This window comes from Sinohyriopsis cumingii, chromosome 10 (assembly GCF_028554795.1).
Source record: "Sinohyriopsis cumingii isolate HCF-2022 chromosome 10, ASM2855479v2, whole genome shotgun sequence".
NCBI lineage: Eukaryota > Metazoa > Mollusca > Bivalvia > Unionida > Unionidae > Sinohyriopsis > Sinohyriopsis cumingii.
Genome location: NC_142970.1, coordinates 16,862,166 through 17,006,344, shown reverse-complemented (window position 1 = coordinate 17,006,344; position 144,179 = coordinate 16,862,166). Strand labels below are relative to the sequence as shown.

General features: G+C 36.8%; 2 protein-coding genes across 2 annotated transcripts; both read left to right on the top strand.

Annotated features, from left to right (window-relative positions):
* Nucleotides 1–48,362: 48,362 nt before the first annotated feature.
* On the top strand, nucleotides 48,363–93,448 carry LOC149789658 (uncharacterized). Its single transcript, XM_089973088.1, has 9 exons — nucleotides 48,363–48,435; nucleotides 63,748–64,530; nucleotides 67,817–67,894; nucleotides 76,130–76,218; nucleotides 84,212–84,293; nucleotides 88,107–88,373; nucleotides 89,098–89,682; nucleotides 90,190–90,404; nucleotides 93,191–93,448. Exons 1-9 carry the CDS (start codon nucleotides 48,363–48,365, stop codon nucleotides 93,446–93,448), a joined length of 2,430 nt encoding a protein of 809 aa, XP_089829214.1.
* Nucleotides 93,449–93,504: 56 nt separating this feature from the next.
* Nucleotides 93,505–140,553, top strand: LOC149789657 (uncharacterized). The gene is made up of 7 exons (XM_089973087.1): nucleotides 93,505–93,555; nucleotides 94,087–94,208; nucleotides 104,290–104,453; nucleotides 106,951–107,078; nucleotides 110,964–111,533; nucleotides 133,987–134,005; nucleotides 137,200–140,553. Exons 1-7 carry the CDS (start codon nucleotides 93,505–93,507, stop codon nucleotides 137,880–137,882), a joined length of 1,737 nt encoding a protein of 578 aa, XP_089829213.1. The 3' UTR covers nucleotides 137,883–140,553.
* The last annotated feature ends 3,626 nt before the right edge of the window (nucleotides 140,554–144,179 follow it).

Genomic DNA, 144,179 nt, shown 5'->3' with positions numbered 1-144,179 from the left:
TGCGTGGAAATGGATTAACTGATTTAAGGCGTGAAAAAATAAACTCGTGGGCTGATTCAGTTAAGGATACTGGTGCTACAATAAAAGATGTTGCTGAGTTAGGAAAAATATTAAAATTTCCAATAACCGTAGCAACAATAACGGGAGAAGTACTGTACCAGTCGAAATATAAATCGAAAGGAGCTCCAATAAATATTATCGATCATAACGCGCACGCATGGACTAACGCAGTAACAATATTTCCACGTGATCGAACTGTTAGATTTTACCCCACAGAATTATCTGTGGCAGATATGAGTATGTTTGATTTTATCAACTAAATAAGTAAAACCGATCCTGTATCGGTATGGTTATTCAAAAGTAATGAGGAGGGTGAATTTGATCAGTTTGTCAAACCGAACGGTGAAATATATCGCACAGAATTCCTCCATGACGAGATGAAAAATCTTGCGACGTTTTTACAGTGCAAGCACGTGGAAAATACTGACAAATTACTAACTAATTGTTTTACCGTTCCATCTGTTGCGGCTCATTTCGCCAGAGAACGAAATTCATGGAAACCAACACGATTTGATTTACTCGAGGACGTACGCTCAAGCTGCGTCGAATATGGACATGGCGGATTATGGAATACCAAATACAATTACAATGATGTTATTTCGGTTGATATGGTTGCATGTTATCCAGGAAGTTTTCTGGGATACGGAGATTGTTCTACGTACTTTGAAAGATTTGGTCACCCTACAAACGAGATGACGCGAGTGGCAATTAATGGACCATTACCTGATTTTGATCTGACTGGATTCGCCTGTATTGAATCGTTCGAGTTTAACGAAAATCTTCACAAGATTTGTTATGTTTGGTTTGGTAGACATTTTTGTGAAAAACGTTGGGCACCTATAGTTTTGTTGCGATATATGCTAGATTGTATGATACTGACATCGTTGGTGGTCAGTGAGGCAATTATATCATATCATGCACAGACCAAAGTTTGGTTGCCCATGTCAGATTCTGAAGTTATCAGCGAGTTTAAGGACGATATTCCTAATAAACTCAAAACCGCAAAAGATCTCGGTAGAAAAATTATAGGTAAATTTACTCAAGGTGGTGCATATGATTATAAAAGACATCACGCACGATTAATTCTAGATGATGCCGAGTACGATTTTATAATCGCTGATACAACGGCGAAAAATACATTTGTAAATCGAGAGAGTGTTTATTTATCCGACGGAACAAAATTAGGTACGATCGTTAGTTACATAAATGACGTATCCCCGCAATATACTCATCTAAGATCTTCCATGTTGGCTTATGTTTCTATAAATTTATTATCGATGATTAATAGATTTCCTGAGACCGCAGTCAGAGTCGCAACGGACTCGTTTTATATTTCAAGTAAATATTTAGAATCTGTTATGAAATTTACAAGTAATGATGAACGATGGGGTTCGTGGAGAATAAAAAAGGAACTATTACACAATTATACAGAATCAGCAGATGTTCCAGTGAGAGATTTTTATCGTGAGGGTAATAAAATATCAGAAATGTCGAAGGCACCATCGTTGAGTGATCCAATAACCAGATATAAGACAGTATATCTCAATGGACCTGGTGGATGCGGCAAAACAACTCGAACGATTAATGTTTTTAGAAATTCAGATATAATCGTGCTGACACCCACACATAGACTTGCACGTGAGATGAAACAGCGGCAAGTACAATCGTGTACGTATCATAGTTTCTTTCGGTGGCGCGGAGATACATGGACTCCTGAACGGATGGGAGAAAAATATATACCTAAAATAATTATTTGGGATGAGATATGCACGGTGTCATTAGATACATTAAAAATGTTTCTTGATTGGTTGTTGACGAAAAATACCGCCATAATAATGTGTGGCGATCATGGTCAACCTCCGCCCTTTGTTGGACAATCTCCACATGATTGGTTAAAAAATTTCGTTGATTATTACGAAGAAATAGATGATGATCATAGAGCTCTTGATGCAAATTTGAAGGAGTTTAAAAAATTAATCAGATTACAATCAAACAAAATTCAGTGTGAAATATTACGTGGAGTGATCTCAGAGACATCAATGAGTGATTTTTTGAACTCATGGAGACCCAACGATTTGATCGTAGCAAGCAGAAAAATAATCAGAGACGCTTTACAACAACAGTTATTTCAGCTACATAAAGAACAATATTCAGAACTACCCGTACCGTTGTGTTATAGACCATCAGATACACGAAAACAGAATATTAATGTTGATATTCCAGGACAGACAGAGTCAAGGAAACAGAATCTCGTATTAAATGATATTGTCGCCGTTGATATCAGTGTGGTCGAACATGCAATAAACGCTGACAAATCTCCATGGGTGTTGGGATACGCCATGACAATCCACTCGTCTCAGGGATTAACTATTTCTGATACACGAGTCTGGATTGTAGACGATCGCATCGAGTGGTCAAATTTAGTTTATTTGGCGGTATCGAGGGTCAGAAATATATCTCAATTACGTAGAATTATAATTCCTGAAATCGTTGATAAATTTAACATCATCGATGATGATATAATAAGAAAAAAATTAATCGGATACAAAGAATCTGATAAAAAAAATAAACGTGACTTTGATCTTGATGTTGAATTTATTATTGAGTTAAAACAGCAGCAGAACAATCATTGCGCATGTTGTAATTGTATAATGTTATGGCGGTATTCGAGCAATGATTCAAGACAATTTACCGTAGATAGAAAAGATAATAGTCGCGGTCATACACGAGAAAATACCATGTTAACCTGTCTTGAGTGTAATCGACGTAGAGGCGCTAGCGCCTTGGGTGCTGGCACTAGTGCTAGTTAAGTGATCGAAATCACCGAAGTGATCGCGGCGGTAGTTGTGTATCCGCAGGAATTATTTGTAGTTGTTCACGTGTAAATCCACGTTGAGGAGCAGCAGAATCTAATCTGTAGATTGCAGGTCTGGAAACGCCTACGTTTCTTCCAGTGGATCTTGTCACGGTAGATATTTTGTGTGTGGTAACACTCCAAATAGGATCAGTTGCTCTCGCGCTACCACCTTCAAGTTCACCAGGCTCATATAAATATCTGACTGTGACATCACCTAATATTTTTTGTTTTCCAGCATCTTTTCGTTGTGTTGGTATATTTTTTTTTGTGACCGCGCTAATGGGTTTCATGTTGGTTGTTCGTGTGATCTCATTATTTAATGCAGCTATCACGATTGGTAATCTTGCCACCCATTCACGAGATCTTTTATCCTGAATAAATTCCCTCGCGTATTGATATCCAAATAACCGTTCAGCAAGTGTTCGATTAAATCGCTCAACAATTGCTTGATCACGATGAATTGCAGTATGACCTCGTCGTATTTTGGTATTATGTTGTTTCATCAGCGATGATACTGGACCAAGAAATTCCTTACCAGGATCAACCTGTAGTAGCTGTGGCCATCGCAGACCACCTTGTGGTCCAAGTCCTCGTTGACAAATTCGTTCAAACGCATCGGCTACTTCAGATGATGTTTTCGCCGATAGCGGCTCTGCTTCTTTATATCTACTTGCAACATCAACTACGGTTAGCGCGTACTTGTACGTTTTTCCACGCACAGTATCATGCGGTAAAAACAGAATATCAGCTTGATGAACTTCATTAGGAACACTGACATCGAAATACGAGTACTGAATTTGTTTAGGACGTGGTAGATAAATTTGCCATATTGCTTGTTTAGATAACCACGTTTTAGCAGTAGAATGTTTAACCGATGCTGCATCAGCGAGTTTACCAATTGCTGCTTTGCCTCTCCAGTATCCTCTCGGTGAATAATAAATTGATTCCATTATTAATTACCAGCCCCAATCGCTAATTTACCTTTCATCGAGGATCTTACTAACCAATTAGCTAATGATTCTCTAATATTTTTATTTTTTATAGAATTTAATGAATGAATTAATTTTACATCTGCAATATGCCTATCTTGTAGATTTTTACTTTTATAAGCTACATCATGAGCATGACAAGCTCGATCAATAGCATTTATTGGTTCCTCGCCTGGTTTTGGTTGATCTTGATTATCGAGCCTGATATCGAGTCTGGTACCAGGACCGCAATAATTATATCCTGGTAGATGTTTTTCTCCGCTGTATTTAGCCCATGGAGCACCTGGAAACTTTGACATCAAATTAGCAATATCACCACCGCGCTTATTAGGTAAAAATGAAAATTTCTTTCTATCGCATATAGAACATTTTCCACCGTACGCTATTTTGTTGTTTTTTGTTATAACTGTAGCTAAATCAGTAGTTGGAGTTTTAACTCTACAGCGTAAACAATATAAATTCATGTTATAACATATATGGATATAATTGATTTCTCAGCAACTCGGCAACGAGAGCCAGTTAAGCATCATCCTGCGCTACCGAACTCCATCAGAATGATTATCATAGGACCATCTGGATCGGGTAAGACGCAATTATTACTTAATCTGATAATGAGATGGTTGAAATGGGATAAGTTGTATTTAGTAGCACCATCCGTTGATGATCAACGATGTTATGATGTACTTAAAGATTTCAATGAAAACGCGCGATTACTGGATGAAGATAATGATGTTATAGAGTTTATAACCGATATTGATGAAGCACCATCCGTAGATTCCATAGACGGATTTATTAATAATTTAGTTGTATACGACGATGTGATGCTAGATAAACAATCAAATCCAGCCAGAATATTTTCCCGAGGGAGACATAAAAATACAGACGTGATCTATGTTACTCAACGATATACACAAATACCAAAAGTGATCAGAGACAACTGCAACATTTTAGTTGTGTTTAATGGCGTAGACACACACACATTGCGAAATATTCATCAAACTTGGTGTGGTGGTGACATGGATATAATTAAATTCAGAAATTTCTTCTCACGAGCGCAAGCTACCCCACATGGATTTATAACAATAAATTTACATGATCCAAGAACAAGATATCGTGTGGGTATTGATAAAATATTTGGGTAACAGGGGTGATGATAAAATTAAATTTAATTAAACAGATATCATTAATATAATGAACAACTGTGCGTGGCTGCGTCAAGGAACAACAGATAAATGCAACAAAAGGTGCCGTGGAGAATATTGCAAGAAACATAATTATCTTATAAAGAAAAACCCTCATGCTGGTCCACGAAGATGTGTTGGATGTAACAACGGCGTTAGAGGATTATATCAGATTTGTAAAAATTGCGGTGGAGATCGATACAGAAGTTTGATGATATATTATAAACACAGAAAAAACATAAATCCAAAAATAGAAAAACCACCATCAGAACTTGAATATTACTTGAAACATAGAACAAATTCCGAAGATTCAGATGAAGATGAAACAGATGAAGATTCCCATGATTCAGATGATGATTCCCAATATTGATAGCAGCAGAGAGGGGCGTCTACGGTTCTGTTTGGGACAAACAATAATCGTAGACGTGGTAATTGACCTCTATGAGTGGTCACTATTTTTTTTGGTAAAACACAAGGGTGACCATTCCCCTAAGTGGTCTGTTCACCCTCTCTGCTGCTAAGCCACACACCTGTAATACATTACACGTGTCTGTAGTGTAGTGATCTCCACAATGCGTGTGTGTGTGTGTCTATCGATTTCTATCGTAGCTGTAAAAAGAAAACATCAGTCATATCGCTACGATGTCTGCAGTGTGGCAGGTTAAAGTGATGTCTAGCACTGGGGCATCATGCCACAGACATGTAGCATGATGTCCCACCCAGTCACATTATCCTGACACCAGGCCGACCAGTCCTAACATTAACCTATTGATGCTGAGCGCCAAGTGAAGCAGCTGTTAATACCATTTTTGTAAGTCTTTGGTATGACTCGTGGATAGAACCCACGACCTCCCGCATCCGAGGCGGACGCTCTAACCACTAGGCCACCGGAGCGGTCATCATCTTAATGATATAGGTACGTACAAGATTTTGGACAGATTCTGGCAGAAGGATTACGGAAATAAACTTTCCAACTGACAAACTTCTATTAAAAAAGTTATTCGCTAATTAAGACGCAAAACAGATTCCCGAATGTGGGTCAATCTTGTAGAAAAAATAGAAGCGTGTAACATTTGAAAACATGCTATTTGACACGTAATCAAGGTATGGCCTTGATTACACTTAAAGAATCTTACCCTGATAAAGAATGTTTGCAAAATGTTGTTTACCAAAACTGTCACTGATTTTGAACGAGGTCAGAAACTAGATACAATATTTATATTAATTGTTGGTTCTCAACAACAACAAAAAATAAGTCGAACAGAACCGAACTGAATTGCTGGACAATGTCAAATCCAGTAACAAAGTTACATTATAATAACGTGTAATGAAATTATAAAAAACATTAAAACTAACAAACAAATAATGAAATTAAATATACATAACACAATTTTATTTTGATTTATGCTATGTGTACTTTAGGCATAAATGAAGACAGAGAAGAAGCGTGATATTAGACGTTGAGCATTGCTGAATTAAAATAATGTCTGTAATATTAATCTTTGACAAAGTCATTATTGTACCGTGGAATGAAGCATTCCCAGTAGGTGGTCAAACGGACAGTATGTTAAACAAACTACTTTATGTATATTAGTATCAGAACAATGGATATGTCAATGTGCCCACACAGTAGAAATATGATAGATCAAATCACGGGCTTCATTATATAGCATTTATTATAAAGAGATATGAGATAAGAGATATCACGTGACAAATATTAAAGACTTATCGATTAAGACTAAACTGGGGTCCCCACTCATAAAATATATTTAGCGACAATATTTTTCGGGGCCCGAGTGGCCGAGTGGTCTAAAGCGCTCTCCGCTACGGATCACTGCCATCTCACCTCTGTCTGCGTAGGTTCGAGTCTCGGATTCGGCCAATGTGTTTATGTGAGAAAGCTTGCCAGTAGCTTCTCGAGGGTCGGTGGTCCTTTCCAGGGTTTTCCCGGATTCTTCCTCCACCATTAATACTGGCCGCCATGTATAGCCTATCGAGTGCTGAAAAATGGCGTTAAGCCCAACAACAACAACAGCAACAATATTTTTCATGTCTAAGCACCTTTATGCTGAAGTTTGTATAAAAATGCACATGTATAAAAATAACCTTGATCTATTTCATTCAGTAAACACAAACTCACACACACTGCTGCTTTAAATTTAGGTCATACATAGGCATGTTGGCATGCGCGCTCCCTTAATTTGTGCGCATTTGTGCACTGATTATTTTTTTCGATTATCCGTTTATCATTAATGCTGCCGAAGCAAGACACCAGACGAAAGGGCGCCAACATAGGTGACACACTTCCATCGGGTTCCGCCTTCTCCACTCATCGGATCCGTGGTCCTTGTCTTTCCTCCGTCCACCCATCCTCTCTTTCGCCTTTCAGTTGCTACAATTGATGTGTTATGTCGACTCTGTGTCCAGTTGTCTATTCAAGTGGACACTGCATACCCTAACGCTGAAAAATGCATTGATTACATTCCGGATAAAATATTTCCAAGTTTTCAATTTTCCTAAAAGGTTGTTTTGTTTCGATTTTGTATTGATAATACTTGTTTTTCGAATAGATACTAATGAAGTTGGCTTATGGTGGCCGTATGATTTTAATATCTTCATTTATTTAGTTTTCGCATCGCCGTTTGGTGATATCACCAGCAGTATGTCATGCGCTTTAGTTTTCAGGGCCACTTAGTTTTCAGGGCCACTTAGGTTTCTCCTAAAAGAGGGCTTTATTGGGCTGGAATGAAAGCCGTATTTAATAATTGTGTTGTGCGTGCTATATTTTTTTATCTTCCCTTTTCATTAGGGTAGATTTGAAATGCTATGTTTTGCATGTGAGTGCTATGATGGGTGTAACTATAGATCAGTATGCTTCCCTTATATTATAGTTTGGGCGGGTGGGGTGGGGATATTTTCCTTGTTTGGGGGTTTGTGAATTGATTTTATTTATTTGGGGTGGCAAATTCTTTTCTGTTTGAGTCTGCAAGTGGGCTATTGGGTTTTCTTCTTTCTTGATGCTGGCTTTCCAGATGAAATCGTCTTTTTATTGGTTGTCTCTCGTTGTCTTTCCTGGTGGGTTTCTTTTGTTTCTCCTTCCTACTTAGCATCTTCGTTATTCTCTGTCAGGTTGTCTATCGTCTTTTGCTTCGTACTTCCTGATCTTCTCTATTTCTGCACCTTGTTCACCGTGTTCCTTTTTTAAGGTACTGATTGTTCGTATGGTACTGATGTTGTCCATATTGCCTTTAGAGGATTGTTAATGTGGTACTGATGTTGCCTATGTTGCCTTTACAGGATTGTTAATTTGGTACTGATGTTGCCTATGTTGCCTGTACAGGATTGTTCATTTGGTACTAATGTTGTCTATGTTGCCTGTACAGGATTGTTTATTTGATACTGATGTTGCCTATGTTGCCTTTACAGGATTGTTAATTTGGTACTGATGTTGCCTATGTTGCCTGTACAGGATTGTTCATTTGGTACTAATGTTGTCTATGTTGCCTGTACAGGATTGTTTATTTGGTACTGATGTTGCCTATGTTGCCTTTACAGGATTGTTAATTTGGTACTGATGTTGCCTATGTTGCCTGTACAGGATTGTTCATTTGGTACTAATGTTGTCTATGTTGCCTGTACAGGATTGTTCATTTGGTACTGATGTTGCCTATGTTGCATTTACAGGATTGTTTATTTGGTACTGATGTTGCCTATGTTGCCTTTACAGGATTGTTAATCTGGTACTGATGTTGCCTATGTTGCCTGTACAGGATTGTTCATTTGGTACTGATGTTGCCTATCTTTCCTGTGCAGGATTGTTCATATGGTACTAATGTTGTCTATGTTGCCTGTACAGGATTGTTCATTTGGTATTGATGTTGTTTATGTTGCCTGTACAGAATTGTTCATTTGGTACTGATGTTGCCTATGTTGCCTTTACATGATTGTTCATATTGTTATTTAAAGTGAAATGTTTATTTTGATTTGTTAATCATTTGTTCCTGTCACCTATTTGTTATTCTTTGTGTTATATATAGTGAGATTATTAATTGTGATCCCGTTTTTTTAATTTCTTATTTGTCATTGTGTTATTTTTCTTTGTAAACTTCTCTTGTTAAACTTTATTATTATTACTATTATTATTATTATTGATATTTTACCCTTGCCCATTTTCGCTTGTCATTTAGTCATCTCTTCGACATAGCGAACTTTGTGGTGGAACTGGGGAGCTGACATCTTATTTAAGTACTACTTCTCACCCTGTCTGGGTTAGTATTACATGGCCCTTCTCCCTAGGATTTGCGTTGATTGTGTGAGTTATCGTCATATTTATCACTTTTCGTTGTTCTCTCTCTCTCTCTCTCTCTCTCTCTCTCTCTCTCTTCGACACGTAGAGATGGTGGGTGTGTTGGGGGTATATTGTTTAGAAATAGTTCTTGCCATGGCGGGTATAATATTCCTAGTCTCCTTCGGGTTGTGTCTTTCAAATTTATCCTCTTTGTCCGATGTTTTTTTTTATTTGGCCTGTAGTAACTCGGCTATGTGCCTTGTTCTTCAAAGTCTGTTGTCTGTTGTTTGTGTAATTCTACCCTTTCCTGATCATAATGGGAGCAAATGTTTACCATATGTTGGAGTGTTTCCGGAGTCGGGCAGTGAAGCAATTTGTACTTGTTACCCTTTTTCTGTATTTTCATGCGCATACTGCCAATATTTATTTTAACCTGTAGGATGTCCATTACCGTAGTTGTACTAAATCAAGTCCTTCTATGTTTTATATGTAAGGTGTTTATTACCGTAAATGTACTAAAGCAAGATCATTATGTTTTATCAATAAGGTGTCTATTACCGTAAACGTACTAAAGCAAGATCATATATGTTTCATCAGTAAGGTGTCTATTACAGTAAATGTACTAAAGTAAGACCATATATGTTTTATCAGTAAGGTGTCCATTACAGTAAACGTACTAAAGGAAGATCATATATGTTTTGTAAGTTGGGTGTTCATTAGCGTATAGGTATTAAAACACGATCGTATTTGTTATGAAATCCGAGTTAAGTGGAACTTGCAAATTTATGAGACCTAGTGAAATATGATAATTATCCACTGTGTAGCTAACTCTCAAAACAAGATGGGCTTTCCCTAATCCATGAGGATTAGATAACACCTGTGGCAAGATTCACCGATGGCAATTCCACAAACGTTTTCGGTCATGATGACGATATAAGCAACTTTGCTGACAAAATAAACGAAAAGCCTGATGTACTACCAGAGAGGTCCAGACAGACTCAGGCGTTCCATTACAGAGAATCCCGCTGCTTGATGGCAGAAAACGACCGCCTCAACTCTAAATTGACATATCGCGCCAGGAGGCAAATTTGCCCACGGATCATTTCATGAAGATGGGCCCGAGGCAAATTCCCCAGCGATATGTACTGAAAACCAGTCTTGAGAAAATACTATGCAATTGAACTCATTTAACATATTAAGATCTAGCACAAGTATATAAGATCTACAAACATAAACAAATTGACTCAACCAAAATAGGAATCTAATGAATATGTAATACTCCAAAAAGTATACATAATGATTAGAAGTACAAGAGTACTACGGTACAACAATCAAAACTTAATACAGCTCAACTCCCTGTTTGACAAACGGGGAAGAGAGAATTACCCCGAATTAAGATACATGCATTAAAATGTGCCAAAAAAATAGAACTATAAGAAAAACCATCACCCTTTAAAAAAGCTAATAAAATACAGTATGCTATGACATACTATAAAACCCCCTACACAACACACAAACATGCAAACATATATACACACTTATTATTCTCATATACTTACTTAAGAGAAAGACTGGAACCATTTGACATAGATAAGCCAATACAACAAAAAAAAAAAAAAAACATACGTGGAAAATATATATATATATAATATTTATATAAAAAAATTATAATATACTAATAAATGTGGCTAAATGACTCTGGTAAAGTCAACTAAATAAAAAACATAATAAAAGGAAAACGAGGGGGAGGAAATTTGCCCACGACATTAACATATCACTGGGGCAATAGCACGACCCCTAAATCGGAAGTCCAAACTTATGGAACTCGGACCTCTAAAAGTCCTATGGAGGTCGGAAAGTAGATAAGCTTTTGGCTTCATGGGATTTAAAAAAAAACTTATAAATATGATGATAAAAAAGAAATCAACCCTGCAAAATTCATAATCAACATTATTGTTTTTATACAATGAACATATACAGATATATTAAGGGAGTACAGGGTCAACCCACACTAAATAGACTATTAGATATAATCAGGGTGTCACTTCTAAGTTCTAACAAGTTCTATGTGCTAGGAAGAAGCTAAGATGTGTCAACAATAGATAACACCTGTGGAAAGATTCACCGATGGCAATTCCACACACGTTTTCGGTCATGATGACGATATACGCAACTTTGATGACAAAATGAACGAAAAGTCACTGTTAGCCATTAATTTTCGACAGATGTTCCGCATTATAAAGACTCATTGAAATAAGATTTTCATTTGGGGGTCCTCAGAAATGTCCGTTATAAACGGGTATTTGCTATATGGATGCGACACTGTACATTCAAGATAGTGATCGATTAAAACAATATCTTACTTGGAAACAGCCAGAGACAAATCACACCTTGTAAAGACCAAACATTTCTCATGTATGTTACTATGAGCCAACCCTTTTCAGCATTAATGTGATGTGATGTGATTAATATTTTTAACTTAGCTTAAAAAAAAATCAGTCATATCGCTACGATGTCTGCTGTGAGGCAGCTAAAAGCCAGCTTATAGTGATGTCTAGCACTGGGGCATCATGCCGCAGACATGAAGCATGATCTCCCACCCAGTCACGTTATCCTGACACATGGCCGACCAGTCCTAAAACTAACCTATTAATGTTGAGCGTCTAGCGAGGCAGGTGTTAGTACCATTTTTGTAAATCATTGGTATGACTTGGCCGGGGATGAAACCAACGACGTCCGGCATCCGAGTGGGACGCTCTAACCACTAGACCACCTAAGCTGTATTTTCAGCATTTAAAGAACAATGTTATGATTCTCCGCGTGAACTTAAATTGTAGAAGCATGCATTAACTCTTTTGCTTTAAGGATTGATGCAAGATTGTTTTGTGTTGGTCAAATATTAATTTAGTAATAAACCAGAATGTTGATGTTTGTCAAATATGAATGTACTAATATACTAGAAGGTTGATGTTTGTCAAATATTCATTTAGTAATAAACCAGAATGTTGATGTTTGTCAAATATAAATGTAGTAATAGACCAGAAGGTTGATGTTTGTCAAATATTAATGTAGTAATAAACCAGAAGGTTGATGCTGAGGTTGGTAGCTTTCTGGCCTTAACCATTTCATATCACAGTCTCTCTCTCTCTCTCTCTCTCTCTCTCTCTATATATATATATATATATATATATATAAGAATGATTACCATATGGAATTGTATCTTGGGTACATGACGAAGAATGGTTAGAATATATAATTGTGCAATTATGAAACTGATAAATGTCTAACAGTATGTCAGCTCTTTAGACATTAACAAAATTATTGTAAACACATACACACAATTATATATATATATATATATATATATATATATATATATATATATATATATATATATATATATATAATTCTTAGGAAAATAAATGTTCGTATTGCTTTTATTTAGGGAACTTTCCTGTAATACATGGTGAGTGAAGAGTTATGTATTTAATTAGAGTTATGTATTTAATTAGGGTTATGTATTTGACTAGAGTCCCATGTTAATGTATTACAAAAGTCTCTTTTTAAGCCTTCAAAATTTGAGACAGCAGTTATTCTATGCCAAGATGACAAAATACCTTACCAGGTAGAGCATCGGACTATTAATACAGAAGTGGCAGGTTCAACAACTGTCCAGGTCAATCCAGTTCTATTGCTTCTCCATGTGACTGGGAAGGGTACTTGGGTCTCATTTCCTTGCCATTACATGTGCACGGGTTAGGTTAAAACTATTAATGTGTTAGACTTGTCGTTAAAGACATTAATATGTTAGACTTGTCATTAAAGACATTAATGTATTAGACTTGTCATTAAAGCCATTAATGTGTCGGACTTGTTGAAGCCATTAATGTGATAGACGTGTAGATCATGCCAAAAGTGTGCTAGACATGTGGCTGACGCAAATAATGTGCTAGATGCGTCGTTAATGCTAATGTGTTAGACGTGTTAATGACGCCAATAATGTGCTAGACGTGTCGTTATTGCTAATAATGTGATAGACACGTGTGGTTGACGCAAAAATTTGCTATATAGACGTGTCGTTAATGTAAATAACGTGCTAGACACGTGGTTGACGCCAGTAATGTGATAGACGTGTAGTTAAAAATCCAACACAAACAAAAGATAAAACGTTTAGGTCAGTTTTTATTCTGGTATCGGACATTTAAAGGTCAAAGTTGAAAGATAGATAATTGTCACTCGTCAGAAGTGTGTCTATATCGGCCTGAACAATAGCAGCATCCACAAATATAAATATATATATATATATATATATATATATATATATATATATATATATATATATATATATATATAATTCTTAGAGTTCACTCTACTTTAAACACGTCACATATAATGTTTTAATATATGGAAAAAAATGCAAATAACGTTTAAATATGAAATATGTGCTGTAGAAGTACTCAGTGTGCTATCTGTGGAAACAAAGCCCTGTACGTGTCCAAAGTGTGTTCTTTGTAGGGGATGACGTCATTTAAATCGTAGTGGAAATAAAGCAATGTATGTGTCCAAAGCGTGTTCTTTGTAGGAGATGACGTCATTTAAATCGTAATGGAAATTATGCCGTTTGTCAGTCAAGCGTAGTTTTTGGCAGAGTTGCCAACTACTCTCCGTATGGGAGTCTTTCAAATAATGTTTGAAGTTATATCATGCTATGTCCAACGTAGGAAGAGAAAAGAAAACAGAATCGTATTATACCATTTATAAGATTTTATTTCGTTTCAAATACTGTTTAGACAAAAGAGAGACAAAAGACCATAGAGGAATGGTAAATTATGTAAAATTCTGGAAATATTTCAAATCAGTGCATGATATACATGACGAGCCTTATCACCCCACCCTTCCTTGCGCTTTGGAATAATCGTGGTTGTTGTTGTTGTTGTTGTAGGGTTTAACGCCATTTTTCAGCACACGATAGGCTATACATGGCGGCCAGAGTTAATGGTGGAGGAAGAACCCGGGAAAACCCTGCAAAGAACCACCGACCCTCGAGAAGCCACTGGCAAGCTTTCTCGCATACCCACATTAGCCGAATCCGAGACTCTAACCCACGGAGACAGAGGTGAGATGGCAGTGTCTTTAGACCACTCGGCCACTCGGGGCCCCACGAATCGAGGTGAGGGGAACTACACGGTGATTTTTTATAAAATTGCCTTTTGGCGGTGTGTATACTACTATGGTTATTCCGTCTGTCCATCTGTCCATTATGTTTCCGTGTCTGTACGAAACTTAGTGAATGGTTTGAACTTGTGGAACGAAACAACCGATTTTTGAATCGAAAAGTAAAATAACACTGCCTCTGTGACTGAAAGATATAACTGATTTCTGGACAATAAAACTAGTTCAACATCACATATCAAGATTAAACGTCTTATACACTTTCAACAGATAACTTGGAGCGATAACTTATGAACGTGTATTCAGCTGGTCAAAGGTTATGTTAGTTTTCACTGAAAGAAGACAAATGAATTCCGCACAATATATTTAGTTGTTTCCCATTCCTAGACAAACGTAAACGTAATGCATGCCTTGCACTTGGTTAATAAAGAAACATACCGATCTGAGGGTCAAAGAGTGAAGGGACAAAGTGAATGTGATAGCAAAACATGAATTCTGTACAAAAATCCAGTACTTGATCACGCATATTCACCAAATTTCAAATTACTTGCACTTTGACTTTGTAAACATTAGGTCAAAGTTCAAAATCAAATTCACCGAAAACTAAAGATTATTTCTGCATATCAATTTTAATTCTGAGGCTCGTAAAAAAATGCAGGTAAGAGGCCTGCTGCATTTGGTGTAGAAGTGTCAGAAGTGTTAAAAGTGAAGGTTGTTGTGATTAAGAAGAATTGGTTATGCAAAATAGCTTATGTGCTTCAATATGTTTCTTGATCGAAATATGTGTGGATGTTTTATACAGAGGGTGGTAAACATTCCGTATATTATGGGTATAGATGTCAAAGGTCAAGTTTGATATTCATGCACGGTAACGTTCGTTCCAAAACAGTATACACAGACCACTAATTAAAACCCCATGGTCATCCCAAAATTAATCATGCCATACAAATAATCTAAGACAAGACATAAAATTAGCACTTGAATGGTACCCTGATCCAAAATATTACATACATTTAGCACTTAGAATGTACCCTGGTCCAAGATAAGGCATTCCAAGATAAGGCCTTCAGTTAGCACTTTTATAATACTTAGATATTACCCTGATCCCAGTTAAGACATTCTATTAGAACTTAGATGGTACCCTGATCCAAGATAAGACATTAAATTAGAACTTAGATATTACCCTGGTCCAAGATAAAGCATTCCATTAGCACTTAATACCATGATCCAAGATCAGACAGTCAATGGGCACTTACATGGTACACTTAAACAAGACGATACATTCGGTTACCACTTTGATAACATACTGATGCAAGACAAGACATTCAAATAGCATCTGGATTGTTGTTGTTGTTGTTCTAGGGTTTAACGCCATTTTTCAGCACAAGATAGGCTATACATGGCAGCCAGTATAACTGGTGGAGGAAGAACCCTGGAAAACCCAGGGAAGAACCACCGACCCACGAGAAGCTACTGGCAGGCTTTCCCACGAACCCACGTTAGCCGAGCCTTGGACTCGAACCCACGCAGACAGAGGTGATATGGCAGTGATATGGAACGGTGAGCGTTTTAGGCCACTCGGGGCCTCCACCTGGATTGTACCCTGATCAAAGATAATACATACCATTGACATTTTGATAATGCCCTGGTACAAGATTAAACATTAAATGAGCACTTATTACCCTGATCCAAGATATGACATTCAGTGTGCACTTAGATTGTACCCTGATACATCATAAGATATAAATTAGCACATAGTACCGTGATCCATGATAAGATATACAATTAACATTTTGACAGTGCCATGATCCAAGACAAAACATTCAATAAGCACTTAGTGCCCTGATCCAAGACATTCAATTAGCAATTAGATAGCACCCTGATCCAAGATAACACATCCAACTGGCACTTTGATAATACCCTGGTCAAAGATAAGAAATTCAACGAGCCCTAAGTATATTGGTCCTAGAAATAATATTCAGTGTGCACTTAGATAGTACCCTGATACATGATTATATATTAAATTAGCACTTACATATTGCCGTGATCCAAAAGACATACAATTAACAGTTAGATAGTACCCTGATCCAAGATAAGACATTTGATAAGCACTTAATGTCATGATCCAAAATTAAACATTCAATTAGCAAATTAGACAGTACACTTATCCAAGATAAGACATTCAATCAGCAATGAGTAAACTAATTCAAGATAAGACATTCAATGACCACTTAGATGTTACCCTGATCCAAAATAAGACATACAATTGGCACTTTGAGAATACCTTGGTCCAAGATAAGACATTCAATATGAACTTAGTACCCTGATCCAAGATATTACATTCAGTGTGCACTGAGATAGTACCCTGATCCATGATAATATATTAAATCAGCACTTAGATCGTGCTTTGATTAATGATAAGATATACAATTAACACTAAGATAGTACCCTGATCCAATACACTCAATTATACTTATTGCCCTGATCCAAGAGAATTCATTCAATTAGCACTTAGTGTACTGATCCAAGATCTTCAATTAGCACTTAGTTAGTACCCTGATCCACAAAACATACAATTGGCACTTAGATAGTACCCTGATCCAAGATCAGATATTCAATTAGCACTTATTGCCCTGATCCAACATAAGATATTCAATTAGGACTTCGTGTCCTGATCCAAGATAAGACATACAATTGGCACTTAGTTAGTACCCTGATCCAATACAACACGTTCAATGAGTACTAAGATTGTACCCTGATCCAAGATAATACATACAATTGGCACCTGGCTAATTTCCTGGTCCAATATAAGACATTCAATGAGCACTTAGTTCCCTGATCCAAGGTAAGACATACAACTGGCACATTGATCTTGCCCTTGTCCAAGATATGACATTCATTAAGCACTCAGTACCCTGAGCCAAGATATGACATTCAGTGTGTAATTATATAGTACCCCGATCAATGATTAAGTTTTAAAATAGCACTTGCATACACCCGTGATACATATACACACAGAATCAACGCTTAGATAGTACCCTAATCCAAGATAATACAGTCAATTAGAACGTATTGCCCTGATCCAAGATAATATAGGCAATTAACACTTAGTAACCTGATCCAATATCAGATATTCAATTAGCACTTAGTACCCCGATCCAAGATAACACATTCAGTTAACACTTAGATAGTACCCTGATCCAAGATAAGGTATTCAGTTAGCATTTAGATAGTACCTAATCCAATAGAAGACATACACTTTGCACTGAGATAGTACCCTGATCCAAGATAACATTTAGTTAGCACTTAGACTGTACCCTGATCCAAGATAATACATTCAGTTAGCATTTAGATTGTACCCTGATCCAAGATAAGACATTCAAGTAGCATTTAGATAGTACCTGATCCAAGAGAAGACATACAATTTGCACTGAGATAGTACCCTGATCCAAGATAACATATTCAGTTAGCACTCAGACAGTTCGCTGATCCAAGATACGAAATTCAATTACTATCACTGATGTAGGTCTCTGTTTCAAGATAGGACATTCAATGAGCACTTCGACAGTACCCTGATCTAAGACCGAACATTCGGTAAGTACTTTCATAGCATGCTGATCCAAGATAAGACATTCAATTAGCACTGAGACAGTACCTGAACCAAGGCAAGACATACAATTAGCACATAGATAGTACTTTGATCCAAGGCAAGACATACAATTAGCACTTAGATAGTACACTGATCCAAGATAAGGGATTCAATTGGCATTTAAGACCCTGATCCAAGACAACACATACATTAACACTTAGACAGCATCCTGATCAAAGATAAGACATTCAATTAGCACTTATATAGTACCGTGATAAAAGGTAAGACATACAATTAGTACTTAGTACTCTTACTCAAGATATTAATGTGTGTGATTTTGATTTTTAACGTAGTTTTCACACTTTTTCAGTCATATCGCTACGATGTCTGCAATGTGGCAGTTTATAGTGATGTCTAGCACTAGGGCATCATGCCGCAGACATGTAGCATGATGTCCCACCCAGTCACATTATCCTGACACCAGGCCGACCAATTCTAACACTAACCTCTTAATGCTGAACGCCAAGCGAGGCAGCTGTTAGTACCATTTTTGTAAGTCTCTGGTATGACTCAACCGGGGATCGAACCCACGACCTCCCGCATCCAAGGCGGACGCTCTAACCACTAGGCCACCGGAGCGTTCTCCCAAGATATTAAAAGTATTTCTTAGATAGTGCTGTGATCCAAGACAAGACATACATCAGCACTTAGATAGTATCCTGGTCAAAGATAAGACAGTCAATTAGCACTTCGAGATGAGACATTTGGCCTGCACTTAGGTTGACACGTTTGCTAAGCGCAGCTATAAAGTCATGCATGAGCTATAAATCTACTGTCTTCAAAATATTACCACGGCCATTTGTTCACGGCCAGACTGCCGCGGGCTAGTGTTAATCTCTTACGAAAGATGATATGACCGGCCAGAGACCCGTAATCTTTAATCGGCACAGGCTATATAGAACGTGCCAACTGGACAAAGGTTTGTGCTATCACACCTACATGATAAAGTTTTGTTCAGAGATGAAAAGAAAGCCGCTGGGTGAATGGGGAGTGTTTTTATCCGTCCACACATGGACAGAAAGCGAGAAGGACATTGTCCGCTAAGTCTGATTGGATCGGATCACAGCGACATCCAATCAGAACTGAGATAGAGGGTGTGATTACAATTTAGATCCGAATTATAACTTTCGTAACTCGTAAGCAGATGGTTTCTCATGGGAAGATTGCTGAGCAAATAGGGTTACTCCGAGAAAACCACTCATAATTTGGCGGTAAAACTTATAAGCAGATTCTAAGGAGAACAAAGCTTCGAAAAGGAAGCTTTATAGCGGACAGAGAACTTCCGGTTCTGTTGAGTCCCGAGTCTCCAAAAGGGGAGACGGAAGTGAGACTAGCCGAACAGTAGAAGGCGACAGAAGTCTAGTCGGTCGAGAAAAGTTGGATAGAAGGTGAAGGAGGAGGAAACTGGGTCTGGAGGAGAAAAGTGGAGGAGGAGTATAGAGAAGTAGAAGAGGAGAAGGAATTGGGAGAAATATGACAGAAGAATGTCACAGATGATTAGAATACAATGACATAAATCGATCTCACATTGCTGATCAACTGATGAAATAGGTTATTAAAGGGTCGATATGAAGGTGTGGAATTGGAAAATTGAATCATTGCCTATTTAACTGTTATCAAATTGTTCTTCATTGAATTTTAAACTTTTTGTATATTTAACCATCTAACCGTCGGTAGTTCTGACTCGGGCCTCGGAGATTTACATCTTTCACTAATTTAACTTCCATCCAAACTTAAGCCAGGGTGGGACTTCTAACATAGCTTAATTAAACATCGGGAGCACCCCAAACAAACATAACAACAAAATCCTTCACATAGGTAGTACACTGATACCATATCAGACATTCAATTAGCACATAGATAGTCCCGGTATCCAAGATAAGAAATTGAATTACCACTTTGATAATATTCTAATCCAAGATAAGAAATTGAACTGCCACTAGCACTTAGATAGAACCCTGATCCAAGATATGACATTTAATTACCACTTAGATAGTACCCTGATCCAAGATAATAAATTCAACTAGCACTTAGGTAGAACCCTGATCCAAGATATGACATTTAATTAGCACTTACATTGAACCCTGATCCAAGATAAGACATAAAATTATCACTTAGGTAATACCCTGGTCCAAGATAAGAAATATAATTAGCACTTGGATAGTACCCTGATTCAAGATAAGACATTGAATTATCACTTAGACTGTACCCTGATCAAAGATATGATGTTCAATTAGCACTTAGAGAATATCCTGATCCAACATAAGAAATTCAATTATCACTTAAACTGTACCCTGATCCAAGAAAAGACATTCACTTAACATTCAGTATTATCTTGACCAAAGTTATGACATCGAACTAGCACTAAGATTGTACCCTGATCTAATATATGACATTCAATCAGTACTTGGATAGAACCCTGATCTATCAATTAGCACAAAATATCCTGATTCAAGTTAAGACATAAAATGGCACTTAGATAGTAACATGATCCACGATAAGAAAAACAATTAGCACTTGAGTAGTACCCCGATTCAAGATCAGAAATTCAATTACCACTCAGATATTATCCTGATCCAAGATAAGATATTCAATTCACACTTGAGTAGTAACTTGATCCAAGACAAGCAATAATCATTTAGATAGTACACTGATCCAAGAGAAGACATTCAATTAGCACTTGAAGAGTATCCTGATCCAAGATAAGACATTCAAATAGCACTAAGATAGTACCCTGATCAAGGTTAGAACACTCATATAGCATTTAAATAGTGCCCTGACTCAAGATAAGACATTCAGTTAGCACATAGATATTAACCTGATCCAAGATAGAACATTCCATTAGTACTTAGTACCCCAAGCCAAGATAAGACATTAAGTAATCACTTAGACAGTACCATAATCCAAGATAGGACATTCCGCTAGCAAAGATAGTACCAAGACCAAGGAAAAGACATTCAATTAGCACATAGATAGTACCCTGATCCGATATATCACATTAAATTAGCACTTAGATAGTACCCTGATCCGAGATAGGGCATTCAATTAGCAGTTAGATAGTAACCTGATCCAAGAAAAGACGTTCAGTTGGCACTTAGGCAGTACCTTATCCAGGATAGGACATTCATTTAGCACTTAGCCAGTAATATGATCCAAGAAAAGACTTTCAATTATAACTAAGGTATATCACTGATCCAGTACATGAAATTCAATTAACACTTAGTAAATTGATCCAATATAAGACATTCAATTTGCACCTAGGTAGTACCCTGATCCAGGATAGGATATTCAATTACCACTAAGTACCCTAATCCAAGATAAAACTTTCATTTATGACTAAAGTATGTGACTGATCCAAGACATGACATTCAATTACCTCTTAAGGTACCCTGATACAAGATAAGACACTCAATTAGCACTAGTTAGCAACACGATCCATGATATGAGATTGAATTACCAATAAGGTAAGTCCACGAGGCAAGAAATAACATTCAATTAGCTCTTAGATAGTACCCTGATCGAAGATAAGTCATTCAGTTAACACTTAGATAGTACCCAGATCCAAGATAAGACATTGAATTAGTACTTAGATAGTACCTTGATCCAAGATATGAAATTAAATTAGTACTTAGATAGTATCCTGATCCAGGATAAGACATTCAATTAGCACTTAGTCCCAAAATTCAAGATAAAACTTTAAATTATCACTAAGATATCTCCTTGATCCAAGACATGATATTCAATTAGATCTTAGATATTACCCTGAGCCAAGATAGGACTTTCAAATAGCACATAGATATTACACTGATCCAAGATAAGACATTCAGATGACACTTATTAGGTACCAAGATCCAAGATAATTTATTCAATTAGCACTTAGAGAATACCCTGATCCAAGATAACACATTCAATTATCACTAAGGTATGCCCCTGATCCAAGACATCATATTTAATTAGCACTTAGTTCTCTGATCCAAGATAAGACATTCAATTAGCACTTAGATAGTTCCTTGATCCAAGATATCACTTTGAAATATAACTTAGATTGCACCCTGATCAAAGAAAAGACATTCAATGAGCACTTGGATAGTACCCTGACCAAAACATATGCACAAAATATCCTGATTAAAATTAAGACATACAAATGGCACTTAGATAGTAACATGAGCCACAATTAAACCTACAATTATCACTTGAGTAGTACCCTGATAAAAGATCAGAAAATCGGTTAGCAATAAGATATTACCATGATCCAAGATAAAACATTCAATTCGCATGTGAGTAGTACCATGATCCAAGATATGGGCATTTAATTAGCACTTAGGTAGTACCCTGATTCAAAATATGATATTCACTTAGCACTTAGTAACCTGTTCCAATATAAGGCACCAGAGTAGTACCCTGATCCAAGATAAGATATACAATTAGCATTTAGACAGCACCATGATCCAAGATATAACATTAAATTACCACTTAGATAGTACCCTAATCCAAGATAAGACATTCAGTTAGCACTTAGAGGTTACCCTGATCCAAGACAAGACGTTCAATTAGCATGTAGGTAGTACCGTGATCCGAGATAGGACATTCAATTAACACTTTGACAGTACCATGGTCCAAGATAAGACTTTCAATCATCACTAAGGTATGTCCCCAATGCAAGACATGACATTCAATTAGCACTTTGGTAGCACACTGAGCAACAATAAGACATTCAATTGGCACCTATACATCACCCTGATACATGGGAAGTAGCATACTAATTGGGCTGGACATAAGGAAATAATTGTTTTTGTTTCATTGTCCAGGTGAGCACACAGTGTACACTAGTTAATACCCTGCATCACTATTTACTTCCAATTGCCGATTCATAGGTATTGAGTACAATATTTGTATACACATAATATTAATGTAGTTTCAAATTAATGTAGTTTCAAATAATGTTCAGTGTTGTTGCTGCAACACACTAATAATGATGAAAGGAAACTTGAACACGCATCTGCAAACAAAATAATTCAAGCCGGCACATGAATGCAATGAATCTCACAACAAGGGCAGTGTCACAGAAGCAATGAATCTCACAACAAGGGCAGTGTCACAGAAGCAATGAATCTCACAACAAGGGCAGTGTCACAGAAGCAATAAATCTCACAACAAGGGCAGTGTCACAGAAGCAATGAATCTCACAAGTGCAGTGTCACAGAAGCAATGAATCTCACAAGGGCAGTGTCAGAGAAGCAATCAATCTCACATGAGCAGTATCACTGAAGCAATCAATCTCACAACAAGGGCAGTGTCACAGAAGCAATCAATCTCACAAGGGCAGTGTCACAGAAACAACCAATCTCACAACAAGGGCAGTGTCACAGAAGCAATCAATCTCACAACAAGGACAGTGTCACAGAAGCAATCAATCTCACAACAAGGGCAGTGTCACAGAAGCAATCAATCTCACAACAAGGGCATTGTCACAGAAGCAAACAATCTCACAGCAAGGGCAGTGTCACAGAAGCAAACAATCTCACAACAAGGGCAGTGTCACGGAAGCAAGTCACAGTGGTGTGGAGTAGTATGATGTAATGAACATAGAACAGGGACAATGTAACGTAAGCAATTGAATGTGGTCTGGGATAGTATAATGAGATGAACATAGAACAGGGGCAATGTCACGTAAGCAACTGAAAGTGGTCTTGGGTAGTATAAAAGAATGAGCCTCACAACAAGGGTAGTGCCAAAGATGCAAGTCACAGTGATCTGGAGTAGTATAATTGCAATGAACCTCACAACTGTATTGTTACAGAAGCAAGTCACAGTGATCTAGAGTGGTATAGTGGAATGAAAAACAACAACTGTAATGTCACAGAAGCAAGTCAGTGGTCCAGATAAGTATAATGGAACAACAACTGTAACGTCACAGAAGCAAGTCACAGTGATCTAGAGTGGTATAGTGGAATGAACAACACAACAACTGTAATGTCACAGAAGCAAGTCACAGTGATTTATAGTAGTGTAATGGAATGAACCTCACAACAACTCTAATGTCACAGGGGTCTAACATAGTATAATGTAATAAACCTCACAACAACTGTACTGTCACAGAAGCAAGTTACAGTGGTCTAAAGTAGTATAATGTAAAAAAACCTCACAACAAGGATAGTGTCACATAAGCAGGTCACAGTAGTCTAAAGTACTACACTGTAATAAACCTAACAACAAGGATAGTGTCTTAGAAGCAAGTTACAATGGTCTAGAGTAGTATAATGGAATGAACCTCACAACAACTGTAGTGTCACAAAAGCAAGTCACAGGGGTCTAATGTAATACAATGTAATAAACCTCACAACAAGAATAGTGTCACATGTGCAGGTCACAGTGGTCTAAAGTAGTACAATGTAATAAACCTAACAACAAGGATAGTGTCACAGAAGCAGGTCACAGTAGTCTAAAGTAGTACAATGTAATAAGCCTCACTACGAGGGTGGTGTCACAGCGATCTGGAGCAGCATAATGCATTCCGTCATATGACAAAGAAATGGCCATTAATCCATATATATGGATTCATTTATCAATAGAGAAAATTTGTTGAAAATTCATTTGTTGAAATGTAATGTAAAAAACATAAAAACAATAAAACACAACTGAAAAATATGTATTCAAATAAAGCATCTCTGACACAATTAAAGCATGCCTAAGCAGTTCCACACTTTCACTGTACTAACTAGCTCACACAAAATTGTTTAAAATGACAATACTGCATAGTAACACTTTAAACACAGAATGAGAACCTTTTAACTTGACATAGTTTTGACTAATGCAATGAAAAAAATGGTGGTGACACAGCTGACAAAATAATTTAATCCCATTTCTTTACTGTGAATGCATTGTCTGGATTTATTCTGCAAAACTGTAATTTCTCCTAAGATATCGGGCATTCAAAGGTCATGCCTGGCCTTGAGTGCAGAACAACACAGGAGGCTAGGGTACCAGACAAATATGTATCATATTGTTTTAGCTAAAGTGAGACAACAGAACAAATGTCTCATACCAAACTTATCACAATAACCAGTCTATAGATTGATCTCCTGCAACCACACTGTCTCATATCAAACTTATCACAACAACCTGTCTCTGGATGATCACTGTAATTTAATACCTTTTGAGATAATAAAACAAAAAACTGGAAGCGATGATTTCTTGAAATACTTCTCCTTCATATCCAGAATTCCTAAAGCATGGAAAGATGCCATAAAAAACCACCTAGTACATAATAATTTTGATAAGCAGGAGGATAAAATAACGAACTTGCAAAAACAAGATTCACTCAAGTTTGTTTACAAAGATCTTTTACAGGAAGCTAAAAGGCAACACACTGCGAAGCAAGAAACTTGGATGCAAGTATTTAATAAAAATATAAGTAGTGAGGAGTGGTCTGATATATATAGCCGGGCAAAATGCTGTACCAAGGATACCAAGTTGATCTCTTTTAACTTTAAATTAATCCATAGAATAATCGATGCTAATGATTTTCTTAAAAGAATTAACATATTTGATGACAACAAATGTACTTTCTGTAAGAGTGAAACTGAAAGTATTGAGCATCTCTTTTATGACTGCAGTATTACTTCACAGTTTTGGTACCATTTTATTGAAGTTTTTGCACCTTTTTGCCCAAATATTGTACACCTGTCCAAAAAAGAAACATTTTTAGGAAGTGAACAATTGGACAGTTTGGGTAATTTTCTGCTTATTTTGGCAAAATATTATATTTATACTTGCAGATTCAATATGAAAAATCCTTCTATTTTTGCTTTTAAGCAAATAGTTGCAATGCATAAGAACATTGAAAAATACACTGCTAAGGTAAATAAAAAAGAGGACCAATTTCTTCAAAAATGGACCTCAACAATGAACATTTAACTTGTCTCCGACTTGAGGGTAAACAGGAACAAAATACTGTAATATCACAAAGGCCATGTCACCTAGATTGTGTGCCATATGCATGTGTATATGCATGTGTGTGTGTTTTTTTTTTCTTTTTTACTTTCTATGTAGATTATATTTATTATCCCTAGATTATCTGATAACCAGAAATGTTTGATTGTAAGGTGACCCTGGGATGGTTCCCCGACCCATTGGTCAACCTATTACGGGGTTAATTAAAAAAAAAAAAAAAGAATATCACAATAATCAGTCTCTGGATGGATCACCTTCAGCCACATCATGCATAACTGCCAAATATATTACAAAGTGTTTGGAAGACTGCAATCATATTATAAATACAGACAGACAGATAGACAGACAGATAGATAGATAGATAGATAGATAGATAGATATATAGATAGATAGATAGATAGATAGATAAATAGATAGATAGATAGATAGATAGATAGATATATGTGTTAACTGTTATTTATCATTTGGGATCAAAATATAAAATATGTCAACATTCCTTATGTTGTATTTTCTGAACTTACGGTCTCTCAAACTGATAAGCCATCCTCCATCTCACCACAGTCAATGGCTTCAAGGCTACATAGTACCATTCTGAGAAAGAGTACTACACCACAGCTGATTGAGAAAGACTACAACACCAGTCTTTTCTGACTGGGAAAGACTACTATACCATAGCTGACCGATAAAGACTACTACACCATAGCTCACTGGGAGAGACATCTACACCACATCTCACTGGGAAAGACAACTACACCACATCTGACTGGGAAAGACTACTACACCACAGCTGACAGGGAAAGACTATTACACCGCATCTGACTGGGAAAGACTACAACACCACATCTGACTGGGAAAGACTACTACACCACAGCTGACAGGGAAAGACTACTACACCACATCTGACTGGGAAAGACTACAACACCACATCTGACTGGGAAAGACTACTACACCACATCTGACTGGGAAAGACTACTACACCACAGCTGACTGGGAAACACTACATACTATAGCTGAGAAAGACTACTACACGACAGCTGACTGGGAAAGACTACTACACCACAGCTGACAGGGAAAGACTATGATACCACAGCTGATTGGAAAGACAACTACACCATATCTGAATGGGAAAGACTACTACACCATAGTTGACAGGGAAAGACTACTACACCATAACTGACTGATAAAGACTACTACACCATAACTGACTGAGAAAGACTACTACACCACAGCTGACTGGGAAAGAATACTACACCATAGTTGACTAAGAAAGACTAATACAACATAGCTTACTGGGAAAGACTACAACACCATAGCTGACTGGGAAAGACTAATACACCATAGCTAATTGAGAGAGACTAATACACCAAAGCTGACTGACAAGCCTGAAAAAACAAAGTTTGTTCTTGTATACAACTGCATATCATATACAAAAAGACACATGATACTAGGAACAGTTGCTGATACTTGGCACAGTTACTGATACTTGGTACAGTTGCTGATACTAGGTACACTTGCTGATACTAGGCACAATTACTCAGGAAGAAATACTAGTTACAGTTACTAAGGAAGACAAAATAAATTTTGCCTGAGATTTAATCATTAATGACTGCAATTTCATGCAATAGAAGCTGATTGGCTCAAATAAATCTGTGATTCTCCAAGAGTAGTTAATATGCATTTGGGACAAGATGATTGGCTCTAATAGATCTGTGATACTTCTAGTGTAGTTACCTGACATTTGGGACAAGCTGAATAGCCTAACAGTAACATAATAATATGACCCCAAAGTTATGACATTTCCAAATCGAGATTCTATGCCTAACAGAAAAATCAGTATTACTGATATCATAGTCATGACAATTCCAAATCGAGTATCTATGGCTAACAGCAAAACAGTACGCCTAACCACATAGTCATGACACTTCCAAATCGAGTATATATGGCTAACAGAAAAAAAAGTACTCCTAACCCTATAGCCATGACACTTCCCAATTCAGCATCTTGGCTAACAACAAAACAGTACTCCTAACCCTATAGCCATGACACTTCCAAATGGAGTGTCCTTGTGTTAGGATAAACCAATACTATAACCTTCCGGTCATGCACTTCCAATGCCTGGGTTAACAGTAAAACAGTAATCCTGAAATAAGAATAACTGCATTTCTATATGGACTGTCCTTGGAAAACAACAAAACAGTATTCCTGACCCCCAGCCATGAAACTCCTAAAATAAGTGTCCATGCCAGCAGTACAATAGCGTTCATGACCCCCCAGTGAAGACACTCCCAAAATAAGTGTGCATGCCAACAGTACAGTAGAATTCATGACAACCAAAATAAGTGTCCATGCCAACAGTACAACAGTATTCATGACACCCAAAATAAGTACCTATGCCAACAGTGCAACATTATTCGTGACAACCAAAACAAGTGCACATGCCAACATCACAATAGTATTCATGACCCCATAGTCATGATACTTCCAATATGAATTCCCATTACTTAAACAGTACGCCTGATGTTGTTGTTGTAGTTGTTGTTGTATGGTTTAACGCCATTTTTCAGCACAAGATCAGTATTAATGGTGGAGGAAGAACCAGGGAAATCCCCGGAAGGAACCACCAACCATCGAGAAGCTACTGGCAAGCTTTCTCACATACCCACATTGGCTGAATCTGAGACTCAAGCCTACGCAGACAGAGGTGAGATGGCAGTGATCCGTAACGGAATGTGCTTTAGACCACTCGGCCACTTGGGGCCCCAGTATGCCTGATCGCATAATAATGACACTTTGAAAAGGAGTGTTGATGCCTAACAGTAAAACAATATTCCGCCTCATGAATCATGACACTTCAAAATAGTGTCTGTGACTAACAGGAGAACAGTATTCCTGACTCGTGATATTTATTTCCTTGCCAAGCATTAAAACAGTGCTGATCCCCAGTATTTGTGAAACTAATGGATGTCCAAATGTATTATTCATACAAAACAATAAAACATAACTTGGACCACATAGATGTGACAATTTTAAATGGAGTACCCTTGCACAACAGTACTCTGCAAGATGACTGCAGAGCAAAGAATCCTCATTTTTATGGACTCAGCAAGGTGAATACAGAGCATGTAAAAGGTATGCATGTAAATGACATCCATGTAAATGACATCCATGTAAATGGTATACATGTAAATGGTGTGCATGTAAATGGGATGCATGTAAATGGCATGCAGGTAAATGGCCTGCATAAAAATGGGATGCATGGAAATGATAAACATTTGGTAAAATACATCTAGCAAGCTAATGTCCATTTAAATTAATCTGTCAAACCCATTAGTTGTACAATCTTGTGATGTCATCTCACTTAGTCATTGCTTGTACAGTCTTGTGATGTCATCTCACTTAGCCATTGGTTGTACACTCTTGTGATGTCATCTCACTTAGCCATTGGTTGTACACTCTTGTGATGTCATCTAACTTAACCATTGGTTGTACACTCTTGTGATATCATCTCACTTAAACACTGGTTGTACACTCTTCTAATCTCATCTCACTTAATCATTAGTTGTACACTGTTATGATGGCATCTCACTTGACCATTGGTTGTACCCTCTTGTGATGTGATTTCATTTAGCCATTGGTTGTACACTCTTGAGATGTCATCTCACTTAATCATTGGTTGGACACTTGTGAAGACATTTCACTTAGCCATTGGTTTTACAATCTTGTGATGTCATCTCATTTAGCCATTGGTTGTACTCTTTCTCATGATGTCATCTCACTTAATCATTGGTTCTACACTCTTATGCTGTCATCTTATTTTGCCATTGGTTGTACTCTCTTGTGATGTCATCTCACTTAACAACTGGTTGTACACTCTTGTGATGTCATCTCACTTAATCATTGGTAGTACACTCTTGTGATGTCATCTGACTTAATCATTGATTGTACACTATTGTTATGTCATTTCACTTAATCACTGGTTGTACACTCTTGTGATGTCATCTCACCTAGCCATTGGTTGTACACTCTTGTGATGTAATCTTATTTAGCCATTGGTTGTTCTCTCTCGTGATGTCATCTCACTTAATCATAGGTTGTACACTCTTGTGATGTCATCTCAATCATTTGTTGTACACTTTTGTAATGACATCTCACTTAATCATTGGTTGTACACTCTTGTGATGTCATCTTATTTAACAATTGGCTGCACATTCTTGTGATGTCATCTCATTTAGCCATTGGTTGTACACTCTTGTGATGTCATCTCACTTAATCATTGGTTGTACACTCTTCTGAAGACATCTCACTTAGCCATTGGTTCTACACTCTTGTGATGTCATCTCATTTTGCCATTGGTTGTACTCTCTTGTGATGTCATCTCACTTAACAATTGGTTGTACACTCTTGTGATGTCATCTCACTTAATCATTCATTGTACACTCTTGTGATGTCATCTCACTTAACCATTGGTTGTACACTCCTGTGATGTCATCTCACTTAATCGTTGGTTGTACACTCTTGTGAAGACATCTCACTTAGCCATTGGTTCTACACTCTTGTGATGTCATCTCACTTAGCCATTGGTTGCACACTCTTGGGATGTCATCTCACTTAAAAATTGATTGTACACTCTTGTGATGTCATCTCACTTAACCATTGGTTGTACACTCTTGTGATATCATCTCACTTAAACACTGGTTGTACACTCTTCTAATCTCATCTCACTTAATCATTCGCTGTACACTGTTATGATGGCATCTCACTTGACCATTGGTTGTACCCTCTTGTGATGTGATTTCATGTAGCCATTGGTTGTACACTCTTGAGATGTCATCTCACTTAATCATTGGTTGGACACTTGTGAAGACATTTCACTTAGCCATTGGTTTTACAGTCTTGTGATGTCATCTCATTTAGCCATTGGTTGTACTCTTTCTCATGATGTCATCTCACTTAATCATTGGTTCTACACTCTTATGCTGTCATCTCATTTTGCCATTGGTTGTACTCTCTTGTGATGTCATCTCACTTAACAACTGGTTGTACACTCTTGTGATGTCATCTCACTTAATCATTGGTAGTACACTCTTGTGATGTCATCTGACTTAATCATTGATTGTACACTATTGTTATGTCATTTCACTTAATCACAGGTTGTACACTCTTGTGATGTCATCTCACCTAGCCATTGGTTGTACACTCTTGTGATGTAATCTCATTTAGCCATTGGTTGTTCTCTCTCGTGATGTCATCTCACTTAATCATAGGTTGTACACTCTTGTGATGTCATCTCAATCATTTGTTGTACACTTTTGTAATGACATCTCACTTAATCATTGGTTGTACACTCTTGTGATGTCATCTTATTTAATAATTGGCTGCACATTCTTGTGATGTCATCTCATTTAGCCATTGGTTGTACACTCTTGTGATGTCATCTCACTTAATCATTGGTTGTACACTCTTCTGAAGACATCTTTCTTAGCCATTGGTTCTACACTCTTGTGATGTCATCTCATTTTGCCATTGGTTGTACTCTCTTGTGATGTCATCTCACTTAACAATTGGTTGTACACTCTTGTGATGTCATCTCACTTAATCATTCATTGTACACTCTTGTGATGTCATCTCACTTAACCATTGGTTGTACACTCCTGTGATGTCATCTCACTTAATCGTTGGTTGTACACTCTTGTGAAGACATCTCACTTAGCCATTGGTTCTACACTCTTGTGATGTCATCTCACTTAGCCATTGGTTGCACACTCTTGGGATGTCATCTCACTTAAAAATCGATTGTACACTCTTGTGATGTCATCTCACTTAACCATTGGTTGTACACTCTTGTGATATCATCTCACTTAAACACTGGTTGTACACTCTTCTAATCTCATCTCACTTAATCATTCGCTGTACACTGTTATGATGGCATCTCACTTGACCATTGGTTGTACACTCTTGTGATGTGATTTCATTTAGCCGTTGGTTGTACACTCCTACAATGTCATCTCACTTAATAATTGGTTGGACACTCTTGTGAAGATATCTCACTTAGCCATTGGTTGTACAATCTTGTGATGTCATCTCGTTTAGCCATTGGTTGTGCTCTTTCTCATGATGTCATCTCACTTAATCATTGGTTCTACACTCTTATGCTGTCATCTCATTTTGCCATTGGTTGTACTCTCTTCTAATGTCATCTCACTTAACAACTGGTTGTACACTCTTGTGATGTCATCTCACTTAATCATTGGTTGTACACTATTGTTATGTCATTTCACTTAATCATTGGTTGTACACTCTTGTGATGTCATCTCACCTAGCCATTGGTTGTACACTCTTGTGATGTAATCTCATTTAGCCATTGGTTGTCCTCTCTCGTGACGTCATCTCACTTAATCATAGGTTGTACACTCCTGTGATGTCATCTCACTTAATCATTTGTTGTACACTTTTGTAATGACATCTCACTTAATCATTGGTTGTACACTCTTGTGATGTCATTTTATTTAATAACTGGCTGTACATTCTTATGATGTCATTCATTTAGCCGCTGGTTGTACACTCTTGTGATGTCATCTCACTTAGTCATTGGTTGTACACTCTTGTGAAGACATCTCACTTTGCCATTGGTTCTACACTCTTGTGATGTCGTCTCATTTTGCCATTGGTTGTACTCTCTTGTGATGTCATCTCACTTAACAATTGGTTGTACACTCTTGTGATGTCATCTCATTTTGCCATTGGTTGTACTCTCTTGTAATGTCATCTCACTTAACAACTGGTTGTACACTCTTGTGATGTCATCTCACTTAATCATTGGTTGTACACTATTGTTATGTCATTTCACTTAATCATTTGTTGTACACTTTTGTAATGACATCTCACTTAATCATTGGTTGTACACTCTTGTGATGTCATTTAATTTAATAACTGGCTGTACATTCTTGTGATGTCATCTCATTTAGCCGTTGGTTGTACACTCTTGTGATGTCATCTCACTTAGTCATTGGCTGTACACTCTTGTGAAGACATCTCACTTAGCCATTGGTTCTACAATCTTGTGATGTCATCTCATTTTGCCATTGGTTGTACTCTCTTGTAATGTTATCTCACTTAACAACTGGTTGTACACTCTTGTGATGTCATCTCACTTAATCATTGGTTGTACACTATTGTTATGTCATTTCACTTAATCATTGGTTGTACACTCTTGTGATGTCATCTCACCTAGCCATTGGTTGTACACTCTTGTGATGTAATCTCATTTAGCCATTGGTTGTCCTCTCTCGTGATGTCATCTCACTTAATCATAGGTTGTACACTCTTGTGATGTCATCTAACTTAATCATTTGTTGTACACTTTTGTAATGATATCTCACTTAATCATTGGTTGTACACTCTTGTGAAGACATCTCACTTAGCCATTGGTTCTACACTCTTGTGATGTCATCTCATTTTGCCATTGGTTGTACTCTCTTGTGATGTCATCTCACTTAACAATTGGTTGTACACTCTTGTGATGTCATCTCACTTAATCATTCGTTGTACACTCTTGTGATGTCATCTCACTTAACCATTGGTTGTACACTCTTGTGAAGTCATCTCACCTAACCATTGGTTGTACACTCTTGTGATGTCATCTCACTTAATCATTGGTTGTACAATCTTGTGAAGACATCTCACTTAGCCATTTGTTGTACACTCTTGTGATGTTATCTCATTTAGCCATTGGTTGTACCTTGCTCATGATGTCATCTCACTTAATCATTGGTTCTACACTCTTCTGATGTCATCTCATTTTGCAGTTGGTTGTACACTCTTGTGATGTCATCTCACTTAACAATTGATTGTACACTCTTGTGATGTCATCTGACTTCATCATTGGTTGTACACTCTTGTGATGTCATCTCACTTCATTATTTGTTGTACACTCTTGTGATGTCATCTCACATAATCATTGGTTGTACACTCTTGTGATGTCATCTCATTTAGCCATTGGTTGTTCTCTCTCATGATGTCATCTCACTTAATCACAGGTTGTACACTCTTGTGATGTCATCTCACCTAATCATTCATTGTACACTCTTGTAATGTCATCTCACATAACCATTGGTTGTACAGTCTTGTGATGTCATCTCACTCAGGCATTGGTTTTACACTCTTGTCATGTCATCTCATTTTGCCGTTGGTTATACTCTCTCGTAATGTCATCACACTTAATTATTGGTTGTTCACTCTTGTGATGTCATCTCACTTAGCCATTGGTTGTACACTCTTGTGATGTCATCTTAGTTAGCCATTGGCTGTACACACTTGTGATGTCATCTCACTTAACCATTGGTTGTACTCTCTTGTGATGTCATCTCACTTAGCCATTGGTTGTACACTCTTGTGATGTCATCTCTGTTAGCCATTGGTTGTACACTCTTGTGGTGTCATCTCACTTAATCATTGGTTGTACTCTCTTGTGATGTCATCTCACTTAATCATTGCTTGTACACCCTTGTAATGTCATCTCACTTAGCCATTGGGTTGTTCACTCTTGTGATGGCATCTTAAATTATCATCAGGAACCAACAAGCAAATAACAGCCGTTTTAATCTCCTTGTCTGCTAAAGTGTTCATCAAAAGATAAACTTGACAGAGATGGAAAATGTGCCATAGGTACAAACAGATATGGAACTTGACCATAAGCATTTACAGACATAGAACACATGCCATAGGTACATACAGATATGGAACTTAACCATAAGCATATACAGACATAGAACACATGCCATAGGTACATACATATATGGAACTTAACCATAAGCATATACAGACATAGAACACATGCCATGGGTACATACAGATATGGAAATTGACCATAAGCATATACAGACATAGAACACATGCCATAGGTACATACAGATATGGAAATTGACCATAAGCATATACAGACATAGAACACATGCCATAGGTACATACAGATATGGAACTTGACCAAATGCATATACAGACATAGAACACATGCCATAGGTACATACAGATATGGAACTTGACCATAAGCATATACAGGCATAGAACACATGCCATAGGTACATACAGATATGGAAATTGACCATAAGCATATACAGACATAGAACACATGCCATAGGTACATACAGATATGGAACTTGACCAAATGCATATACAGGCATAGAACACATGCCATAGGTACATACAGATATGGAACTTGACCATAAGCATATACAGGCATAGAACACATGCCATAGGTACATACAGATATGGAAATTGACCATAAGCATATACAGACATAGAACACATGCCATAGGTACATACAGATATGGAACTTAACCATAAGCATATACAGACATAGAACACATGCCATAGGTACATACAGATATGGAACTTGACCAAATGCATATACAGACATAGAACACATGCCATAGGTACATACAGATATGGAACTTGACCATAAGCATATACAGACATAGAAAACATGCCATATGTACATACAGATATGGGTCTTAACATTAATTATACACAGACATAGAACTAAGCCATCAGCAAATACACAGATCCATGCCACAACCACAAACAGACATTGCACATGCTTTAAGCCCACACATTCAATTAAACATGCCACAACTACAAACAGACATTGCACATGCTTTAAGCACACACATACAATTAATCATGCCACAAGCACAAACAGACACTGCACATGCTCTAAGCACACACATACAATTAACCATGCCACAGGCACAAATATACATTGAACATGCTTTAAGCACACACATACAATTAACCATACCACAAGCACAAACAGACATTGAACATGCTTTAAGCCCACACATTCAATTAACCATGCCACAACTACAAACAGACATTGCACATGCTTTAAGCACACACATACAATTAACCATGCCACAAGCACAAACAGACATTGAACATGCTTTAAGCCCACACATTCAATTAACCATGCCACAACTACAAACAGACACTGCACATGCTTTAAGCACACACATACAATTAACCATGCCACAAGCACAAACAGACACTGCACATGCTTTAAGCACACACATACAATTAACCATGCCACAGGCACAAATATACATTGAACATGCTTTAAGCACACACATACAATTAACCATGCCACAAGCACAAACAGACATTGAACACGCTTTAAGCTGCCAAAAGCACAGAAAGATACTGAACCATGCCATAAACACACAATGATTGGAAACCATGCCATCAGCACACAGAGAAAAGAAACCATGCCATAAACACACAGACACTGAGACATATCATAAGCACACACAGACATCAAGAAATGCCATGTACACACAGACATTCAGCCATGATATAAAAAGATTCAGACACTGAGCCATGCCATAAACACACAAAAAACGTTGAGCCATGCCATAAGCACACACAGGCGGTGACCCATGACATCAGCACACACATACTGAACATGCCATAAGCACACACATATACTGAGCCATAAATAAGCAGACACTGAACAATATGATAAGCACACACACAGACATTGAGCCGTGCCATAAGCACACACATTGAGTGATGTGATAAGCACACACATACACTGAGCCATGCCATAAGCCCACAAAGACATTGAGCCATGCCATAAGAACACCCATTGAATGATGCCACAAGTACAGACATTGAGCCATGCCATAAGCACACCCATTGAATTAGGCACTGAGGCATGCCATAAGCACCCACAGACATAGAACCATGCCATAAGAGCACACAGACATTAAGCCATGTCATAAGCACACACAGGCAATGTGCCATGCCATAAGCACACACAGGCATTGAGCGATGCCATAAGCACACACAGGCATTGAGCGATGCCATAAGTACACACAGACACTGAGCTATACCATAAGCACACAAACATACTGAACCATGCCACAAGCACACACAGGCATTAAGCCATGCAATAAACACATACATACAAGGAAACCATGCCACAAGAACACACAGACATGGAAAGAGCCATGCCATAAGCACACACAGGCATTTAGCCATGTCATAAACACACACAGGCATTGAACATGCCATAAACACACACACACATATTGAACCATTCCATAAACACATGTATACATGGAAACCATGCCACAAGCACACAAAAACACTGAACCATGCTATGTGGATACAAAGACATGGAAACTATGACATCAGCACACACAGGCAATGAACCATGCCAGAAGCACAAACAGATATTGAACATGCCATTAGCTCAAAGACAATGAAACATGCCATAAGCAGACTCAGACATAGAGTGTGTGTGATTTGGATTTTTAGCTATGATGTTTGCAGTGTGGCAGTTTATAGTGATGTCTAGCACCAGAGCTTCATGTAGTAGACATGTAGCATCATGATCTTCATCCAAGGCAGACACTTTTGCCACTTAGCCCACTGGAGTGGTTTCATACAAACATGGAAACCATACCATAAATAACACACAGACATGGAATGGAACCATGTCATAAGCACACACATATTTTTGGAAACCATGCCACAAGAACACACATACATGGAATGGAACCATGTCATAAGCACACATATATATGGAAACCATGCCATAAGAACACACATACATGGAAACCATGCCATAAGAACACACAAACATGGAATGGAACCATGTCATAAGCACACATATTTTTGGAAGCCATGCCATACAAACACGCATACATGGCAAAGAACCATATCATAAGCACACACATACATGGAAACCATGCCGTATGGACACTGACATGGAATGGACCCATGCCATAAGCACACACATACATGGAAACCATGCCATAAATAACACACAGACATGGAATGGAACCATGTCATAAGCACACACATACATGGAAACCATGCCATATGGACCCTGACATGGAATGGATTCATGCCATAACCCAAAAAGACATTAAATCAAGCAATAAGGACACACAGACATTAAATTACGCCGTAAGTATTATCAACCTTCAGCCTGGAAAATAGTTCCTATAATTAACACTGGAATAAATCAAAATATTTTGACATATCATGCCAGACTGAGAAAAGACCTCTACTGACTCATCAAATCTGAATTATCCATCAATGCCGTATGAACGGTCTCCAGGTCACATTTCTCAGAGGTGATAATCAATGTTGTCCACTCATCTTAGAATTTATTATAATTGTACTGAATACTCGCAAGCCCAAAATAAAATCCACATAAAATTATGAAATTATATATCGGTCTTTTCTTTCACTGCTAATTAAACCATAACATTTCCAAGACAACCATAACAATTTACGTAAATGCATCATCATTGTTATTGGTTAATGAATGAGAACTACAACATAGTTATTACTGGTTAATGAACGGGACCACATCATCATTATTACTGGTGCATGAATGGCAACTATGTGTCATGTGCCTTGTACCCAACGTCTGACTAATTCCTGACATCAGTACAATAATCATACAGTCCTATACCTAACTAATTCCTAAAATCAGCAAAATAATTACACAGACCTTCGCCTAACTAATTTCTAATATCAGCTAAATAATCAAACAGTCCTTGGCCTAAGTATTTTCAAATATCACCAAAATAATTATAAAGCCTTATTTCTAATTCCTAACATCAGCAAAATAATCATAATGCCCTATGCATAAGTAATTTTGAACATCAGCAAAATAATGATACAGTCCTAGGTCTAATTAATTCCTAACATTAACAAAATAATTATACAAACCTATGCCTAATTAACTACATCAGCAAAGTAATTATTCTTTAACTTGTTTATGATTTTAATTGATATATTAAAATTATTATTACTTTGAGATGAACATATTTACTAAGGTTAAAGTGTATTTGTTTTAGAAATCAACTAATTCCTAACATCAGCAAAATAATTATACAGTCCTATGCCCAATTAACAACATCAGTAAAGTAATTATTCTTTAACGTGTTTATGATTTTAACTTACATATTAAAATAATTATTACTTTGAGATGAAAATTTTTACTGAGGTTAAAGTCTATTTGTTTTAGAAATCAAGTATATTCTAGAAGCAAGTTAGTTACGAGTTTGATGAAAAATTGGACATTATCCTGGTTCTGTTGTTGTGTCTTAGCGTTTTATAAAAAGTTGTTTACTTCATAATTACTCATTCCATATCTTAATATCTGTTGCTAAATTATACTCTTGGAATTACTGTTATTTAATTCCTGAACATTTTAGATTTTATCACTGTGATACATTAAGACTGTTAGCTAATAAACACAATTCCAGGATAATGGCATATAACACATACAAGACTGTAATTTATTTGGAACACCAATGAAATTCATTAAGAATAATCTAAATTTTGGTACTGTGACATAATATTTTAGGACTATTTGAGATTTAAATCACAATATTGTAAGTTGCTTTTTAAATTTTCACTATAATAATACTTTATTGGTTTTACTGTTTTCTGTTACTTATTTTAGGACCATTAGCTCATAACAAGATGGATTTTTTTCCATTACTTAGTTTAAGACCATAGACTCATAACAGGAATTAGTGCCATCAATGACATTTACCACATATTAACTTCTATGCAGCTTGTTAAATTTGAGGAGTCACAAGAAGGCTTGCTGCACTCCATCAATATCCAAATTAAATATAATTGGGAGATTTTTTATAACAATTCTTCTCTTTTATAATTAATTCAATTCCGCATCAACCTGTGCCACACTTAATGATGTACTTTAAGCTAGTATTTACCTTTCAAAATGAATACATTATTACAAGTCATTATTTTTTAACACGAATATTATGCACAAATCATGAAAATATTGGAGATAGAAATAGTTTGCAATGATTTCTTTTTAGCTGCCATATTATGATAAAAAAGTATTACACACTGTTCAGTAAAAGATATAAATAAATTAAAAAAATAAAAGGTAGACGCATCTTCTTAATTAGAGTTAAGGTTTTGCAAGGACCCTGCACACAACATAGAGAGTAATGAAACAGGCAGTTTTCTAGTCTTTACGGTAATTACATCCTTCAAAATCAGGACCAAGTCTCTTTGTCAATTACTACAATCAACCACTTGCAAGATCACCATACACCACAATATACAAGCGATTTGGAAATAGCATGAATCCGTCGCCAAACCCGGAATAATACGGTTAGCAAAACCGGAGTCAACCAATACCGTAATCATCAGAATGACCTAATTGATTCAAAATGAATACGTTGATAATAATTATGGAATCAAGTGAATCTGACTTCACTTGCACGTCATACGGGAATGGGGATGGCTAAACTGGTTTTTGTTTTTTTAAACGATATACAATTTCCTGATGGGAAGAAAAAACCCTAACAAAGGCTGCCGGAAGCAAAGATCAGCTGATTACAGATGCGCATACGTGTAGCCTCCTGATGATCTTGATGATTTCGAAAGACACAAGTTTGACATGATAAGGAGACATTTTCTAGATGGAAGTCGATTGCGGAGACAACGTGTGATCACTGAGAAATGATATTTAATAGATGTCACAGCTTCTTATACAAAATGCTGGACGTCGTCATATCGATCACTCAATGAACCCGTCCTAAGTCCCTTTCATCGCTGTTAAAACTCAATGGGCATGCGCAGGACAGGTCGAGACTAATAAGCCCGTATGGAAGGCGGCACAAGTTACCAGATTCCGGTTAAGCAGCGAATTGTGGATAAATTGTGAATAAAGCATTTTTCCCTGGTATCAATGTCATATCCATTTTGGTGTAAATAATTAACCTGTTTACATATGTTTATCGTCTTATGATGATTTAGGATTTTCAAATTTTTTCCAAGTTGTCCAATATTGTTCACTTATTCCAAAAGACATCCAAATTCCAAGCCTTAGCTAAGTTCTGACTGTAGAATATTTAAGGCCTGGGAATTTTCGATTTTGCATCTAACAAATCGATTCACAAGCGACGAGACCCCTAAATTCCCTTCTCAAGGAGATGTAATCCACCCGGCTTTACCTAGTCGGTAACACCCTAACTAACCTTCAACTTTGAATCGGAATGAATTCTTTATATAAAAGATAACCTAGCTAACCATCGATTACTTATCCAAAGTAATGCTTTATATAAAGATAACCCAGCTGACCTGCGATTAGGAATCCGAATAAATGCTTTATATAAAGATACCGTCATCAAAATTAGGATGATATAATACAGAGTGGATATTTAAAAAATTCCTTACAATTACAGCCTAATGTCGTCATATGTGATTTTTGCCTTATTCGCTCCATCATCCCAGCAAGGGAAGGTCATATTTCTTTTTATATGCATGTGAGGCTTGTTAATTTATATATGTCACTCGTACTAGTAACAGCTGCAACAGCATCTTAGTATCAATAAATTAATAATAGTAATAGTAATAGTTCTGACGTAAGGGTAGCAATACGGTAGCAGTAGTAGCAGTAGTAGTAGTAATAGTTCTGACGTAATGGTAGCAGTACGGTAGTTGTAGTAGCAATAAGATAGCAGTAGTAGTAGTAGTAGTAGTAGTAGTAGTATTAGTAGTATTAGTAGTATTTTTAAAAATGTTATCGGCTCTTCTTCATACAGTTTACCTCTGAAGTTCAGGAAGTGAAAATGACCAAGTGGAGCTAGCAACTTTTTTGAAAGGTGCAGATCTGGAGTGAGGCCAAGCTGTATACCCTATAACCCCATATTACACCTATAAATCATACACCAAAACAAAGGGAATTAAAGTTTTTTTAAAAAAAACTATACCTAAGGTACACAAGGTCTTTTTTAAATAGCCAGCATAACCAGGGAGGAAAGCCAGGGAAATTCTTTTTCTTTACAATTCTACCCCCCCCCCCGCAAAATACGAAACTGTAGGGCACCACCATAAGTAGGAATACGGTAGTAGTAGTGGTGGTGGTTAGTAGCAAACAAATAATTGTGAGCTAGCTAGATGGCTACAGTACCTCGATGCTAGTGGTCGTGGGTTTGAACCTAGCAGAATCATACAATTGGTTTATAAAAGTGGTACATAGCAGCTGCCTCTCACTAGCACCTGCTACATGTCTGCGGCGTAATGCCCCAGTGCTAGACGTCACTATAAACTGCCACACTGCTGACATCGTAGCGATATGACTAAAATCGATAAATCTACATTAAAATTCCACAACCCAAAACACACTCCCTGAGCTACCTACCTGTATAACTAACTTGACGGAAACCTAGACTTAGGTAACCACTATTGCACACTGATACTTGCATGCCAGCCCTACACATTTCCGTTATTATTAGAATTTATTTATTTTTCAGATTTATTCTCTCTATCAGCCATGTTGTTCACTCAAGTAAACCTGAAGAAAGAGATACGCATGTTGTAACTAAGTCAGTTGAATATCCATTGTAGTATTTGTCTGCACACGCCAATAGCTTGCCAGATAAGGTCAACACTTAATAGCATGGCTTGTTGTCATGCAATGATTGGTTGGTTTTGTATATGATAACACGTCTTTACTTGGAGACAAGTACAATCATTACATAGAACACCGACTGGTGAACTTCGGAAAGTTGCATGTTAAAGGATTTATAGATATTCTGTAAGTATCAGTCTACTATTTATTTTTATGAAATATTAATTTATATTGAGTCAATGCATGACAATGTAATAACGTTGTACTGAATGTGCAGAATCCTACACTTACTCAAATCAAGGTCACTGACACTAGTCTCTCCAAGAGTTGTTCAGTTAATAATACATCATCAATTAAATTCACAGAGTTTTTAAGTTTTCAAACATATGTTATTGATGATACAGAGAGTTGTACATTCTCAGTGACAGATGTTCACATACTAAATCCCGGTTAACTTACACGTAGGTTATTTAATCCACAAAAAAGTTATTTATTTTTAGTGAGTGCGATTATAAGGTAAAATTATCATGTGCACGTCATTTCCTGTGACTATGAGGTCAATAAGAGTAGATGAAGATTCTTTAAAAGAAATCATTACTGGTATTTACACGGATTGCTAACCTCCACTATTATTATACTCACCACTAACTCTCCATCTACACTATATACACACACCACTAACTTCACATCTCCACTATTCGCACACTCCACTCGCTCTCCATCTACTTTATTTACACCCTCTATCTATGTGGGGGGTGTCCTGGTTGTCTAGGGGTGGGGTTCTTCTTATAGACTTTAACGAGTTATGAGAAGTTCCCCTGGTCCTTATTCAGAAGGTTAATTCTGGACACTATATTATTTATTGACTAAATATATTTATGGCTACGAGCCCCCAGTCAGCAATGCCGACAGTTAAATTAAAAGAAATACAAAGATGAAATTTAAACAATAACAATTTAATAAATGAAATTTAAAAGAATTTAAAGTAATAAATGTCTCTCTTTCACCCAATGATCCCTTTGATCATCATTTAAGTTCACAGTGTGAGGAGATTTTTCCCTTCTTGAGTGCTGCTCATCTAAATCTCTTCGTTCCCTTGTCTTTCTCTCCTTTCGTGATCTCCACTTCCGCTTCCTCTTCTATAATCCTTGTTCCTTGCCGTTATCTTGACTTCCGGTTCCTCTTCTAGTATCCGGAACCCTTGACGGTATCCCTTGAGGTCACCCGAAATTCACTCGGTATCTCTCACCGTCACCCGAAATTCTCTGAACTTCTCTCGTCCCCCGAAATTCTCTGAAATTCTTTCGTCCCCCGAAAGCTTCCTGATCGAAGCTATTTCATGAATTTCCTAAATTCCGCCAATTTTTACGAATGGCTAACGGAGTGTGTGTCACTGCGACTCTTAAACACCAACTGACGAATTTCAGGCTTGTACAAGTCTTATGCCAGTTTCTCGAATCAAGTCCCACCTACAACGCATCCCGATTGGATGGCGACGGACTCTGGTCATTTGATCGAACTGTCAATCATAAAAATGTCAGTCTGTGTGTCCCCATGTACTGTCCAGCCTACCATTGTCGGCTTCCGGCTCTTTGAAGTTGTCTACGTCACGTGTTCCCATGTACAAAGATTCCCGCCAGATTTCCACTCAAGAGCTCAAACAAAGACTGGGTTACGTAAGAGGATCAGCCAACGTAGGTACTTGGAAAAAACAAAGCTTACCTGGCTCCACTTACAGACTTATAAATACATGTATAATACAAGGGGTTGGGGTAAAACATCACAATCTACATTATTTACACACACCACTAACTCTCCATCTACACTATTTACACAATCCACTATCTCTCCATCTGCTTTACTTACACACAGCATTAACCCCCCTCTACACTATTTACACACACCATTAACCCCCCCAGCTACACTTATATCACTAACTCCCCATCAACACTATTTACACACACCACTAACTCCCCTCTACACTATTTACAAACTCCACTAACTCTCCATCTACACTATTTACACACATCACTCACTCCTCCTCAACACAATATGCACACTCCATTAACTCTCCATCTACACTATTCACTCACACGACTAATTAACCATCTACACTATTTCAAAACACCACTAACTCCCCAAATAGACTATTAGCATCCTCCACTAACTCTCAATCTACACTTTTTACACACCACACGAACTCCCCATCTACACTATTTACACACTCCACGAACTCTCCACCTACACCACTTGCACACACCCTAACTCTCCATCTACACTATTTGCACACATCACTAACTACCTTCTACACTATTGACACACACAACTAATCTCCATCAGCACTATTTTCACACAACACTAACCCTCCATCTACACAATTTACACACATAACTAACTCCCCCTCTACACTATTTACACATTCCACTAACTCCCCATCTACATTATTTACACACACTCAAATAACTCCCCATCTACACAATTTACACACACCACTTACTCCCCAGCTACACTATTTACACATACCACTATCTCCCCCTCTAACTATTTACACACTCCACTAACATTCCATCTTCACTTTTTACACACACCACTAACTCAACATCTACACTATTTGCACACACCACTAACTCCCTCTCTAACTATCTACACACTCCACTAACATTCCATCTTCACTTTTTACACACACCACTAACTCAACATTTCCACTATTTACACACTCCACTAAATCTCCATCTACACTATTTACACACATTAATAACTCCCCAACTACACAATTTAAACACACCACTAACCCCTTCTACAATATTTACACACATCACTAACCTCCTCTACACTATTTACACACACCATTACCTCACCATCTACACTATTTACACACACTACAAACTCCCCATCTACATTATTTGAACACACCACTAACTCCCCATCTACACTTGTTACACGTACCACTAACTCCCCATCTACACTATTTACACACACCACTATAAAGTGCCACACAGCAGACATCGTAGCGATATGACTGAAAATTTGTTAAAGCTACGTTAAAAATCCAAATAACACACACACCACCACCACCATTAGCTCCATAGTCATTGTATTTACACATGTCACTAATTCCTCATCTACATCATTTACACCCACCGCTAATTAACTCATATAATTTAGTATTTACCTCTAAAACTGATCTTCCCATCCACATCATTTACACGCACTAACTCAAAATCTATAGTATTTTCCCACCTCTAACTACTAATCTACATTATCTATACCCACCATTATCACCATATTCATTGTATTTACATATCCCACTAACTCCTCATCTACCAACTGCTAATTAACTCATATAATTCAGTATTTACCCCTTAAACTGATTTCGCCATCCACATCATTTACACCCACTAACTCCAAATATATAGTATTTTCCCACCTCTAACTCCCCATCTACAGTATATGTACTCACCAATAACTCCACACCTACATTATTAACACTAACCAATAACTCCCCAAAAACAAAGGCACAATGCTTCGTCCAGTCATTGTAACAATTAGCTACTCTAATATGTACAAGATAATTTAAATACACAACACCGTTAAGATCACACAAAACCACTAAGATCACTCTACACCTCTTAGATCACACAAAACATACTAAGATTACACAACACCTATAAGATCACACACCACCTCTACGATCACATAAAACCACTAAGATCACAGTACACCTCTAAGTTCACATAAAACAACTAAAATCACACAACACATCTAGGGTCGCACAAAACCACAAAGATCATACACCACCTCTAAGATCACACACCACCTCTAAGACCACATAAGACTACTAAGATAATACAAAAGTACTAAGACCACAGAGTACTTCTCCGATGGCACAAGACTTCTAAGATCACACACCACCTCTAAGATCATATAAAACAACCAAGATCACAGTACACCTCTAAGTTCACATAAAACAATTAAGATCACACACCACCTCTAAGATCATATAAAACAACAAAGATCACACAACACCTCTAAGATCACACACCACCTCTAAGACCACATAAATCTGCTAAGATCACACAAAACTACTAAGATCACACAACACCTCTACGATGGCACAAGACCTCTAAGATTAAACAAAACTGCTACGATCACACAGCTACCTTAAAATCACACAAAACCACTAGGATCACACAACACCTCTAAGATCACATAAAAACATTAAGATCACACAACACCTCTAAGATGGCACAAACTCACTCAGATCACACAACACCTCAAAAATCACATAAAACCAATAAATTCACACAACACTTCTAGGGTAACACAAAACCAATAAGATCACACAACACTTCTAAGATCAAATAACACCTCTAAGATGGCAAAAGATCACTAAGATCACATAAACCTACTACGATCACATAAAACCACTATGATCATATGACACCTCTATAATCACAAACATCAACTAAGATCACACAACACCTCTAAGATTACAGAAAACCACTAATATGTCACACCTTTAATATGTTACAAGATCACTAAGATCAAACAACACCTCTAAGATCACACAAATCCACTAAGATCACACAACACCTCTAAATCAGACAAAACCACTAAGATCACAAAACACTACTAAGAACACGCAACATCGCTAAGATGGCACAAGATAACTAAGATCACCTAAACCACTAAGACAACACAACATCTTTATGATCACATAAATTAACTAAGATCACACAACACCTCTAAGATCACATACAACCACTAAGAAGAAGCAATTTTAATACGGCACAAGATCACTATGATCAAACAACACCTCTAAACTCACACAAATCCACTAAGATCACACAATACTTTTAAGATCACATAAAACCAATAAAATCACACAACACCTCTAAGATGGCACAAGATCACTAAGATCACACAACATCACTAAGATCGCACAAACCCACTAAAATTACACAACACCTCCAAGACCACACAAAACTACGAAGATCACACAACCCTAAGAATGCACAAGATCACTAAGATCACACAACACCTCAAAAATCACACGAAACCACTAAAATCACACACAACCTCTAAGATCACATAAAACCATTAAGATCACACAACACTTTTAAGATCACACAACACCTCTAAAATCACACAACAACTGTGAGATGGCACATTATCATTAGGATCACACAAAACCTCTAAGATCACAAAAACCCTAAGAACACACAAAACCTCTAAATTCACACAAAACCTCTAAGATCACATACCACCTCTAAGATCACACAGCTCCTCTAAGATCGCACAACACATCTAGGATGGCAGAAGATCACTAAGATCACACAACACCTATAAGATCACACAAAACTACTAAGATCACACAACACCTCTAAGATGGCACAATATCACAGATCACATAACATCTCTAAGATGGCACAAGACCACATATCGCACAACACCTCTAAGATCACGCAACACTTCTAAGATCACAAAACACATCCAAAATCACACGAAACTACTAAGGTCACAGTACACCTCTAGGGTCACACAAAACTAGTAAGATTACACAACACCTCTTAGATGGCACTATATCACTAATATCATAAAACACTAAGATGAATAGGGAATATAAATATGATTATATTTTGTGTGTAAAAAATCTAAACATTAGTTATTTATATTGCATCGACACGGCTAGAATATTCCTGTCTATGTTTTGCAGCCCAGTCATCCTGTCAGCATTGTGTTAGATTGAAAACTCATTTCACTTGGAGTGAATAACCCTGAAGCACATAAAAAAAAGACAAAATGGCTACAGGAGGAGAGAAAAAAGTTGGTTACAGTCTTGCCAAGGTTGGGACTCTGACACTAGAAAAAACCGGTAAGTGATCCATAAGTTACATATAAAAATCCAGTGGAGTTTGGCAATGAATATTTTCATAATCTGCATACGGATACTTGTACTATATTCATTACATGGTGGAAAATGTCAGTTTCTATTTTATACTCATTTGTTTCCTAAGGTCTGACATACCTAATGGAATATGACAGTTAATACTTTCATATTTTCGTAGTCTTTGTTACATAAGTCTGGCATATTTATTCGAATATTTCAGTGAATACTTTGAATTTCGATCTTAGTTTCATACTATATCATTACCTATTGTCGGGCATACTTAATGGAATATGTCAGTAAATATTTTCATACCCTGCATACAGATGCTTTTAATACATATATTAGAAAGGAAAGACAGGAATGACTGTGTGTACCAGCAATACAACAGCCAGTGGGAAACACATCAGAGTTGGCTAAGCCTAAATATGGAATTACTAATTAACCTTAAAACTATAATGTAAAACCATAAGCTCATTGTTTGGTAATTCGATATTCCAACTGGCTGCAATGCAAGTCTTTTCATTGGTTATACGTGTAAGCTTTCACCATGACACCTATTATACTGGCTTTCTGTAAGATGACATAGTCTGATGGCTATACATACACATATAAAAGAGATCAATAACTGAATCTACTCTCTTTGTTCAGTGTAGTGTGTTCCTAAATAATGTTTATTCATATGCAATATGAACCGACCGATAGCGATTGTGACTGCTTGATGACAGGTATGAACATGCTCCTGTCACTGTTGGCAGGTAATCTTACCACCGCAATGCTAGGTTTTGTTCTTAACGAGCTTAAAGAATTATTTACCTTTATGTATAAGGCCAAAATATCTGTCCTGTGGAGAGGTATTAGATTTTTGTAAGAAAATGGTCAAATATCTATGTATTCTTTTTCTAGCACGGACGATGTTCAGACTACCTTTTTCGGATTCATCTCTATCTAGAAGCTGTTCTTACGGAGTATAGATATTATGAACACAAAGAAGACTTGTAACGATGACGACGTTTTGTTGATAAAGCATCCCCAAACAAATGTGGTGTTTGTCTCTGGCACAAAGTAGATTCAAGAAAACATACAGATTTTATGCATGCGCGTTATTAAAAGATTGGAAATTAGACGTCACAAGAATAAAACTTTGTATTTGTATGTTTTCAGCTAACAAACATCTAAACCAAAGAGTATCGTTTAGTTCATATTTGAGTAGAATTACGTTGAGGAATAATGTTCTAGTTAAGGTCTTTAAGAACATGTTTTGCAAGATCGTGCGTAAAAGAAATCCTGTCATCCAAATCCAGTATAATTTAGTCTATAGTCTAATTTGTTGGCATAAATCTCAAAATTGTATTGTTATTAATATTTTTATCTATCACAAACATGTGTCCGCAAGATGGCAACATAAGACTGCATTAATCGTATAATCATATGAGGTGCCTTGTTATTATTGTATGCTGTATAATACATTCGGTGTATAATATACATAGTCTCGTGTATGATAGCATAACTTCAAATTCATTATATTAATATTTCTTTCAATTTATTGTTTTATAAAATTAGATGCATATCTTAAATTTGTCTAATGAATGATTTACATTGACGTCCGAACTGAGTGAAATGTGTTGGATATAGGCCTTATTTCCCAATATTAAAAAGAGAATTCAAGTCTGAAGAAATAACTCGCGACTAAAACTTCAATTTGGAAATTTCATGTACACTAATTAAGATTTTATGCTCGTCAAATATTAACTACAAATTCAGTTAATTGATATAATAAAATGAAATGATATCACATGATAAATATAATATCATAAAATAAGGGAAAAGGGTAAAATGGCGCCTCATATTACTCGGTCTAATATGGTTCGATGATCAAAATATTTAGATTTATCTATGGATATTATAAAAACGATATTAGTTTGACAATGGGTCGGTAATTGCCCTACCCACCCCACCGTCAACCAGGATTATTATCCAGTACAAGAATATGCTTTCATTTTGACATGTGTAGAGTTAGAGGTTGAATAATCTCCCACCCACCGAACCGTCAACCATGGGTTGTGTCCACCATAGTACATGTTATTATTTGGACATTTTAAGGAAGTTAGCGATTTAATAATCACCCCCACTCGCGCAACCATCAACCAGGGTTACAAACCGTCATTGTGGACTGGTCAAGCACACTCTGTGTCGTGCAGTCCGAGGTTCATAAACGCATTTAACACCTTGACCTCCAGCCAGTTCGATGTCGCTTGGACCACAGAAGTTTGACGTCATATCGTCAGCCAGAACGTCTGACTCCTGTGGTTGGACCATATCGCACACACACACACACACACACACACACACACACACACACACGTGCGTGTGTAAGTTATTGTTTATTAAAGTTTGATCCGCCTCTGGCATTTTTAAACATTGTTTCGACTCTGTCATCAATTCTACAGACCAGTCAAGAATTTACATTGATCACTGATGAATCACTAGTGACGTAAGAAAATAACGATACAAATATTAAGAATTTCCACACACCCACCTCATTCATACAGGACAGGGTACGCAGGAATCTGGAATGAAAAAGAAAACTTATTTGGGCTTGATGAAACCCTTGAAACTGAACCGTAACCAAGTAGCCTACTATAACTTGGATAGTTGTAACGGTATGTGTACACTTTCCATGGGATTTATCTACAGTGTTCATAATATCAGTAATACAAATTCGCAATAATCTGTAGAAATTATAAGGTAATTTATTTGTTTATGAGGCACACACACACACTGTAATGTATTTAATGTTTGCTTTTACTGCTGTTGTTTTTTTCTTAAAACTATAATTAGGTTGTAAAACAAAATTATTTTTAAATATCAAAATATCCAAGAGGTGCCCCCATCTAGTGTCTCTGCTTTGGTTGGTCAGGCAATTTTTTTTTTTTGTTGAGGGGGTGCACCAGACAGATGCCCCCATTCCAAAAAAATATAAAAAGTATTGTATGTTTGTATGTTTCCCCCTCAGATTTGTAAGTATTTTTTTTTGTTTCGTAACAAGAATCTTATTATTACAAATTTTAGTTTTAATTTTTGATTGGGTATTTAGTTTTCCCTAGTGTTATCTATGGGGTTATTCGTCCGAGCCTGGTCTTATTCACCTTGCTCGGAGTCCCGTCCCTGAAAATTTTGTGACTTTTGCTACAGGTCCCCCAAGTCTCAGTGTTTGCTATTTGTGTTAGTGCTATATTGTGTGTATGCTATATTTTCTGTATGTTTGAGACAGCAAGTGTAAGTCAGAATTTTTCCCCAGTTATCTTATTTCAATTTTTTGGATTTAGAATACATCATAATATATTTTATATTATTTATCCGTTAATTTATTTTCAATTTAGAATTTTAGCGATCGGAACGGTGTGCTATATTAGTTTAAGAAAAAAATTTATATTGTTTTATTCAAGTGTTAATCTGTGTGGTTCCTCGTAATATGTTCTTTAAATAAATATGAAGGCTGTGCTCGATTCAAGGTCCACACTTCTTTATTTTCCTTGTATTTCTCCTGATTCAAGTTAGACATCCTTTAATTATTTAAACTATTTCTTAAAAATTTCCAAAATTGTTTAAGACACTACAAGAATGTAGGTCGGTTGACCATACATTGAGGGAGCTGTAGGGTAAGAGTGTGTGTGTGATTTGGATTTTTAACGTAGCTTTAACAATTTTTCAGTCATATCGCTACGATGTCTGCAATGTGGCAGTTTACAGTGATGTCTAGCACTGGGGCATCATGCCGCAGACATGTAGCATGATGTCCCACCCAGACACATTATCCTGACACCAGGCCGACAAGTCCTAACACTAACCTCTTAATGCTGAGCGCCAAGCGAGGCAGCTGTTAGTACCGTTTTTGTAAGTCTTTGGTATGACTCGGCCGAGGATCGAACCCAAGACCTCCCGCATCTCTAACCACTAGGCCACCGGAGCGGTTTGCAGGGTAAGAGAACAGGACCTTAATCAGTGCGGGTAATACTGTAAGTATTTGTGTTTGTTGTTGGGTTTAACGCCATTTTTCAGCACACGATAGGCTATGCATGGCGGTCAGTATTACTGGTGGAGGAAGAACCCGGGAAAACCCCAGAAAGGACCACCGAACCACGAGAAGCTACTGGCAAGTTTTCTCACATACCCACATTAGCCGAATCCGAGACTCGAACCCACGCATACAGAGGTAAGATGGCAGTGATCCCTATAGTTCCTTATTTCAGATAGTAGTTATTTTTTATTTTTCCAAAGTATGACATCATATAAGTGTTCTGAATTTTCAAGTGTTAATTGAAGATTTAATAAGTATGGGCTCTTATTTAGAATATATTATAATATTATAAATCAAGAATTTTTTAATTCAAATGTAAAATTGTATATTTTTTAATTTTTTTTTTTTATTTGAAAAGAAATTTTAAAATTTTTAAATCATATTGATATCTCGGGAAAAGATGTTACTTTTATTTTTATATCATTTCCCAAAAATTATTGCTGATTTAGAAATTTAAATTCTATGTAGTTTTTAATCAAATTGTCTTAGGTTCCTATTTGATATTATTTTGGTTGGGGGTTTAGTGACGTTATTATTATATTTTTTCTTATTTTATTTTGTTTAAATTTTAATATTTGAATTGGATCCTGGGTTTTGTAGATTCCATGTACGGGTCCAGGGATGAGTTGGAGGCTCTGGCCTGCTCACTGGCAGTATCACACCCCTAGTGGGTAGCTAACTAGAGCTCCCCCTCCCATCGCCCTTTCCCTCCATATTCTCCCTCCCCTCCAGGCACCAGTCTTTGTATTAAAACAATTCATTGTTATCTACCTATTACAATTATCTGCCCACAGGCCCTCATTATTCCTATAATATAATCCGTAATTTTATAGAGTGTGCTTTTATCGAAATTCCTGTCTAAAAATAAAATACTTTCTCTTTTATATATCCCCTTTTTACATATTTCCCCAATTAATTTTATTATATCTTCTTTTTTCTTATCACATTGTGTCATAGTGTGGTACTTTCTAAAGGGGGCATTTTTACACAGTGGCCATTTTTGTGATACTCTGGTCATGTGCCGTCTCACTGCCACGTCTCCTGTCAACCATGCAGTATGCATGTATTTGAAGCAGAGGCTTTGAATGTTAGGAGATACTAGTTTATTCCAGTGCCCCTAGGCCCTTTTCCAGTTAACTCCTAAATGTTCTTGTTCTATTTTGATCTTGGATTTTTTCTTCTGTTGTCTCTTCTCTAATCCATTGGTATGTATCTTTCTCTTATTTTTCCCATAACTCCTTTTTATCACGATATTTAATTAATAATTCCTTAATAAGTCTACATTTCCTAAGCATTTCAATTTTTTTTTAAATTTTATTTTGGTAGATCTCTCTCCTATTTCTCATGGTAAAACCGTACCAATATATGTATATCACTTCCCACGGTAGGTTGGGTTCAGATTATAGTTTTTAAACCTATTTAAAATATTAGCATGTTGAATTAAAATGGGATATGGTAGTGCTAATTCCCTTCCTTCCCTCGCTCTATATACAGTTTCTTTATTTACGTAGCATTTTATAATTCCATATAAAATTAATAATATCATTGTCTTTTTTGTTTAATATGCCATTTTCTATTTCTGTAGATTTTAAAATATAATTTATGTTTGAATACATGTATGTTTTGACCACCACATAATGCATAGTGGTGTTAGAGCCCAGATATGTACATTTTCTTCTGTTTCTTTTACATATTTTTTTTTAATTTTCCTGTTCGTCTCTCCTCCTGAAGTTGACTCCCAGTGCTTTAACTCGTTTTTTAAGGGGGGGGGGGGGCAGCCCGGGGTGAATGCCCCACCAGTTCCTTATCTTTAGAATGTCTGTTTTATCGTTGCTGATTTTACAACCTGAGGCTTTTCAAAAAAATTTCAAATTCTTTTTCCAGATGTTTAAAGGAGTTTGGGTGTTTTATAAAGTTAGTTCAATCATCTGCATGTTGTAGCATCTTGATTTCATCTTTTATGTTTGGAACTTTTATACCTTCAATTTTACTGTTCAGTCTTATTCTTATACTTAGGATCTCAATCGCTATTATGTATAATAACATAGATAGTGTGCATCCTTGCCTCACTGATCTTTGTATGTCGAATTTTCCCGTGTTCGCCCCATTTACCTGTAGTCTTGAGGTTATTTTGTTGTACAGGATTTTAGTCCATTGTTGAACATTTTCTCCAAATCCAAATTTTTCCAAGACTTTTTGTATTTAGTTGTGTTCTAATCTGTCAAATGATTTTCCTGGTCAAAAAATACCATAGCACCTTTTAGTCCACATTCTTGTACGTACTCTATGATTGTTTTTGTACTTAAAGCATTAATTTGTATATCCCTCCTCGTGGCCTCACGTGTTTGGTTTATGCTTACAGTTCTAAACATTCCCTTTTTTATTCTTCCTGCTAACATTTTGCTTAGTATTTTAAAATCAGTATTAGGAGGGAGATGGGCCTCCAATATTTTAGATCTTCCCTATCTCCCTCACCTTTTATCTTTTATTTATATATATATATATATATATATATATATATATATATATATATATATATATATATATATATAAAGTGTTATGATCCCTTCCCTCATGCTTTCTGTCATAGTATCATTTCTCAAATCAATATTATTGCATAAACCTTCCAGAATGGGCGACAACTCACCGCGGAATTTCACTTGTAAAGAATCCTCTACTATATTGGTATTAATTTGTTGTGACATATATAAATTAATGTAAAACTCTTCGATGTATTTTAAAATTTCCTTCCTGTAAGTTACCCCCTTTCCCTCATTATTTTTTAAGAGTTTCAACAGATTTTTGACCCCCACCATTAACTCCACTCTTTTGTACAGTCCCTCCGCTTTTTTATGTATAGCAATATATTTTCCAGCCCTTATTTCCCTCTCTTTGTTTCTTTTTTTATATCTAAAATTGTGTTGTTTAATTTCCAGTTCCCTATGCCCCATTTGTGTTTATATTCCAAAGTTATTTCTAGATATATTAAACTGTGATCTGAAATTTTGAAGTCCTTGATGCCTGCTTCTTTATAAATATCTTTTTCAACATTAGTACAATAAAATTTATCTAATCTGCTTCCTTTATTTATTTTGTAATTATATGTATACTCCCTCCTTAGTAAATTAAAAATTTTACATATGTCTACCATTTTATGAGTTTTAAAAAAAAAAGAATCCGAACTCTGGTTTAAACCTAATGTCGTTGGTGGTTAATTCCCCATCTCTCTCTGTATTTTCCCCCACCCAATTAAAATCTCCCCCTAAAATAAAATTTTCCATGGTGTATTTTTCCATGCATTTAGATACATTTTCCAAAAATTGTTGTTTGCGTTATTTATTCGCTGGCATATATACATTTAAAAAGTGAACTTCTTCCATTACAATGTGAATCAATCTCCCTTTTAAAAAATCCCCCTTTTTTCCCTTTTCCAATTCACCCCCCCCTTTTATTTTTTTTATGAAAGTTGCTACCCCTCCTCTTACATCTTCTCCCTTAAAATCATTTAAAATCAAAACTCCATTCATTTTATCCTCGTATAATGTTTTTAGCTCGCTGGTGAAACTTTTATGTGTTTCCTGTATAAACAAGACATCATTGTTGGTTTCATTGCATAGTTTTTTTATTTTTTCTTTGTTGATCCCATTTGCATTTATAGATGAAACGCGGAAATTGTTTCCTTCCATATTTCATTTTCCTTTCAGGTTGCCGCATTTCGGTTATACATGGTTATTCTCAACTTAGTTTCAAATTGAATATATGTGTATTTTTTGATTTACTTAATTTGTATTGTTTATTTGAGGGGTCACTGAATCCCCCCTAAATTCTTAGATGATGTCTTCGGTCTTATCTATGCTCGTTTGGCCTTTGGTGTTTTCCGTTGTCATTTTCCGTTAATTGCGATTCCGTTTCGTTTTCTGTAATGTTGTCGTTTTCGCTAATGTCTTTGTCTCTGTCTCTGTATTTGCTGTCATTCACCTGTCTCAGCTGTTTTGTCCCTATCGTCTTGTCCTGTTTAATTTCATATATAGTTAAAGGGCTCTCTCGTTCTGTGTCACTACTGCCCCTCTCCTGGAGAGTGCTTTCCTTTTGTTTATTCTTTTTATCCTTATTTTTGGCAAGGGAGTAGAGGTCAGATGCTTCAAACTCACATCTGATCCACACCTTCAATTTTGTCATTGTCCTCTACTACTGAGTTTTCTTCTTCTTGTAGAAGTGAAAACCTGTTGGTCAAAGTAACCTGAGGCCCCTTTAGTCCGAGTTTCCTCTGACCCTTGCCACCCCATTTTTTTATATTTGGACATTTACGTTGGGGTGTACGAAACTCGGACTAAGGCAACCCCAACATAAATGTCCAAATATCACAAATGGAGGGGCAAGGGTCAGATGAAACTCGGACTAAGGCCCCTTTAAGGGGCATTGGATATTCCATGTTTTATTCGGGCTGAGTATTTTCTCCAACTCCGGGGTTAGAGCGTTTCCCTTTATTTCCGTTAGGTCTATTTCAGGGAGAGACATTAGCTCATTGTTTGATGTGGTTTCGGCTATGTCTCCCCCTTTATTTTCCTCGTTTCTTATTTCAGTTAATAGCATCCCTATTTGTGTGTCGATGTCTATTTCTGTTGTTTTTTTTTCCCGCTACCTTACTAGCATAGGTTGTTGTTTTTGTCACTGGTGCCTGCTGGTTTGTTGGCATTTGGGGCACTTTCTATGGTTTTCACACCATCTGTACCAGCTTTTTAACCTAAATCCCATTATGTAGAAAAACATTGGGAACTTAGGAGAATCTTCTTTGGCCACAGTGACGATACGGGCGCCTGTTTTTACATTGCCAAAACCCCAGACTGTGGCCATTTTGGATTTCACTACCTTTGTTTTGAGTTTTCTCTCAATATTTTTCGTCAGTTCTATTGTTTCAATTACCAGAGGGAGGCATGAGATCGAAACATCAGTCGTTTTTGCCTCTAACTCTCTGGTCAGGGGCGCAGTTTTGTTGATACTGACGTTGTTCGCTTTAATTTCCATTTGATTTATCTCTAAAAGAGGTGTGTCGAATTCCTTAGGGTACAGAACCTATTTGTTGTAGCCTGCATGTTGCAGGCCATCTATTTGTTCAACGTCTACCCCTAAGATTTTGAGGGCGGTCAGAATTTCAGTCTGCCTTGGCCCGCTCGACGTATTGGCAAAGTCTAAGGTTTGACATCCCATGGGATGGAATGCTAGAAGCACTCGGCCTTCTATCTTGGTCTTGAAATATGTGCTTAATTTCGTTCCCCCCGTTGTATATTAAATGGTATGTTGTTTTCTGCTTCCATATTTCTGCGAGAAACTCATTGTTCAATGTCTTTGCTATTGAAGAGTCTCACACTACTATTAGTCCAAAAAATTACTAATTACTGTGTAATTGCTAAAGAATAAAGGCGGTGAGCAATGCTATGAGTTGTATTCAGTGTATACTGCCCACACATAGGAATTCACAAATATTTGAAAATCTAATTAGGTTCAATGAATAATGATGAAAATTAAAAATTAAGGTTAAATATGAGTAACAAAAATACAACAAAATGATGATGTTGTATCTAGTGCCATCACTCTAGATACAAAAGTATAGTAACTCTCCTTGTGCGTAATTGTCAGCTGTTAATCGATTGTTTTAGAGCCCACCCAAAGTGTGTCTGCTCTGTTCGACGTATGAGCACGATCAATCAAACCGACCAATGGAAAGGGTAAATAGAGCTATTGATGTAGGATAAGCCTTGATTCCTTTTAATGGAAAATTTATACATCTCGTGGTATATCAGTGATAAAGCGCGCACACACACACACACACACACAATCTATCTCTGTCTCGGTCTGTCTGTATGTATGCATGTATGTATATATGTATGTATGTAACCTGTTATCTTTGATGTACAAAGTGATGTATATACATGGTTCAATAAATGGAAACAAGGCTTGCTTTACTTACTATTGCTAATTACATTCAGACTGGTTTTTACACCCTCCCCCCTCTCTCTCTCTCTCTCTCTCTCTCTCTCTCTCTCTCTCTCTCTCTCTCTGGTGGCCTGCTTGTTTGGTCAGTTTCTTCATTATAGGTCTACATACATCGTAGCACGCCACGGGAAAAATATCTGCTAAGCTCCATTTTATGGATTTTTTTTTCTCTCTGTGTTTTGCAACTTTTCTCGATAGATCGACTATTCTTAGGACAGGTCAGCCTGGTGTCAGGATAATGTGACTGGGTGGGACATCGTGATATATATATATATATATATATATATATATATATATATATATATATATATATATATATATATATATATATATAATTTTTAGTGAATTATCACAAATATTTCATTTAGAAAAATAGTAATTCATGGCTCGGCATAAAATGAAGTACATGTATACGTATGCCACACAGTCAAAGATTTCCAGTCAGATTTTCTCATCTCGAGACGTTATTGTAAGTTTGTAATATTGTATATAAATTTCATGGAAAGTGTACGCCGAACATAATAACGACCTGCGTTCATCTAGGTTACTTGGTGTAAGGTCAGTTTGAAGATTTTCATCCCTTCAAGTTCCTTTCCCTCTCATTCTCTATAATCACCACGTTTTTTCCCCTAATTAATGGGGGGGGGGGGGGGAATCAGAGGAAATTCCGATCAAATTCATTTCTAAATTGGTAAATATTTATTACTTTTCTTTCTGTTTTATTACTTTATAAATGATCCATAAATGGAAATTAATAAGTTATCAAGAGAAAAAAATCAATGGTTAAAACAATAATTATATATGTGGTCATACCAACAGTATCTGTATATCAAATTGCTTCACACGAACACTTTAAAAGTCAAGTTAATTTTAATGTATGTGATACATCTTTCTATCTGTCTATCTATCCCGGCTTATAGCCTTCGTTATCTTCAAAGAAGTAAACTCATGTGACCATTTGTTTAGAAAGAAATGAAAATTTTTCGGCCGATATTTGTGTTATAAAAGATTACTCAGTTAATATTCCTGGCTGCAAAAAAAGTAAAATATAATGATAAAATTATTTTTTTAAAATATGCCGACAAGTAATAGACTCAAAGTCAGATATCAACTTCGGTGCGATTAGCAATTATAAGCATTGAATCTCTCAGGCAATATATTGATCTTTCTAAAAAATATGAAACCCTATTGACGGCTGTGCAAAATTATTGACAACCCATGCATTATATATAGAACAAGATCGTATTTATTCAAAGAAGCAATGTGTTCCAAATGATGAAATAACGAAGTAGTATTCGATTTATCGACACATTATGTTTTGATAGAACGATATTGTTTGATTTCATACATAATAATAATTCCATTAAAAAAGATATGTCCTTTTTCGATTTAGTACTTCTTTTATAATGTCTATCACTTAAAGGGCACCGTAGTTTTACAAACATATTGATAAGAAAGATTTCGTATGCATAAGAAAATAATCCGTGTCAGTTACCCTTTTGTCGAGGGGATACGGTACAGTGGGTATAACTGACAGCGTATTCCCGGATTTACTGCGATGTAAAGCCGTAAAACAATGTTTCGGCAGCTGTGAAACAGATGACGTTTGCATGTTTATTTCTCACGGGTTGCTGTACCTGAAACCGTAGCTTCCACTTCTGTTGATCGGTTTTACCATTTAATGTATTGATGGAATCGGTGGATTAAGATTGGCTGGTATATGGAGTAGCTCGTTACTCGAGACTGGTGAAGAAACGAAATAACAGACACTCAGCAGTCGGAACTAACTTTAAGTTCAACATCTTTTAAAATAAGTCTTGGGCATGACTCGGCCAGGGTTCGAACCTGCGACCTCACGCATCTGAGGCGGACACTCTAACCAATACGCCACCAGAGCGGTAGATGATTTTAAAGATATGATTCGGTAAAAGCGGTTGTAGTGTACGCTCAAACACCGCAGCAATAGGCATGACGTCGTAGTATGAATCGTATTCATCATTACCTGTAGTGTCCGAGTTGTGGGACGCGGTGGTAAGCATGAAGCAGTGATAGGCATGACGCGGTAATAGGACGTCGTAGACACCAATCGAATCAGTTTTTATCATTGCCTATAGTTTCTGAGTTATGGGATTGGACATTACATATTCATTTCAAATGACGACAACAATGACAAAACGTGTTCGCTTCGCTGTAAATTTCCTTCGCTGTTTTAAGTGTCTGGAAGAGGCTATTGCCTATTTGGACATTATATTTTAATTTGCAATTGAATTTGTTTAAGTCGAAGTTTTGTAATATGTACTCTGCAATATATTGTAAAAATTTACATGTATAACAAAATAAATTATAATTTGCTGTAACAATAGTTTGCTCAGTTATAAAGCTTAACCTAGAACGAACAATGTCAGTATAAAGTTTGTTAATCACAATGTTTGTAGTTTTATGGAATTATTGTAAAAATTTGGACTTTAATGAAATGAGTATGCTATCTTCTCAATTGGATAATTATGTTCGAATAAAATATTGTGTAATATCCAAGTGGAATTTATAAATGGCATGTATAATACACACACACACACACACACACACATATATATATATATATATATATATATATATATATATATATATATATATATATATGTGTGTGTGTGTGTGTGTGTGTGTGTGTGTTAATCACATATATGAATGTTTACGGTTTCTCTAAAAGAGGTTGTGGAAAAATATATACAATGTAACATTGCTGCAGAACATTCCACTGGAACGAAAGTAGATAAATTTTGTTAGTAAAACACACGTCATCAGATAAGAAACTGTATTTGTCATGGAAGACCAGTGATTTATTTTCGTGAATATACGGAACTCGTCATAATAATTTCTCCATGATAATATATATATATATATATATATATATATATATATATATATATATATATATATATATATATACGGCCATGATACACGCGTTTAAAGTTAAAATGCCTTTACTTTCCTCCCAAAAATAGCCACTTTCTTCGCAGACAGTTGTCTTCGTGAAAAATCACAACGGAAATTACATGCACGACATCTGACATGATTGATTCTTTACTATTCTTGAACATGATGAAATGGTGCAAGACCCATTAGGGAAATAACACTTAGATAATTATATATATGGAGTTCGAATCTTCAGGCTTGTTAAATATTTCTCTTGAAAAAGATGATAAATTGACATCAGAACTACTATACAAAAAAGTGATAACCCCAGACACATTTACACTGCCCATGTTTAAATATCTTAAAAAAAATTATTACTTCCATCGCTGCAAATGTTTGATAGGAGTTTGCACATAACAACATTAACAACCATGATTACCATTTGGTTAAAATCTGACGATGTATTCTTGTTTAATATTATAAAGTAGCCTAATGTAACAATAAATGCAATCTTTTAAACATAAACCTGTGTATAATCTGTTTTCCGTTATGTTTGTCTGACTTTTTTTTATTTTTCCCAGGGAATTATTTAGTAGGCGGAGTTTGTGTGACAGTTGAAGACACGCGCTCTGTCAAAACTCGATACTCAGACTCTGTCAGAATAAATCGCTACCGCTGTTTTGACCCCTGTGTCATGTAAACTTTAGTACATCGGGCTTCGCGGATTTGTAAATAAGTACGTTTCTCCATGTTGCATGTTTCCGCCAGCGTTCTTGTCAATGCAGACGTCATAATCCAAGGCAGGCATCCCAATGTAAGAAAATGCAGCAGACAAGTAAACGAATGAAGACGTTTATTAACATGGACTTTCATTGAACTTTCATTGAAATACTTAGGGTAGTATATACATATAGGGTAACGACTGAATGTTGAGTATGACAGTGAAATGTTCGATGAATGATTTATTATTATTATTATTATGATGATGTTATTATTATTATTATCTAGTGGGTTTCGTTCACCTGCCCTTCTCCGCGATTCCCCGTTTGCATGGCCAACGCCAATAATATGGTTAAACAACTTTTCAAAGAATGAAAAAATTGACATTCATCAGGTTAAATTCTTTATATTTTCTATATTTTTTCGGTTTTTAATGGAATTTGAAACAGAATTGAAATGTTAAGTGTTAACTATTATAGTCACAGGGGCTCGTTACAAAGAAAATCAAGGGATGGGGGTTCTAACCTGTGTCATATTATTACAGGTTAGAACCCCCATCCTTTGATTTTCTTTGTAACGAGCCCCTGTGATTATAGTTGTAAACTAACGAAGTGTTTCTGAATTTGTTATGGTTTTGTTAACAAATGGAAGTTAAGTTGGCTGTGTTTAATTTAGTGTGATATCATGCTTTTTTTATAGTTCTACTCGTTAAAATTGACAGCCGTTATTCTGTTTGCAAAACTGGCCTATCCGTTTATTTCCTTGTTTTGACTAAAATCCCGTTTTTTATTTTTAAAAATGTACCCCCCCTCCCTTTTTGGTTTATACCCATGTTTTGTGTCCAGTTATTACGTGGTAGTGGGATGAAGACTTTCACTCCATAACTTTCAAGGGATGACACTGAGTTATTTAATGTAAGAATGGACTCCATGTCTTAATTTGTCTTGTCCATTTTTTGGAGGAGTATACGAGTAATACACACGAACGTACGCACGTACGTAACATGATTAAAAGTGAGAGACGATAGCAGTTTCCACACAGAACCTGTTAACACGCTATTGTTGGTATCTTCAGTTTACTAAAATACTGTACAGAACTATAATAGTGTGATTACTGGGTCTGTGTGATGTCTGCTGTAAATCTCTCTTGTAATAATAATAAAATGATGACGCCATTACGACGATTGTAATGGTCAGTTATTTAGTATTTAAATTTTACATGTATGGTATTTTTGTGTAGATGTGCGCCAACGTTTATAATATGCATTATTTTAATGTTTTTATCACGTAAATATACAAGTTAATTTAGTATTTTAATATAAATATACATATGCAAATTTAGTAAATATACTACGACAACCACCACGACCATTGCATTTTTGTGAGAGCTAAATTTAGAACAATAGAACAAGTATAATAAATTTAACAGGAGTTACATTTTAAAGTCATAAATATAATTATTTAAATTATTATTAATGTATTAATACCTACACACTGCAAATGTACAAGTTATTTCATAATTTAACATAATTATATATGTTTAATATTTGTGTGTAGATGTGTATTTATGTTTATATCACTTTATTTCCACAGCCGTCGAGTTTCCCTGGTACAACTCTATTGTCGTCTGCCAAGACAAGATAGTCGTCCTAGACTTCATTACGAGGAAAGTCCAGATACATCGACTCCATGATGGAAAATTCCTGGCATCGTCAGACAGACCGGAGTCAGTACCACGTGACATGTGTCTGATAGACGCCATGACAATTTGTGTCCTTCATTTAAACGGTCTGATAAAAATGATGGCCATTAATACTACAGACATGTCACCTGATATTAAAACGACCAGGACTTTACATCTAGAGGGAGTAATGGATGGATATCATGGTGTTGTCAGATTCAATGATAGTCTTGTTGTCAGTGGTGCTAGACAGGGCACGATGTACTGGTGTATTGTGTCACTTAAAGACGGACATGTTGACACAATTCACCGGATTTGTGAAGGGGACAGATGGAGTTTGAGTAGAGTGACAACAAAAGACAACATTATTTATGTCGCGTGTCTTGCTGGTTATGAATCCCCTGATAATGGTGTATATGGATTCGACATTTTGAATCCCAGTCAGTGTAAATATACATACAAACATCAACGTCTACAATTCCCGACATCAATCGTTATAGATGAAGACGGGAATATTTTCGTATGTAACAATGGACTCAATGGTTCCTGTATTCATCAACTTACAGCTTCATGTCAACTTGTCGCCATTTTCACACAGGGAATTGGACTCCAAGCCATATTCTGGGACAATGGACGTCTGTATGCCACACGCTTGGGGAGTACTGACATTAGTGTATTCCAACCCGTGTATCAAGGTAATTCATATTTCTTATATTTTATTGACATAAAAAAAACTTTAAATGACGTCACAAATAAAATTACAAACTTCATTTATTGAAAATTCTCAAAGATTTCATTTTAAATTTAAATGTCAACATGACAGTTTCTCCACGCATAGTTGTCATGTTGATATGAAGTTACACATAAATAAATAGTATTTGTTGTTATACAATTTACATTAAGTTCACTTTGATATTGTTAAGTGATTTACATGTATTTATACTATTTATTTATAATATATTTATTTATATGTAAATAAAAATAGCACATTTTATAGACATAATTTATCAACGATTGAAAAGGACGACGACATTTTATACCGAGTGTATCCACCAGGTGTCGCTTTCATTCCAAGCGCGTGCCATTCAGTCTGGTTAAATATAGATTACAAAGATGGCCGTTTGATGTATTCAATTGTTCTATATAAGGTTTTATGATTTTTTTTTTTTTTTTTAATTATTACGTGTTAGTTTTATTGCATTTATAACGCTCCAAATTGGAATAAAGCAACAATTCGGAAATTGCACGTTCATGTCTAGCAATATAAATAGACAGAGCGGCTGGTTTGTGTAATTATACGAATTTTCGCACACGTCGGAAATTACAGATAAGTAAGTGGTTTTGTATCACTTCCATTAGTGCCTTTTCAGTGACGCATGTTATAATAGATACATTTTTTAATTATTTTCTGCAGGGAAAAATACGTGAATAATAAAACAAATACATTTCTGACAAGTGATTTTGACAATATCACATTATATACTATAAGGTGGGAAACCTAAAGAAGTGTCAGGTTTTTGCAGCTATTGGCGAAGTTAGCAAAATTAAAGGACAATTTCATAAGTTTCGAGTGAACTCTTAGACAGATGGTGAAGTTTAATTTCATAAAATGTTTTCTAAGTACAATGTACATGTAGTAAATTGTATAAACTGTATTAATGACTTAATATGATTTTTCTGTCTTTCCTAATTATTACAGCAGTGATGAAATACTAAAACTTTATATTGGTTCAATCTGGAAATATTTTTAAAAATTAAATTCATTTTGATTTACACAAATGAATAATAAATTTGTTTAGACACTGCTCATGATTTTATCTAATAAATGAATAATTTGTTTGAAATGAAGATACTAAATGAATTATTCCGCTGCTTAAAGAATATATGTAACAACTGCATAGTCCCTATGGTATTGTAAATCATATTAATACACAATCTGCTCTCTTAGAAAAATTATAACAAACTTAAAAGTTCATTTACAACAGACTGAACCATTTTACAGAATTTAACATTGTAAGAGATATTTAGTATAACACACGACAACTTCAACCTGTAAACGAAAATGACATACAACAGTTACAACTAAATAGAGCTCATAAAATTTGTCCCTTTAGATGACGTACAACAGTTACAACTAAATAGAACTCATAAAATTTGTCCCTTTAGATGACGTACAACAGTTACAACTAAATAGAGCTCATAAAATTTGTCCCTTTAGATGATGTACAACAGTTACAACTAAATAGAGCTCATAAAATTTGTCCCTTTAGATGACGTACAACAGTTACAACTAAATAGAGCTCATAAAATTTGTCCCTTTAGATGACGTACAACAGTTACAACTAAATAGAACTCATAAAATTTGTCCCTTTAGATGACGTACAACAGTTACAACTAAATAGAGCTCATAAAATTTGTCCCTTTAGATGACGTACAACAGTTACAACTAAATAGAACTCATAAAATGTGTCCCTTTAGATGATGTACAACAGTTACAACTAAATAGAGCTCATAAAATTTGTCCCTTTAGATGATGGACAACAGTTACAACTAAATAGAACTCATAAAATTTGTCCCTTTAGATGACGTACAACAGTTACAACTAACTAGAGCTCATAAAATTTGTCCCTTTAGACTTTTAATATGTTCAGAATTTTCATCTTGTGCTACATCTCCAGTCAAGACCTTTCCTACCTTTAAGCCAATCTTTTAGGTTTCATGGTCTTTCACACTGCTATTTTTGTATCAAGATAGTGAGGTAAATGTACTTCACACACTCCAATGTATTAGGAAAATCATTACCTATATGAGGATTGTCAGGTAAATGGACTTACACACTTCAGTGTATTAGGGAAATCATTACCTATATCAAGATTGTCAGGTAAATGTACCTTACACACTCCAATGTATTAGGAAAATCATTACCTATATCAAGATTGTCAGGTAAGTGTACGTCACTCACTCCAATCTATTAGGGAAATCATTACCTATGAACTAGATGAACTAGATATTTTTATTTTAGGAGTAAAAATGTGTCAGTAGTAAAATAGAAAATTACATCAGCTGTCTGAGAAAGATAAATACGTTATATTTCATAGGGATGGAATTTAATGTACATCTAGGTAACATACATAAACATTCACACAGATATTAAGGATTTGCATCATATTAGGTAAAATAATACAGATCTTAAGGATTTGCATCAAATTAGGTAAAATATAGATCTTAAGGATCTGCATCAAATTAGGTAAAATAACATAGATATTAAGGATTTGCATCAAATTAGGTAAAATAATACAGATATTAAGGATTTGCATCAAATTAGGTAAAATAATACAGACATTAAGGATTTGCATCAAATTATGTAAAATAATACAGATGTTAAGGATTTGCATCAAATTAGGTAAAATAACATAGATATTAAGGATTTGCATCAAATTAGGTAAAATAATACAGATATTAAGGATTTGCATCAAATTAGGTAAAATAACATAGATATTAAGGATTTGCATCAAATTAGGTAAAATAATACAGATGTTAAGGATCTGCATCAAATTAGGTAAAATAATACAGATGTTAAGGATTTGCATCAAATTAGGTAAAATAATACAGACGTTCACTCAAGAAAATGGGGAATTTTACAGCTGACTAAAACACCTGTACGTAGCTGCATGTCTCCATGCCACAGTCTGTCCCGTCTTTGAGAGACTTATCTATTTCTTTTTCCCATACAAAATGTGTGTTTGTATATAGATGTTGAAAATTAACTTGTTATATGAGTTATTCTTATTTTCTTTTAATCGGTTAAGGATATTTGAAAATTGTTTATATATTTTGTCATAGCCAGAAATTGTTTTGGTATCTATCTCTGGCAGCAATCAACTGCATATACTAAATCTAGTTAAGTTTTGTATTTAAGAGACAGTCCAATCTAGTTGTGTTTAAGAAACAGTCCAACCTAATTGTGTTTAATTTTTTCAGAAGGGTTGATACGTAGGTTGATGCATTCTTTGGGTCTTGGTCGCTCCCAAAAGAAACTTGCCAAACAGCACAGTCAAGGTAAGGGTTGCATGAGATAGTAGTTTTGTTTTAAAAGCTTTTTTTAACCATAGATCACATTGCTAAAGGCCAGGCAAGCTTATGTTCTGACCATGCGTCCTTTGTGTATTGTACTCTGCCTATCATCCATTCATCAATATTTGTTATGTCAAAACTACATGTATAAGAATGCCCATATATGTTGTACTGTCCATTTGAATTTAAGTGGGAGTGTTGTCCATACTATGTTGTGATGTCCACTTGAATTTCAGTGAAATGTTTGTGAATATTACTGTTAGATTGGATATAAGTGGGGTGGGGGTTGGGTATAATATTGCTGAGCTATTTTTGTCAATGTGGTTCTTGTGAAAAATCCTTGGAGGATTTATCAAAATGCCAATTGATAAGATTACTAAAGCACATGTATGCTGATCTATGTTTTCATATTAGGATATTAGCTGTGTTAATCATAAATGGAAATTTAGGGAATCAAGATTTGCTTTTGATTGATAGAACTTTATGAAGAAATAAAGATAAATAGTTTGATTACTTTATATTATTATGTATAATGTATTTATTTATATTTTTAATTGTTAAAATAATAAAGATAATCATGTAAATTTCAAAGTTTTTAATTGTTTAATTGCTGCGTCAGTATCCAGTTTTTAAATACAAAATGTGTTTCTACAAACCACCTGGGGCCATGAGTGGCCAAGTGATCTAAAGCACTTGTCATTACAAACCACTGTCTGCAATGGTTCAAGTCTCGCATTCAACCAGTGTGGGTATGCGAGAAAGCTTGTCAGTAGTTTCTTGTGAGTCAGTGGTTGTTTCTGGGGTTTTCTCAGGTTTTTACACTACCATTGATACTGGCCACCATGTATTGTCTATCTTGTGCTGAACAATGGTGTTAAACCCTAAAACACTAACAACCCTCAAAAACAAATGCTAAAGTGAAATTTGAGTTATGTCCCTTGGTACCATTATTTAAAAAGAATTAAATATTATTCAAACTTATATAATAAACATAAAGGATGAAAAAGTGATAAAATCATTATCATAATACTTTTAATAACTTGGTTATAAATAGTTATGTTTAATGAAATTATATTATAACAGTTATTTATTGTATAACTACTAATTTATTTCTATTAATTTCATTATTATGCAAATAATTTTTCAATATAATTTGTGTTACAGAGGCAAGGCATGTTATTCTTATTATAAACAAGAACACATGAATACAGGTATAAAAACAGCCTAAAAGTCTTACACTTCTGAAACTCATTCTTGTTACATAGGCAAAGCAACTACATTTTTGGAATGTTTGTGCAACAATCTGATGAATATTTGAAGAAAAAATACTACAAACAATATATAATCAAAATAATCCAAAGAAGAAAAGTGAACGAGCTCACAAGCTGAAAGAAGAAAATCAAAATGGCTGCTGCATACAAAAAATCAGAGTTAGAAAAATATTTCAAGACAAGGAAAATAGAGACAGAGGAAGGATCCTTTCTTGAATGTGCCTACAAGGAAGATACACAAGAAATGGAAAGAAGACTGGGAGTGGTCTCAGTGATGACATCGCTACAAATAATGAATACAGATTTTGTAAGCCTAACTCAATCCCTCAAGAGGAAGTGCTTTCAAGGCTAGATACTAAGACCTAAAGGGAACCAGCCATTCAGAGAATTAATCATTGGAAGAGAGACAGTAAACATCAAGAAACTGTCACCAGCATTAAGAAAAATAAATAAAACAGACCAACGAGCTACATTTATCAGACAAAACTCTAGAAATACCTCTGCAAGCAATAGTGGAGAGATTTGATAGAAAATTTAACATAAAGGTGACCAAAGCCAGAATGGGCACCCGCCCATTAGGCCCAGTTCTAAATGGGATAAGAATACTGGAGATTGAGATGACAGAGCTACAGAAAATAAAGGCAACCATCTTTTTGTATCGATTTTTAACAAAATAATGGTACAAAGGCTGTATCCACCACAGAAGTGCAACAGATGTGGGAACCCATATGAAATTTTCCACATGGATTGGATACGGAATCCACACGTACTTTTACAGAGATATCCATTTGGACATTTTTATTCTGTTGCTGAAGTACTCTTATGGATTTCAGTATATCCATATGGAAATGTTAAGGATTCCTTACATACTCTGTATGGAAAATCTCATGGAATATGCAAATTAGTTCATGAGATATGTAGGTTGTCCATAAGGAATAAAATTAAAATTCCATATGGAATTTGTGAATAATCCATATGGAATTTGTGAATAACTCATCCTGTACAAAATTTTCATGTGCTTGTAGATGCCTTATACCGACAATGTATGCACCATCAACTAGTTTTTCTGTAGTTTTGTAATGATTACTTAAGTTTTTGAAAGAATGGATCTATATCTGTTTCAATGACAGTCTGCTGCCAAAAGAAAAAAATAATTTTGTCAGTTATTTAGACACTACATAAAAATTAAAATACATACAGTTGTGTATAGATCCATCCCATTCTGCCAGCATTCAATAAATAATTGATCTTTGTGAATTTTGATTTTTTTTGTAGAAAGAATTCAGGTAATAAAAGGCATGCAAGATTTAATGCGAGTTTTCCATGACAGAGACTTGATTCAGTACCGAGGCCTAATGGCAGTTACTTCCCTTATTTTAGTCAGGAGACTGGTTTACGAATTTGCAGATATGTGCACAAAATATTTGAGGCACAAGAAACACAAAATGACCATGGTAGTCTTGTGTTTAAAGTAGGTGGAATTTTCAAGATTGAACCGTCTTAAATGTAGCTAATTAATTTGGGAAATTTCATTGTAAGCAGAACCAATATATATGCAGCAACCGATTCTAGAACCAAAAATAATTTGAAATCATGGAGTTATCATGTTGGTGAGTAAACTTAAAGAGTGTGTTGTATTTTGCATTTACGATCTCGTGCTAATTAAGCTACGCGACGGTGGGGCGGAAGTGCAGTTTCACGTTTACAATTTAAATGCGTCCAATAATGACTTTATAATGTATCTTTAACAATCCTTGAGATGACAACTATAAAGATCATTATCATTTACTGATGTGGTTGCCAAACTGCAATACCGTAATCAGTGCAGTGCTGTCACTTATCGACAATAGGGTCACGAGATTATAAAATTACACATGCTTGTTAATCATATTTACATTATTCTTGTGATCTTTTTATTCCTCTCACATATCAGATTGAACCATTGTACATCTAATTTCTTTCATTCCCAAAGAAGATGGCAGTTATTATATTTCAAAATGCCTTACAGTATCAAGTTTCAATGCATTTTTTGTGTTTAAACCTCGAAAGTACCAGACATTAATTTGACATTTGTCTTGACCATTTCAAAATGGATGGCAAAGCTAAAACTTATGATCTCCTTAAAGGATGATCTTGAATAACACAGATGTTTCTTTGACATGTTAAGTGATTTTTGAATGTTGAACTAAAAATGAAATGTCTTTTGCCAAGGAGGTAAATAGTCAATATTGTTCCTGGTTACATAGTACAATGTGGCTGTAATCATTTTCAATGGATGATACCTGAATCATACCAGAAGTAGAGGAGGATGCATAATTTTATACTGAGAGGATTTTGTTTAGAAGAGGTGATTCAGTGTATTCAAATGGCTAACATTCTTGCTCTTCAGCTAATAGTGTATCATTTTGACAGATGAGAGAGAGAGAGATGATTTTGACAGGAGAGAGAGAGAGAACCTAACCATTTGACACTATCCTTCCCCCAAATGGATTTCTATATGTAAGTGAATTAGTAAAGACATTTAAAAAGCAATACAGAACAAAAATGTAGAGAGTTTCCCCACACATCCCATTCACATGTTCTTATTTTTCTCTGATTAAATGATTTGATGACTGTATTCTTTCTTTCATTGTGACAGAAAGATCTCATGCTAATTAATGTACACCATGTATTGACATTTTCATTTTAATATGTGATATTACTGATAATTTTGTGGACATCAAGATTTAGAATAGGGATGTATGTGACCATGTATAGAATAATTCATTTGATGCCATATCAGTTCTTATGATACATCTAGATAGGCCAGCTTTGTTTGCAAGCTTGCATAAGGTTGTAATTAGTAAGATTATGCAAGCTTGTAATTAGTAAGATTGTGCAAGCTTGTAATTAGTAAGGTTGTGCAGCTTGTAATTAGTTAGATTGTACCAGCTTGTAATTAGTAAGATTGTGCAAGCTTGGAATTAGTAAGATTATGCAAGCTTGTAATTAGTAAGATTATGCAAGCTTGTAATTAGTAAGATTGTGCAACCTTGTAATTAGTAAGATTATGCAAGCTTGTAATTAGTAAGATTGTGCAAGCTTGTAATTAGTAAGATTGTACAAGCTTGTAATTAGTAAGATTATGCAAGCTTGTAATTAGTAAGATTATGCAAGGTTGTAATTAGTAAGATTGTGCAAGCTTGTAATTAGTAAGATTATGCAAGCTTGTAATTAGTAAGATTGTGCAAGCTTGTAATTAGTAAGATTATGCAAGCTTGTAATTAGTAAGATTATGCAAGCTTGTAATTAGTAAGATTATGCAAGCTTGTAATTAGTAAGATTGTGCAAGCTTAAAATTAACAAATTAAGCTTCTGCAAGCTTGCTGCAGTTTCAAGTCTGAGTTTGCGGTAAAGTTGTATTGCATGCTTGCCGCTATCTTAAAATAAGCTTGCCATTTTGGTTTGGCTAACCTGACATTTTAGCAAGTTATTTTGTTGATACAAATCTAGACTGGTGTAAGCAACTGAAGCACATTTGCTCTTGTAGTAAACTCCACAATTTACTTTTTGCAGAGAGTTATATGTTATCTATCACTCAACCATTGGAAATTATTTTACAGTGCCTGGTTGGGACAAACCTTTTGGAAAGAAATGCTGCACAATATTTCTGTATATACATTCCTAAAGAGAGTGACTTGATTTTTGTCTGCCAATATGATACAACTAAAGAGTGTGACTTGATTTTTGTCTGCCAATATGATACACATGTTGATATTTAAAACATGTATTCATTTTGCTTTATTAAAAGATTAGCGTGTGTTTTATGTTAAATATATCATTGGTTGTACACGAATTAGCAAATCTCACAATGTATACTATAAATTGGGTTTTGTTTGCATCAGATTCATTTTTTTAAGCACTTCTGCATCTAAAATAAACACCATGCTAATTATATGCATTTTACAACATGCTTGCTTTTTACTTTCTTATGCACCCTTTGGCTTTTAATCACCCTCTGTTTCATGCTAACCTGCTTTGTAACATAACCTAGTACAGGACCTGGGGGTTCGGGTTAGAGGAAGACATGATTGGTTTGGCTTGTGGGTTTTAACACTATTTTTCAGTAATGATAGTATATACTTGCTGGCCAGTATATTTGGTGGAGGAATAACCTGGTATGCTACCAACAAGCTTTTTCACACTGAGACCAGTTCATGCAGATGTGAGAGTCATCTATAAAGGTGAGAGCATTAGACCACTTGGCCACCAGTGTGGTTACCGGAGTGGGGTAAATGTGGAACAGATTACATAGATATACAGCAAATGAAATTGAGAATTCAAAAACTACAGTTATCTTTTTTTATTGTCAGTCACTGCATCTTATGTTTATCATGTTTGTCATGTTCCCGCAGTAAAATGCACCGACACTAATATCCAATAAATATCCATTAGCCCAGACTCTATGTTGCACTTTTACACCAGGTATATATGCAGGTGACATATATCCTATGAACAGAGGAACCAGTCATAGATACATGTAGCAGACTTGGGTTCAAATACAATGCAATTGGTATAATTAATTAATTAATTACAGTTATACTGTATTTGCATGTGTAATTGAATATCAGCATTAATGTGATGTCCTTCAGTAGCATGTTTATAGCTTTCATGTCCAGCATCATGCTCAGTCAGATTAACTTATAGGAGAGGGGGTGTTTATATGCCTAACCTGTTGCTCAGTGTTTGTGTCATGGTGCAGACAGAGCATATATATATATATATATATATATATATATATATATATATATATATATATATATATCATCCTAGTGTCATGCATGTAGGTGAGGGAGTGTTTATATGCCTACCTGTTGCCCAGTCCTAATGTCCTGTGCTGGCATAGCATATTTATATTCATAGCACTCTAGATTCATATATAGGATGGAGTGTATATATGCTTACCTGTTGTCCAGTCTTAGTGTCGTATGCAGGCATAGATATTGATATTCCTAGTATGTTTCATATTTTAGTATCATGTGTATATACAGGATATGTATAATGCCAAACCTGTTGTCCAATCATCATGGTACATGTAGAGAGTGGGGTGTTTATGTGCCTACCCAGTTGCCCAATCCTGATATCATGTGCATTGAAGAGGTATTCATATGCATAGCATATCGCTTGATTCAAGTGTCATGTGCATATATATATATGTTCCTGATCTTAGTGTCATAGGTATGGAGGGGATAATTCTATACCTGCATGTTGCCCAATTTCAGACTTCGTCAAAATAAACATATAAATGATGACAGAGAAAACTGAAAATCACTTTCAAGTTTCGAATGATATAAAAGAAGTGTAGAATTTGTTTTAAAGAGCCTCCCAAAATCGATTAAGCCACATAAAGCGAATTGTTGATATACAGATGGACATAATTATTAGAATACTCCGATCACGTGACTGACTTTGCAATTAGGAAAATTATTCTGGAAATTCTATACAATATTTATAGGTTACTGCATTTTTATGGGAAAATATGAACAAGATTTTCAGATGTAAGTACTGCATGACCTTGGGAGTGCATTATATCCATCCGACAAAACAAGTTTATATTTTCCCATACAAACGCAGTAATAATTATGTACAATATGCACAGCATATACAACATGATGTGAAGAATCTGGCTTGACACTAAATAATTAAGGAATTTTAAAATACCAATTATCAGGCTTGGAACACATGCACAGGGATCTGTGGAAACATAATATCATCCTGCATTGAAAATTTCAACTATGAAAATGATGTAAAATTACAGAAAAGCAGGCGGTATTTTTTGTACTAGAACTGTTCAATTTTCTAAAGATTTCATTTATTTAAGACATTGATTAGGAAAAGAAGAAATGCTAGGAGCCTGCCTTATGTCACTGGGAATGTTGTTCCATACCGGTGGACCAGTATATTGAAAACTTTTTTTTAAACTATTCCTTCTTTGGCCTTGGTATACTGTAATTTTTACTTCTTATGGACCTTAAATTTGGAGTACCATCAGCATCACTTTGGTGAAAGATATTGCTTAGATAGACAGGAATTGCTTTTCTAGATACTTTATACATCAATTTGGCCTTTCTAAGAAATATTTTTTCATGTATTGTTAAAGTTACTTTTATATTATTCACTGCATCCTGAAAATTATCTATACGTTGATCTAGAATTAAATGGCAAGCCCTCTTTTGGAGTCATAAGAGTGTTGTTATGTTTGAATTAGAGGTATTACCCCAAATTACATTACAGTAGTCCAGATATGGCTGAATATAACTTTTATAAAAGATGGCCCTATACTAAGTGGAATGTATGTTTTTTTTTTATTTTCCACAGTAGCCAAAGATAAGAATTAACCTTTTTTGAAAAACGTGAATAGACCAAGTAAGATTGTTATCTATGAATACACCAAGAGTTATGTCTTGAGAGGTCATATTAAGGCTCACACTGTCAAATAGAACCTGGAGTTTGTCCCTCTCTAGCCTTGCTCATTTTTGTTGTGTTGTAACTAGTAAAGCTTTCGTTATTTTCTGTATTTATTATCATACTGTTTTCCTTGCACCATACTTGAAGTCTGTTGAGAGCATTTTGTAAGTTATTTTGAAGTATCATTTTGGTTTTACCAATCCAAGACAGTGTAGTATCATTTGCTTAGAAGTCAGTGGATGAAATTGAAATTCCAATCTTAAGAGGTAAATCATTGATAAATAGAATGAATAACAGAGGTCCAAGGATAGAGCCCTGTGGTACTCCACAATTATTACGTGTATGAGGAAACTTTGACTTGATATTCCGTTAGAAAGGAACATAATTTAAATATTCATATTTCACAAACTAATTTGACTGCAGACTTGTTTATTCATATTTTAGTATCTCCATTTAAATTGTCCCTATCAATAAGCTGACAGTTTGTTCTGTTTTTGTGTAGGAGAGCACAGAGTTCCTGAAGTTCTGGTGAGTGATGAAAGAAAACAGCCTGTTACTGAGAAGACGTCAGCTGTCAAAGAACAGGGAGTTGTAAGTACTCCTTATCATGGACCACATACAGATTTCCACCCACTCAATATTTGTAATGTTGTCATAGTAACAATTTTAAGCATTAAGATATCAAACAATATTCCTGGATATATCATAGCATTGCAGATTCTCAAGATGGAAGAAAATGAAACATTTATGTTGGGTTATTGTTTTTCCTGAACAAACATTTTAGACAACAGACAAAAATCATGAACCAAATATTGCTTCTATTTTGATTCAGATGCTAGCAAGATGTATTAATTTGAATATTTGTGATTTGCTTTATAAACACTGTGATTGATACATTACAAGTTTTGTATTTGTTTTCTTTTCCATATGTTAGATTTAATTGCCAAGTGATATTTTCCAAGTTTTCTGCCAGAACACGTTGCTTGATAAGCTCATGGTTTGTAAAGGCAGAACTCTGTTTTCAGTTTCACAATACTTTTGACGGAACCACAAATTCAAAACATGAACTTGATAAGTGCCAAGTAAAGCTCCACAGCCTCTTGAGAATGTTTGACTTTAATCCTTTGACTTGTAAAGACAGAACCCTCTTTTTATCTCATGTGACTACATTTGGATTGAGTTTTATCCTTGCTCTGTTGACACTCCTAAGCTCCATCCCAGCATATATAGCTGGTTAGAACTTTGAAGTGACACCCTGTTAATCTCTAAAAGTGTGTTTTGGTGTGGGTTTTCCCTGTCACCCTTAGAGGTCTGTAGGTGTTATTGTTTAAAAACAGTAATGTGATATAAAATGTTGCAGGGTTGATTTCTTTTTTATCCTTCAGATTATTAGAGTTTTTTTATTTATCCCAAAAAGAAGCAGACATTGGCATACTTTCTTCCCTTTGTCCGTGCTGACAATGGGCTTGATTTCTACCATTGTTGCTTCAGATTTAGGGTTGTACAATTACTCCAAAGGCTAGTTACAGCCCTGGAATAGTTTTCCTTCCCTCTCCCTATATTAATTTAAAAGTGACTTTGCTAGAGTCATTTTGTCGGAGTATGTGTTTTTCTTTCTTCTTTTGTTTGTGTAATGTATGCATGCATTATTTTTCAGACAGCATAGCTAGGTCAAATCTAAGAGTTGTTTATATACTATCTAAAACTTCCCAAGAAGAATAACTGTCTAAAAGCAGTTTTTCTGTTTGGTGAGTGTATGTTGTGCATATATATAATAAATTATGCCTTAGCATAGAAAAGGGGGGGTAGGATACTTTTTCTATATTTGTATAGGAATAACTCTATCTTAATTAAGTTTTACTTGTATATGCCTTAGCATATTATTTTGTCCATTTGGATTTGGAATTTTCCATTACATTGGAAAATTTCAGACCTTTTAAGTTTTACTTGATTGTGCTGTAGCACGTAAATATGTTAAATTGGTTGTTCAGTTGTTATAAAATTTTCTATCATATTGTGCCTTGGTGCATAAACGATAATGAGATGTATCCTTGCTTTTTATTGGTGGGTTTAAATCCGGTCGTATTTTGGACATTATGTTGTGTTCATTACAAAGAGAATGTATGTTCATGTTATTGGACACAGTTTCATTGACCGATTGAATCGGTATTGAAATCTGTCTCTGTTATGTTGCCAGCCAAGTAATATTTTGGTCACCATGGACGGATGCCCGGGGGCAAGAGTGGTGAGCTTTATTTCATGGCCAACAACTTTGGATCTGTTGCTGGATATTATTTTTATCAAACTGGGTGAAAATGACATAGGGGCCCTTGAGCCCAACAGAGTGGTGAATCAATTATTGCAATTGAGTTGACAGTTTTTGGATCGTGGTGTCCAGTGTGTTTTAATTGGAGCATTATTGCCTGGGTTCCATCCATGAGGGATGACCCATTCTCAGTATGGATGGAGGGTCCACCAAGTGAATTTGGAGTTATGTCAAGTTTTGTCGGCCAGTAGCCGAATTAGATTTTGTAGGACGGATGGATTCCATGGTGTTTACATGGACCTAGATGGTGTGCATCTGAATGCACAGGGGTGCAGGTGGTTTTACACCAGACTATTGTCTTCAATTCAATGACATATTCAGTGACTTTAATTTAAAATTTTGAGTTGAAATTTTGAATGTTTATACTATGGTGGAAAGTCCAAGAACAGAATATTTATTTGAAACTTTCTGCTTGAAATCTCCATCATATTTTTTCAACATTAACATTTTTTGTTTTTTATTCTTAATAGCCAATGATAAATTTTTCTATAAAGTGTAAGGTTAAAATATTATGTGATTTATATAATCAGGTCATGTTTGCTATTCTTTTGAATTGTTTGTGGAGGGGTCAGCGTGGGTCCTTTTAAGATGTCAGGTTATGACATCCCCACTATTTTACTATGCCACTATCTTCTAATTTTGTACAATTTTGTTTATAATGAGTTGTTGATGTCTATGTATCTAGCATTAAATCACTTGGGGCCCGCAGCTAGAGTCCTGTTTAGGTGTCAAGGTTGACATCTCCAGTGCGGACCCGTCGTGATTTTTCTTTTTTCATATGAATTATAAAATTTAAGTCATTTGAAGTACACAAGACTTCATATTTTACAGTTAAAAATTTTGAAATAAATTCTAAAGTTCAGCCGTATTTGTTATTTTCTTTTTGGTTATTAATGGAGAGGCCAGTGTGTGTCCTGTTAAGGTGTCACTTTTCACATTCCCATCACCACACCCCGTCGTTAAAATAATGCTTTTTTTTTTTTTTTAAAGAATTGTCAGATTGTTTTATTTTATGGTTGTTGATTTAAATTTTTGTAATACATGTGTAATTCATGTATTAAAGAGAGGCTACAGCGGCGGATTCCAAAAATCTGCAGATGTATTTTTCCTCTTTTTCTTGAAGGAAGAAGTATGTGTTACATGTGATTCGTCTAATGATTGCCACCTAGTTCTACAACTGTATTCTAGCTTACAGCTAGAAAGGGATTGAAATCTTTTATCATGCAGACGTGATGGAAAACATCCTAAAATGAGATTGTAGGTCTTGTGTTTTTAAACTAGCCTTTAGGCTATCCAAACTGTTCTAATGTGTTTTTTTATAATTAAATTTCCTAGTGCATATATGGTGTAAGTCTGGTGTTTTTGAACTAGCCTTTAGGCTATCCAGACTGTTCTAATGTGTTTTTTTAATAGGGTTTTAGTAACCTTTTTTATTCCTTCTCTCATTTATTGCCATAAATATAAAGTTTATTGTTTCCATGTATAATTGTTTGTCATTAATTTGGTTGGTGTATAGTAGCTTAAGTGGATTGAAATTACCTTGTTTTCTAATAATTGTATTTATTAATTTTTGTCTTTGGTTGGTGAGATGTGTACAATTTAGTATTATGTGATTTTTACTGTCAATTGCAGTTTTGCAAAGAAAGCATTTAGATAAGTGGGGTATCGTGTTTCTATTGTAGGCTTCTTCATCTGTCCACCTCGCATTGTGTAAATAAAGATATATGTTTGCTTGTTTGTTGGGCTCTTTGATCCCCTTGCAGTGTTTCCATATACTTGGCCAATCTACATTTGTTACTTTGGTTTCAATATGGTTGGGTTTGTAATTAGTTGTGCCTGTTATTTGTTTTTCTATAATCTTTTTATCAGTAGTTTGCCATAAATCTTTATTTGATTGAAATTTTTTTAATTGTCAAGGTTATGTTGTATGTACATTTGGGGGGTTTAACTGATATTTTTAGATTTTTAATTTTTTGGATATCAATTTTATTAGTAAGTGATTTTCCTAACCAGTAAATATATAGTTTTTGCCAAAAGTAGGTAGGTTTAGGGGTTAAACTATTTAGTCGGTACATTATATTAGTCTGTTGTTTTTGTATCAAGTTGGAAAGTCCTTGCCCCCCTAATTCTGTTTTTTTGTTTTTGTAGTGTGTCCTTAGATATTCTATAAACCTTATTCCAAATAAATTTCAATATTATTGATTCCAATTTTTCCAGGTATATTTTTTCAAAGTCTATTACATTAAGTTCATACCATATTGAATTGTAAAGGTATGACTTAGCTATTTGAATTTTGTGTGTAAAACTGAGATTTCTGTCTGTCCACATTTCCTTATGATGTTCTAATTTCTTTTTAATTTGTGCAAAATAAAGTATTTTATTCTCCTTTCCTAAAATTATTCTCAGCACTTTTTTTTTTTTACTTGGTGTCTTATTTGCTCATTGGTTAGTCCATGTGAATTATTTTTCCAATTGTCAATTAGTAGGATTTCTGTTTTTATTTGCATTGATTTGTGAGCCAGAGGCTTTTCCAAAATTAGTATATTAGTTGATAAGATGAAAATATGATGATTTGGTAGTTGTAATATGAGAGCAATCATCCACGGGTTGAAAAGTTTTACATTCTGTATTCATGTTAAGTATCTTAATTCCTTTTATTTGGTCATCTTGTTGTATTGCTCTTTGTAATGCTTCAATTCCTAAAACATATAACAACATGGATATGGGGCAGCCTTGCCTGACTGACCTTGATATTTTAAAAGACTTAGTTTTAGCACCGTTTGTTTTAACTTGGGAGCTTACGCCTTTATAAAGTGTCAAAATCCAATTAATAAAACCTTGGCCAAAATCAAATTTTTTTACAACGTTTATAATATAATTTATTTCTATCCTATTGAAGGCTTTTCCTGGTAAAATAAAATGAAAACAGCTCCTATTTTATTTTCCTCCATCTAGTCAAAAATGGTTTTGATTGAAAGTGTGTTATTTAAAATGTCACTTTTTTTCCCACCACATGTTTGTTGGGGATTAATTATTTCTTCCATTGCCTCTTTTATTCTGTTGGCTAAAATTTTGCTAAGAATTTTATAATCTAAATTAAGTAGGGAGAATTGTATCTTCTGGTGATTGCTTTTATTAATGGCTATGAAACAGAATGCGACTGATTGGATTAATGGCTATGAAACAGAATGTGACTGCTTGTATTAATGGCTATGAAACAGAATGTGACTGCTTGTATTAATGGCTATGAAACAGAATGTGACTGCAGATTAATGGCTGTGGAACAGAATGTGACTGTTTGGATTAATGGCTATGGAACAGAATGTGACTGCTTGGATTAATGGCTATGAAACAGAATGTGACTGCTTCGATTAATGGCTATGAAACAGAATGTGAATGCAGATTAATGGCTATGGAACAGAATGTGACTGTTTGGATTAATGGCTATGTAACAGAATGTGACTGCCGGGATTAATGGCTATGAAACAGAATGTGACTGCTTGGGTTAATGGCTACGAAACAGAATGTGACTGCTTGGATTAATGGCTATGGAACAGAATGTGACTGCCGGGAGTAATGGCTATGAAACAGAATGTGACTGTTTGGATTAATGGCTATGAAACAGAAAGTGACTGCTTGGATTAATGGCTGTGGAACAGAATGTGACTGCTTGGTTTAATGGCTATGGAACAGAATGTGACTGCTTGGATTAATGGCTATGAAGCAGAATGTGACTGCTTGGATTAATGGCTATGGAACAGAATGTGACTGCCGGGATTAATGGCTATGAAACAGAATGTGACTGCTTGGATTAACGGCTATGAAACAGAATGTGACTGCTTGGATTAATGGCTATGAAACAGAATGTGACTGCATTTATTAACGGCTATGAAACAGAATGTGTCTACTTGGATTAATGGCTATGAAACAGAATGTGACTGCTTGGATTAATGGCTATGAAACAGAATGTGACTACATTTATTAACGGCTATGAAACAGAATGTGACTGCTTGGATTAATGATCAGAGTTGGCAGGGATAAGGGACCATAACTCTATGACAAAATAAATCAGCTTCTTACAGACTTTAATGTTCAGATAGTTAACCTTTAAGATTTGAAACTAATTATACAGTCTCTGGAAGGCAGCTGTGTTTAAATGAGAGGCCAACTGCTTCACACAGTGTGGTCTAAGATGACTGATGGTGGATTTATTTGCAACAAGTGGAAAAATAAACTGCCCACCTGTTTCTTGCTGTTCCCAGACCTGATTGCATGGGCAATCAATGCTCTAGCTGTTCCCAGACCTGACTTCATGGGCCATTAATGGTCTAGCTGTTACCAGACCTGACAGGCCATCAATACTATAGCTGTTCCCAGACCTGACTGAGCCATTAATGGTCTAGCTGTTACCAGACCTGACTGCATGGGCCATCAATGCTCTAGCTGTTACCAGGCCTGACTGCATGGGCCATCAATGCTCTAGCTGTTACCAGACCTGATTGCATGGGCCATTAATGCTCTAGCTGTTCTCATACCTGGCTGTATGGGCCATCAATGCTCTAGCTATTCCCAGACCTGACTGATTGGGCCATCAACTCTAGCACTCAACTGGGTGTTACTTTAGGTGACAAATAATGGGTAACTGGTGGTAGATATACACAAACAAGTCATAGTGAACTTAATGCTGCCCAAACAGATGAATTACTGATCTCCCATCCATATCCATAACAAGTATGCTTTCATGCATGGCTATTTTCCTGCATGCAGTGAATAGAAAGAAGTTGATGATGCAGTTATGGAGATAATCTTGTAATATAGATGACCATACACTCAAAATGCATTTAAGGAAAGGTGATGAGGTTTGACGGCTAGGTGTCACTAATTTCTTGCAGCCCTATTGGCTCATGTTCCACAACTGACAAGCTTCTTTCTCTTTGATCAGAGGATATCTATCTCTGATTTCTGAAACCTTCAGATTTCATGGATGAGAGGACACTGGTCACAACAAAAACTTTTCTAAACTGCTAATTGTGATCAATCCCAGCCATTGATTTAAACAATCAGTACTGTGGGATTATGTGATTATATTGAAGAAGTTGAATATTTAGTGAATTACATTTGACTAAGTGAAACTGTCCAGTATTAAGTGATATTCTTTATTACAAGATTTCATTGAAGGAAAAACAATAATTGTGTTAAATTTTGTTGTGCTGTCATGGCAACACATAAGCATTCTAGTATCGGAATACCTTGGAACAGATTTCAGATTAGTGAAAAATTGATAATTCAAGTAGATTTAGAATTACAATCCAAGGATTCATATGCTGTACATTTTTTTTTATTCTTGGCCTTTATTTGATTTTGTGTTTTATTTAAATTTTTACATTTGGAAAACTTGAATGCTTGTTTTTTTCTTCTGTTTTACACAATTTTTAAGCCCCCAGAGGTAACACTTAGTTTTAAGGCTAAGTAGATGTGGCACTTGGCTACAGGCTTACTCTGTCAGCTCTGGCTGGAGTCAGAAAGAAGGAAGGATGAACAACTTTCTGCATAGATTATCAATTAAGGGTTCAGTTATACCACTAGCCTAGGAGGCCCACTAGTTAGGTTAGTCCCATGACCCCAATGAGCATCTTCAAGTTGAGAACAACCCCATTTAGACAGGGACAATGGAACCCCTCTTGCCTTTGGTGAGGGTTAAGGACGATGATTTCATCACCATCATAGTGGACTCAGTTGAGTTCCCAGAGGAACCAGTGGCAGTGGTCCTTTCCTTTCCATTAGGGTTTCTGATTCCTTCCGACCAGTCAGGTTAGGTGATGGAGGAGGAGGCTTGGACAAAATTGACTGCTATGTTCACCCAGAGCTGTCTCAAGCCGTTTTGACAGTGCAGATGAGACAATTCTCTCCAGGCTGAGGAGTTTCCCTGGGCATAATCTTGTCCAGATTTTCTGTTCCATCTGCACTCGGCAATAGGATGGGAACTTGCACAGTTTCCTTAGAGACAAGACAAGACAAGAGTTCAGCAGGCAGCAGTAGGGTTGGTCTGCTGTCTCCTGTTGTATGCCTTGGCTCCTGGTTTCTGTCTCAAGCTAAAGTGTCATCTACCAGCTTGGCCAATGTTACCGCCCATTGGATTAGGGCATAGTGTAAATGGAGAGATTGGCCAAGGCATGACTATGCACCATAATGTAGCAATGTTATTTATGGTTCTTTGTAAGTGCATGTCAGCTAATTGATCTCTCTTTTGTCATCTAGGTAGATCAAGGGCAGTCAAGCGTAGAGAGAGAGGTGCCTCCAGTTGTACAGGTCCCAGTGGATTCTGTTGTTGATAACCAAGGTAACGGTAACTACATGCAGTGTAACAAGTGTAGTAATAAATTGAGTATTGTGAGGTTTTCCTATAGTATGTACATTAGACAATATATACTGATGTACAAAATTCTGATTCTGACATAAGACCAGTATATATAGACCATTAGATTTCATTTTATTTGGTGCTTTATAGCACAGCTATATACGCTGGTTGTGTGTATGACATATTATCTACCCCACATCTGTGGCTGCCTTATAGAACAGTAGATAAAATTAAAGTGGCAATGTAACCATTCATAAAATATTTAAGCATCAGTCATTTAGGAATTTACACATTTGGCTTGTTCATATTTCAAGGTATGTGGTTGTTTTAAGATTTGATTGGATGAGAGAAATTTGATTTTGATTGGAGTGTGCACCAGTGAAGAGCATAGGGTTGATGATTATTGATAGAAAATGTAAGGAAGAAAATATTAAATCTTCAGCAAAATCACCTGTAGTTATTCCCTAAAGCAGAGGTAAAATGTAGACTTGAATGTCCAAAATCTCAAAGGGAATCTGTGCCTAAGCAGGAGGATTTCAACTCCCACAGGACCTGAAACTTACGCTGGTCTGAGGTCCTTGAATGATTGTTTAGCTGCTGACTGGTAATATGTAAGCAACAATAGTCCACTGGACCTTTGAATTTCTTATTTGCTCCTATAATTGAAGATAATGTGCTTCTTAATCCTTAAAGCATCTGAAATGATTTTAAAAAAGAGCACCGATACAAGAGGAAGTTGAGCCATAGTGAGAGGCTAGTGTTGTAAAATATCACTGGAAATCTGCAAATTTAGTAGGCAATATGCTGACCGTTAGGCTTAGGCCTGATCCTTGTTGATCAAAAGTTTGTTCTACTTTGCTAAATCTTAGCATCAGTATTATCGGATTACTAATGTTCTAGATGCTAAGAGTTTATTCAAGTATGTATTTACTCACACAAGGGAAGAATCACCCGCAGAGAATTTTCCTGCCTCAAGATGTGTTGCAATACAGGTCATCAGAAAAGCAGGTCCGACAAAGACGGAAATTATGAAATTAATAAAAATATTCAGACTTAACAGGATCACTGGAAAAAATGCCTGGTCATGATTTGAGTATATCTACCAAGTGTTCCGTTTTTCCCGTATTGTTCTTTAGTTTGGATCTGAATATGGCTGTACTTTTCCTTTTTTTTTATTTTAAAAAATTCCTTTCAATTCTTTTTTTTAGAAGAGGCACCCTGTTCCATTATGACATAAATGTATTGCTTATAGATAGTATAATTATAGGGATATGGAGTTTGAAGGACAATTATGTGGTCATGTTTAGATTTGTGAGGGAAACCATCTAGTCAAGGATAACATTTTGCATCACAGCATCGGATTCCTGCATCATAGCAGTCTAATTCAATCATTACAACAGTCTGACTCCTGCATCACAGTAGTCTAATTCAATCATTACAACATTCTGACTCCTGCATCACAGCAGTCTAATTCAATCATTACAAAAGTCTGACTCCTGCATCACAACAGTCTAATTCAATCATTACAACAGTCTGACTCCTACATCACATAAGTCTGATTCCTGCATAACATCAGCTTGACTCTCACTTCACAGCAGTCTCACTCTGCATCACAACAGTCTAATGCCTTCATCACATCCATCTCACTCTTGCGTCACAGCAGTCTCACTCCAGCATCACAACAGTCTCACTCCAGCATCACAACAGTCTCACTCCTGCATCACAGCAGTCTCAATCTTGCATCACAACAGTCTCACTCCAGCATCACAACAGTCTCACTCCTGCATCACAACACACATACAGAATAATATCCTATTTTGCTTGAATACCACACACATTAGATACATGCAGAATTACCAATCAAGAATCATCTTTCTTCTTGGTTTTAACATGAATTTTGGCATTATTCTCAAGGTTTTGTTCTGAAGTCACCATGTTATTAATTGAAAGTTGAAAGCCCTTCTTCCTCCTCATCATTTGACAATCCGCACTGCTCAAGCAAATTTTGCAGAAATGCTATCACAGTGTGCAAATCTCAAAACAATTGTGCAAAAGTGTTTTGACATTGTGCACTTGGAAAGCAGTGATGCATTAGAACTCTTGCAAACTTAGTTCATAGTTGCACATTTAAAAGTACACTGTGCAGTATAAAATTTTTATTTCACTGTTAAGATAAACTGAAAAAGTAAGAATCTAAACAAAAACTAAAAAGTAGGGTTACTTCTTGAATTGCAATAATTTTACCCTGTTAATTTGCGAATCCACTTGTAGCATGCTACTGAATTGCAATACCACTGTTCATCATAAATTATGTAGATAGAGTTTAATACAAAATAATACTTGAAATTGTGATAATTATTTATAGAGGAAAACCAGGGGCCCCGAGTGGTCTAAAGCATTCACCATTACGGATCACTGTCATCTCACCTCTGTCTATGTGGGCTTGAGCCTCAGATTTGGCCAGTGTGGGTATGTGAGAAAGCTATTAGCTTCGAGTGGGTTGGTGGTTCTTTCCGGGATTTTACCAGGTTCTTCCTCCACTGTTAATACTGGCCACCATGTGTAGCCCATCCTGTTCTGAAAAAATGTCATTAAACCCTACAGCAACAGGCAAACCTATGTATAATCAGTGCTGGTGTGCATATTACATGTACAATTAAATGGCAGAAGGAAAAGAGTGTAGAATTTTTAGTTTTTCACCATATGCAGGCAAGAATTCATAAGTGATGTCTAATGCCAGGTTAGATGAACTACCAATGAAAAAAGCAAAATTTGTTACAAAGTTACAGTAAATACTCTAATAAATTTGGAGTATGCGCATTTGGTAATAGCTCCCCATTTTAAGAAATTCTTAGATTTTTGTGATTACTTGTTCCTAGAACACAAAAAGAACATTTCAAAAGAACTTACAGTAATGTAAATTAAATCCCAAGGAATCCTAAAAGTTCTTTCACAGATTCCAATGCACTGAGTTTTGAATTGACTCCACTTGTGTTCCAGATGAATTCCTGTTCTGAATGTGTTTATGTGTCAATAACAAAGAAAGTGCTGATGTACTGACAATTTTGATGTATCACACTAATACTATCCTAAATGTCATTATAACGATTCAGTTTTCCCAAAAATAGTGATTAACTCCAAAACTATTGAGCACTTTTGTAATTCTAGTGAATAAAATAAAATAAATTCTCTCAAATATTAACTAAAACTGACTCATCCTCTAAATATTGATGTTAAAATAGGAATGATTACTTGTCTTTGCTTCTATAATTATCTTATATAAAAACCTATTACAATACTAGGACAAGGATGAGGGTCAACAGTTCATTTCTAGAACATTCTCAAAGTTGTCAACAAACTCAAGTGATGTCCAGAACACTGATACATGTAAACTTGTTTACCTCTAGTATTAATGATCTTAATATACAATTTAGGACCATAGAGATGTATTAACTATGTAACTTTTGTTTACAACATACTATTTGTCAGGAAGGCTATGAACTCTATTGCTGACAAGGTCACTCACACAATAGAGATATACATAGCATATAATCAAGGAGAAAAGTCAACATACAACACAAATTAAATATGCATAACATCATTACAAAATGATTTAACATTTTATTTAATGAATTTGAACCTTTCATTTTCAGGTGTTTTAATTTTTAAAAGTTTGGCAAAAGATAAAATGGCACACATGTGATACTTTCCTTTTAAATATCAGTTTGTCTCTTTGTTAAAAAAAGTTTTTGTAAAATTTGTCTTACATTAGTTTTTGAAATTATTTGATTTCAGGCTCTGTCATTCCTGTGGAGATCCTTCGTATGGATGATAAATCTTTTCAGCTATACAAAGAAGCTCTGCAAGATGGAAAGGAGAAGGTTTATAACATCCGAGTCATGGTAGTTGGCCACTATGGGGTCGGAAAGACAACACTAACAAAGCGCCTCCTTGGACAGCAGGTTGATATATCCAAGAGAACAAGTACAGAGGGAATCGATGTATATAAACACTGTTGCAAAATCGCTCTGGACACTGGGGAATGGATAGCACAGCATGAAGGTAGGCCATCATTATCTCTGAGATTTACAAACAAAATACCGGAGTTTAATGATCCTGCCTGTGCATAAGTGTATCTGTAATAATGCATAATTCCTCACCCAGTGTACAAAACATTAGCTTTGTACAGAAAGACAGGAGTTTTATAATTATGCATGTCCAAAGTGCATGTCTAATGATACACAATTCCTCATATATTGTTCAAATTCATAAGTTTTACAAAGAACCTATGGGATTTTTATAATTCTGCCTGTCGAGGTCCATGATTAATGATTCATAAATCCCCTTCTAGTCGCCTTGTTTTACAAAGATAAGACAGGAGTTTTCTGATTCTACCTGTCCAGAAGTGTATGAGTAATGGCGATAAATAATTTGTATAGTGTAAAAATCACCATGTTTTACAAAGAAATGACAGGAGTTGTATGTTTATTCTGTCCAAAGTATATGAGTACTGATGCATAATTCATCCTGTCATGTAGAAATCGCCAAGTTATACAAAGACAGGAGTTACATGGTTCTTCCTGTTGAAAGTGCATGGGTTATGATGCATAAATCTTCCTGTAGTGTACATATCCCAAAGCTTTATAAAGAAACAAAACAGGCGTTTATGATTCTGCCTGTCCAGAGGTACATGAATACTAATGCATAATTCTTCCTAACGTACCAGTATCAATGTTTACAAAAATGACTGGATATGTGTTAATCTATCTTCCTGTTTTTCTGAAAGATTCAGAACAGTTGTTTCGAGTTCAACGTCTCGTGAAGCTCCTGACCCATCAAACTGAAAGGCCTGAAGTCCGCAATGAGCAGAGAGGTCAAATAGAGGTCATCTATCAAAGGGAGACAATTGAAGATTTGTGTGGTCCACTCCATTATAGTGACAGTGACGATGATGATACATCAGCCAGCATTTCCGAGTCATACTTGGAGCAAGATGCTGATAATACCAAGCATCAACCAGGAGAATCCTCTTCATTCAAGGTGGATCAGAGTCCTCCAGCTAAGGATTCAAGTGGTGTTACCATTCAGGAGGGTGAAATACATGTAACCAATAAAGTTGATGAAACAATGGAATTCCTTCAGTTGGTTGTTGAGAAGGCAGACAAGCTGGAGAAGAGTTTAGTAGACTATGCAGCATTGGCCATGTGGGACTTTGCAGGCCAATATGTATTCTACACTACACACCAGACCTTTCTCACATGGCGTGCTATATACCTCTTGGTCACAGATCTTAGTAAGCACATCACAGATTTTGTGAAAGATGATGAATGCTTCTTTGATATAGAGGGAGTAAAACTGTGTCAAGTCCAAGGTAATGTCATTTTCATGGTAATATTAATCCATTTCTAGGAAACATAAAAAACAGTCTGTGTCAAGTTCAAGATAATGTTAATCCATTCCAGTTAACTGATAGTAAGATTGTAGCTTACATTATTCAGTATTCTAGAAATTTAATGATTATTATATGTACCAGTAATGAAAAAATTCCTAATTGCTTCAAGACCAGAGATTATCAAAGGAACATAACCCGAGAAAGATTTGGTTTCAGATTAGTTATCCACTTCATTTTTTGTAATTCAAGCTTAAATAATTGAAAAGTAGAGTGTATCAATACATATTAAGGAAGTAGTTAAATCAGATTAAGTTTAATATAATGCATTCAGACAACAAAGCCTTTGATGTGAATCCACTATTAACTGAAATGCTACTAAAGAAAGAAAGATCCCTGATCCTTTCTAATGTTACTATGTGGCTTGAGTGATACTTGCAGAGTAAAGGAATGTAAAATATAATTAAATTTGTCTTTGCTCACTTTCAGACCTGGTTGAAGTTTGGCTCAATTCAGTACATTGCTGTGCACAGTCCTCTGCAACTGGTACAGATTCTAAATCTCATAATGCAGTGACATCCCCAGCTGCTAACACTCTATTGCAATCCCATGGAGCTAGTACCCCAGTGTCATCCTTAGATGTTGGCATCCCAGTGACTCCACCTGTGATTCTTGTTGGTACACATGTGGATAAAATACAACAAGTATATTAATTTATTTAACATGCAGCAGAATCCTTAGTTTACATACCTTATCACCATGGCTTGATGTGTTTTCTGTAGAAGTCAATATGCAACATTATCCTTAGGTTACATACATTGTCAGCATGGCTTGATGTGTTGCCTGTAGATGTTAGTATGCAACATTATCCTTAGGTTACATACTTTGTCAGCATGGGTAGATGTGTTGCCTGTAGAGGTCAGTATGCAACATTATCCTTAGGTTACATACTTTGTCAGCATGGCTTGATATGTTTCCTGTAGATGTCAGTATGCAACATTATCCTTAGGTTACATACATTGTCAGCATGGCTTGATGTGTTGCCTGTAGATGTTAGTATGCAACATTATCCTTAGGTTACATACTTTGTCAGCATGGCTTGATGTGTTGCCTGTAGAGGTCAGTATGCAACATTATCCTTAGGTTACATACATTGTCAGCATGGCTTGATGTGTTGCCTGTAGATGTCAGTATGCAACATTATCCTTAGATTACATACTTTGTCAACATGGCTAGATGTGTTGCTGTAGAAGTCAGTATGCAACATTATCATTAGGTTACATACTTTGCCAGCATGGCTTGATGTGTTGCCTGTAGAAGTCAGTATGCAACATTATCCTTAGGTTACATACATTGTCAGAGTGGCTTGATGTGTTGCCTGTAGAGGTCAGTATGCAAAAGATACTTAGTATTTGTATACCTTATCACCATGGCTTGATATGTTGTCTGTAGATGTCAGTATGCAATAGCATACTTAGTGTTTGGTTACATTGTCATCATGGCTTGATGTGTTGGCTGTAGAGGTCAGTATGCAATAGCATACTTAGTGTTTGGATACATTGTCATCATGGCTTGATGTGTTGGCTGTAGAGGTCAGTATACAATAGCATACTTAGTGTTTGGATACATTGTTAGAATTGCTTGACATGATGCCTGTAAAAGACACAAATAAATACACCACTCACATTCACAAATTGCCAAATAAATGACTGTGTGACATTTTTCTCCTTTTCTGTAACCTTGGAAGTAAGTTTTTTTGTTGTAGGTTTAAAGCCATATTTCAGCACACAATAGGCTATACATGGCGGCCAGTATTATTGGTGGAGGAAGAACCTGGGAAAACCCAGGAAAGAACCAGTCCCACCGGAAGCTACTGGCAAGTTTTCTCAGATACCCATATTAGCTGCATCTGAGACTAGAACCCACGCAGATGGAGGTGAGTTGGCAGTGATCCATAACGGAGAGTGCTTTATACCACTCGGCCACTCGGGGCCCCTGGAAGTAAGCTCTTGTCTTGGGTTCAGTATGTGAGAAAGCTGCCAGTAACTTAACAATGGGTTTTGCTGTTTCTCATCCACCAGTTATACTGGCTGCCTTGCATGACCTTTCTTGCTTCGGGATATGGCATTGAATCCAAGATAACAGCAACAACAGCACTTAAAGTGGATATACAAGACAGTTTGGAAATACGGTTGCTAGCAATTATGTAATCATGTTTGTTTGATCCCATGGGAGGGCGGATGGCATATTACTTTTATGGTTCTCCATGTTAGTATCGACCGTGTAACTATCCATCTGTCTGTCAGATTTTCTCAGAAACTACTGAGCCAAACCATACAAGGATTAAATATTGAAATAAGCTTGATTGAATCTACAAGATCAAACTGCACTGTCAAAATTCATTATTCTTCACTTGGAAAAGGGATAAAAAATGACAGACATTCAGACTTTTTTGTAATGTGATTATAGATAGATTTAGAACTGGACATTTGGTTAGCAAAAATTATAAAAGTTATTTACAACAATCAAGATAACTTGGTTAATTAAACCTTCCTTCAGACCTGTTTTGAGAATGTTTCTTTAAATAGTTTAGTAAAACAACAACTACTTCCCAGATCATCCTTCACTCCTAGACTAAAACGTTTGAGCTTAGGAAGCCAATTTACCTGCTCAACTATGTGGCTTTACTTAGTGATCTCCTATAATACAGGGATTGGTGCCAACTCCCTTGAACATTGATGTTACTGCTTCTGATCATGCCAATTAGCATGCTTTCTACACAGAGGGGTATTGTAATCCATACACAAGTAGCATGCTTTCTACACACAGAGGGGTATTGTAATCCATACACAAGTAGCATGTTTTCTGCACACAGAGGGGTATTTAAATCCATTATGCCAAGTAGCATGCTTTTTATAAAAAGAGGGGTCTTGTAATCCATTGCGCCAAGTAGCATGATTTCTACACAGAGGGGTATTGTAATCCATTGTGCCAAGTATCGTGCTTTTTACACACAGAGGGGTATTGTAATCCATACACGAGTAGTATTCTTTCTACACACAGGGGTATTGTAATCCATATGCCACGTGCCATGCTTTCTACACACAGGGGTATTGTAATCCATATGCCACGTATCATGCTTTCTACACACAGAGGGGTATTGTAATCCATACACAAGTAGTATTCTTTATACACACAGATGGGTATTGTAATCCATACACAAGTAGCATGTTTTCTTCACACTAAGGGGTATTGTAATTTTTTATGCCAGGTAGCATGTTTTCAGCACACAGAGGGGTATTGTAATCCATATGTCAAGTATTTTGTTAGTTTTTGACTTCAAGTTGGAGGAGTATTCTCTTCAAAGGACTTGTTGTATATTCATATCCCAGCCTCAGATCCAATTCATTTCATGTATCTTGCAACCTTGACATGTCATTTACTATATCAGCAGGTGTTTTTTCTATATTATACATTCTTTCTCTTTTAGGATATGCGTGAAGAGGTTGCCAACAAGTATTTTCAGCAGATTTGCCGCATTTTGAAGGATAAACCATGCTTACAACACCTTGTGAGTTTTCTTGCTATCGACAATTCCCAGCTTGACCCACAGTTAGAGATCTTGAAAAAACAGATTTTCCAACTGGCTTCAGGGCAGCCATATTGGGGAGAGGAATTACCTGCTAATTGGCTTCCCTTGGAAGAAGCACTCATGAAGCTTAAAGCCTCTGGCATCAAGGCACAGTAAATGCAAAATCATATTCTACCAAATACTGTAATCTTTCTACCAAATTTAAGTATATGATGTCTACTGTTTGTGTCCATGATAAGCAAGCAGGATATCCTATATGGATGGTTCTATCAACATGAGGTTTTCGCTAAATAACATATTATGTTTAGTTGGTTCTAAATATAAGGAGTGCTGACATGATGTTCAATAAGACTGCTTTAGTAGCCATCTAGAAAACCTTGTTATCGCTACTCCACTTGGATGGTTGTATAAAGATAAGGTTTTCAATAAATGATTTCTTAAAATTTAATTCTTTACATTTTAGTCATATTTTTTTGAACATCATGTAATTGGCTGTTGAGCAGATTCAGCCACGTGAGTAGTCTAAGACCATGTTGGGCCTCTTGTTATAATTTTGTGTGTTATCATCATTACAGTTCTTATGTTATTTGTGATATTGTCACAGAGAGAGAGAGAGACAGAGTGAGAAAGAGACAAATAAAATGTGTTGAATGTAATTAAAACTAATGATAATAAGTCATCATGAAAAACAAAGTGATCCTGTCTAGCAAAAGATAACAAAATCACATGGGGAATTTCTCTAATGACAAACTTTAGCCATGGCAAAACTATTTTTATTAATTCTTTCTTGTTAGGTCATTCCACACAGTCTAGTTGAGGAACTGAATCAGGGAGGAGCTGTTCCGATCAAGACCACAGAACAACTTGAGCTGTTTCTTAGGTTTCAGCATGAGACTGGCAACATTCTCTACTTTAGGTAAAAAGATAGTCCGTTTGGGTAAATAATTATTGTACCAGTCTTGTGTATGGAAGAAAGACTTGCAACATTCTCTCCTTAGGTAAAAAGACAGTCCCTTTGGGTAAATAATTATTGTACCAGTCTTGTGTATGGAAGAAAGACTTGCAACATTCTCTACTTTAGGTAAAAAGACAGTCCCTTTGGGTAAATAATTATTGTACCAGTCTTGTTTAAGGAAGAAAGACAGGCAACATTCTCTACTTTAGGTAAAAATACCAATAGCTGATGAATTTATATAATGTATAAGTATTGCTGAGTGTAGTGTTTATACATTTGTCCTATAAATTGTATTTATCATTTTTAATTCGAACCCAGCATTTATTATTGCATTGATCCTAGATTTGCTTGCTTTAGAAACATTATCAACTGATTATATGAGTGTATATCCATAGGTTTTGGCAATTGAAAATAAGTTTGGCTGCAAGTTGGAAATTTCATGATGCTCTTAACACATCATTTCAGAATATCCTTGACCTCTTTTCGAGTCTTAGATTTTTAAAGGAAAGTTGTTTACATAAAAATTATTTATTGCTATCTTAACATCTTAAGTGGAATCAGTCCCTTACTGTATTTCAGTTAATATATGGCAGGATCTATTTATTTAAATTATTCATTGAAATTACAAAGTGCTCAGTAATACATTCAAACTAAATAACATTTTGTGGGTTATTGTGAATTTATTTAGTGACAGTTTGGATTATATCACTGTGATCAAGACTGTTTGTACATCAGCACTATTCCAGGCTGTTGGTACTTCAGCACATTCAAGATAGCACTGGAATTAATTGGAAATAATCCATCCTTTTAGATTTGAGATAGAAATTTTAGAATTATTTGGGATTTAATTTACATTACAGTAGTTTCTTCATAAAGTTTCACATTATATTTTATGCAGATAAATTATTTGTTGCATTTTGCTAAACTTGTCTGGCTTTCACTCTTTTCTGTTACTTTAAGAAAGGAGATGTGGGAGGTTCGATCCTGGATGAATCATACCAAAGACTTCTAAAAATGGTACTAGCAGCTGCCTTACTTGGTGCTCAGCATTGTTTGGGGTTATTGTGAATTTATTTAGAGATATTTTGGATTATATCACTGTGTTCAAGACTGTTAGAACATCATCACTATTCCAGGCTATTGGTACTTCAACAAATTCAAGATTGGAATTCATTCGTTACAGCACTGTAATTAATTGGGAATAATCCATCCTTTTAGAGTTGTGAAAGAAATGTTTGAACTATTTGGGATTTAATTCACATTACAGTAGTTTCTTCATAAAGTTTCACAGTATATTCTATGCAGATAAATTATTTGTTGCATTTTGCTTGTCTGGCTATCACTTTAAGAAAAGAGATGCAGGAGGTCATGGGTTCAATCCTGGCAGAGTCATATCAAAGACTTCTAAAAAAGGTACTAACAGCTGCCTCGCTTGGCGCTCAGCATTTAGAAGTTAGTGTTAGGACAGGTCAGCTTGGTTTCAGGATAATGTGACTTTGTGGGACATCATGCTACATGTCTGTGTCATGATGCCCCAGTGCTAGACATCAATTTAAACTGTCACACTGCAGCTATCTTAGCGATATGACTGGAAAAGTGTTACAATGTTAAAATCCAAATCACACACACACACACACACACACACACACACACACACACGCACACCCACTGTTACTTTAAATCCGTATTGTTGTAATAAACTCCCTTGATTACTTGAAACCAAGTTTTGTTTACATGGTCGTAGTGATGAGATTCTTATGGAATTTGATTGTCAGTATTTAAGTAAAGTTATAGCCTCTAATTTTCAAACTCACCCACTTTATTTTCTATAGAATGAATAACCCCCATGATTGTTGTCAGAGTTCCACAACAGTTGGTATTTTAATGGATAATGATGAGGCATTGGATGACTTCCACTGAATTTGTTATGCTAATGGATAATGATGAGGTATTAGATGATTTCCACTGAATTTGTTATGATAATGGTTAATGAGGAGGCATTGGATGATTTCCACTGAATTTGTTATGTTCATAATAATGTACATGCTTTGTATGATTTCGTTGCATAATAACTCCCCCGATTAGTGTCAGATATCGGCTCAGTTATGTATGCTACTGGATAATGATGAGATCTTGGATGATTCCAACTGAATGTTGTATGGTACTGGATACAGATGAAGTCATCCCAATTTCATTGACACAGAATAACCATGTCCACATTTCACTGTTGTTATTCTGCATCATTTAGCAGAGCGATTACCACCGGTCATCAGACAGACAGCTTCACACTGAAAATCTCATTAATTCCCTTGATTATTTTTGGATTTTGACAAAATATATTACAGACTGCTTGATTCATATGAGCCCAATTATCTCCCTTCATTATTATTGGATTGTGATCAAATATTATAGACAGTTTATACTGACAAGCCCAGTTATCTCCATAAATTATTAGAGTTTAACCGGATGTTATATGCAGGATGCCATTGATGTGTTCAATTAATTACAGATAGCTTGATACTGATCAATTCAATTAGCTTTCTTAATTATTACTGGATTTCAAATAAATATTGTAGGTGGCTTGAGACTGATGTGTCCAATTAACTCCCTTAATTATGACTGGATTTCAAACAAATATTACAGGTGGCTTGAGACTGATGTGTCAAATTAACTCCCTTAATTATTATTTAATTTCAAACCAAATATTGCAGGTAGCTTGATATTGATGGGACCAATTAACTCCCTTAATAATTACTGGAGTGAAACCAACTATTGGTGGTGCTCTACAATTTTGAACTTTGCATAGGGTTAGATTTATAAAGAAAAAGAATTTCCTCAGTTTTCATCACTGTTTATACTGATATTTAAAAAGAACTTGTATACATTTGGTATTGCACAAAGAACTTTTAGTTGCCTTTATTTTGTTGTATGATTGGTGTGTGTAATACATAGAATTCAGAGTATACATCTTAGCCTTACTTCAGATGTCCAACTTTCTAAATACAGCTAGCTCTACTTGGTCATTTTCCCTTCCTGGACTTCAGAGATAAATTGTAAAATACAAAGAGCTGTTAACATCTTTTATATTTATAGTTTTGGTAATTCATTATTTGCTTCAGAAGCAGGTATTGTCTAGCCTGGTCAGGTTTGTTTCTCGATTTTAATTACTGCTAAAAATGATGTACATTAGACTAATTCAAGCTAAAAAAAATTAACACAAGGATGTAAATGTAGACAATTTCACCTCACCTCACTCTCTCAGAATTTCATATTTTGTAGAGTAACCCCATAAAGAACACACAGGTATTATTAATTGTATTATTTAATGTTGGTGGTATGGCCAAAACAAGTGGCAAGCATCAAAACTGTCCTTTTGAATATTCATCTGTATCTTCCCCGATAGAACTGTATTTATTAATGTCAAAGTGCCTAATAAGCCCATCCCCCATCCCTACCCCTTTTGATAAAAAGCGAGCTATTTTAAAATTGAACATTGCATTTTTTTATCATCATAGCAACCTAGATTATGCTGAAAGACAGGAAGATGAAACTTGCCACAGTTATTCCTGATATGTCACCAATAAGTTGTTTAGTTTGAAAGGAATGGAACAGATGTGGTTCATGCAGGTCAGAGGTTAAAACGTGTGCTTGTTGTTCTGACATTAGAATATCGAAAAAAGTGATATTGCATTGTCACCGTTTATTTCTTAATATAATTACAAATAAATGAAGAGTAACTTTTTCGCTATATATTCCTTTGCTTAAATGCAAATTGAATTCATTCCTGCATTCTAGGACTTCTAATTTCCCCCATTATTAAGGTCATTACACGTGTAATACTACCTCAAGGTATATTGTGTAAGCAAAAGAAGCATAATTAACTTATTTTCATGCATAATATCAATGTTAGTTTAACATTTTATTCAGAACATTATACATGATGTTCTAAGACTAAGAAAACTATTTGCATGTTTGAGGGTGGTGCTCTTCAGTTTTGTATTTTGCAGGGGTTTGAATTTAAAAAATAATTTTCTCTGTCTTCCTAATTGTTTATCCTGGTTGTTCAGAACAGATCATGTATATCTTAGGTATTGTTCAAAGAACTTTTAATTCCCATTGGACTAGTTTTTAGAGTATCTGCCTCATGCTCCGGAGGTCGCAGGTTCGAACACTGGCTGAGTCATATCAAAGACTTATAAAAATGGTACTAATAGTTGCCCAGCTCTACAAACCCTTCTGATTCAGTAAGTCCTACGAAATGATCCTTAAAATACTGACTTAAATAATAAAAGGAAAAACTATGGAAATATAATTGTTTCAGTAAAATCTGCATACTGTAGTATCATCAGTTTTCATGGGGGACAAATTTTCGTGGTTTTTGTTGTTGCCCCAAATCACAAATTTAAATCCCCAGCAAAAAATGAGCCACGTAGGATTATGACCCCATCACGTTTTCTTAGTGTTTCATTCCTAGAGATTAACACAGCTGCTAGTATTTGATAATTCAAGGTCAATACTGTAATCTGTTAATTCAATATATGCTTTTACATGTGTTTATTTTATATTTTTTACCTTTTGAAACAAGAATTATAAACATTTTTTATTGTTTCAATGCATACGTTCGATAAGGTATCTGATAGCTGTAATTTTACACTCACTGTCTTAAATCGTTATACGAGGTAAGAAAGGATAGATAGAAAATAGAGAAAAAGCATAAGGTATTCAAACAATAGTAGTACTGAAAATTAAAGAAAAAAAGCATAAAAAATAATAGAATATGAAAATCAAATTTAATACTTATTCAAATAGATCCTTCATTCGAGTACAACTGTTGTTGAAACATTTAAGTCCTCTTAAAGCACATTTCACTTTATCCATTCATTTTTAATCCAAAAGAACAACAATACTATAACTATTTTTTGAAACCTGAAACACTATTTGTTATTAATGAAACACTATACATATTCACTAATTACAGCAGAGTATTAAAGCTCTCACTTCAAAGATTTTCCTACAAAGCCACTGTATCAACATCGTGTCAATCAAGCCACATGGTACTCACAAATGCTTCTCAAGTATGTAATCCTAAAATGCTGAATTAAACAAGTCCAGCATTCTCACTGATAATTAGGTCTGATCTTTCACTCACTGAGGTGTGTGCTGCAATCATGCATTCAGCATGAATTGCAAGGGGTACTAATACTGTGCACTGTGTGACCACTAACATCTTTTTCCATAATGATGACCGTGACCTGTTTAGCATACCACTCGTGGAAGTATGGCTTTAATTCTTCTTTAATAACCGATTGACATAGTGTTGTTGGCTGGATTGGCTTCCTTTGATGTTGAGCACTCAAACGACAACATGGCGAAAGTGATTAATCTTGACATGTGTTTTATTTGTGCTCATTTAGATAGAAGTATTGTTTTAGTATTGTTGGCTGCATCAGCTTCGACTGATTTTATTCACTTGGTCGAAACTATTAACACACTTTTAATTGTACAAGGCACATAACCATCATAATTTTCATGCTCACGAAGAGTGGTAATAATAAAGGCTAAAATTCTCATAAAGATCAACTAAGATCAACATCAATCAATTTTAGTTTAGTGTTTTAGCTGAACAAACATCATAACTTTCCACACAACAAAATAGCTTGATGTTCTGGTGTGTTCTTTGTTGATAGTCAGTGAATTAGTCTTTCATTTTGCGACAAGTAGTACAGGCCAGTATCGTACTAATATTAGTACCCTTATTCCTTCCTCGTGGACAGGGTACTAGCATGATCATTTATGTGTCAATGGAGCAAGCCCGGTATGATTCACACCTGGTGCTCTTTTAGCCTAATATCAACAATTTGGACATATTCCTTGCATATAATCCAATAAATTGAGTAGTCCTCATATTTAATACTGGAAATATCGAAAATCATTGTAGAAATAGTTGTAAAATCTCATTTACCTTTTTTATCCGATGTTTTCTTTTAGATCATCTGCCATATTAGTTCAAATAATGATTACTTCCGTTCTCAGCCTCATTTGTTTGTGTCATAAAAGGACATTGAGGCCTTATTTGGAAACATAAAAAAATCATAGTAAAAATTGGGCGCGGTTTGAGCCAGAAATTATGCGCACTAAACGTAATTCCGGTTTATCGGCAATTTGGAAATTCCACCAAGATGCAATTATTCACCACTTGATTGATAATAACATAGCACAGACTATCCAAATATCGTCTGGCAAGACTTACGTAGAAAAGGTGTCATGGCGAGAATATCGCGTTATCTGTCATGGCGGACATGGTGAGGTTAGTGTAACCATGCCATTTTATTTTAGCGTGTAATGGCTTAATACATTTAAAATAAGCCAAACTTCTTTTCACAACATGATTACACTTGTGTAGTAGATTTCAATGCTGTTTGATTTTCTGACTTTAGTGATGAATCTTTTGCTCCATTACATGATATGGGATCAGTTTGTAATGATATGGGATCAGTTTGTAGCCTCAGCCACAACAAATCAAGTTGAGGCTACGACATTGTAGCTAAGGCCTGTTAAGCATTAAAACCCTCAGACTGGCTTGTGATTACAGGGAATTTTAACTGGTAACTATACCAGTACATTGATGTGTAATTGCCTTTTATTCCATAATATTAGCATGATTACTGTAGTTTTATAAAAGACATACCTATGAAGTTTTCAGAAGCCAAGCAGAGAGACTGAATAAAAACTAGAGATTGGAACCTAAAATCAGGAAGTATTTCATGGCATTTTTAAAGCCTTGTTTTCACTAAATATTGATCGATCTTCCTGGTCCAATATGCGTGGAACTGTCAAAAAGACTCAAAATGTCTCCCTATGACGTGCCCTATTTTCCCCTAGGATGTTCCCTATTTTCATATTGTGGTCAGCTGTTGTCAAACCGCACAATAGCTAAAGATTTGTCTTAAATAAGCAAGCAAGAAAGCCATTGTGACTAATTAAAGTTAATGCTTATCCATGCAACTATTTTGTGAAAACAATTGGCCCTCAGCCATAATTCAAAGAAACCATGTTCTACACTGTTGTGTGTTAGGCAAGCACCAGAAATTGATTATCAAATACAGGATTCCCAATTTCGTTGAACTGAAGGTACCAAAATAGCCACCCTCAAGCTACCGTACATGTGACAACTATTTTCCACTCTTTGTATATCCGACCTTCTTCCTTTATTTTCAACTCGTAAATCATGTATTATTGTTTACTATAAAATATGTATTCTGAATTAGTTTTTTGAGGACACATTTGCTGTGTGGTATCTATTTTCAGTCCATCTTTTAATTTAATGATAGTAATTAGCATTAGTATATAGGGTATAAAAATGCCAGGCGTTCACTCTTGTAAGTTTATTTCATGGGAATGGCACTATAACATATGGAGTTACAGCAATCATAATGATCATTCTTCGGATTGAAATTAATTGTGGAAGATTTTATTGTTGTGGTTTATTTTCTTGTTCTGGCTTATTTTATTATTTTGTATTACTGTAGAGGTAAAAACATTAATTTATGTGAATAATGTTTAAACTTAACATTATATTTAGTGAAGAAGCGAATTCTATATAGCAAAGTAATTATTTCGTCACAACAATAATTTATATGTGACACAACATAACATGTAGGACATTTCTTGTTTAGAAGAAATGAAAATCAAAGACATAATGTAATAATCGGGAGTTCTTTGCAAAAGTTGGAAGATATTAAGAAATCATTAGGTAGGCTTGGAGTGACCCCAACAATCTGGAGATTTTTTTCTTCCTCCCCGTGTGAAAGTTGACAGTTATGGTGTAAGGTCACTTACATCAAAGCAAACTATGTCTCTACTTTTATGGTATTAGCATAACTTTCGAATCATTATTTCCGAAACTTTATTATCGTATTTTGGAGATATCATTAAAGTTTAGCATAATGGTGCCCATGATCCGATTCCAAGGGATGTACTTAATTCAGCACATAATCAAATATACAATGTAAATACATTGGCGCCATTATGCAAATACATTCAGTAGCCTAATTGCAAGGGTTGAATCAAACCGTATTCATTTTGTTTGTTCATTGTGTTGGACTACTGGGATTACATGTTAATGAGTTAGGTATTTACATTTTCAAAGCAAAGTACCGGTGCACTGATATAAAATGTCCAATGCAGCAATGCATAAACAAACAATAATCGAGTCAGAAGCAAGAGGTAGTGTTACAGCAACTCGCAATCGCTAAATTCCTGTCATTGTTCGCTTAAATTATATACAAATCTAAATTAGGCAGAAACAATAAGAAAACAAAATTAAATAAATTACTTTTCAAAGAAGTTCATACCATTTCTTTTTAATAATCATGCATGGCAACCTCGAGATAAGTATACATGTTTATTTTTAAGAATAAGTTTGTCAAAATAAATAGATTTAGAACTTCCCTCGTGCATCTTAAGATGTCTCGGAGTTGTAGGTCAGCTTATACGCAGGTCATGCACTTCTTAGTGCTTATACCTGTTCAGTATGCAGGTCTTGTATGCGAGTATATATCATATTTAATTTCTAAAAAATGATATCCAGCTTCTGGTACATGTTAATAGCGATAGGAAAAAATAAGCCTCTAAAAAAAGCTTTAAGAATCAGTACTGTAGAATAAAGGAATATTTAGATTGGTTCTGAATAAAATCAAGAAGGGACACAATTATGTTTTTTAGACATCACATGTCGATTTGAGTATGTCACATGGCAGAATATACAATAGCCATCATGTGAAATGAAGCAAACAATTCCAAGAGTTGCTTCTTGTTGAGAGATAGCAACAAGTCATTAAACTGCAAAGGCTTTAGAACTGAAGGTGTATGTGTACTTGACACAATTTTTAGATGAACATAATGTTTACTGTTGATGAATCAGTTTGAAACAACGATGCTTGTATCAGTGCTTACAGTTTACCTATCAGTCATACACGTTTATCTGTTATATTAGTACATGTACAACAGGTAAATTGTAAGCACTGATACGAGTCCCTGTGGTTTTGAATAACGAACATTTTAAATACACGTTTACCAACTTAACAATCGTAGTACATGATATATTGTTACAGCTTATGGAAAACCTGGTCAAACTTACAGAAAAATATTGGCTGTTTTACTGAGATGATCTTGTTAGGGTTGACAGGTCTGGCTGCCTTGTTTGGCATTCAGCATTAAGAGATTAGTGTTAGGACAGGTCAGCCTGGTGTCAGGATAATGTTACTGTGTGAAACATTATGCAACATGCCTAGGGCATGATGACCCAGTGCTAGACATCACTATAAACTGCCACACTGCAGACATCATAGGAATATGACTGAATAATTGGTTAAGCTATGTTTAAAAAATCCAAACCAAATTCCCTTTCTTTTGTGATATGATTGATGTGTGTCGTATGGGTCACAGATTATACAGCTTGGCCTTACTTGAGATGTGCATCTTCAAAAAAACACTGCTAGCTTTGCTCAGTCATCTTCAGTTCCTGGTCTTCAGAGGTAAATTGTAAAAAATACATATAAACAAGCCGATAATCTTCTTTGAAATTCTTATATTTGATATATTTGTTAATTCATTATATGCACTTTCAAATGCTTGTATTACCTTGTCCGGCAATATTGTTTCCCAATTTTAATAGCTGCTAAGGGAGCAGTCATTTTAGTTCGCTGTGTGCTTAGATTATGCACAATTTCCACAAGTACAATATCCAAAGAAACTGCAGCCAATAAGCTTGAAAATACATGTAGCTACACCAACATTCTCTCCATCGTGCATGTTACGAATGTAAATAACTTCACCTTACACCAGCCACTCTCTTATAGGTTCTTAATATATGTAGAGTGCCCATATTACATACAGCTAGAAAATAAGTAGTTCAATTAGCTCCCTCATTCACCAATTGTTTCTCTTAAACCTGATGGAATTATTTTAACTGCTTCATAGAGCAAGAGAACAGTCATATCCATTTCTGTCTAATAATAAACATTTATATTGTAATTTTCAGTGTGGAAAGTTTGAGGGATTGGATTGTGCTTGATCCAAAATGGTTGATTGATGCCCTGAAGTCCCTCATCACCGCTGAGATGTTTGTTCTTAACAACTACCCTGCAGTCCGGAGCATGTGGTTTGAATTCAAGGAGAAAGGAAAACTTACCTCTCAACTGATAGGTGTGTATGTTTCTAACTTATTTACAAAAACCTGGTCTCCTTGTAATGTAATACATTCCTACATTAAGCGTTGGTAAATTGTTCGCAGTATTTGTATTTAGTCATAGACAATTGGAGGCTGTTGACACTACATTCATGCATATAAGTGATATCACACTACATTAGATGTAATCTGAGAATTTTGATAATGGAAATTACAGTCCAAATAGGTTGACCGAGTGGTCTACAGCGCTCTCCGTTAAGGATCACTGCCATCTCACCTCTGTCTGCTTGGGTTCGAGTCTCGGATTTGGCCAATGTGGGTATGTGACAAAGCTTGCCAGTAGCTTCTCTAGGGCTGGTGGTTCTTTCCGGGATTCTTCTTCCACCATTAATACTGGCTGCCATGTATAGCCTATCGTGTGCTTAAAAAATGGCATTAAACCCTAAAACAACAACAACAGTCCAAATATTGCTATCCCATACCAGGAACGGAGTTTTCCAGACTATTTCAGTTTATAATGCCCAATATTACACATTCATTGCAGTTTTCCAGACTATTTATAGTTCCCTGTATTACACATAGTGTTTTCCAGACTATGTCTGTTTATAATGCCCTATATTACACATAGAGTGCAGTTTTCCAGACTATTTCTATTTATAATACCCATTGAAATGTGATTGGGTCTGTGGAAAGACAAGATTGTAGTGCCTTATGGAAATATGTCACACAAGTGAATGATGTGATTGTTATCTTTTAGGTCCAGTCAATATTACACCTCCTTTCCGTCATCTATTTTGCTTTATGTTTACACTCCGACTATGGTAGAACATATCACATTAGTCCTATCCGTCCAGCCTGCATCCATGGTAACTCGGTAAGTACATATTCAGACTTGAACTCCAAGGGTCACAGGTTCAGTATTCCAATACTGTGTTAAATGTCATGTTAAAACCTGCAAACATAATGCATCTTTTATGCTCTGTATTAAAACATGGACAACATTATTGACATCAAGTGAATTTATGTACATTGTAATGTTATTGTGCATCTGTGTTTTACCCTAGAGTTATTTCCCTTTAATATCAACCATGTATCATGGAGGATGCTACACATCACAGACATGTGTAGTCATATGATTTGATGGTTGCATTTGTCATGGAGGATAATACAGATCACATACAGGTATAGTCATGAGATTTGATGGTTGTATTTATCATGGAGTATGCTACACATCACAGACAGGTGTAGTCATGATATTTGATGTTTGTATTTATCATGGAGTATGCTACACATCACAGACAGATGTAGTCATGTGATTTGATGGTTGCATTTATCATGGAGGATGCTACACATCACAGACAGATGTAGTCATGTGATTTGATGGTTGTATTTATGATGGAGGATGCTACAGAATATAGACAGGTGTAGTCACTAGATTTGATGGTTGCATTTATCATGGAGGATGCTACACATCACAGACAGGTGTAGTCACTAGATTTGATGGTTGTATTTATCATGTATGCTACAAATCACAGACAGATGTAGTTGCTAGATTTGATGGTTGTATTTATCCCGGAGAATTCTGCACATCATCGGTAGGTGTAGCCATGAAATTTGGTGGTTGTATTTATCATGGAGGATTTTAAACATCACAGACAGGTGTAGTCATGATATTTGATGTTTGTATTTATCATGGAGTATGCTACACATCACAGACAGATGTAGTCATGTGATTTGATGGTTGCATTTATCATGGAGGATGCTACAGATCACAGACAGGTGTAGTCATGAGATTTGATGGTTGTCTTTATCATGGAGGATGCTACATATCACAGACAGGTGTAGTCGCTAGATTTGAGGTTTGTATTTATCATGGAGGATGCTACAGATCACAGACAGGTGTAGTCATGAGATCTGATGGTTGTTTTTGTCATGGAGGATACTATGCATCACTTACACTGGTGATTCAACAAAATTTTAATGAACATTTTGGTCAAAATGTTAGTAAAATCTTCCCACAATATCGGTGATATTTGTTTGTAAGCTTGCCAAAATTTTCAATGAAATATCAAATATTTTGACCAAAACTTTTAAGGAATTATCAATGAAATGTCAGTCATTGTCAGTAGGACCCTAGGTTTTCAGGGGATGTCAGACTCTTACGGTATCCCTGTGCTGTGGTTGCTTTGGACAGCATGTCAGTTGTAGCATACTTCAAGCATCATTGCCTTGGACAGCATGTAAGCATAATGCGCTATATACCAATAAACACTGTGTTGTTTTATTTGCTTTAATATATTTATGAGAAACAATATCTCTTTCCAGATGCAATCTGGACAAAAGATAAACACCCAGACTTCCATCATAACAACACACAAACACACACACACACACATAAACATAATACACCATACACAAATATACATGTAAGCATAAATACACCATATACCAATAAACACAACATGTTGTTTTATTGGCTTGAATATCTTTATGAGATACAATATCTATTTATAGATGCCATCTGGACAAAAGAGAAACACCCAGACTTCCATCACTACAAGGACATTATTTTACAACTCATGGAAAAGTTAAACATTTTGGCCAGACCAAGGTTGTACAGTCCAGATGCAGAAGAAGTCAAGGTCAGTTAATGTAAACAAATACATTTTGTGAGCTCTTTTTCACCAGTGGTTAATTAAAATTATAAAGGAGGCAGTTGTTCTTGGAAAGGACTCTGTTGGGACTTAATAAAGTCATAGATGGAGCCTTGGAAAGGACTCTATATGGACTTTTTAAAGTTATTGGAAAGGCTCTATCCTGTATATCCTGTTTACCTGCAAAATTTAACTCATTCACATACATAATACACACCATCATGTACACAATTGATACACACCTTCTTGCATATAAATAATTCACACCTTCATGCATACAAATAATACACACCATCATGTACAAAACTGATACACACCAACTTGCATGCAAATAATACACACCTTCGTATACACAATTAATACACACCAACTTGCATGCAAATGATACACACCTTCATGTACACAGATGATACACACCAAATTTCATGCAAATAATACACACCTTCATGTACACAATTGATACACACCAACTTGCATGCAAATAACACACACCTTCATGTACACAGATGATACACACCTTCATGCACGCACATAATACACATCTTCATGCATACATATAAAATAAACCTTCATGCATACAAAATGATACGCACCTTCATACAAATAATACACACCTGCATGCATACGAATAACACACGTTCATTCATACAAATTAAAGAAACCTTCATGCATACAAATAATATACACCTTCATTTATAAAATAATACACACCTTCAAACATACAAATGATACACACTTTCAAACAAAACTATAACACACCTTCTTGCATACATATAATATGTTCATTCGTACAAATGATACACACCTTCATTCGAACAAATGATACAAACCTTCATGTATACAAATACTACACAAAAAATGCATACATATAATGGACACCGTTATTCATGTAATTAACACACTTTCATTCATGCAATTAACACACACCTTTAATCATGCAATTAACACATACCTTTATTTATGCAGTTAACACACACCTTCATGTTTAAATGTAATACACCCTTTCATTCACAGAAATAATACAAACCTTCATGCATACAAATAACACAAACCTTCATACACATCTTCATGCATACAAATAGTACACACCTTCATACATACAAACAGCACACCTTCATCCATACAAATAACACATGCCTTCATACATGCAAATAATAGAAACCTTCATGCATAAAAATAACACATCTTCATGCATCCAAATAATACTCACATTCATGCATACAAATAACACATATTCATACATCCAAATAATTCTCACATTCATGCATACAGAAAACACACACTTTATTCATACAAATAATGCATACATTCATGCATACAAATAACACACACTTTCATTCATTCAAATAATGCAAACTTTCATGCATACAAATAATAAATCTTCTTCCTTTCAAATAATACTCACCTTCATTCATACAAAAAATATATCTTCATAGATACATAAAAAACCTTCATTTCTATAATTATACACACCTTCATGAATAGAAATAAAACATCTTCATACATCCAAATAATACCCACCTTCATGCATACATATAATATACACCTTCATGCATACACATAACACACACCATGTATACACATAATTCACAGTTCAATGTATCCCACTGGGGTGTAAAATGGAAGGTAAAAAAAAAACAAAAACATTGGTGTCAGAACTGGAGGACAAATGAAAATTGTGGGGGTCAAAACTGTACTGACAAATGTTCATCTGACTCATACTTTTTCAGCTTGAAATAGGATACTGTGAGCTGCACAGCATACTCTCTCTGTCTCTAAACATACAAATAAACCAACATGCACAATTAACATACAAATGCATTGTCCATTCAAAGAATAATTTTATTAGTTCATTCTTCTTTTAAAGTCGTACTTTTAACAGTCCCCTTATAATCCTTTTGAAGCAATATTATATACCAACATATTATATACAAGCCAATACAAAAAGCCCAATAAATCCTTTTAATCAAATGGCAGTTAATTTACTGCCTGTCATAAAATGTGAACTATCATCAGTTTCATTGTATTTCGTCCTAGAACACATTTATCCAAAAATCAAAAATGCTAATGATTAATCTTCTTTCTAATAAGTTACACTTGAACTTTCAGATCTTTTATTACAGCAAGGTTAAAATCCAACAAAATCTGCAATGACCCCTGACTTTGTAATCCAAATAATGCATTTGTTTCTGAAAGTTTACTGATTTCTTTGTTGTGAAAGAATGTCTTGGGATATATGTGTTCTCCAGATATCGTGTGGCAAACAAGGGCAAATTTTTTAAAATTCTTAAACCCTGTCAGGAAAGGATTATTCATCTTTGCAGTCTTGCTAATACGCGACCAGAAGTCACACCAGTAATCCTAAAGAATGTGCCGTATTCCAGTCAAGAGAATTGTTATCTCCATTTTTCACTAAAGTTAGAGCCACTGTTACTCTTTTGTCTTCCGCTTCTTTCAATGTCTTCACTAATAATTCCTAGTGCACGACGTTTTAATCTGGAGATCAGTTGCTAGTGCAACAAGCATTGAGCTTAAATATCTAGATTACACCTAGCTGAGCTCGATGGAAATTGCGTGAGTGCTCGCGAGATTAGGGGAAGCTACTCCATCATAACATTGCCTATGCTAGCCTGGTTCCCTGTTTTGTGTGTTCCCTGCATTGCACTCTGCTTTACGAATAGAGGAGTGCAATGCAGGGAGCAAACAGATCAGGTAACCAGTCAATCCCTATGTTTGAAGTATACATGATGACATCCCTTGTCCAATGCATTAGATATTAAATAAATCCTGATTGCATTATGTGAATCCTTTGCATCAAAAATACAAATGGCAACACAATGTGCATCATTTTTCTTCAGCGTGTGTCCATGATGCACAAATGTGTGTAAAGGGAAACACTACACTTTAAGAAATACCACCAATATGCACCTTCATGCATGCCCATAACACACACTTTCAAGCATACAAATGATACACACTTTAATTCATGCATATAACACACACCTTCATGCACACAAGTAATACAAATAACACAGACTTCATACATCCAAATAAAACACACCTTCATGCATACAAATAACACAGACTTCATACATCCAAATAAAAAACACCTTCATGCATACAAATAACACAGACTTAATACATCCAAATAATATAAACCTTCATGCATACAAATATTACACACCTTCATGTATACATATATGACACACCTTCAAGCATACAAATAACAAACTTTCAGGCATACATATAAGACATCTTTATTCGCACAAACGATACACACCTTCCTTCATACAAATAATACACAACTTCATTCATGCAAATGATACACGCCTTCATGCATACAAAGGATGCACCTTCATGCATACATATAATACACACCTTCATTCATGCAAATAATACACACCTTCAGCATACAAGTAATACACACCTTCAGGCATACATATATCACAGACTTCATTCATACAAATAATACACGCCTTCATTTGTACAAATGATACACACCTTCATTGGGACAAATAATGGACACCTTCATGCATACATATATCACAGCTTCATACATCCAAATAATACACATCTTCATGCATGCAAATATCACAGACTTCATAGATCCAAATGATACACATCTTCATGCATACATGTATCACAGACTTCATACATCCAAATAATACACATCTTCATGCATACAAATAATGCACACCATCAAAGTCCTCAATTTTAAGGCTGTTTTAACGTGTGCATGCAAATAATAGATGCCTTCAAAGTTCTGTATTGCAAGGTTAAATTTAACTTCTGTATACAAATATACACAACTTATAATTACTTTTAAGGTATTTAAGTAAGAGTTTAATTAAGTTCAGATGTTTTGTCTTTTAGGTGGAGAATTATTTCCTTGCTCCATGCATGCTGCGCCAGGCAGCACCAAAAGATTTCATCTCTCTTGGACCAAATTCTCAGCAGAAAAATACATCAGTCATTTGCTTTGTATTTACGGGGAAGTTTTTACCCACACCTGTCTTCCACAGGCTTCTAGCTGCATGTGTGGCGCAGTGGCCCATTGCCAAGCAGAACATGGAAAATCTAATTTTCTGTGGCTGTTGTCTCTTTGATGTTGACCTTCATCATAGATTGACCTTGTTATTCAGGGAACATGGCATATTTGCACAAGTCACAATATTAGGGACCAATGAGAACACCCCATCTTATAAACTATGTATCGAGGTTCGGGAATTCCTAGCCATGAATCTGCGCAGTATCATTGGATGTCTAGGACAGAGTCTGCAATTTGAGTTGTCTATACAGTGTCCTCAGTCTGACAGATACAGTGTAGACTATCAGATTCCTGTTGCCACTCTGCAGGGGAATGTAGATGTTCCCTGCCATTTCCATGACACGAGCCATGTGATTATTTCCCATGATGTACTAAAGTTCTGGTTTCTGGAAGAGGTGAGTAAGAGCAGATGAGTTCTTTGGATTTTAGCTTGCTAATTTCAGAGAGAACATGTCTTTTAAATAGAATCTGATTTTGTACCCTGATGATTGATTAGAGGAAATCTCTGATATTGTACAACTGTTAGTTGTAGGAAATCCGTTATTAAATCTGAATTGTTTTAATACTTGTAGACAGCACATTTCTTACTGTAGCGCCTAAGTTGATATTCACTATAAGCGCACTGACTGATAATTTATCCATTTAAAACAACACGTAGAGATACATGTATGAATGATACATCAATAATTACTGGAAATATTTCTAGTCAAATATGCAGAAACATGACATCATGGACGTTTTGCTAAACTCTTTGTGTGTTATATACTAGTAGTGAAGGGGGATCCTATAGCCTCAATGGGAATTAGCATTACAGACCCCCTTGGGAACATATAGCCTCAATGGAAATTTAACATGGAGAAAAATCGTGGGAACATATAGCCTCAATGGGAATTTAACATAGAGAAAAATTGTGGGACGATATAGCCTCAAGAGGAATTGAACATGGGAATTGGGACTGTATAGCTTCAAAGGAATTTAAACAGGGTGGGACTGTATAGCGTCAAGGGAAATTGAACATGGGATTTTTTTTTTTTTTTTTAAATTATAAAAGGGGTAGGCAATGGAAAGGCTATCTCTTTTCGAGAAATATGGCTGGCCCTGAAAAGGGCCTTTGGGTTTATGTTAATATGCCCTTAACATAAAGGGCATTTGTGGCATCTTCTTTTCCTCAAGCTGCGTCTTACAGCAGGGCCATACATCAGAGTCCTCTTGAGGCAACCTTGTCTCTCTATGTAGACTCTTCGTATCCACAAACTGCTGGTGGTCCTGTGGACAACGGTCCACTTGGATCGGACATACATGAGCATGTCCGTCCTGAACATCATCGTTGACACAAGCGTTGAAGAGTGCACATCGGTCCACATGTTGAGGCGCCGAGAACAGGTGAATCAATGCAGTGAACTGCGCTTATTTATAGGTACAGGAAGGATTGAAACGGATTGAGTTCATTCACCAATCCGAACACGCGTTACAAAATTCAGTCAGCCCGCATCCAATCCGAAGAGAGCAGTCTGTGACGTCACGTAGTCTATATAGATTCGCTAGCACTTGTGTGCAGTCAATCTATGCGACAGTGATTCAACATGACGGAAACTCAGAAAACGATCCATTGGGCTGCACCAACAGGGGAGACTGCCCAAGGGAACCCGGACTTACTTTCAGAAGAGGTGAATTGGGATTTTGTGGATTTTCTCTCCTCGCAAGAATTTGTTCCCGAACCTTCGTTACCTTCTTCATTACCGCAAGTGGAGAATTTTAGACAGAGACAGAAAGAAGAATTGGAGAAATTTATACAACGACAAAAGGAAGCGGAACAGGCTTTTCTCCTACAGCAACAGCAGCAAGAAGAAGAGGTAAGAAAAAAACAACAGCAACAACAGCAAGAAGAAGTAGCAGCAAAGAAACAAGAGGGTGAAAATGAAACGGTCACGGTACTGTTGGACATTTTAGCGGAGTTAAGAAGTCTGAAACAAATGTATCAGACTTCTTTATTACGACCGAAGAGAATACGACCTTCCCGAGCCAAACACGTCAACCCTGTGACTAAGCCTACCGTACCACCCTTAGTGATTTCAACTCAATCATTATCATCATCATCAACATTACGCAGTCCAGAAGTAGGCCTTGGCCATGGCAAAGGCTTAAGGCAGTTAAAATTGATTGCTTAAACTCACACCTACTCCATGAAGAAAAAGGCCCTTTTCAGGGCCACCCACATTTCTCGAAAAGAAATACAATTTCAATTTGCCAATAACTCGAAAAAAACCCACCCATTTTACCCCTATAGTACGTGTCTTTGTATGAGTGCGTGAGTGTAGCTTCTTATTTTTAAAATCAAAACTCAAAGACACTTACCTTATATCATTCATTTATTCTTTTATCCATTGTTACAATCCAATTCACAATTCACAACACAACACTTTAATTAAAAGTTCAATGACTTCTTCTGTCTCCTTGTTTAGTCTCTCTGTTTTTTGAATTTCTTCACCGTCTTTTCCTCATTTTCTTCCCTTCTTCTTTTCTTCTTCTCCTGTTTCTTTGCCTCTTGTTGTTGTTGTTGTTGTTGTAGGGTTTAACGCCATTTTTCAGCACGCGATTGGCTATACATGGCGGCCAGTATTAATGGTGGAGGAAGAACCCGGGAAAACCCCGGAAAGAACCACCGACCCACGAGAAGCTACTGGCAGGCTTTCTCACATATCCACATTAGCCGAATCCGAGACTCGAACCCAAGCAGACAGAGGTGAGATGGCAGTGATCCGTAACGGAGAGCGCTTTAGACCACTCGGCCACTCGGGGCCCCTTTGCCTCTTGTAAATAGAATTGTCTTTTTTCTTCCTCTTCTTCCTCTGAAGAATCACTCTCTTCTTCCGAAGAATCCCTCTCTTCTTCTGAAGAATCCCTCTTTTCTTCTGACTCCTCTTGTTTCTTTTTTGGGCAATCTGGAGACCAATGTCCTTTTTCTTTACAATGATAACAGGTATCTTGACTTTTGTCTTTTTTAGCCCCTGTTTTTGTTCTTTTTTGACGGTCTGGACACTCTGAAGATCAATGCCCTTTCTTCTGACAGATATAGCAAGTATCTTGACTTTTATCTCTAAAGGAAGGAGAGTAGTCCGTAGGCTGGTCTGAAGAGAATTTTCTAATGACCCCTCGCAAAGCTCTGACGAAACGTTCCATCTGGTTAGTCTCTTCCATCGTTGTGCTCGGCTTGAGAGTGAAATGAATAGTGAAAGGACAAGACACACACCCTTTTATATACGCTGGTCTGCTATGACTATAAAGTAGCTCATGGTGTTTGAACTTGAGTCATTTGACTTTTTGCTTTCAAGATGAAACGATCTAATTCATTCGAGAAGAAAGAAGAAGAAAGTAAGAGGCAGAAACGTGATCTATCGCCTCGTACCAGGGCTGAAATCTTGGCACAAATTCATGCCAGTGATTTTGAAGAGGACATGAGTGAACCAGAATCCGAACCCTCTAAACAAAGTTCACCACCCTTAGTCAACCCTGAAAAGTACTATTCCATCCGAGAGACGGAAAAGCGCTCCTCTAGAAAATTTAGAACCACGGCTTACAAATACACGGTGAAGTTTAAAGATTTCAAGGCTGAAGTGCCGTTAGAGAAAGCAGAAGTGTTTATCACTGGGGTGTGGGATTCTTTGCTCACTGCACTCAAGCAACAATGTCAACCCAAAGAAGACGATCGCTTGAGACTTTCCATACAACACGACGGTTTGAAATCCCCTGTTTGGATCGAGTTTAGCACCCCTGCAGAATTGACCGCTTCCAAAGTCATGGACAAGATTCAACACGTGCAACAATCTAATGACCAGTTTGACATCACCGATGGAAAAGCCACATTGGACATGACCCACGTCTCTCCTCCTCAAGGGACCGGACGCAAAAAGATGTTATTGGTGAACGACCTTCGCAGCATTAAGCGTAGCCTTGTCCAAATTCACAATCCTCATGACCAGATGTGTTTAGCCCGTGCCATCGTGGTGGGACGAACCTATGCCAACAAGAACGACACGGCAGAATGGAAAAGAACCTGGAAAACTATTCGACAATCGGACAGAGCCAAACAACGAAACGAAGCAGAACTCCTGTTGCAACAAGCTTGCCTGTCCAAAGACACACCCTGTGGCATTCCTGAGATGCAAAAATTGCAAGATGCCCTAGCTCCACGATACACCTTGAAAGTGTACCCTCAAGAAGTGCTCGGGCCTCTGTTGTTTCGAGGGCAAGATTTTAAGGATGGAAAATACATTCATGTTTATCATCACGATGACCATTTCGATACCATTACCAGTATCACCGGATTCCTGGGATACGGTTATTACTGTGAGAAATGTGACCATGGTTATAATAATCGAGAGCAACACAAGCATTGTGGATTGAAATGCACAGGATGTTTGGCCTCTTCACCCTGTCTGAGCGAAGAGCCAGTGCCTTGTTCAACTTGTCTGCGCACGTTTGTCAGCCCTACCTGTTACCAACAACATTTGAAGACGCAAGGTTCACAGAAGAAATGCGCTTGTCAACTGCTGAGATTGTGCTCTACGTGTGAACAAGTCATACGTACCAATAATACCAAGGCACACGTATGTTCAGGAAAGAAAAAATGTCACATTTGTCACCACATCGTGGACTTTGAACACCAATGTTACGTGCAAAAATACCAACCCCCACCAGAGAAAGAGGACGGTCACAAGAAGAAAGGCAATTTCATCTTTTTCGATTTCGAATGCATGCAAGAAACCGGCATTCACATTCCTAATTTCTGCGTGGCTCATCGAGCGTGCGAGAAGTGCATTCAAGAACCTATCTTCAGTCATTGTCCTCACTGCAGCAAGATTCCTGGAGGGCGTGAAAAAATCTTTCGGGGACTGAACACGCTAGCCGATTTTGCCCAATGGGTCTTAGACCCCATCGACAAGACGTGGAGCCAAGAGGACATCGAACGTTACGGAGATTGTCATCGTCATGCCACGGTGATGGCTCACAATTTCTCCGGATACGATGGACAGTTTCTTCTCAGATACTATACGGAACAAGGCACAGAACGTCCTAAAGTCACTTTGAACGGAGCCAAAATCATTTTCATGCGAGTGGGACAAGTGCAGTTTAAAGATTCGATGAGTTACTTGGCCATGCCTTTGAGTCGAATGCCTAAAACGTTTGGAATGACAGAAATGGCTAAAGGGTACTTTCCACACTTTTTCAATACGGAAGCCAATCAACATGCCGTTCTACCCCATTTACCTGAGGTTCACTATTACGACCCCGACAACATGCGTACCGAACAACGAGAAGCTTTCTACGCTTGGTACCAGGCTCATGCCTCTGACCCCTTCGACTTTCAGGAAGAAATGCTAAAGTATTGTCGTTCCGACGTGGACATTTTACGGCGTTGCTGTGGAAAATTTCGAGAACTGTTCATGGAACACGGAGGGGTCGATCCTTTGAAAGAAGCTTGCACCATTGCCAAAGCGTGTTCCTTAGTGTACCGCCAACGATTCATGCCTGAAAACACCGTGGCTGTCATTAGTCCTCAAACGACCCACTATCTCAAGCGTCAATACTCGGTCAAAGCCCTACGTTGGTTACATTACTTGTGCGACAAGGAAGACAAATGGATTCAGCATGTCCGCAACGGAGGAGGCGAAAAGACCATCGGAACGTATTCGGTCGATGGCTGGGACTTAGAAAACCCCAAGATCGTGTACGAGTTTAACGGTTGCTTATTTCACGGATGTCCCGTCTGTTACCCTGACCGTGGCACTAAAAATCAGTTTTTGCAACGAACCATGGAAGACTTGTACCATGACACTTGTCAGCGGCGCCTAAAGTTAGAACAGCAAGGATACCAAGTGGTGGAAATGTGGGAACACGAGTACGATCACCGTATGAAAACCGATCCCGAGTTTAAACGCCTCGTGGAAAGTTACCAGTTCATGGACCCGCTGAACCCGAGGGATAGTTTGTACGGAGGAAGGACCAATGCCACCTGTTTGCTGTACCAAGCCGACGAAGAGAAAGGAGAAGAAATCAAATACTTGGACGTGTGTTCGCTGTATCCCTACGTGTGCAAATATTGTCGCTTTCCTGTAGGGCACCCGCAATTGCTGACGGAACACATCGACCTGAAAAACATTCGACAATACGAAGGCTTGATCAAGTGTAAAGTTTTGCCTCCCACGAACCTATACCATCCCGTCTTACCTCACCATTGTCAAGGCAAACTGATGTTTCCCTTGTGCCGTACTTGTGCCGAAACGTGCAACCAAGATCAGCCTTGCCATCACAGCCAGGAAGAACGGGCCTTGACGGGAACCTGGGTCAGCGTAGAATTGTTCAAAGCTCTGGACATGGGATACCAACTGTTAGAAGTGTACGAAATTTGTCACTTTCCCAAGACACAACAATACCACAAGGGTGACCCCACGCAGAAAGGCATTTTCGCAGACTACGTGGATGCCTTTTTGAAACTGAAGCAAGAAGCCAGCGGCTATCCTTCCTGGTGTCACACTCCCGAAGACCAAATACAATTCAAAGAGAAATACTACGAACAAGAAGGCATCACTTTAGACCACATCGAGAAAAACGAAGGCAGGCGATCGTTTGCCAAAGTGATGTTAAACTGCTTGTGGGGTAAAATGGCACAACGACCGTGTTTACCCAAGACGGAATATTTGACCGAACCTTCCCGCTACTTCCAGATGATTCACGACAAAACCAAATACATGAAACACGTGGACGTCGTTCGAGAGAATTTAATCTTGGTCAATTACGAAGAAGATCTGGACTTTGTACAAGACGACCCTTTTGGAAATGTCATCATTGCGGCTTACGTGACAGCCCATGCTCGCTTAAAATTGTACGAAGCTTTAGAACTGTTAGAAGAACGCGTCCTGTACTTTGACACGGACAGTTGCATTTACATCCATTACCCGATTCAACATCACCCTAACATCGAAGGAGACCGTTTAGGAGCCTGGACAGACGAGCATCCCGACGACAAGATTCTAAGTTTCGTCAGTGGCGGTCCCAAAAATTACGGCTACGAATACCGTGACAAACAAGGAGAAGTGCACACGACGTGCAAAGTGAAAGGACTGACTCTGAATTATCGTACCAGTCGAGTGGTCAACTTTGGGGTATTGAAAGAAGCCTTGCAATCGGGAGAGGATGGAAACTTTAAAGTGACCACCTACCAGCCGAACAAGATTGTACGTTTACCCACTCACCACATCGTCAGTCGACCCTTGGAAAAAGTCTATCAAATTGTATACCAGAAGCGAGTGCGACTTCCCAATCACTTTACGTTGCCGTACGGTCACGTCGGTATTGGTCTGTATATAAAAAAGGAACCCTAGGCAAGATCGATAGTTCATTGTGACTACCAAGACCGAGCGAACAAGATGAATACTTTGAAAGATTGTAAAAAAGTTGTATCTTCCTCTAGTGTGACTAATACTGGATGGATAAGACCCAGGCATTGCGACGGAAAATGTCCGGAAGGAAACTGCGATTGTCCATGTGGTTACCATTGTAACTGCGTAACGGAGTTTGCAGACGAGTGCGATTGTGAGCCTTGCGATGTGTACGATGCTGTACGTTGTGACCTGAGCGATGCCGTAAAGCATCATGGGAACTTTGTTCTCACTGCCCCTGTCATGGAAAGTGATGCTGTGCGTGTCAAACCTGAGGGATGCGCAAGCGATGCCGCTCGTCCTCTTAGACATTTTACCGGGTTTAAAGGGGAATGTTCACCTTCACGTCTACCCCCCTACGGATGTCATCCAGCCCTGAGCAAACTCCTGTTCCTGTCACCCAACCCTCATCGAAACGAACCTGTGAAAAACGAATATTCGTTTCCTGTGCGTTTGTCGGAATACTGTGACTTTGAAAATCGTCTTCAATCGTTCAAAGGAAAATGGCCTAAATATCTGGGAGGACCGACCCCCGAAGAATTAGCCAGAGCCGGATTTTTCTACTTGGGCGAAGGAGATAAAGTCAAGTGCTTCAGTTGCGGTGTGTCACTTCACCACTGGGAACCGCAAGATTCGGCCTACGTAGAACATGCTCGATGGTCACCGAATTGTCATTACTTACCCTTAGTGGGACCGAGACATTGAAGTAACTTCTTACCATAATAATCTGTTCATGGATACTTTGCTAGAGAACATTCGTGCCTTGCCTGTGGAATTGAGAGAATGCATTTACCGAGAGCTGGTCAAAATACAAGTGAAACGTAAAGAACAATTGCATCCGTTACGTCACCGGTGTTTGAACCACTGGTACCTTCAGGCTATACAAGGACTAATTGAGTTGAAAGTGTTCCATTGGACAGACATTGATCAACGACCTCCTGGTTATAAAAAGAAATGGTTTGGTATTGACGATTCTATCTACTACATTGTAAACGTACTGCATCGAATTCCAGAGGAAGAGTTAACGAATTACCAACATCTTTCACGCAATGTCAACTTGGTGAAAGAGGAAACTTCTGAACGAATTGTAATGTGTAAATTAGTGGTGAAACGATTTAGATTCGACAATGAATTAAAACCATGTCTGTGCAAACAGTACATTTCTTGTGTCAGACCAAGGAGGATTTAGTATGACCTATTCATGGATACTTTGCTAGAGAACATTCGTGCCTTGCCTGTGGAATTGAGAGAATGCAGTTACCGAGAGCTGGTCAAAATACAAGTTAAACGTAAAGAACAATTGCATCCGATACGTCACCAGATCTTTAACCACTGGTACCTGAATGGTATAAGAGAACTGATTCGTCAGAAATTCTTTCAATGGTCAGACATTGTTCAAAACTTTGAGGTCGCTAATGATCGACATGTTCATGATTATGGTTACTTCGAGATTCACCTAGTGCAACGCATTGAGGAAGACAAGTTAAAGGATTACAAACATATTTTACGTGGAATCTGCTTAGCGGAAGAGGAAACACTTAAACGAACTCTGACGTTTCGGTTACAGTATGCAAGATTTAGATTCCCTACTGGAGAACGAAGATCTCTGGCTAGAAAGTACGTGTATTGCATCCAAAAAAAAAGAGAATATAAAAACAGGCTGCCATGCCACGGTTTATGTCACATGTCATCCAACAGATTCCGTGGAAGGAACTCAATGACCATATTCAAACCGTGGATCATTACCATCAATTATTACAAGAACTTTATCCATTCAATTTGGGACGACAAGTGGTGTGTGTCTTAGTGACTTGTTTTTTGGGATTTCGTTTACCAGCCGATTCTTTGTGGACTCTTTACGATCAGTACTTACCACCTCAATGGCCTTAAATGGTCACGAAAAACTCCTTTTGCTCAAAGCCTTGCGTTTTCATCTGGATACTTCTCAACCTCAACAGGAAAAAAAGATTCGTCAACTTTTAGCTACCCAAGACGTGTATGACGATGTGTGTGTAGCTTGTGACTTACATCCCCATTGGACAGATGTCCGTGCCTGGAAAGAATGGGGTTTTGAGGCTTGGACCCAAGAAGTGGCCCAGTATGCACGAGAGTTGTTCAAGGAAAAAAGTTACTTTTCAACCCGTGTTAGTGACGGTGCCAGAAGAACCCGTCACCCAGGACAGGACTGTCGTGGACAGACCTGAAAGACCCTTTCGGGAGGACACTTGTGTGACCTTACCCCCTACTATAGAACTGGTTAGAACATTACCCAAAACATGTTGTACAGACACTTGTGTTTATTCCACGTTCATCGTTATCATGTGCCTTTTATCCTTGTACTTAAGCCTTTGGCTTTTATGTATTTTTGTCTTTCGTATTCATGTTTGAAAAAAAAATTCAATAAACGTGTTCTGAAAAAGTATATAAACTCTTGTCTTGTTTGTTTTCGTGTCACAAGTGACATTTCTCACACCATGGCTACCTCTGCTGTCTCTGCTCCCTCTTCCTCTACTGTCAAAGTCATCGACGAACACTTAGATCGTGCCAGTTGGGAGGCTTTGTATCTTCGCCATCCCTTTAACATGCTCATTGCTGGACCTAGCGGTTCAGGCAAAACCGAATTCGTCAAACGTTTGATCGAACATAAACATCATTTGATCGATCGACCCCCTCAACGGATCGTGTGGTGTTACAAAGAGTGGCAATCGGCGTACAGCCTCTTGCGAGAAAGTCAAGGCGATTCCATCGTGTTTGTGGAAGGCATTCCTAAAGAAGACGACGGCATCGTCTCTGACTCCCGTCAAACCCATTTGGTCATTTTCGACGACATGTTAGGAGAAGACGAAGAAGAAATTAAACTGTGGTTCACGCGCAAAGGGCATCACCGTAATGCCAGTGTCGTTTACATCACCCAAAATTTGTTTCAACAAAGTAAAGCCCATCGTACCATCAGTCTCAATGCCCATTACGTGGTCTTGTTTAAAAGCCCTCGAGATAAATCGCAAGTGCAAGTCTTAGCCAAACAGTTAGGAACGCCTTGGCTGACTCAGGCGTACGACGATGCCACTCAAATGCCACACGCCTATTTACTCGTCGATTTGAAACCTACGACTCCCGAGGATTTGCGATTTCGTACCCACTTGTTTCACCACTGGTGTCAAGACGGAGGGCCTGTCCTGTACACGTCTCCGTTCTCGACTTCATTTCACTCCCCATGAAAAAATCTATAAAAACCTCATACCCTTTTTCGTCTGTCTCACACAGTGTGAACATGACGTCCCTTCAGTCGCATCTTCCCGTCAAATTGATTCGTGCCTTGTATGGCATCAGTCGAGAAAAAGATCCACAAACACGAGCTCGTGTCTTAGAAGCTAGTCTCAAAGAAGTCTTACGATGGTTCACAGTGACGGCACGTCAATTACTCCAAGGAATCATTCAGATTCCTCATCAAACCAAACGCTTTTTCGATCGAAACAAAGTCGCTTTGGTCCAACTGGCCGATCCCCGCATCGACACTCAAACCAAAAAACAAATCATTTTGAAACCTGGAGGGAGCGGTACTCTAGGAGGGGTCATCATTCGCTCTCTCTTAAGATGGGATCCTAATGCCCCCAAAGTTATCCCCAAGACAAAAGTCCAACGAAGCCCCAAGAAGAAAAAGAAAAAGACCAGGTCCCCAAGAAGAATAACTTCTCCAGTGGCGGGACCCTCCTCTTACCAGACACCACCCCGGAAAAAGAAAAGAAGCCCCCAGAAAAAGAAACAGAGAAAAAGTCCCCAGAAAAAGAAAAGTCCACAGAAGAAAACTAGTCGCAAGCGAGGCACCCCGGCCAGGACGCAACCTTACACTCGCAAACCACGACCTGCCACGGCAGTGACTGCGTCTCCGGCAGCCTCACGTTTGTCCACTTCTCCGTTGATGTCACCAGGAACTGAAGAGTACTTGGAGACGTTGATCACACCAAGAACTTCTCCGTTGATGACCCCCAAAAGAACTTCCCCAGTGGCAGGACCCTCCAATTTAGCGGCAGTGGCTGCTGCTCACAAAGTACCTTCTCCCAAAATCAAAGTCCATGAAAGATCGGGTATGTTACAAAGTTTACTGCATTTGTCCAAGCAAGAACTGGCTCGATTTAGTCCGTTGCGTACCCCTGCACGACGTGTCATGCCTGTCCTCAAACTGATACGCCGTAAAGACAATCAGTGGCGACGCGTTCCAGTATAAAAAAGGCCTGTGACCAAGTAGGATATCAGTGTTTTTTTGGTGCTCCTGAAGACTCAAAGATGTCACCCTCCAGAAAACCCCAAGGAAAGAAAAGGAAAGGACTGCCACCACGTTTAGCCAAACATGGGGACCTGTTATCTGTCCTGTCCAAAGCTTCTCCACCCCTACGAAAAAATCTCATTCAAACGGCCTCCAAAGAGGTCATCGATACCGTGTGCGAATGTTGTTTGAACGTTTTGAAAGGCACGATCCCTTTGTCCAAACACCAGAAACAATGCTTAGGCAAACATCGTCACGTTCTTCGCCAAATGGTTCAAAAGAAAATTCCCATTCGTCAAAAAAAGAAGATGTTAGTGCAACGTGGAGGTATTTTACCTCTCTTGTTAGGCCCCATACTGAAAGGAGTCTTGGGAACCATGTTGGGAGGACTGGTGGGAGCAAGATAAAAAGGCCTCGGAAGTTCCAAGATCTCAGAATCGACCCCTGACAACCCCATGGAAGGACGAAAACTAGCTTTAGTGCCTTACAAACGATGGATGGAATACCATCGGTGGCAAGAACAACACAACCCGCATTTACCTCCCAATCCCCATTTGAGCGAGATGTCCCAGTTACAACACGAATTGCAGTCCTTGATGGATCGCCAAGATTTGTCCGAAACAGAAAAATCGCAAAAGTACGGTCAACTCTTGCAACGACTGCAACTCTTTCACCAGAAAGCTTTAGACGAAACAGCTCTACCCACTCTGAAAGATTTTAAGACCTTGATGAAAAGTCCAGCACCATCACCAGTACCAGTACCAGTACCAGTGGTCAAGACAGAAAAAGGAAAAGAAGAAGAAGAAGAAGAAGGGTTTCAAACTCCACCAGAAAAAGTACGCAAGTTAACAACACCACCTACCTCCAGAATTGGATGGATTAAAAAGATGATGGCCACCCCTTCTTCATCACAAGAGAAAAAGAAAGTGAAGACAGAAGTGAAACAAGAACCGATATCCCCTGCTCAGACATCATCCTCTTCAACACCTATTGCCGGTCGCACACGCAAAGCATTGCAATCCAAGAAAATACCCCAAGAGAAAAAGAGTAGCCTCTTCCAAGAGTGGGTGCCTTATTAAGACACCAATCAACACAAAAAATGGAAAAAGTCTTAGCCAGCATTTACTACGATCCCTCGCATCCTGCAGGTTACGCAGGAGTTCAAAAATTGTATCGTGCTGCCAAAACGCGACTGAAAAGTCTCCGTTTACCTCAAGTGCAACGATGGTTACAAGAACAAGCTACCTACACTTTGCACACACCCATTCGACGCAAGTTTGCCAGAAGTCGCACCCGAGTGGAAGGTATCGATCATCAATGGCAAGCCGATTTAGCCGATGTCTCTCATTTGGCCAGCTACAATCGTGGCTACAAATATTTGTTTTGTGTCATCGACGTCTTTTCCAAATTTGCCTGGGTCGTGCCCTTGACTTCCAAATCGAGCAGCGAGTTAGTGCGAGCCCTGCAACGGGTGTTGAAACAAAGCGGTCGTCACCCTCTTCGATGGCAAACGGACAAAGGCACCGAATTTCTGAACCAAGCTTTCCAAAAAGAATTAAAGAAACGTGACATTCATTTTTTTACCACCGAGAATCCCGAAACCAAAGCCAGCATCGTGGAGCGTTTTCAACGCACTTTGAAAGAACGCATGTGGAAATATTTTACGCATCACCACACTCTGAAGTACATCGACATCTTACCGCACCTGGTGCAAGCGTACAACCAATCTTACCATCGAAGCATAGGACGTGCCCCGCAAGACGTGACTCCCGAGAACGAAGTGTTGGTGTTTGAGCGCCAGTTTGGTACGTCCCCGACGAGGGCTGTCCCCAAGAAAAGTGGAGAGTTGACGGTAGGAGATTGGGTGCGCATTGGCAAAACCAAACGCACTTTCGACAAAGGTTACTTACCTAACTGGACGACCGAATTGTTTCGTGTCACTGGACGAGTGCATGGCCGTCATCCTGCCGTCTATAAATTGGAAGACATGAACGGAGAAGTGCTCAAAGGAACGTTTTATTTGCCCGAGTTACAACGTGTCACCAAAAAAGAAGACGACGTGTACGACATCGAAAGCATTCTCGAACGCAGAACCCGTAAAGTGGGCAAACGACGTGTCAAAGAAGTCAAAGTACGTTGGAAAGGATATCCACCCAGTTTCGATTCTTGGATCGACGCTTCGCAAGTCATCGACTATAAAAAGAAGAAGTGACCATCATGCCCTTTCACACATCAGACGCAGCTACGTCGACCACTCCTTGTTCACCCAGTTCTTCTGTGCAAGATTTACAAAAACAACCCTTGTGGGTGTGGTGTGGAGAACGTGTGCCTAAAACGCAAATCGTCTTTTTCTGCCAAATCTTCGTGGTGTATTGTGTCATCGGGGCAGCCATCGCCAATTTGAGTTTGCAACAAGGAGACAAACAATTGTGGACCATTTTATTGAGCAGTTGCATCGGTTACCTGCTTCCCAATCCCTCCCTGAAATTCTCCTCGAACGGAAACCACGGGAACCTTGTGTCCAGTGCCAGTGCCAGTCACCACTCCAACAACCACAATCAGAACCCCATTTTGGGCGGAGACACGTCTCTGACGTCCAGTAATATCCCCTCGGACAGCCACAGAACTCTAGAATTATGAGTCACCAAAACCAATTTTACTTAACCTTACCCAGTGACAGTTCCATGGAGGTGTTTCCCAACAACACGTTGTGCTGTTACACGGCCAAATTACCTCAGGCCATCCCCTTAGATCACGAAGCCCATTGGGAAGTGGCTTTGGTAGAAATGATTCACCCAACACAAATCAAAAACATCACTGAAACTCAAAACTTTTTTGAGGTCGAAATCCTGAACGAACAATTACAAAAGACCATGAATGAAATCGGCGGGTTTTCAGGGATCACAACACAAGCCAGCAATCCAGCCTTCAAAATCTACACCTTGAAAATTCCACCAGGGTTTTATTTTAGTGGCCAACATTTGGTGGACACTATTGCGGACAGGTTCGAGTTAGCCTTTGGCAAAGCCCTGAACAAACATCCTAAACGTGTCACCCTGGAGTACCATAAAGTGACTCGTCGCTTACTGATGAAATTTCAGGATACTCAACTGTTGTCCTTCAGGTTCAATGGTAGTTTGTTTGAAATTTTGGGTGGACATGCAGAAATGGTCACACACAATATGAGCCCCAAGATCAACAGTAATATGGATTTTTACAAAGCTTTTGGAAAACCGGTAGAACTGAACCAAGGACTTAATTTGATCTTTGTGTAATCCGATGTGGTGGAGTACAACGTGGTGGGACACACCTCCGTGCCGTTACTGCGTGTCATTCCTTTCAAAGTGGATAGTACCACGACCAGTGACCAGGAAGGTGGAAACACTTACCACGTCCACCGGGAATTTGTACATCCTCACTATTTACCCGTCAGCAAGTCGTATTTGGACACGGTCAACATTGCTATAAAAGGAGATTTGGGACAAAATATTCCATTCACCAAAGGAAAAGTCACGGTGAAACTCCATTTTCGAAAACGGTTTTCTCACGACTCGTAAGTAAGTCATGTATCCAGTGTACCGAGGGGTTGCTCAACAGAGAGGACACGGTTTAGGAGACATGTTAAAATCGGCCTTTCGTTCGGTGGCCCCGGTGTTGAAACCGATGGTGACACGCGGATTGCACGCCTTGAAAGATGCGGCACTGACACAAGGCAAAGAATTTCTCCAAAATGTCATCATCGACAAACAAAACCCTAAAGAAGCCTTCATGAGGGCTGGCAAAAATGTCTTGCTGCAAACGGGCAAAGACATTTTGGGTCGCCGAGACACACCTATAAATGCCCTGCACGCTACCGAGTCAGGCATTCAGCAAAGACAAGGCAGAAAGAGACGACGACGAAGAAAACACCCTTTCACCAGACTTCAAGCGAGAAAGGCCAAGAAAAGAAGAACCTTTCGAGACTTAGACGTTTTCGATTATTGAGAGAACAGAACAAAAAAATGATGCACCGAGAGTCTTGCGCTTGTTCCAAGACGGAACTGGATCTGTTTGCCATGCCCCCCACCATGATGACCATGCAAGAATCCCAGTGGGTGGAATTTCATCCCGTCTCCTCATTGACCGATTCCGCTCCCATCGAGTTTGAAATCAAAGGACAGCCCGAAGATTACATCGATCTGAATAGCAGTTACTTGTACCTGAAAGTCAAAGTTCTAGATAAGGAAAATAAAACAGTAGAAGACACTGAGAATATAGCTCCCGTCAACAATTTCATGCATTCCTTGTTCAGCTCAGTGGACTTGTACTTGAATAACAAACTAGTCAGCAGCAGCATGGATACATACCCTTACCGTGCCTACCTGGAAAATCTCTTGACGTACGGAATAGATGCCAAGGACACTCATCTCAATGCTTGTGTGGTATGGGAACCTGACGAAGTGAACAAGTTTAAGATAAGTGACGCAGGTGACAATGACGGCTTTGGGGAAAGACGAAGCAGAATCACAAATGGACAAAGTTTAGAACTGATAGATCGTTTGCATTTGGACATGTGGTTGCAAGAAAAATATTTGCTAAACGGGGTAAATCTTCGCCTGAGACTGAATCGTAGCAGTACCGCTTTCCATTTGTTGGCTGATGCTGATGCTACTAAGACTGGCAATCCCAAAAGCCAAATCGAGGAGGCCAAACTCTACGTACGACGCGTGGAAGTGTTACCCAAAGTGGGAAACGACATCAGTCAGACGTTGAGCAGAACGACCGCCAAGTATCCCATACGACGTGTGGAAGTGAAAACGTTCACCATTCCCGTTGGACATCATTCCATGATCGAAGATCATCTGTTTCAAGGACAGTTACCCAAACGTTTAATCCTTGGTATGGTCGAGAATTCAGCCTTCAACGGAGCCTTCGCTGAAAATCCTTTCCACTTTCAACACTTCGACGTGAAGAAAATCGAAGTCAGTCGCGATGGCAAGACCTTGTGTACCCGACCTTTCGAGCCTGACTTTGCCAAGAAGAATTACTTGAGATCGTACTTGTCCCTGTACGAAGCCACGGGCCAGTTAGGAACCAACACCAGTCACGGCATTACGTACAAGGATTACGCAGGAGGTTATGCTTTGTGGGCTTTCGATTTCACTCCAGACCAAGGCAGCGACGAGGGACATTTCCATCCTATAAAATCAGGCCAGATTCGTGTGGAACTTCAGTTTGCAAATCCTCTGCCAGAGACAGTGAACGTCATCCTGTATGCAGAATTCGATAATACCATAGAAATCAACAGTTTGAGAGAAGTCATCCTAGATTATTAGAAACCATGGAAGACTGTTATCCCTCTTTACCTAGTGGAGAAACTTTAGACATGAAATGTGAGGAAACAGTGGAAGAAGAAGAAGTGATCATGATGAATTCGAGATGGCCAGAACAAGAAGCCCATTTAGTCTCCTGTTTTGCCAAACACTTGGTCGACAAAATAACAGAATTGATCAAGAAAAATTGCTATGGATGTCAAAACGATCATCCCAGTCAAATTCAACACGATAAATGCCTGATGTTAAGTCAAGAAGAAAAATTGGACGAGTATCTAGACGAAGCTTGGAGTCTCATCTCGAACAAAGACGTGTTGCATCAGTGGTATAAAGACTTGCGTGAACATTCTTGTCCACCATTAACCACTCAAGAGATCCATCGTATCGAAGCTCTCCTGAATCAGAGTGAGGAAACAGAACGAACAACCGTTTATTCGTCAGACATTTTCAAGCAAAAAGTCAGGATCGAATTGACAACTTATTATTACCTGTGAAGAAAAAAAACACACAAATCAATGGATACCTGGGAACTTTATTACCTTTTGAACCACAGTTCGTATACGGCTTCTTGGAATCCTGTCGTCTGTGCTAAAGATGAACTCCCTCATCGCAAACCTAAAGACCATCAAGCTTACGTGATCAACACGGACGACAGTCATCTCCCAGGAACCCACTGGGTAGCCGTTTACTTTCCTCAAGAAGGATGTGTGGAATATTTCGATTCGTACGGATTGCCCCCTTTGGAAGACGATATCATTGACTTTATGAGAAGAAATGCTCAGACTACCCGATTCAATAATGTGAAATTACAAGGCACAGATTCCTTGGTGTGTGGACAGTACTGTGTGTATTTTCTGCATCATCGCAGCCTGGGCTATTCCTTAGAACATTTAGTGACTCATTTTGATCCTCGTTCTTCTGCTAGAAACGATGTGAAAGTAGATCGATGGTTTTGTGACCATTATGCTTATCTTTTGTCTCAAGCTAGGAAACGTAGTGTCCATCAATGGCCTAATGATTTCCAACAGTGGAAATCACAATTTCATTCACAACGTTGTCAGTCCTGTTTAAAGTAGATTGCCAATTGAGAAAAAAATGTTTGTGATTTGAAAAAATTGTTTGATGTTATATTGTTGGATTATTGTTAAAAATGTTAGAGTTGTTGTTTAGTGTTAAGTGATTTTTCAATAAAAAATGTTGTGTTTTGAAAAAATGCTTTTGTCTTTTGTTTAGCTATAAGAATGTTGAATTGATGCTCTTTCATTTCTTACTATCCCTCTCATGACACTCACTAAACGTTGCGGCTCGAAAACCGTGTGGGGGATGTTTTCCTTCACGTCCGCGCTTTGACTTTAAGAACCGGGTTTGTTCCCAGTCTAACCATCCATTGTCGACTCATCCTCCTAAGAAGATGTGCTCCAAACTAGCTAAGCTCAACGAAGCCTACGTGAATTTGCATAGGGTCAGACACAGTCTGATACCGAAGCCAGAAGAAATAGAGAATGTGAGAATGTTAAAAATCACTGAAGACCTGATAGAAGAGCTCTTCAGAGAAGAAATGAACAGGGAGAAAGAAGAATGGACAGAGAAGTACAGACTTCAGAGACAGCAGCAACAGCAGCAACAACAGCAGCAACAACCTGAAGCTGACAGAGGCTTTGTCGATTGCTGTATCGACACCAAAGAGTTCTTCTTCTCTTTCCGAAGAAGCAGACCTATCGCCAGAAAGTCTATCCTCAGAGGACATCGCATTCTTAGAAACTAAAAAAGAATGCCATAGCAAAACAAAAAAAAACAGCCCTTTTCAGGGCTACCCAATACTCTAGAAAAGAAATAATTATTAATTTGCCAATGTGTATAGGTAGAGTAGTGTGAAAATAAACACTAACTCTTTATTGATAGTGAGAGTGTATGTGTTTGTGTGTGTGTTTGTAAGTGCTCAAGTAAGTTGGTGTGGATAGTAGATTAAAATGATGTCTTTTTTTGGTGTTTGAGGTGTATATTTGGGGTTAAATTGGATTGCTTTGCGTATGTAAATAGTCTATTGAAGTGATTTATAAAAAATTTTAAAATAGTGATGGGTAGCATAAAAAAGTGAGTGAGTGTTTCTTTTAGGTCGGCGCGTTGTTGTTTTTTTTTTTGGTCATGATCTAGGTAAGATGAATTTTATGTTTTTAGGGGGATGTTTTCCTTCACGTCCGCGCTTTCAGTATAAATTAAAAATTAATCGTCAGTTGGGCCCATCGTCGACCTGTTAACAGCAAGACAATGAATACAAGGATTGTGAAGCTGCTAGAACTCCAGATGCACCTGGAATATGCCAGGCGCATAGTAAACGAACTATCAGCGGGGGCTATCGTAGAAGAAGCAAGAATGAAGAAAGAAGAGGAGGAGAGAAGAGAGAGGGAAGAAGAGGAAAAGAAAAGAGAAGAGAGGATGTCGTTCAATATTTCCGAGACAGAGGATTGGGGTGTTGAAGCGAATCATCCTCCCTCTGCGCTCCCCAGAAGAAAGGTGAAAGAAGACTGGGGAAGAAGATGCGTGTGTGGCGCAAGACCAGGAAGGTGCAACCATTAGATAGGTGCATCTGGAGTTGAAAAAAACCAACAGCCCTTTTCAGGGCTACCCAATACTCTAGAAAAGAAATAACTATTAATTTGCCAATGTGTGTAGGTAGAGTAGTGTAAAAATAAACGCTAACTCTTTTTTAATAGTGAAAGTGTATGTGTTTGTGTGTGAGTTTGTGTTTGTAAATGTTGAAGTAAGTTTGTGTTTGTAAATGGTGAAGTAAGTTTGTGTGACTAGTAGATTATGGGTTTATTTATTGATTCTTAGCGTATGTAGAGAGTATAGTTGTGGTTATATTATATGAAATGAGAAAGTAGGGGGATGTTTTCCTTCACGTCCGCGCGTTGTTGGGTCATGATCTAGGTAAGATCAATTTTATGTTTTAGGGGGATGTTTTCCTTCACGTACGCGCTTTCACTATAAGAACCCCCAGTGTTCGTTGTTCAAACCATTCTGCAAAGAATAAAAAGAAGATGGCGTCAAACCAAATGGACAAAATACAAACCTTGCAAGACGTTTTAGACAACTTAGGAATAATGGAACAGATGCTAATAAGACTCGTTGAAGACCATTATTCCTATAGTCCCCATCGTGTAAAGATGGAAATTAATAACTTAAAAAAGGTAAAGGATAAGATTAGTGGTGTCATGAAAGAGATAAAGGAGGAGAAGGAGGATGAAGAGGAAAGAATAAGAATAAGCAAATGGAACGAAAAAATTGAAAAAGAAGAAAATGAAAAGAGGAAGAAAGAAGAGGAGGAAGAGAAGAAGAAAGAAGAGGAGGAGAAGAAAAAAAAGAAAGGGAAGAAGAGTGTAGGAGATAAAATAAGAACTTGGTGGAGAAAAAGAAGAAATTAGAAGAAGAAGAAGAAAACCCAAAGGCCCTTTTCAGGGCCAGCCATATTTCTCGAAAAGAGATAGCCTTTCCATTGCCTACCCCTTTTTTAATTTTTCTTTTTAAAAAAAAAAATACCATGTTCCATTTCCCTTGACGCTATACAGTCCCACCCTGTTTAAATTCCTTTGACGCTATACAGTCCCAATTCCCATGTTCAATTCCTCTTGAGGCTATATCGTCCCACGATTTTTCTCTATGTTAAATTCCCATTGAGGCTATATGTTCCCACGATTTTTCTCCATGTTAAATTTCCATTGAGGCTATATGTTCCCAAGGGGGTCTGTAATACTAATTCCCATTGAGGCTATAGGATCCCCCTTCACTAGTTATACTGATATTTAGCTGAACTGGTCATAGACAATATGAGCTTACTGGGTGATCTGTTCTCCTTCATGCATCCATCATATGTATTCCGCTGTCTGTCAATGTATTAGCATAAGCTTGTTATCTCAACTCCTCCAAAACTATTTGGAGGTCTGCCATGAAAATGTGCACACGTATTCATCCCAAGGTCATGATAGACCTTAATGAAGATGGTTCTGCTTAGACATCCAATATGGCCATAGAAGTGGTCATCTTGAAAATCATGTTGTTGCTAATTTTCTGAGTGTATGGTCTTGTTAACAAGGAAATGTCGCAAAAATAATTTTTTAAAAATGTTTTAATTGTCTCTAAATGTAAATGGTGCTGATCTTATGTAGGATATGGAGACCATCTTTAAACTCTCATTATTTCCTCTCCTCATTAATTGATGGTCAAACTAAAACACGGGCATTTGACTCAAAGACTTTGTGTGATGCTTAGTTGGTCCTGAACAAAATAGTGCCAATTTGATGTAGAATATTTATGCCAAGGCAGCCATCTTCATACTCTTGTTTTATCTACTCCTCCTGAATGGATTGTCATATAAAGATGGTGTTTTAACTAAAAGACATCTTACGATATGTGATTGGTCCTTAGTGAAAATCATACCAATATGAAGTCCAATATGGCTGCCACAGTGGTCATTATTAAAATCATATTATTGTTATTCATTCTCCATGTTTGGTCATATTGGCTTAGAATTTTCACTAAAGACATCATAGTGTTCAGCCAGTCACAAATAAACGTGATGCCAGTCTGACATCCAATATAGTTGCCATGGCACTCATCTTTAAAATCTTACCACACTTCTGTTTGAGCAGGAAGTCATACTGTACGATGTCCAGTTGGTCAGTAATGAAAATGGTGATAATATGATGTTCCCTCTGACCACTACAGTTGGCATCTTGTACATCTTGTTATTTCTCCTGAAAGGAGAGTCGTGTCTTGAAAATACTGGTGTTTAATCATCTCCAACATGGATTATTATTTCGACAACAGGATTTTGGTCCAAATTTTTTTTCTTCCGAGTACCTAGTAAATATCCAATGTATATATAGTAAATATAAAGTAGTATATATAGTAAATATCCTAAATGAATATGATGTCAGTCATACATCCAGTATGACTGCCATGATGACTTTCATAAATATCTTGTTGTCAGTTTCCCTGATTCATGATAGCATGGAGTTTTCGCAAAGTTCTAAATTAACCTGGCACCAGTCATACAACCAATCTGGCTGCCATGATGACTTTCATAACTGTGTCATTTTCCCAGAGTCATGATAGCATAGGGTTTTCAAGAAGTCCTAAATTAAACTGGTGCCAGTAATACAATATCCAATATGGCTGCTATGATGACTTTCATAAATGTCTTGTCAGTGTCCCTGAATTGATGATCATAATGACATACGGTTTTCACCAGAAGTGTTCTTATGATGTCTACTTTGTTCTAATGAACAGTGTAATGCTTATATGCAGTATGTGTATCACAGTAGCTAATTAAAGCATATCAGAGATGGTTTCGACACTTAAATTTCGGAATTCATGTTCGCCCAGTAGAGCGTCCTTCAAGGGACTCTTGTTACTTCTTCATGTATATGATAGGTTAGAATACTTGCCATATAAACTTTTCAATGGGTCCTTGCGCTTCACTTTAAGGTCATGTTTGATAAAATTCAAGAAGGATCACCACTGCTTTTCCCATGCCAATGTAGTCCTCACATACTATAACATGTGTTGCTTAATGTGTTCTTTTTATCCCATATTAGCAATCTTTGTGAAAACTGTATCAGATTCCTTCCACCAAATATCAATATATTTAGCCTGGATAATCAGTCATAGAAAAAATGGCAGACTCCTTACACAACATCGCAACATTTATCTTATATCATCAGGGGATGGTAATTCTTGTTCCTACATAAGTGAGGATCCCAATTTTACACATAGTGGCACGTAAGCGGTAATGAATAATAAACTATAAAATATATTTTTCTTTACTTTCCAGGAGCAGTCTGCTGATGGATGTAAGTATACATTTCTCTCATTGTATTCTTTAACCATTCAATAATTTATGAGATACTGATGGATGTAAGTATATATTCTCATTGTATACTTTTTACTATTCAGTAATTTATGAGATTACTGATGGATGTAAGTATATATTCTTCTCACTGTATACTTTAACAATTTAATAACTTATGAGATTACTGATGGATGTAAGTATATATTATTCTCATTGTATACTTTAACCATTCAATCATTTATGAGATTACTGATGGATGCAAGTATATATTCTCATTGTATATTGTAACCATTCAATAATTTATGAGATTACTGATAGATGCAAGTATATATTCTCATTGTATACTTTAACCATTCAATAATTTATGAGATTACTGATGGATGTAAGTATATATGCCTCTCATTGTATACTTTAACCATTCAATAATTTATGAGATTACTGATGGATGTAAGTATATATTCTCATTATATACTGTAACCATTCAGTAATTTATGAGATTACTGATGGGTGTAAGTATATATTCTTCTCATCGTATACTTTAACCATTCAATAATTTATGAGATTACTGATGGATATAAGTATATATTCTCATTGTATACTTTAACCATTCAATAATTTAGGAAATTACCTTTCAGAATCTTCTTTCTCTCTTTTTGCAGTTATTTTATCTGAAGTTTGTTTTGCTTTTGTAATTTCTCTAAAGTCATCATTGTCATAAGGTCAAGTGGTGCGACTATCATGAGTTCATGGTCACTAGTCAGTCATTGTATTGGTAGTCCACCTCAACGGTCACATCACTATTGTAACTATTTATGTCTTATGATGCACCACCCTGAGGTAACGCTGTACACAGAAAAGAAAACCAAGTACATGTATTTAATCCAAATAACAAATTCCATTACAGCTAGTCCTACTCAACGGTCAGATCACTATTGTAACTATATATATTAAGTCTTTTGATGTACCAATTTCATCCCATGCTCTGGTTCATTGTATTGCTAGTCCTACTCAGTGGTCACATCACTATTGTAACTATATATAGGTATTATGATGTACCAATTTCATCCCATGCTCTGGTTCATTGTATTGCTAGTCCTACTCAGTGGTCACATCACTATTGTAACTATATATGTCTTATGATGCACCATAGTCAGCAGTCATTCATTAATACTGACCGTCAAGCATAACCCATCGTGTGCTGAAAAATGGCGTTAAACCCCAAAACAGCAGCAACAACAACAACATCATTCCCAGTCAGAAGCTTGTGTGATATTATATTATGGTCATGTTAGCTCCACAGGCTGTTATTGTATATAATGTCATATTATGGTTGTGATAGCACTAAAGGCTGTAAATGTATGTGATATCATTATGTTAGGCCACCTGGTTGTAAGTGTATTTTCTGCTGTATTATGGTTATGTGACTGGCATGTACTGGGCATCATCTGTCATCAGGCAGGTGTCTTTCAACAATGATTCCTTATTTCAACATCAAAAAATCTTCTCAAACAATTTTAACCATGGTTGGCATCATTCTCCTCAAAAGGTTTTTCCATCCATCCAGTAGGCTTGCCATTGCTCAATTAGAAACATTTCTTAATGTTGGGGAACATAATGCAGATTTCTTGGTCAACAACCCTTGTAAGGCCCCAGCTGTGAGGTAAATATCACCTAGGTGATTGGTCTTGGTCAACATCCCTTGTAAGGCACTGGCTTTGAGGTAAATATCTCTAAGGTGAGTGGTTATGGTCAACATCCCTTGTAAGACACTGGCTTTGAGGTAAATATCACCAAGGTGAATGGTCTTGTTCAGCCACACCAATATGAGTGGTCTTTTGCCTTCTGAGGCCTCTTTTTTTTGAAGAACTGATTACAATTAAGAGACAGTAACATAAGGTACAAACTCAGCAATGGATTATTATACACAACCATGACTGAGTCAGGTTCAATGCAGAATGAACACATGAAATGACGAGTGCAGTTTCAGGAAAAATAGAAAAAATGCAAAGTGTAGAATCCAGAATGGTGAATGAAAAAGGAACATAATGCAATTGCAGTTCCTCAATCAGTTTTTGACAATTATTGTCAAGCAACCACTTAATTTTCACAATCAAAAACACTTTCGCACAATGATAAAGAATCGGATTGTTTTACACTGACAACATTACCCTTGTTGAAGCAGAAGTCTATCACCACTGATGACTATTTCGGAGCAATTTTTTAAAATTGAAATAAAATAATAAAATTTGCAGGCTAATATTCTGCAGTTATAATATTACATATATATGGCAGTTGTGCTTTTATTATTCATGTTCTTTGGGTTTATGCATTTCTAATAACATTTGCCACCATTTGAGAAAAGCTAGCACTTGTTTTAAGGCAGAAACAAATTGGCTTTGGAGTCAATTGGTCAAATGTCAGGGTCATTCTACTGAAATAATAGAACTGATTAACACATAATAATAACAATCTAAACATCAGTTCAATCAGTTTCTTTTCCAGAACAGAAAGATCACAATAGAACTTCAATTATTTAGTCATATCAAACAGCAGTGTATTAATGGGGATTTCAGATTTATATTACTGATCTGTGTTAATTCCTTCTATACTCCCAGACTTTTCCCATTCTACACAGTACATGTGTCTGAGATAAATCTCTGTAGGTGACCAATATGAGTCTGAAGCAATGCTTTCCAACTGCACTTTTTAGCAAGGTTTACATACCAAATGTTATCCTTTGCACCTTCAACAAACATGCTAAATATACAGTTAACTGTAATATCAGATTTTAATTTCATTGGAGAAACTTGAATCAGAATACCCTCTGTATTTTGTGTACTATGTAAGCCTCGAAAATTCTGCAGACATTTGGTATAGTTTCTCAATTAAATTCTTAGTAAATTCAATTGAATTCCAGTATAGGTTGTTAATGTAGTTTTAGTGTTTTCAATAGAAATCCAGTATACTTTGGTAATATAGTCTTAGTAAATTCAGTAGAATTCCAGTATAGTTTGTTAATGTAGTTTTAGTGTTTTCAATAGAAATCCAGCATACTTTGGTAATATAGTCTTAGTAAATTCATTAGAAAAGGCCTCTATTTTTGTTGATATATGAATACATATCCTGAACATTTATGTATGCTATTAGAATGTGTATGCATTTACTAAATTTTATATAAATTTTGTCATCTTTCAGCTTCTGCTGTTCCCATGCCACCACCACCAGCTGGTGATACAGACAGATTCATGCGTCTGACATACCTGTTGGTTGATGTTGGATCCAAGGTTTTGAGACAATTGTTAAGTCATCACACAGTCACTCCGACCTGCACTTTGGACCAGTATCTTGCCAAAAACAAGAATACCATCAACGGTCTTCTTAAACGAAAGGTATTACACCAGTCCCAGATTGATATCTTGTTCCCACCAACTGGAGGCAATACAAACATAGAAGACTATGATGTCACACTTCTTTCCGCTCTCTTTAACAATATCGTACCTACCCTGGCTCAGCAGGAAGAGGGCATGATAAAAAGTTTGCGAGAAGACAGGAACAAACTGTATGGACATGCTAAGTCATGCAAGATGAATGCCATGGAGTATCAGACCTGCTGGAATAGCATCAGCTCAACATTGACAACCCTCAGTCAGCAGTGTGGAGACGCCAATTTTCAGAATGAGATATCACAGGAAATTCATCAAATTCAAGTTTCAGCAATCGCTACTGGATCCTACCTGGATATCCTAAATACTTGGTTCAGCACAATAGAAACAGTTAAGGGATCAATAGAAACAGCTGAAGGTACAATACAGGCTTTGACATCTAGGGTAGAAGCTCTAGAGTTGAAGAAAACAGCTGAGGAGAGTGAGGGCAAATAATGGGAAAATATATGTCACTATAAGAAAGCAATAAATATGAGGAAAACTTCGTCATAAAGATTTTATGGTTTACATTGTCTTAAAGAACTCCCTGCAGCCAGAAAATACTGAGTAGGGAAGGAAATTAAGTATCCCAAGAAAGTGTGTGGTATATAATTACATTTGCCAGGTCTGTATTATTCTGAAGAAATCATTCCAATTGTTTATAACAATCATCATTTTCGATATATTTCTACAGTAGTGGAATGACAGTGGGCTTGAAATTGACAATTCTGCAATCCCTACTCACTCCTACCTCTAGAAGAAAACAAAACAGTTGGCTTGGTTAAATAATATGTCTCAAAAGTACTCTTGATTTATTAGTATATCACATAAATGCGAGTCACAAACGCTATTACTTGAAACAAGTATGTTAATTAGTAAAAATGTGGACCTTTGAATCAAACTAAATATCCCATTAGTAAATCGTGAACTATTCTGCCTTTAAGCCAATGAAACCGTCTCACTGAAGTGAGGCATAAACATTACATATGCTTGCCAGCCATTGAAGGAAAAGTTTAAGAACAAGTCTTAAACATTTGTTCTACTAAGCAGTACACAGTTCTGGGAAAGTGAGCAAAAGATACCAGAACTTGATTATAATTAGTAATTTAAGACAGCGTGTACAGTCGGAACATGTATTCAGACTGAGTGGTAAACATGCATGTGATGAATGGAAGGAAATCTTTAAATCAGGTTGTTGACAATCATTATGACCATAACTATGGACATTTGCAGAATTACTTGAATGGAAGGAGTCAGACCCTAACTCAGGATATAGTCCAGTTTACTTGAATAGAAGGAGTCAGACCCTAACTCAGGATATAGTCCAGTTTACTTGAATGGAAGGAGTCAATCCCTAACTCAGGATATAGTCCAGTTTACTTGAATGGAAGGAGTCAATCTCTAACTTAGGATGTAGTCCAGTTTACGTGAATGGAAGGAGTCAATCCCTAACTCAGGATATAGTCCAGTTTACTTGAATGGAAGGAGTCAATCCCTAACTCAGGATATAGTCCAGTTTACTTGAATGGAAGGAGTCAGACCTTAACTCAGGATATAGTTGTTTTACTTGAGAAACTGATTAAATTCCAGGACAATGTGAATCTCACTTAGGGAGACAATGTGTATGACATTCAACCTGAACAGTTTATTGTTTTATGTTTGTTAAACCAGTTTAGTTTCACTACTGATCAAAACTGAAGTTTATTTGTAGACTACTGATTAAAGTGGCTTACATTGTGTGTTGTATTTGTAGACTACTGATTAAAGTGGCTTAGGCTGTGTTTTTTATTTGCAGAGTACTGATTAAAGTGACTTAGATTGTTATGTTTTCTGCCAGCAAAATGAATGATTCATGAACATGCAAACTTGAGGTATGATTTTCAGAACCAGAGGCTAGTTAGTAAATTGCAGCAGAAATTCCTGATCATTTGCATGGAATATTTGAAGAACAATTTTAAGTTGAAAACTGTATTTTTGAAAACTATTAATTTATCCATTTTGTACGTAATACAGTGCATGCTGATTTATTGACTGTTTTATTGTAAATATAACATTTTCAACTTTTGTGCAAACATTTATGTACATTTTGCAATTTTAGCGATCATGTTTTTTTTGCCCAGTTTTATTGTGTTTCGTATTTAATTGAATTTAAAAAATAATACTCAAGCATTGATGTTTTTGTTTGAATTCTTACAACCTAAAATATCATTGAGAGATGAAGATGTGCTTTGATAATTAAATGATTCAGGATAGCAGATAGTTTTAAACATGTATCCGATTGCTAGTTGACAGTTTATTAATTAAATTCTCTATTGTTCGCAACTTCAATGGTGAATAATTTTATGACAGAGAACAGCGCTAAATTAAACTGTTATAAGTAATATTGTTAGGAGGTAATGCATGACTGTTAACTCATTAACTCCTAGTGATGAGTTAATGTGGTAGGAGGTAGTAGCCTACTGCCGAGCTCTGTAGCCTCATGTTCATGCACGATACACTGAAGTCGGTGTTATTATAGAAAGGTAGAAAAATTTAGCTCTACAGTGTTACCAAACAATCTCGAATATCTAGTTGCACAACACAATACAGAAGGAAAAACCAAATTTTTTGGACCCAATCTTTTTCTACCAAATATTTGTTCGTTTTCGGAATCGGATTTTGTGTCCGGATTTTAGACTTTTTGGTCTCAGATGTAAGGCAAACTGGTATGAACTGCAAACAGACAGACGAGCTTTTGCAAAAAGTAGGATAAGATGGGCATTTAGAATAATGAGTGGTCTCAATACAAAAATAATGGGTCTATTAAACAAAAACAAAATCCAAATAGCCAATGAAAAGCTGTTTCTAACACACCTAGGTAGTATGTTATTGAAAAATCACCTGGGATTTGGTGTTTTTGGATGCATTCAGAAACAGCTTTCAAAATGTGTTTCCTGCTCTCATTTCAGGCGAAAACAACACAAACCTCCAGGAGTTAATATGTTAATGACATGTATAATACAACCTTACTATATGATAGACAAAGGGCAGTAACTCTTGCTCATTGCTTCCTCTTGCTTCCATCAGGTGTCTCCAGTTTTAAACCCCACTTCAGTTCACAGCATCATACAGAATACGTATCCCATTAATCCAAGTTTTTTTGTGTCAAAATCAAGCATTCATTCAAAAGTTTCGATTTGTTTGAATTAATAATGATTAATACACATGTAGTATATGTTACTTTTCTAATCTGTGGACATTCTGTGTAATTTTTTGCTTTCTTTGAGCATTTTAGGCCATGTGGTACGACGTGCTGTCGTTGATGAATGTTAACTTTGAAGTGATCTCACACACTGTCCTTAATTCTTGCCCTCTGGTTATAACGGGTATTATTTACCTATTTTATTTTTTTTCAAAATATTAACACTGACATGTTTTCTAATGCTTATGGTCTTCTAAATGCAGTAAATTCATGACATACAGGATAACAAGGCAAAAACGAGTTATTCCTTGCTTGCACAAACCATACCTCTTCTACCCCTTGCAATATGTACAAATCATGGTTTGAGGACACCTGATCAGCCGTTTTATAAAACTCATCAAAAGAGGGGAAACATGCAAGGCCAGTACAGATGTATCGGTACTTAAAGTATACATTCAAATAAAGAATCAGTTCTCAGCCTTCTTGGAATCCCTACAGGCTGCCTTCCCCAATTCTAAAAAAAGATACCTGACTTTGGGCAGGAGGGGTGTGGATGCAAATATGTTACATTCACACTTTGATACACTAGACTTTCAGCAGCATATCAGTCACCTGGTGCAGGATAATATGACACAACTCCTGTGGTCTTCATGTCACATTTTACCTTGTTTTTCATCTTGTGTCGATAATGTATATACTATGGGGTTTGCTCCCTCATTTTTTGGTGGCATCGTGGGAATAAACCCCACCACAAGATGAGCATGGGCTTCAGGCATGTAAGAATAGGTACATGGGATATTATTCTGATCCAGTGAAAATTAAGGATCAGCTGGCTGAACATATATGTGACTCAGAAAATAGTGAAACGTTTTTGTACTGCAAACCAGGTACCAATTATGTTCCTGTTTTGCTGGTACAGACACATCCCACTGCATGGCACCGCATGCCATACTAAAAACCCAGCATTGGATAACAGTGTCACAGTTGTCAGCATGTTTGCCCCTCTGTTTTATAAGGAGTGCCACATCAAAACTGATTATAAATATTTGTACCATGTCTTTAATGTTTGATCTGGTGTCTTTAGTGATTTTCTGACAGCAAATCAAGATGTTTGGGAATCAAGTCCCCATTGCTCAGGTCACCAGCAGAGCAGCTCACATTAGAATGGCTAATGCACTGCCTGTCTCTGCCAGTTTGATAAGTTTTGATCCGTCTCTAGGCCTACATCACTTGAACTGCATCATGTCCCTTGTAGTCTTCGTATATCATGATGAGTGTTTAGGTTGACGTAATGTAAGCTGCATCATGTATCTGCCAATCTTGACATGTTGTGTTGCATGTTTAGTCCATGTCACTTAAACTGCAACATGCTCTCTCTGAACAGAAACATCCTTTTACCTCACTGTTGCTAGTGGTGACAAGTGATTGAGCAAGAGTTACTACCATTCATAAATATATGATACAGAGGACAATGTGCAACTTGTGTTCATATTGAAGTAAGGTTCTAGGTTTTATATGGAAATTAGATTCTATGTCCTTTGTATAGAAGTTTCTAGATCATTTGCATGGAAGCAATATTCTAGGTCCTTTTTATGAAAATAAGGTTTTATGTCCTTTGAATAGAAGTAATGTTCTATGTCCTTTGTAAATAAGCAATGTTCTAGGTCCTTTGAATATAAGTAATGTTTTATGTCCATTCCATGGAGTCAATGTTATATGCCCTTGTGGTGGAAGTAAGATTCTAGCATTGTCCTTTTTGTATGGAAATATGACTCTAGGCTTGTCCTCTGTATGGGAGTAAGATTCTAGGCTTGTCCTTTGTATGGAAGTAAGATTCTAGGATTGTCCTTTGTATGTACAAATAAGTAAGATTCTAGGCTTGTCCTTTGTATGGAAGTAAGATTCTAGGCTTGTCCTTTGTATGGAAGTAAGATTCTAGGTTTGTCTTTTGTATGGAAATAAGATTCTAGGCTTGTCCTTTGTATGGAAGTAAGATTTTAGGCTTGTCCTTTTTTGGAAAATTATTTTCATATTCGTCAAAGCATGTATGTATGTTAACATAATATTATAATTCATGTTATTATTTGCACAATTTAAATGTGTGTAATTAACTGGGCAACTGAAAATGATTCTCAATATTTTTATTTTGAATTCACTGCCACAGACAAAGCAGTATTTAGTGCATATGTACACAAACATTAGTCAATATTTATTTAAACAAAAATGTGGTCAAGAAGTCAGAATATAGTAGAATGCACATGCATGTTTCTTGAATAGAGTAGACCCTAAATTATCACTGTGCATATATACATCATAAATAAATGTATAATTTCGATGACTGTTCTTTGTCTCTTCATTCAGTCCAAACCTACTCAGTAACAGTAGCCTTGTGCTGTAGAACTTGTGTTTGAAACCCAACGCTTTTGAGATGAGGGGTATTCAGGGGCAATAACTCTTCATTAAATCTAAACCTACTCAGCAAAAATAGCCTTGTGCTGTAGAACTTGTCTTGGAAAAACAAAACTTTGCAGTTTATGGGTAACTCTTCATTAAATCCAAACCTACTCAGTACACAGAGCCTTGTGCTGTAGAACTTGTGTTGGAAAACCATTGCTTTGGAGTTGATGGGTAGTCACGGGCCATAACTCTAATTAATGAAGATGTGACATCCAGGAAATCAAACTCAATCAAGGTCTCATTAAAATAATGGTGTGTAATAATAGATTCAAATATAAAGTTATTGTGCAGTAGTTAGAAAAATAGGCAATCAAAGGACATAACTGCTAAAGAAGAACCTTTCATATTAAAACCATTGAACATCTCACCAGTATTACTTGCGAAATACTCTGAATCACTGAAAAATATATTCCACAAAAGTTAAAAGATTTCTGAGCATTTTCCAAAAGGTCACACTAAAACGAGTCAAAAGCATTTTTGAAGTATATCAGTAGACCAGATTAATTTTTTCCTCCTGATCTTACAACAGGTCATACAAAGTTCTTTTATGACCTTATGCAATTTGTTCAATGACCTAGTTGCTGAGTGGTCTAAAGTGTTCACCATTACAGAGCACTGCCATCTCACCATTGTGTGGGTTTGAGTCTCTGTTTTGGCCAATGTAGGTGTGTGAAAAAGCATGAAAGTAGCTTCATGTGGGTCACTGGTTCTTATGCATTTCGTTCATTATTTTTTGGGGGGCCACTATTAGCCGAGTGGTCTAAAATGTTCACCGTTATGGATCATTGTCATCTCTCTTTTGTTTGTGTGGGTTCGAGTCTCAGGTTCGGCCGTTGTACATATGTGAGAAAGCATGAAAGTAGCTTTCCATGGGTCACTGGTTCTTTGCGGAGTTTTCCGGGTTCTTCTTCCACCATTTATACTAGCCACCATGTATAGCCTATCTTGTGCTTAAAAAGTGGCATCAGACGCTACAATAACAACAACACTGACTTTTGTTTGTGGTGAACAAACTGCAAGTGTAATACCAAACAGATTCACATATTACTAATATAAACAAACAATACAGAGGAAGTAACCAACAAGCATTCACATGACCCAGAAAACTGTCTGGA

What these genes read in the sequence shown, in the direction of transcription:
- LOC149789658 (XM_089973088.1), top strand. Translation starts at nt 48,363, where the DNA reads ATGGCTACAGGAGGAGAGAAAAAAGTTGGTTACAGTCTTGCCAAGGTT. An exon ending in TGCCAAACAGCACAGTCAAG is followed by an intron (nt 67,895 to 76,129) that starts GTAAGGGTTGCA and finishes GTTTTTGTGTAG; the next exon opens with GAGAGCACAGAGTTCCTGAA. An exon ending in TTCTGTTGTTGATAACCAAG is followed by an intron (nt 84,294 to 88,106) that starts GTAACGGTAACT and finishes ATTTGATTTCAG; the next exon opens with GCTCTGTCATTCCTGTGGAG.
- LOC149789657 (XM_089973087.1), top strand. Translation starts at nt 93,505, where the DNA reads ATGTCTACTGTTTGTGTCCATGATAAGCAAGCAGGATATCCTATATGG. An exon ending in CAGGATATCCTATATGGATG is followed by an intron (nt 93,556 to 94,086) that starts GTTCTATCAACA and finishes CTTTCTTGTTAG; the next exon opens with GTCATTCCACACAGTCTAGT. An exon ending in CAGATGCAGAAGAAGTCAAG is followed by an intron (nt 107,079 to 110,963) that starts GTCAGTTAATGT and finishes TTTGTCTTTTAG; the next exon opens with GTGGAGAATTATTTCCTTGC.